Source organism: Schistocerca nitens, chromosome 4 (genome assembly GCF_023898315.1).
Source record: "Schistocerca nitens isolate TAMUIC-IGC-003100 chromosome 4, iqSchNite1.1, whole genome shotgun sequence".
Taxonomy (NCBI): domain Eukaryota; kingdom Metazoa; phylum Arthropoda; class Insecta; order Orthoptera; family Acrididae; genus Schistocerca; species Schistocerca nitens.
The window spans coordinates 797,115,817-797,259,995 of NC_064617.1; the positions used below are offsets into that span (position 1 = coordinate 797,115,817).

General features: G+C 43.6%; 1 protein-coding gene and 1 non-coding gene across 2 annotated transcripts; both read left to right on the forward strand.

Annotated features, from left to right (window-relative positions):
• Positions 1-27,227: 27,227 nt before the first annotated feature.
• On the forward strand, positions 27,228-121,047 carry LOC126252576 (uncharacterized). Its single transcript, XM_049953477.1, has 3 exons — positions 27,228-27,466; positions 113,234-113,674; positions 121,005-121,047. The coding sequence occupies exons 1-3, from the start codon at positions 27,228-27,230 to the stop codon at positions 121,045-121,047; spliced, it is 723 nt and encodes a 240-aa protein (XP_049809434.1).
• On the forward strand, positions 76,031-76,105 carry Trnat-cgu (transfer RNA threonine (anticodon CGU)). The gene has a single exon. It is a non-coding gene; the product is annotated as a tRNA-Thr (tRNA).
• Positions 121,048-144,179: the final 23,132 nt, after the last annotated feature.

The following is a 144,179-nucleotide window of genomic DNA, read 5'->3' on the forward strand; positions in this document are numbered from 1 at the left end:
GATCCTCGCACTGGTGTTGTCACTCGTTTCCGATACTTGCACGTCTGCTGATTGTCCTGATCTATCTTGCTGATAACTGTGATGTGCTACCTCTGTATCACAGTGGCAGTGGCACTCAGAATTCACTCTCCTAAGTGGGCTACAATTATTGGAGCTATTACTAGGTGTTTCTGCGTGTGCATTGTTAGTTCCGCACTCTGTCACTGGGCTAGAGCACGGCGGGCTTTTCCTCGGAGACACAATTCTGTGTATTCCATCATTGGTATCCGAACGCGCAGTGTTCGTGTGCCCGTTTCGCTCTAGTTTTGCTATCCGACTCTTTACTTCTTTCATTCGTTTCGTGATGTTCGTAACCGCAATATTACCTTGGGTTTTTAAGAACGCTAGGGATTTTGAGTGGACTTGTGTCGCACGTCGCAAGCGACATGCAAGTTGAGAAGTTACTTTTGCAACTTTCATTGCCCCCATTGCTGCCGTTTTGGCTAGGCCTGCCACTTTTTGTGCTACCAGTATCTGTTTTGCTTCTCCACATTCTTTCTTTATTGTTAGTAATTCCCCACGAATTTCTCCTATATGCGAAATTATAGTCTGAGTGTCCTTCTTACGCTGTTTCTCAGCTTCTTCTTTCATTGATCGTAGGAAGCTCAGTATTGGGTTAATGTCATCTTTTTGATCCTCGTCACACATGGGCGATGTAAGTCTGGACACCTGGGCACTAGAGCTCTGACGTGACCGAGCTGGCCCCTGTCTGCTCTTGTTCGTTTGATTATAAACTTCTGCTGCCGTCTCGACCTGTATGCCTGTCTCTGTTTCATCCTCTACCTCACTATCATAATCACGGTCGCGACGTTGCTCTAAGATCGCGTCCAAATCACCTTCCTCATCAATGACCCTGTCGTCCTGTCCTACTAAAAATGTACCCATCTCATCTCCGCACCTATCCCCGTCAGTAAACTGCCACTTATCCATTATGCAATCCTCTTTTGTTTTAACTTCGCTCGATAATAGTCGTGCCTTACTTCTCGTGATCATTCATGAAAGCCGCGCGGGATTAGCCGTGCGGTCTGAGGCGCTGCAGTCGCGGACTGTGCGGCTGGTCCCGGCGGAGGTTCGAGTCCTCCCTCGGGCATGGGTGTGTGTGTTTGTCCTTAGGATAATTTAGGTTAAGTAGTGTGTAAGCTTAGGGACTGATGACCTTAGCAGTTAAGTCCCATAAGATTTCACACACATTTGAACATTTTCATTCATGAAAAACAATTTTATCTGAAATGCACAATAAAAATAATCTACTCCATATATTCTTCGACATAGACAAAAAATTTCAACAACGCCGTTCCAACACTGTAATTACATGCACAGAAAGTGCACAAAAACCTGACAAAGTGTGGATGGTACAGACACCACATCAAAGAAACATATAAAACAATGAACAAACAAACAAATATATACGCTGAAAACAAAAACAGTAAACATGCGCCGCTACTTAAAACTAATCACGGAACTACAAGAAAATCAAGTTAGGTATGACTCATTAAAAAAAATAGAGAAAAAAAATTTAATGTTCCTACTAAGAATCCTGTTGGCTTATCAGTGATTCACAGGAAAGATCCTGGCAGGGTCGCCATTTTATGCGAGGTGCTGGGGCTAGCAGTGTTTTTTAACACTAAATTCTTCGAGAATCTTCATATATAAATGATGCTCTAAGCCCCCCCCCCCCCTATTCTAACTCCAACTTTTGCTGTTGCACAAGGATTAAAAAGAAACGCGAACTGACTGTAATAGACCCTGCAAGTGGAGTAGAAAGGAGTTTGGCACCTGCAATAATTTAATTTGATAGACATTAATTAAATAAAGGAAAGTTTCAGTAACGTAGTGAGAAATGATAGGGTTGCTCTACCGATTAACAGAATGAAAGTTCTGTGCAAAATAATAATATGATTTATTACGACTAAACACAAAATAATAAACAAACACACATGAAACATATATAATACATCAAATTGGCTCAAATTGGATACTCTGAAACGTCCCCTTAGAAAAATTATAACTGACTGTGCTTAAACTGACACACAATATTTTGTTAGCGCAACGCAATATGACTTTCAATAACCTTTACAAAAGAATGGCCCTGACTAACATTAAACTGTACTTTCTCAAATCACTTACCTCACAAAAATCTTCGCTACTCAAGCTACTGCAATACAGCGAGCGCCACTACTGCCAGCTAAATAAAAGATTAAAACTACTGAAGGCACTAACTACTGATAGGCGTAGTTAGCAAATGAAATATTTTGATAGAGAACAAACAATGTATTTACCTTAATAGCGTTGAAAAATCATAATATACATAGCAGTTCATGATATCCAGTATTGCAAATTTCAAAACTCCGCCATCTCTCTCCCCACATCCACCACTGCTGGCAGCTCACCTCCAATGTGCAACGCTACGCGCTGTTCACATCCAGCTGCCGCTGCCCAACACTACAATGGCAGACAACAATGCAAACTAGCCACAGACTGCACACAACACAGCCAGTGATTTTCATTCAGAGCGCTACGTAACGTTGCCAATAAGAAAACATAAACAGCCTACTTACATAGCCCCCATGCTCCCCACAAAAAATTTTACAAATTGTTTTGGGCACTGGCCAATACAGAATTGAAAAATTTTTCATAATTGTAGTAAGAAAGATATCAAATGCACACACTTATTAATACAATGTTGGTCAAAAGCTAAAATTTTCTCACAGTCCATAAAGACAGTCCTGCTCATTCATCACAGTAAAATTGCAGTTTTTTTTTCTCAAAGTCTGAGCAGTAAAAGACAATGCACACGGAAGTAGTGGATTTCCATGCAGTCTTGAAGAAGTAGTGTTGTCCTTCCAACGGAAAGACAGTGCTGACTCTTGACATGCAGACATGTATTGGTCCACAACAGAGCAAACTCACAGCAGAGTCAGTCGAAATTTTGAAGAGTATTGGTAGGAAAGGTCATCACAGAGCAGACCCACTGTAGTCCTGGTAGAGATTACGGTAATGGTGGGTCACCAGAGGTGCAGACCCACTGCAGTCCTTGTAAAAATAATGGTACTGGTGAGTCAGCAAAGGTGTAGACCCACTGTAGTCCTTGTAGAAATGGCCAGCAGCCATCTGTTGTGACTGTGCAGGTGCACAATCACCATTGAAGAGTCTTGCGGATAATATAGCAAGTCCATAACCACCACTTGTGCACTCACAAAGTTTTTGGAATTGTCCTTAGAACCAGCAATGCTGTTATCCAGTCCCTTGCTGAATTATTAACACACGTGTAAACACTAACAGTCCCTACTTCTCACATATTGTCCATATACTATGACCAACAGAAACGTGTGCAGTGAAATGGAACTTACAAGTTAATAATATGATGAACTGGTATCAATTACAATTTTATAGCATAAGAATACAATAACAACGGTACAAAATACATCATTAAAAACATACAGATAACATTTGTAGGAATAGGGGCTTTACAAAAGAATAGAAATAAACATATACATCAGTGTTACAGGAATTATGACATAAGTAAATAAATAAAAGATCAGAATAATTATTGAAACATCAACTTCACACATGAGCATTAAAACAGAACAGAATAAATAATGTCTAAACATCTTTACAACGAAAATAACATATTATCAGAAAAATTCTACAACATATCTCTTATCAGATAAACACATAAAGACAGGAAAAACACAAATACACAAGAGTGCACAAACACATACCAGAATAACACAGGAGGAAAGGACAGGGTTTGTTTTCAGTGTAACATTTGGTACTGTAGTCCAACCCAAAACTTCATTCCATAGATCTTTCGTCTTATTTCAACATTTGTTTCCACCAAAAAAATCCTATCCAAGCATGCTTTCTGTATTTATATGTTCACATATTTCTTACCTCATTATTTATTTCCAAGAAAATCCTACCTAAACCTGTTGTCCCTAAACCCTACTTTTTTGGTTCATATTCTCTTTCAAAAAATACTTTTTTTTGGCCAAACCATTTTCTTACAGCTTCTCAATGCATTTCTTCCAATCCATCATAGTTAGTTTCTTATATAGTCTACCCCCTCTTAAGCTAACTTAAATCTACTGAGCTCAGTTGCTAAACTAAGGGGCGAGGCAATGCAGCAGCATAAAACAATTAATACAAACAGCAATAAAAAAAATGGAAGTTGTCAAAGCAAGCTGCAGTAAATCTAAATTACCAGGCGATGCAACATTATAACTAATATGAGCCAATGTGCAGCAACAAGAAAAATAAATCAGTAGTAAAACTGGCTTAACAGCGTAATACAAAGTCAAATTCAGTAACATTATGCCTGGCAAACAGCAGAAGCAAAAGCAAGAAATTATATCTAAACATGGCAAAGTTCAAGCAGAAAAATATTACAGTAAAGACAACAATGCAGATAAGGGAAATGTCTATCCACATCTTAATATCTGTGTCATTAAAGTGGTGCACCACAACTTATTCTACGAGAATTATCACCAAGTAGTTGAAAAGAAAATTATGTATGCAAATCCTGTGAAGGGAAATGATTATTTGCGCTCTTTTTTCTAAGAAAGTACATCTTACTGGGTCTGTAGACAGAAAATAGAGATATTAGTACATCTATTAAATTTTATTTTAAACAATGCTGCAGTGCAGCTAGAATTTAGATATTAAACAAAATGAGGAAATAAATACATAAAGCAAGCCATATGGCATTTCTCTCAACTAGCAAGACAATAGCCGTGAAATGTTTCTCATCGTTTCATTAGGCATTTTGGTAAATATCATAAATTAAGAGCTCCACGGTATAATCGTATGTTTTCAACTTTGAGCGTGTCGTATTTGCGATGCTTTCTACAAAGAAATGTCAATAGCGAGGATAATGGCCTCTTTATTTTTTTCACCTGTGCCTCTGAAAGGCACTCACTAATGACTTCTTTCCAGGCGACTGTCGCCCATCTGGGTGCCCACGACGCATTACGTGCAGGTGGTCACTTAACTTTCTTACGGAAATATTTATGACAGCAGTTTCCGCTACAGTGACAGTCTCGTATAAAAATATTTCACTGGTCAAAAATTTGCGTTACAAGTGTGTAGAAACAAAATCCTATTGATATAACATAGTCCAAAAAATTTTCGTCAGCATTGTAATACATTCACGCATTTACATACATTTCATAACTCTTAAAGTATGATTCTTGGTTTCCAACAACCTGTTTCACAAACCAGAGTCCCTAACCACTACTCATTATTCCTTACCTTATTCGTCGACACTTCTTCAATATTTCATCATACAGATACGTAGCATACTCAAATAACTCATATAGCATCAGCTTATTGATCATAAACATACCGCAACAGCATAATACACATAGTCATCGTAATAATAACATCATAACACCTCAGTCAACTCTCAAAATCGTCGTAGTTTCCTCCAATAATTTCAAAACCTAAAAAAAAATTCTCTCCTCATGTCAAAAGTGTCATCTGCCTCAAAAAAATGGTTCAAATGGCTCTGAGCACTATGGGACTTAACATCTCAGGTCATCAGTTCCCTAGAACTTAGAACTACTTAAACCTAACTAACCTAAGGACAGCACACAACACCCAGCCATCACGAGGCAGAGAAAATCACTGACCCCGCCGGGAATCGAACCCGGGAACCCAGTCATCTGCCTCAAACGTACTTTAAAAATCGTGATCCCATGCCAAATATATCATTCAAAGCTCTCATAGTATCACAATGGTTCCGAAAAAAAAATATGAACAGTTCACACAGTGCAGACAAAATACAATTTCATAAGTGTGAAATTATCCACCTGTGTAATTGCGTAAACATCTCTCACTGATGTAGAAAAAAAATGTTTGTTTCTCTGTTAAATAATCAGGTAGCTGTGTATTTTGTGTTGGAGAAATATGGTACCGATGTGTAAAATTGTATAAGTAAATACCATATTAGCTAGGGCTCCTTGTGCTTGCCACACACATGGTACACAAAGTAAGCGTGTACCCCCCTGAGGATTAATGTAATTATACCCTCAGGTGTTACAGATTACAGCAATGGAATGAAATGTATCACGGAAAACTTTCTTTGTAATTCAAACATCTTTAAAAACAAATGTTTTAAGTATAAGATTAATCAGTCAAATACGTGTACTGTAGCGCTAAACGGTGCGTCTTGTTGCAACATAATCTCTGTGGAAGTGTCGTAGTAATCGTCCTCCGAAAGCTAAGTTCTGCAGAAGTCAATGTACTTACCTCATGATAAACAAAAGTGAAATGCTTTGCGTATAGATATCGTAGTTATTATGCTTATTGGCGTGATGAAGAAAGTACTGTACAGTAACGTATTGTTGTGCCACGAAAAAGGCTGTCTCATTGCTGCTATACCACAAAAATTACTACTAAAACATGTTTTACTTTCCAGAATAATGCAGAAAAACTGTGCAGATATAAAACAGAAACACCGCAAAAGCAACATTGTCAATTGTCAGTCATTAGTAGCGTCGTGATAAAATCGTGTAGCTGTCACATAAACTAACCACTGTGTCATCTGGTATCTCTCAGAAAGTACTTTAAATCCAGAATGTATTTTCAAGTAAACCAAAATGTTGCATTAAAATCTCATTAGCAGTACCAGTATGTGTCCTAAGTATGTAAGCCTGATAGTCGTTACGTAATCGTGCAACTAACAAGCAAGAATGTACAAATACAACACTGTGTCGTCTGTTCACTATAACAATGCAATCGTAATTTCTGTTTAAAAATGTTCCCTAGGTTCTAGACTGGATATTTAACTTCAAACATTGTTGCATGTTAACAGTTTCTTAAGTCTGACAAAGCATACTAGAAATGTGAAGTGAAAAGTTTTATGGCAAAGACAAAGTTAAAAAGCAGATTATCTTTCAATAAACGGTTTTACATGTGAAATGTGGTGTAAACTTTTACTCTTACTACTATGCAGAGCTCCAGCTTCAACGGAATCATCGTGTGGTGTATGTCGGTAAAGAATACTGGAATTTTTCTCAAGGTTAGCATCTATGTTATTTTTTTCTGAGCCAGCTGGCACACGCGGCTGCCTGCTGTGCGAGTCATTGTCTGTCTCTTTGTTGGCGCGCGTCGTTATTAGGATTAGGAGACCTAACTTCTACAAATTCACCTTGTCGAGAGTGCCCTGCTCTGTTTGAAGCTCGCCAGTTCTGATGCAATTCAGCTCTGTCGTTACGATCATATCATCTGACGTCATGTCGGTAGATTCCATAGTTTCTTTCTTGTCAGTCACGTGGTGGAGAACTTCTCCCTGAATCGTAACTGCGCGCTGGTCCGTTGCGTCTAAAGTTATTCTGTCTCCCTTGATAATAATTGTTTTTGTTCCCATATTGTCTGTTTCTATGGTAATCTCTGTCATATTCACTACTACGGAAATGCGATCTTTCTCTGTAACTATTATTACTCTGCCAGTGGTTGTCATATGGGTGGTGTCTGTTTTGGTCACGATTTGCATTGTAAGAATAGACTTGTCGTGTCCAGTTATTGTTTCTGTCGTCACGGAATTGTGACGGATGTGACCTGTAATTGTTGTGCTCCTGTTTTCGTGTTCCACGATTGTCAGTGTCAATTTCCAGTTCTTGTAACAGTCCCTGAAAAGCTTCAATGTCGTCTTTGCAACGTCCTGCTAAAATAATATGTCGTAAATGTTCAGGCAATTTGATTAAGCAAATGCGGATGAGTTCTGAGGGGCTGTATGGGTTTGAAAGATACTGATTCTTATGCAACATGTCTTCAAAATATTTGACAAGACTGGAAAATTCAGATTGTTCAAAGTGTTTCATCATCATGATGCTATGTTTTACTCGGTCTTGTGTAGCTTGAGACCAATATGCTGAGAGGAAGGCATGGTCAAATTCTCCTTCATTGTGACAATCGTGAATGACCGATCGCATTCTTACAGCTGGTTCATTCTCTAAATAGCCACACATAAATTCTAATCTGTGTTCTAAAGACCAGGTGGGAGGAAACCAATGAGAGAATTGATGGAGCCATGCTTGTGGATGAATGTCGTTGCCAGAATTCTTAAATGTTTTGAATTTACGTGTAGTAATGAACAGCTTATAGTCAAAGTCATCATGTCGGCGAGTCGCATATCGGTCATTGTTACGTCGTTTCGACGGTTCCATTTCAAAATTCGGTGCACCTTGCCAATTTCTTTCACAATTTCCGAAATGCGCTGTGTTATTATTTTGTGGCTGTTCCGTATTTCTATGTCCCTCTTCCCGTATTGGGGTGCGAGTGTTCACTGAAATACGTAATTCTTGTATTACCTGTGTCAGCTGATCTTGTACTTCGCGGATTTCTCTTCGGTGTTGCGTATTAATTTGATTCTGATCTTGTTTGAATTTCCTAATTTGTTCGCACTCTTCTGTGTCATTAAAGCCTACCGGTTTTGTGTCATTCAGATTATCATCTACCTTCGTAGATAAATTATTTAGCTGATCCGAAAGTTCAACTACTTTCTCTGATAATGTACTAATTTCCTCCATGTGTCTTTCTACTGTGTGCTTTAAGTTTTCCTGAGTTTTTGCAAGTTGCGTAACCGAATCGGTAGATGCAACTGAGTCAATTTTAGCTTGCATGGTCTCATGATTTTCATGAACAATAATATGCAGTTCTTTTATGGCTGCTTTGTGATTCTGTAATGCATTTTCATGCCGCGAAAAAATAGGTTGAAAATGCTCACAAATTTGTGTTTTTACGTCGTTACAGACTTTCTGACATTTCGATTCGATTTTATGTAACTCAGTAGTCAAATCTTCACGTGTTTGTTCAAGCGTGGTGTGAAGATTTTGTTCCATTGCGTCTAACTGTTGCTGTGTTTGTCTCTGGTGTAGTTCCATTGTGTCCAACTTTTGAAGATTTTGTTCCATTATGTCTAACTTTTGAAGATTTTGTTCCATTGTGTCTAACTTTTGTAGCTTTTGCTGTGTTTGACTCTGATTTTGTTCCATTGTGTCTAACTGTAGCTGTGTTTGTCTCTGATTTTGTTTCATTTGTTGCATTAATTGCAATAATAATGTATTAGTGTCTGGAATCTGTTCCTCTATGCTTTTCGGCAGTGCATTTGCACCGGCAACATTCACATTTTGACAAGCAGAAAATGTGTCTTGACTTATTTGAGAAAACGGTGAGGATCCAAAACCTGAGTCTACAGTATTTGCAATATTGTGTTCTGTCATTTCGGATTCCTGAGGCGAGCTGTTGCCGACCGATCGATCGATAATGCTTCCCTGTTCACTAATTGTTCCACCGTCTACTCCATTATTTGCCGCCCGCTCCATTTCCCTATGCACAGTTACCAAATTACTACTTTGAACATTAGTTAATTCATTACTCTGCGGCGCTAACACACTGCTTTCGTCTTCACTGTCATTTCTCAGTTTACTTTGGAGCCTAGTATTACGTTTTTCACACGCCATAATTGTCACAATATTTCACACGATAACACAGAAAAGCACAATTTGAAGAGCAAAATAAAATAACATAGCAATGGAAATAATGTCTACTTAATTGCAAGCGCAGCTGCGAAATACATGGTGCAAATCTACATGCATCCCACAGCTGTTTTACTGTACAACAATGAAAAACTACAACTACAATGGAAATTCTCTCTATAATTACGCGCTAGCAATAAACAATAGCTACACTAATTACACAAACTACAAGAAAAAAATCTGAAGATTCCAGTGAGGTATCTTCGGCTAAGGGTTGACATATGAAACGTCCCCTTAGAAAAATTATACCTGACTGTGCTTAAACTGACACACAATATTTTGTTAGCGCAACGCAATCTGACTTTCAATAATCCCTACAAAAGAATGGCCCTGAGTAACATTAAACTATACCATTCACAAATCACTTACCTCACAAAAATCTTCGCTACTCAAGCTACTGCAATACAGCGAGCGCCACTACTGCCAGCTAAATAAAAGATTTAAAAAACTACTGAAGGCACTAGCTACTGATAGGCATAGTTAGCAAATGAAAGATTTTGATAGAGGACAAACAATGTATTTACCTTAATAGTGTTGAAAAATCATAATATACATAGCAGTTCATGATATCCAGTATTACAAATTTCAAAACTCCGCCATCTCTCTCCCCACATCCACCACTGCTGGCGGCTCACCTCCAACTGCGCAACGCTACGCGCTGTTCACATCCAGCTGCCGCTGCCCAACACTACAATGGCAGACAACAATGCAAACTAGCCACAGACTGCACACAGCACAGCCAGTGATTTTCATACAGAGCGCTACGTAACGTTGCCAATAAGAAAACTCCGATACAGACAACTTTAGCCAAAACTGCTCAAGACAGACAACATAGGCCGCTTGTACGCAGAACGCTCAATTGCCAACTGTACTCGGAAAGTTACGTTGAAGTCGAAACTTCAGCAACTTCGTCAAACAGTTACAATTAAATAAAAGTGTATTAGACAGCCAACGGAAAGCAGGCTGTCCAGAGCAGCGAGAGCTCAGTCTTGTAACCTACTCCGACCGAAAGGCGAGAGACAACTACCCCTGAGCACCCGTACAGGGTGCACACAGAACATTCCCGCCCCCACGACAGTGGCCGTGGTTAAAGGTTCCAATCAGCAACTCGAAAACCGGCGGAAAATTCCACTCTATTGCCGGAGCACTACCATTCCACCAATGGAGATTCTTGGCGCCAATTTCTGCGCTGATTTTGCTACGTCATGGAGCTATGCCCTGAGCAAGCCAATCACAGTTACTATTTTGCAGAAAGCGCGGGAATTTGCGCGCCACGGCTGCTTGGGAACACAAGTCATTCCCACGCCTCGCTGGTAGCCCGCCAGAAAGTGTTTTCGCTAAGTTTCTGCGAAGTAATGGAACCTCTAGCCCAGACGCTACTTCAGGCCCCTGCGGGCGTATCTCTTGACAATGTCGGCGTCTGGAAAGCATTCACTCGACTGCCTCACACCCATCAGTTTAACCCTCTCGAGATCCGCAGAGGCCGCCTGTCACCGGACCACCTGGGTGACGAGAGACGCTGCGTGGGAAGTCCGCGTGTGAAGGAATAGCAACTTTTCACTGCATGCAATTAGAGACGAAAATCGTAAGATAGAAATATGAGAGGGGGCTCATGCCACCTCTCAAGTCTTCTTGAGACAGTAGTTGCAGAAGGAACATCCAGCTTCACGTAGCTCAGTTACACGACCTGGTTCAAACTCAGTGAGGTGTTGATAACGGCGCCTTTGTCGCCTGAAAAACATTCTTGACTAACATTAAGTCACCACGTCTAACCTTAAAGGTAACTAGCGCTCACGATCGTTACACTATGTACAGTACTGGCCATTAAATTTGCTACACCAAGAAGAAATATAGATGATAAACGGGTATTCATTGGACAAATATATTATACGAGAACTGACAACTGATTACATTTTCATGCAATTTGGGTGGATAGATCCTGGGAAATCAGTACCCAGAACAAACACCTCTGGCCGTAATAACGGCCTTAATACGCCTGGGCATTGAGTCAAACAGAGCTTGCATGGCGTGTACAGGTAGAGCTGTCCATGCAGCTTCAACACGATACCATAGTTCACCAAGAGTAGTGACTGCCGTATAGTGCCGAGCCAGTTACTCGGCCACCATTGACCAGACGTTTCCAGGTGGTGAAAGATCTGGAGAATGTACTGGCCAGGGCAGCAGTCGAACATTTTCTGTATCCAGAAAGGCTCGAACAGGACCTGCAACATGAGGTCGTGCATTATCCTGCTGAAATGTAGGGTTTCGCAGGGATCGAATGAAGGGTAGAGTCACGGGTCATAACACATCTGAAATGTAACGTCCACTGTTCAAAGTGCCGTCAGTGCGAACAAGAGGTGACCGAGACGTGTAACCAATGGCACCCCATACCATTACGCCACGTGATACGCCAGTATGGCGATGTCGGATATACGCTTCCAATGTGCGTTCAGCGCGATGTCGCCAAACACGGATGCGACCATCATGATGCTGTAAACAGAACCTGGATACATCCGAGAAAATGACGTTTTGCCATTCGTGCACCCAGGTTCGTCGTTGAGTACACCATCACAGCCGCTCCTGTCTGTGATGCAGCGTCAAGGGTAATCGAAGCCATGGTCTCCGAGCTGATAGATCATGCTGCTGCAAACGTCGTCGAACTGTTCGTGCAGATGGTTCTTGTCTTGCAAACGGTGCCATCTGTTGACTCATTGATCGAGACGTGGCTGCACGACCCGTTACAGCCATGCGGATAAGATGCCTGCCATCTCGACTGCTAGTGATACGAGGCCGTTGGGATCCGGCAGGCGTTCCGTATTACCCTCCTGAACCCACCGATTCCATATTCTGCTAACAGTCATTGGATCTCGCCCAACGCGAGCAGCAATGTCGCGATACGACAAACCGCAATCGCGATAGGCTACAATCCGACCTTTATCAAAGTCGGAAACGTGATGGTAAGCATTTCTCCTCCTTACACGAGGCATCACAACAACGTTTCACCAGGCAACGCCGGTCAACTGGTGTTTGTGTATGAGAAATCGGTTGGAAACTTTCCTCATGTCAGCACGTTGTATGTGTCGCCACCGGCGCCAACCTTGTGTGAATGCTCTGAAAAGCTAGTCATTTGCATATCACAGCATCTTCTTCCTGTCGTTTAAATTTCGCGTCTGTAGCACGTCATCTTCGTGGTGTAGCTATTTTAATGGCCAGTAGTGTATTTAAAGCAAACCCCATAGTGGCGTTACTAGCGCCACTTTTACGTGACTGGCGCAAATTTTAATAGTCATGATCTTTCAGATGTAGAAACACACCTACCCACTGTCATTTAGGTCGCATAACTCCTTGATTTTGTTATCACAAGTGACTAAACACCACTCATTGTTGTATCTCGCTCGAGACAGCTCTCTTTGTCGTCACCAAAAAGGTGGCGCGTAGCTGTGTTTCACTCTCCTCGCTACACCTATGACCCATGATTGGCAGGTAGCAGTCATCAACTAGTGATCGTGACCGTGAGCTGACCGTACAAGATATATCATCAACATTTTTACGACTCAGGGTGGTGTTGTCCGTTCTTATGACGTCGCTGTAGTATACGGAAATTTTACGAGCAATTTTACCGAGCTCAAAGCCATTATTGCTGTATTGTTACAATGAGCGGGCCGTCTAAGCATGAAATGATCCTTGGAGACATTCTGACTCAGTGAACACTATATACTAGCCGGACTGAGCGTTTCGCAACGCATTCTGCTGAACTACATTAGGAACGTGGGTTTAGTTTTAGTTCCATTACTTGCTCCGCTCTTTCGTATGTGGTACGCACTACTGGTGTAAGGTTGAATAGGAGTGGAAGAACCGGGCCAAATAAGGGTTGAATATCATTCGTAAAAAGATTTTTATTATCTCCTCAGCGAAAATAGCTTTACCAATTAGGTCAACAGGACCTTGACATATTAAGCCAAAACTGTTCAATTAGATAAAATTATTTTAGAGCAATTACTAATAATCGATCAACAGTGTTATCAAATATTTCAGTGAGATCAAATAAAAAAAAGTTATAGTGTTAATCCATTTTGTTATATGATCTTTTGAGGTAAATTGAGGAGCTACTTGACTGAGAAGTAGCGGCTCCGATCACGAGAGCTGACACGGCTGTGAGTGCGGTGTGCTGAACTCACGCCCCTGCCTATAGGCTGAGGATGACTCGGCGGTCGGTCAGTACCGTTCCATCCTCCGAGACCTGTTCGGACGGAGTTTTTATTGTTTTAGTCCAAACAAATGTTCTCAACTGTTAAGTCACTCACAGGCACATGAAGTATGAAAATTTATTTTTACAACAAATGTTATTCGCTTTTCAAAAATATATAAATCTTGTGTGCCACTGGTTACTATTGTAGAAATATTTAGGCCTACAGCAAATATCAATAACAGAAGCAAGATAATATTTAACCATTTGAAGTTGCATAAGAATCTCTACGAATGTCCTAAAAAAACAGTCTTCAAGAGGTATGCCACAAACATCTTCAGAATGCGTTTGACTAAAGAACAATGATTACCTAAGAAGTTCATTAAAAGGAAACGAAATAATTAAACCTCGTTCACATGAAATGACCACATGTCGGGCGATGTGGTCCGGACAACGGACCCGAAATTGCTTAAGGCAGGTCCGATGCGCTGCTCAAAACACTCCTTTCCTAAGCAACTAATGGGCACACGCCCCAAGGCACATTTTTTATTTTTATTTAGCGTATGGGTATACATGCAACATTAATACATCAAGTGTTAGACATTAAAATCTTATAACAATCATAAATATAATTTATGTTTATATTGGTCAGTTAAAAGGTTATATCGAGGTTTGAGATCCATTCTAGCGCCGATGGAGATGCCTCCAGGAAGTCGGACAAGTTCCCTGCATATGCTCGCAGGGAGCATTCACCAGAGATGTGTTGGATCGTCTGTCTAGGGGCACCGAAGTCGCATTCTGGTGACATCTCTCTTCCCCATTTGTGTAGTGAATCCGCACACCTTCCATGTCCAGTACGTATTCGATTTAATGCGGACCATGTTTTCCGTGTTAGTTCCATTCCAGAGATGTTACAGTTATAGCTCTCAAACCAGGTCTGTAGTTGGTCATTTGTCTTTTGGTTCCAATCTAGTCTCCATTGTTTCATGTGGTCATAGTTATTATTTTTAAGCTGCTCAGCTGTGCGTATGGGTGGCTTTCTTGATTTCAATCGAGTGTGTCGCAGTTGTGAGAATTCTTCTTTAATTGGTAGTTCTGCTTTTGTCTCAATCTTCCTGAATTCGTGCAGTAGGGCCGCTTTTCTACGCAGGTCCGGGGGCAGGATACTACATAGCACCGGTAACCAGTACGTGGGCGTTGATTTAACAGTTCCAGAAATCAACCTCATTGTGTTATTTAATTGCCTGTCAATAAGTTTGGTGTGACAGCTACACTCCTGGAAATTGAAATAAGAACACCGCGAATTCATTGTCCCAGGAAGGGAAAACTTTATTGACACATTCCTGGGGTCAGATACATCACATGATCACACTGACAGAACCACAGGCACATAGACACAGGCAACAGAGCATGCACAATGTCGGCACTAGTACAGTGTATATCCACCTTTCGCAGCAATGCAGGCTGCTATTCTCCCATGGAGACGATCGTAGAGATGCTGGATGTAGTCCTGTGGAACGGCTTGCCATGCCATTTCCACCTGGCGCCTCAGTTGGACCAGCGTTCGTGCTGGACGTGCAGACCGCGTGAGACGACGCTTCAACCAGTCCCAAACATGCTCAATGGGGGACAGATCCGGAGATCTTGCTGGCCAGGGTAGTTGACTTACACCTTCTAGAGCACGTTGGGTGGCACGGGATACATGCGGACGTGCATTGTCCTGTTGGAACAGCAAGTTCCCTTGCCGGTCTAGGAATGGTAGAACGATGGGTTCGATGACGGTTTGGATGTACCGTGCACTATTCAGTGTCCCCTCGACGATCACCAGTGGTGTACGGCCAGTGTAGGAGATCGCTCCCCACACCATGATGCCGGGTGTTGGCCCTGTGTGCCTCGGTCGTATGCAGTCCTGATTGTGGCGCTCACCTGCACGGCGCCAAACACGCATACGACCATCATTGGCACCAAGGCAGAAGCGACTCTCATCGCTGAAGACGACACGTCTCCATTCGTCCCTCCATTCACGCCTGTCGCGACACCACTGGAGGCGGGCTGCACGATGTTGGGGCGTGAGCGGAAGACGGCCTAACGGTGTGCGGGACCGTAGCCCAGCTTCATGGAGACGGTTGCGAATGGTCCTCGCCGATACCCCAGGAGCAACAGTGTCCCTAATTTGCTGGGAAGTGGCGATGCGGTCCCCTACGGCACTGCGTAGGATCCTACGGTCTTGGCGTGCATCCGTGCGTCGCTGCGGTCCGGCTCCAGGTCGACGGGCACGTGCACCTTCCGCCGACCATTGGCGACAACATCGATGTACTGTGGAGACCTCACGCCCCACGTGTTGAGCAATTCGGCGGTACGTCCACCCGGCCTCCCGCATGCCCACTATACGCCCTCGCTCAAAGTCCGTCAACTGCACATACGGTTCACGTCCACGCTGTCGCGGCATGCTACCAGTGTTAAAGACTGCGATGGAGCTCCGTATGCCACGGCAAACTGGCTGACACTGACGGCGGCGGTGCACAAATGCTGCGCAGCTAGCGCCATTCGACGGCCAACACCGCGGTTCCTGGTGTGTCCGCTGTGCCGTGCGTGTGATCATTGCTTGTACAGCCCTCTCGCAGTGTCCGGAGCAAGTATGGTGGGTCTGACACACCGGTGTCAATGTGTTCTTTTTTCCATTTCCAGGAGTGTATTAATCCAGACTGGAGCGCAGTACTCAGCCACAGAGAACACTAAGGCGATAGATGAGGTGCGTAATGTTGTTGCGTTAGCTCCCCAAGTAGTACTGCTAAGTTTTTGGATGATGTTATTCCGTGTTCCAATTTTTGCAGTGGTGTTCTCCAGATGTTTTCGGTAAGAAAGAGTGCGATCAAATGTTATACGTAAGTACTTTGGAAACTTATTATGTTTGAGGTTGGTGTTTCCGAGTTTTATGTTAATAATTTCATTTGCCATTTTGTTATTAAGATGGAATCTAGATACTTCAGTTTTATTAGGGTTTGGTTTGAGTCTCCATTTCTTGAAATAATTGTATAGTATTTCAACGTCATTATTAAGGACTTCCTCTGTATTGAAGAGATACTTGTCTCTGGTAGCCAGTGCTATGTCATCCGCATAGCAAAATTTTCTTGACTTTGTGTTTGGGAGATCTGCTATATAGAGGTTAAACAGAAGAGGGGCCAATACGGAGCCTTGCGGAAGCCCGTTGTTAATAAGTTTTGTTTTGCTTGTCTTTCCGTTTAGGGTGTCCTGGAAGGTTCTGTTACTCAGCATATTACGTATTAAGGATGTTAGAATCTGGCAAGGAATCACTCTTAAGAGTTTGTAAATTATTCCATCTCTCCAAACAGTATCATATGCAGATGTTAAGTCTAGAAATACAACACTTGTTTTCAATTTCTGTTGAAAGCCAGCCCCTACGTAGGATGTTAATGCCAGAACTTGGTCACAGCAATTACGGCCAGGTCTGAAGCTTGCCTGTTCTATAGGTAAGTTCTCCATAATAATGCCGCTAATTCGATTGTGGACAAGTCGTTCGAGAAGTTTGTATGTACAGCTAAGAAGTGCTATTGGTCTGTAGCTTAGCGGTTGGTCTGCTGGTTTCCCTGGTTTCAGCAAAGCTATTATTTTTGCCTTTTTGAATTCTCTAGGGAGATGGTTTGTAGTCAAAATGTTCGAAAAGAAATTTGCCAGCCATTTGACTACGTTCTTTCCAGCGTAGGTTAGAAATTCTGGATGTATGTTGTCAAAACCTGGGGCTTTGCCCGGTTTCATATCCTTGAGGGCAGTAATGACATCATCCTCAGTGAATGGTCTGGAAAGCTCTGATATATTTGGAGTATTCTTTTTTAGTGTTCTGAGTTCGCGCTTAATCATCCTGGTATGTGGTTTGTCTCTCGGAGCTCTTGACATTTCGACAATGTTATTTGCAATTTTCTCTGGTGTTATGGTTGGATTTTTCTGGGCTGGTCTTGTCGTACCTCCGAGTTTACGTAACAAACTCCAGGCCTTCCTACTTGATTGAGTGAAATTCATTCTTTCAGTTGCTTCAGTCCATCGTTGTCTTCTTGCGGAACCTAGAATGTGGAGGAGGTCATCAGCTATTTCTTGGTCACCACTACTAGTAAAATCCTCATATAGCTGATGGCATTTTGCATCCCATCCTGGGATGTATTATTTTCGAAACCCCCTAGGGATGTGTTTTTTAGCTGTGGTAATTATAGCTTTCCTGAAACGATCGTAGCATTTAGGTAGTGACGGTATAAACCGGATGCATTTATCAAGGTCCGCTGAATACTTCTCCCAGTCAGCTTTTTGGAAATTCCCCAAGGCACAAACATACAATGATAGCCTGATGCACAGAGAAGTAATTTTTAAGTAAAATGAAAAAAACTTAAGCAATCAGATTACGTGCTGGCAGCGTAGACAAAACTTTTCTGAAAAGTCGCTAAAAATGCAAGCGTCCCCACTTGCACCTGATAGTAGAGAAGTTCAGTGCCCAATCGAGATTCACCACCAAATCACGCCACGAGGCGGAAAAGTTAAATAACAGTCGCGGGGGGGCGGAAAACATAGGTAGAAGGAAGACGCGAAAGGTTGGTCGATGAACATCACATACGTAAACACAAGCTAGGTTTGAAAGTACAACCCACCAAAATACAAGCAACAAGATTTGCCTGATGAGGTGCATAAGCTCGTGGGCTCCAAATAAGCAATGAAAGCGACTTGGCGGCTTAGTGCACAAGACACTAGGCAAGAAAAATGCTTTGGAGGGTCGTGGTTAATCACATTGAACATAAAAGCAATTTAGAAAATGCCATTTACTTAATACCCACAATCAAATCATAGCTTTATGACAATTACCAAATGGAAGCTGTTATGTTTTGATACGAGCGACACGCTCCTCAAATCGCCTGGCCAGACACAGGAAGAAGGAACAACAACAACTGGAGGCTGAACCAAGTGCGGTATATATATATTTTTTTGTCTTTATTGTAATTTGAACACCCCATACAAAGGTGGGCTGGCAGCGGAACAGTGTACTCCGCTCTTCAGCCATAGGCAGTACAATAAAAAAGAAAGGGAGACAGACAAGTAACAGAATGGCGGTTTAAAAAACAGGAGATACAATAGTTAAAAAACATGAAGCCGTTCGCACTCGACGAAACAACAAGAAAAACGGCGGCACTGGGCACAAGTGCGGTATAGAAGCAGCACGGCACAAATACGAGTACGAAGTGAACCAGTCACAATTATGACGCTCACGACGGGAAGTACTTATGAATGCCGCCTGATCTCGGCACCGAAGCAACAAGCTAAAAGTACGAGGGTTGCCCAAAACGTCATGGACCGTATTTCTATTTCTTAGCCGAAAACAATGCTACGATTGCGAAACGTTACGAATTTGATATTTGAAGTCTCCTGAGTGAGCGCGCCAAGTTTCCGTCACTTCCGACAGATGGCGTAGCTGCAGGACAGTTTCAAAGTGGCGTCTGTAGGTGTTGTGCGTTACAAGCAACCGTCATTGAATTTCTCATTGCAGAGAAGGAAATTGTGGGGAATATTCACAAACGCTTGTGCTAAGTCTACAAAATGGTTCAAATGGCTCTAAGCACTATGGGTCTTAACATCTGAGGTCATCAGACCCCTAGACTTAGGAGTACTTAAACCTAACTAACCTAAGGACATCACACACATCCATGCCCGAGGCAGGATTCGAACCTGCGACCGTCGCAGCAGCTCGGTTCCAGACTGAAGCGCCTAGAACCACTCGGCCACAGCGGCCTGCGCTAAGTTTACGGAGCATCTGCTGTCGACAGAAGTACAGTTAGTCGCTCCAGGTTCGGCGGAGCTCCACAATTTGCAGTGGTAGGGGAGACCATCAACAGCTGTCACACCTGACATGTTGCAGCAAGATGATGTTGTCATTCGGCAAGAAAGGATGCCATTCGTGGAAGACATTTTGAGGACGATGAGGAGGTGATGTACACAATGAAGCACTGACTCCGCCACCAGTACAAGGATTGTTACCGACTGGGCATTCACGCCATTGTTTAGCGCTGGAGGGAGGCCATAGAGCGGGATGGAGATTATATGGAAAAATGGGGTGGGGGGCGGTACATAAAACACCATTCTTTCGTGTGTGTAATTCTCATTATGTTCAGTAAAGAATTGTTGAAGAAAAAATGCGGTGAACTACTTTCTGGGCAACCCTCGTAGCTCACTGAGCATACAAAGCAGCTGTGGGCTGACAAACAGTGGAAAAACTGGGAGCCGCCAGGAGATGTGTGGACAATGACCAAGCAAGATCGTAAGAGATGGAGAAGAGCCACCGTGGTACAACAACCGAGTTACAAAACTGCTGTGGAAGCAAAGGGAACTTCACAGCAAACATAAACATAGCCAAAGACTTGCAGACAAAAACCAAAGCCTTGCAGACAAACAAAAATTACGCGAAGCGAAATGTAGTGTGAGGAGGGCTATGCGAGAGGAGATCAATGAATTCGAAAGTAAAGTTCTATGTACTGACTTGGCAGAAAATCCTAAGAAATTTTGGTCTTATGTCAAAGCGGTAGGTGGATCAAAACAAAATGTCCACACACTCCGTGACCAAAATGGTACTGAAACAGACGAAGACAGACTAAAGGACGAAATGCTAGATGTCTTTTTCCAAAGCTGTTTCACAGAGGAAGACTGCACTTTAGTGCCTTCTCTAGATTGTCGCACAGATGACAAAATGGTAGATACCGAAATAGACGACAGAGGGATAGAGAAACAATTGAAATCGCCCAAAAGAGGAAAGGCCGCTGGACCTGATGGGATACCAGTTCGATTTTACACAGAGTACGCGAAGGAACTTGCCCAACTTCTTGCAGCGGTGTACCGTATGTCTCTAGAAGAGCGTTGCGTTCCAAAGGATCGGAAAAGGGCACAGGTCATCCCCGTTTTCAAGAAGGGACGTCGAACAGATGTGCAGAACTATAGACCTATATCTCTAACGTCGATCAGTTGTAGAATTTTGGAATTTGTATTATGTTCGAGTATAATGACTTTTCTGGAGACTAGAAATCTACTCTGTAGGAATCAGCATGGGTTTCGAAAATGACGGTCGTGTGAAACCCAGCTCGCGCTATTCGTCCACGAGACTCAGAGGGCCATAGACAAGGGTTCACAGGTAGATGCCGTGTTTCTTGACTTCCGCAAGGCGTTCGATACAGTTCCCCATAGTCGTTTAGTGAACAAAGCAAGAGCATATGGACTATCAGACCAATTGTGTGACTGGATTGAAGAGTTCCTAGATAACAGAACGCAGCATGTCATTCTCAATGGAGAGAAGTCTTCCGAAGTAAGAGTGATTTCATGTGTGCCGCAGGGGAGTGTCGTAGGACCGTTGCTATTCACAATATACAAAAATGACCTTGTGGATGACATCGGAAGTTCACTGAGGCTTTTTGCAGATGATGCTGTGGTGTATCGAGAGGTTGTAACAATGGAAAATTGTACTGAAATGCAGGAGGATCTGCAGCGAATTGGCGCATGGTGCAGGGAATGGCAATTGAATCTCAATGTAGACAAGTGTAATGTGCTGCGAATACATAGGAAGATAGATCCCTTATCATTTAGCTACAAAATAGCAGGTCAGCAACTGGAAGCAGTTAATTCCATAAATTATCTGGGAGTACGCATTAGGAGTGATTTAAAATGGGATGATCATATAAAGTTGATCGTTGGTAAAGCATATGCCAGACTGAGGTTCATTGGAAGAATCCTAAGGAAATGCAATCCGAAAACAAAGGAAGTAGGTTACACTATGCTTGTTCGCCCACTGCTTGAATACTGCTCGGCGGTGTGGGATCCGTACCAGATAGGGTTGATAGAAGAGATAGAGAAGATCCAACGGAGAGCAGCGCGCTTCGTTACAGGATCATTTAGTAATCGCGAAAGCGTTACGGAGATGATAGATAAACTCCAGTGGAAGATTCTGCAGGAGAGACGCTCAGTAGCTCGGTACGGGCTTTTGTTGAAGTTTCGAGAACATACCTTCACCGAAGAGTCAAGCAGTATATTGCTCCCTCCTACGTATATCTCGCGAAGAGACCATAAGGATAAAATCAGAGAGATTAGAGCCCACACAGAAACATACCGACGATCCTTCTTTCCACGAACAATACGAGACTGGAATAGAAGGGAGAACCGATAGATGTACTCAAGGTACCCTCCGCCAACACCGTCAGTTGGCTTGCGGAGTATGGATGTAGATATAGACGACGACCCACAGCTTGCCTCCAGACGTAGACCGCCAAAGGAATAACGTGTCCACTGTCGTTTCCAGTGCACGCCCCTTGTGTTCGGAAGGCCCTCATCCCGACCAGTCTGCGTATCACACGGGAAATAGAACAAACAGCCGGCCCGTTGTCCCGCAGACGTGCACTGTCCATGTTGCTTCACTGACTACCCTTGCACGGAAAACGGCCTCAACGGCGTCAAACGTGGCACGCCCCCTTTACGCCAAAGATTGTGTTCCAAGAGACATCGCCCGAGCTACCGATCGCGTAGCGGTTCAGTGTGATCAAAAGAGTACTGATGAGAGAGTTCTCTGTCAGAAGGTACACCAGAGTTTTTTGAGCGGTTTATAAAGACACTCCTAATATCAAAATCACAAAGGAAAGGTTCGAAAGAGGTCTCAGGGAGAAAAGTAATTAGGAAACTTAATAGCGTCTTACAACACTTCGCCACAGCTAAGCTTTACAGTCTTCTATCCGTTCGCCTCAGGTCTACTCACGGTAACGTTAACTTCGCGGAAAAGGAAATGATCCCTTGACAGGCTGCTAGTGTAGTTTAGTAAGGACTTAGAGTGTACTGATGACACAGAGTATATGTCAATTACTCTTTTAGGAGCTCCTTCGTTAACGCCTGTGTTTATTCTGAGCAATTACTTTAGAAAGTCTCGCTGGCATTTTCCAGTTAACAAAATTTAATTCAGTAATTGACTAACTCTACCATGTAGTGTGTTACGACAGACAAAGAAGCCTGTGGCCACTGGAGAAAATGTCACAAGTTACTCTAATATCGTAACATAACACACACACACACACACACACACACACACACACACACACACACACACACACACACACATGTCATACTAACATATGTAAAGCTGTAAAGCCACCTGATGCTGGAGGTTTAAACCTTCGAAACGCGTCGTCGGTAGAAATAAACAGTGACTGTTAACAACAAAACTTATTGTTTCATTCGATGTTAGTTACCATTAACTCATTTCGGACAAGTTTAAGCTGAAATGTCACAAAATGTCCGATCTGCCTAAATGGAATGCCACCATCGGAAAATAGATTTTGTAGCATTTATACTTGCACTAGAGAATGGCTATAAAGCTGAAATCAGAATTCTGTAAAATGTATGAATAGTAATTTATAGTCAAATGGCGGAAATTTCTTTCTAAAACAACATGACTATGGTCCCTCACAAAGGAAAAATTCTAAAACATGTCTTCAGTAAGTATGAGTGCACAATAATGCACTTAGAATGGCAGCAAGTTATCAATCCGGATTTTACCTAAACGTAACCAGAAGTATTCTCTTCAGTTTATTCTCATTTCATATTCTGTGCTCAGTAGACTATTCATCCCACTCAGCTGTTTTCGTAATTATTCCTCGCTTTCATAAAGGATGACATTGTCATCAGCGAATCTTATAACTTACATCCTCTAGCCCTGAATTTTAATTATACTTCTGAACATTTCTTTCGTTTTTATAACTAATCACTAGCGCTGCCACAGTACATAAAATCTTGAAATATTGTGTAGGATGGCACGACTGTATTTTCACAACGTACCCCATGAATCTTCAGTGTTTGCTGCTCTGAAGATAACAAGCACATATTTCAGTACCTCCTGAGTTAAAGACCTTCGGAACTACCTTGATACCGTATCTACGGGTGAGCCAGTTTCATTTCATACATATTGTACGTTACAGTAACAGAGCAACGGGCAAATGAAGAATTATTTACTAGATTCCGAAATTCTCAGAGACAGTGTGTGCTGTCCCTATTACTCATTGAGTGAAATTTCAGCTGTCTTTGCACTATTCCTATTTTACTATTTATCTAACATCTATTAATGGCTATGGTGGCACTAGGCTCCTGCTGTTGAGGTTCCAGGTTCAAACTCTGATAGGGGCAGAGATTTTCCTCATCCGGGTCCCAACAGAATGGTGCCTTTCCCAGCCATCATGCAATGAAATAAGTACTGGGGATCTTTCCCAGGGAAAAGTGGCCAGCTAGGAGGAGAGCCACCGATCTCCCCCTCCTAGTGGCGTGTCGAACAAAGACTGCACTCTGCGCGCAGTCAGGCCAATATTCCAATCATGGGCTAGCGCCACAGACTTTACCTTTCATCCGATCTTTAGTGTGGCTACTATATTTCTATATGTCTTTATTTTCTCCAAAGATATATTTTGTTGCGTGATTTCTGTTTAATGAGTGATAACTTGGCAAGAAGAGCGCAATAGGCCGCAAATTTATGCAGAACATTAGATGGTATCTAACTTTGTTTACAAAATATGACAGTTTACATGTGATGTGTTACGACAGAAAAAGGAACCTGTGACCACTGAAGATAGTGCCACACGTTACGCCAAAACCGTGATACAACACATATGTATGTCATACTAGCACATGTAAATCCACTTTATCATGGAAGTTTAAACCTACGAAAAGCATTGTGGATATAAATAAACGGTTAATGGAACAGTAAACCTGTTGCTTCATTCGCAGTCAATAACAGTCGTGGTAAAGCCTAACCTAAAATGTTCACATTTAATGGTAATTTGGAGTCAAAAGGCCCAAATTTTCGAAAAGAAAAACATTTTATAATTTAAATTACCGTAGTTGCAGCTCTCTATCATTTTATGTGCATGTGACAAGAAAATGGGAAGCAACGTATTCCCCACTATCATCTCTTCTCTGTTAGCAGTGGATTTATGTAAATTTAACTGTCGAACCATATATTTTCGCTTCCTACGTTGTGTGGTTGATAGGCGAGTTTTTAATTTTGTTGACTGGTAATGTGTGCTTAACACTTCTCGAGACGTTTCTCCTCCGAATGATATGTACTGATGTGTAAGACTATCTGCAGATTGTCATTTCTCTACTTCAGTCCTTCTTATGTTACTACAAGAATCGGTTCAGCACTGCTGCTTTGAACTGACAAGTAGAACTGTATGAATGTAGGTTTCCGCCACCAAAGTCCACTTCAGCAACTTTCTTTTTCACTAGTTCCTTTTGCAGGAAACACTAGTACTGCAATCAATCCAAAAATACATACAGAAATAGAACAAATGGTAAAAATAGTTCTTAAAAGTACCATTGAGTGGTTTTCTACTAATGGCTTCATTCTCAGTTTTAAAAAGACACAACGTACTCAATTCTGCACATCTAGGCGTTCTGCACCAATGATAAGTGTAACACATGATGATTAAATAATAAATAAGGTGGAAACTAAAAATGTTTTAGGTGTCCTTATTGATGAGAAATTGGGAAAAGCACATTTTAGAATTTTCAAAACAACTTAGTTCAGCGACATTTGCACTTGGAATCGTTGACTATCTTGAGGGCAGACAAATAAGTAGTTGATATGTTTTCAGTAATGTGATATGGAAAAATGTTGTGGTTAACTCATCTTTAAGGAAGAAAGTCTTCATTGCACAAAAACGTGCTCACCCACGATCATCTGGTATACATCTGTTCAAGGAGTTACACATTCTGATTACTGCGTCACAGTATATATATTCTCTAGCGAAATTTGTTGTAAATAATCCACCACAGTTTAAAGGAACAATGATGTACATAATTACAATACCAGAAGGAAAAAAATGACGTTCATTACTCCACATTAAATCTGTTTATTGCACAAAAAGGAGCGCACAATGCCGCAACAAAAAATTTTTATCGCTTACCCAGCGATATAAAATGTCTGCTAGACAGCAAGATAAAAATTTGAAACCAAACTCAGAAAGTTTCTCCTTGGCAGCTCCTTCTATTCTGTAGAAGAGTTTCTAGTACTGTAATCTGTAGAAGATGGTAGGTGGGGATTGCTGACTCCCATCTATATTTCTTCGAAAAAAATCCTTAGAAACGTTCAGAATGTAACCAGACGCATAAATTAATCTGCGATGTGAATTTTAAATGAATCTTTCCACATCACTACGACTATTGTGCCAAATGATGCGACTATACGAACTACGTTTTGTCTGCTGTTCCAGCCAGCCTTTAATAATATAAAATAATGAACTAAAACGTAATCTCAAAGATAGCTGGTTTAAAGCTTACTATCATATCTTAAAAATCAAATTATAGGTTAATAACTTCAAAGCTTATACCTTAAAGAATAAATAAGCCAATACTTATAATTAAAAAATTAAATAAAAACAACTAACTTTAAAAAAATTAATTTGTTTCTTAAGAAACTAGATATCTTAGGAAACGATTAACATCTCATTTCTATAAATAATTTAATAATAATTATGATACATTAACTATAAATTATTTATAAATCATCCCAAATCGAGACAAGTAAAATAAATACTAAAATTTTGATAAACCCTGATACAAAAGGTACAATAAGAAAAACCTACTTTAAAAAATTTAAAATAATATTTCATAAAACATTTACATTACCAATAAACAATAATTTAAAAAATCAATTCTATAAAATATACTAAGACAGAATCCAACAAAATTATTTATATTAAATAATTAAATAAACAAAAAATACACCTATTATGTTACGACTTACCTCATCTAAATTGAAGCTACTTTAAAATAATCAAAATAGAATAATCAATAATGAGAGCGACGGACGATGTGTACACTCCTCAGAGCCAATATCAGTTAAATTAAATAAATCAAATTACTATCAAATCCACCTTCATTAACAGTATTTCACCATCAAATTCGTTATAAACAAAAATCTGTTGTAACCCACCTCCTCTTAACTATAAGCTGCACCTTGACCTGAAATATTTTATAATCATAAATCTTGAGAACAATAACTCTAAAAAGATTCTCTGATAACGGAGATAGACAAACAAATAAATTAAGTAGAGTAAATCATGTATTATCAATCACGGGGTAGGTTTCTCTGAATGGAATGAGATACCGCCAAATTCTTTGGGTTTAAAGACCTTACCTAATAGTACCCTGGTAAATGTAATTAACATTTAAAATAATAGGGTATCTAATCCTACTACTTTGGACATGCTGTTTGGTCCCTATCCCTCCAACTGAAAATGACAGCTCATCTTACATGTCAGTTTACTTGTCTTTTCTTTTGTCTCGACTCTTGGGGCAGTGTCTAGCCGAGTACTGATCGACCAGTCCCGATGTTTCGCGTATAGTACCTGACATTACCAGAGGCTGGGGTTGGCGTCCGCGGCGGGCGCATGCGCGTTGCCGGAGGGCGCGGAGAAAGCCGGCCAGCCGCCTCGGCTCGGCACCTACTCCACTCTCGGCGGTGCGCTTTCCTCGCGGCTCTGCCCCGGGGGCCGCAGCCGATCCCCCCGTCCCAGGCGCCGCCCGTCTCCAGGGACCTGCCGGCTGCCACACCTGCCGCCCAGCAAGCGCGGCGTGCTGCCTGCGGCTGCGGTTTCTACACTCAGTCTGAATGCCGGGTGATCAAAAAGTTAGTATACTTTTGAAAACTTAATAAACCACGGAATAATATAGATAGAGAGGTAAAAATTGACACATATGCTTGGAATGACATGAGGTTTGATTAGAACCACAAAAAAACAAAGTTCACAAAATGTCCTTCAGATGGCGTTGGACAGCAAGACGTCAGTGACTGCGCATGTCAGTCGTGTATAAAAGGAGCTGTAATGAGAGAGAGAATCAGTTGCGCCAGCAGTCGCAGCACGTCGACGTTATCTGAAAAGGCGCTTTTAGTGGAGCTGTGTTATCAGAATGGGGAATGTGCTAGTTCAGGGTTACGATCCTATCGCCATAGGAAGGGGACTCGAACGGGTAATGGTCCATTGACAAATGCAGCTGTGGCGAGAATGATTTCGAAGTTCGAAGCCACGGGTTGTTTAGACGATAGACCCCGTAGTGGCCGACCGAGCACAAGACGTAATGCTGCTGAGGCAGTTCAGGAAGAAATGGAGACTGTGGCGGGTTCGTCTATGCACGGGGAAGTCAGCGCTCGTGCAGTCGCACGTCGCACCGGCATTCCCTACACTACTGTTTGGTTGGCAGTGAGGCGTACCCTCCGATGAAATCCGTACAAAATCCATCTGCATCATGAACTGTGTTACCTGTGAGGCGGGGGGCATTTGCGGTGTGGGTATTTCAAAAGATTGCAGAAGATGACGATTGGTTGAGTAACGTGTTGTGGACCGACGAAGCTCATTTCACGCTCCGAGGGTCTGTCAACGCCCACAACTGCAGAATTCGGGCTACCGAAAATCCTAGAACTGTCGTGGAACTCCAGTGCATGACGAGAAAGTCACGGTATACGTTGGATCTACCACATCTACCGTTATCGGGCCGTTTTTCTTCGAGGAAATGTGTAATTCTGGTTTTGTAACTGCTACCGTGACGGGTGAGAGGTACGCCGATATGTTACAGAATCGCACCATCTCCAGCCTGGCTGATAAACACCTGCTGGAACGTACGATGTCTATGCAGGATGGCGCTCCGCCACATATTGCAGACTCGTGAAAGATCTCTTGCGCGCGTCGTTTGGTGATGATTGTGTGCTCAGCCGCCACTTTCGTCATGCTTGGCCTCCCAGGTCCCCAGACCTCAGTCCGTGCGATTATTGGCTTTGGGGTTACCTGAAGTCGCAAGTGTACCGTGATCGACCTACATCTCTAGGGATGCTGAAAGACAACATCTGACGCCAATGCCTCGCCATAACTCCGGACATGCTTTACAGTGTTGTTCACAACATTATTCCTCGATTACAGCTATTGTTGAGGAATAATGGTGGACATATTGAGCATTTCCTGTAAAGAACATCTTTGCTTTGTCTTACTTTTTAATGCTAATTATTGCTATTCTGATCAGATGAAGCGCTATCTGTAGGACTTTTTTGAACTTTTGTATTTTATTTGATTCTAATGAAACCCCATGTCATTCCAAGCATGTGTGTCAATTTGTAGCTCTCTATCTACACTATTCAGTGATTTATTCAGTTTTCAAATTTATACTGACTTTCTGATCAACCGGTATTTAGAGTGATTATTTTCCCTTCTTCCCAGATACTGGGGTATTTCTTCAAGTTCCTTCTAGGTGGGCAACAACAAACAAAATATACCTTTTTTACCGAACTATCAGCTTAATAAGTCATGGCTGCAAATTCCTAACGCGAATTCTTTATAGACGAATGAAAAAACTGGTAGAAGCCGACCTTGGGGAAGATCAGTTTGGATTCTGTAGAAATGTTGGAACACGTAAGGCAATACAAACCCTACGACTTACCTTAGAAGGTAGGTTAACGAAAGGCAAACCTACGTTTCTAGCATTTGTAGACTTAGACTCTTAGAAAAACCTATTGACAATGTTGACTGAATACTCTCTTTCAAATTCTGAAGGTGGCAGGGGTAAAATACAGGGAGCGAAAGGCTATTTACAATTTGTACAGAAACCAGATGGCAGATACAAGAGTCGAGGGGCATGAAAGGGAAGCAGTGGTTGGGAAGGGAGTGAGACAGGGTTATAGCCTATCCCCGATGTTATTCAATCTGTATACTGAGCAAGCAGTAAAGGAAACAAAACGAAAATTCGGAGTAGGAGTTAAAATCCATGGAGAAGATATAAAAACTTTGAGGTTCGCCGATGACATTGCGATTCTGTCAGAGACAACAAAGGACCTGGAAGAGCAATTTAACGGAAAGGACAGTGTCTTGAAAGGAGGATACAAGATGAACATCAACAGAAGCAAAACGAGTATAATGGAATGTTAAGCATGGTAATGCTGAGGGAATTGGATTAGGAAATGAGACACTTAAAGTAGTAAACGAGTTTTGCTATTTGGGGAGCCAAATAACTGATAATGGTCGAAGTAGAGAGGATATAAAATGTAGACTGGCAATGGCAAGGAAAGCGTTTCTGAAGAAGAGAAATTTGTTAACATCGAGTGTAGATTTAAGTATCAGGAAGTCGTTTCTGAAAGTATTTGTATGGAGTGCAGTCATATATGGAAGTGAAACATGGACGATAAATAATTTCTACAAGAAGAGAATATGTGGTGCTACAGAAGAGAGCTGAAGATTAAGTGGGTAGATCACAAAACTAATGAGGAGGTGTAGAATAGAACTGGGGAGAAGAGAAATTTGTGACACAGCTTGATTAGAAGAAGGGATCGGTTGGTAGGACATGTTCCGAGGCATCAAGGGACCACCAATTTAGTATTGGATGGCAGCGTGGAGGGTAAAAATCGTAGAGGAAGACCAATAGATGAATACAATAATCATATTGAGAAGGATATAGGTTGCAGTAGGTACTGGGAGATGAAGAAGCTTGGACGGGACAGAGTAGCATGGAGAGCTGCATCAAACCAGTCTCTGGACTGAAGACCACAACAACAACAACAACAAACTTTTGCATATACTTTATGACACTACTTTACATCCACATATGCGGCTCTCGCGGCAATGTACAGTGCATGACGGAGGGCACTACTATGCATAATCCTACATCTGCAGGGTGACTCAAAAGTGTGTCAACAGTTGAAAATTCAATAGTTCACGGAATAATGTAGGTAGAGAGACAGGTACTGACGCACATGCTTGAAATGTTGTGCGCTTTTATTGAAACTGAAAAAGTACGTAAAAAACTAAAAAATGGCATTTCATATGATATAAAAGCAATAAGTAGCATAATAATTGATTTTTAGCAAAGACGTCGTTCGTCATATAAAATGCTCAGCATATCGTCCATCATTACCAACAGTGCCTACACTCTAGGGACAATGTTGAGCACAGTACTGTACAGCATATCGGCTGGTGTGGCGAGAAACTGCCGTCGTATGTTGTCTCTTAGCGTCGGACGACCGCGGTAGACTTGCGACTTCAGGTAATTCTACGACCAGTAATCACACGGATTGATGTCTGGGGACCTGGCTGGCCAAGTATAGAAGTGGCTGCTCAGCTCGCGATCCTCATCCAATGATGTATGCAGGGAGTCTTTCACGTGTGCTGCAATACGGGGGTGGAGCGCCACCCTGCATAAGACTCATACCTTCCAGCAAGTGTTTATCAGCCAGGCTAGGAACGATGCGATTCTATAATACATCGGCGAACCTCGCACCCGTCACGATTCTCATTGGGCTTCACTGCCGTTGTTGGTCGGCTTTTGTACTCGTTTTTCATATAACAGAACTTCAGGTCATTTCAAGGAAGGAAGACTGGGTTTAACGTCCGTCGACATCGAGGTCATTAGAGACGGAGCACAAGTTCGGATTTTGTCGAGCATGTGGACGGAAATCGGCAACATCGTTTTAAAGGAACCTTCCCGGCATCTGCCCAAAGTGGTTGAGGGAAACCATGGAGAACCGGAATCTGGATGGCCGGATGTGGATTTGAACTGTCATCCTCCCGAATGCGAGTCCACTGTGCTAATCATCGTTCCACCTCGTCGGGTTCATGTCATTTCAGGCATGTCTATCAAGTTTTACCTTTCTGCCTACATTACTCGCCAAGAGAAGTGTACTGGTGCTAAACATAGGCCTTAATTTGAAGATTAAACTTCCGAGATTCTACGTTTGGAGCACATCACTCTATGGTACTGTTGGACAGTGGAAAAACCAGAAGAAAATCGAAGCATCTGAGATCTGGTGCTTCAGAAGAATGTTAAAAATAAGATCGACTGTCAACATAGGGAATGAAGACGCTACGTAGCGTCCGTGGCTAACCGACCGCATTCCACGAAGTGGGACCGGGGCTGTTCCGCAGCTAAGTAACGTAGCTTGACTTGGTACCTTGGTATTTAAGCTTTTTATGTTTGACTGTGCCTTATTCTGGCATTTATTAGTTTATTTTAGGGTTCTGAAGAAGGCTAGATTACTCTAGCTGAAACCTGGGGAAAGACCAGTAACATTTCGCAACTGAGGCGGATTTTTGACATATCAAGCGAATTTGATTACCAAGACATCAACATCCTTGGCAAGCTCCTGAAACGACTTAGAATTATTCAGACCTCGCGACACTGTCTGTTGACCTTCTAGAATATGCCATCATCGTCGGAAAAGTCATCGAGAATCAAGGGGGCATTTGTTGTGCAACAATAGTTACGTAGGCCATAGATTTTATGGTGCCTTCAACTGCCACCACAGATCACATTGCATTCCAGGTGAATGTCCGCTATTGCATGATACTGCGCCTGCCAGCCTGTGTCCACGGCGCGATGACTCTCTTAGCCGTTTCTAAGATGATCGTTCCAAGACGCCGGGCGGCAACGATCCTCATTTGTCGCTGTCGCTTATGTCGATGGATTTCTCTATTTGCGGCCCGTATCGTCTCTACAGTGGATCCATATTCGTCTCTGCTCCACTCACATACTTTCCTTGCCATATGACGTAGCCGCATCGTCACTTGACGGTATTCAGTCTCGCAGTGGCCGTGTTTGAGACAATGACACACTTCTGTAGCCAGGACACAGCTTCTTCCCCAGTCCATTCCCCTGCAGTGTCACTACATCTGTGTAAATCAGATTCAAATGGTTCAAATGGTTCTGAGCACTATGGGACTTAACATCGGAGGTCATCAGTCCCCTAGAACTTAGAACTACCTAAACCTAACTAACCTACGGACATCACACACCTCCATGCCCGAGGCAGGATTCGAACCTGCGACCGTAGCGGTCGCGCGGCTCCAGACTGAAGCGCCTAGAACCGCTCGGCCACACCGGCTGGCGAAAATCAGATAAATTTGCGACAGCACCACCGTTCGTGCAGGGAATGCTGCAGTACAGTGCGGGCAGGCGTGTAGCAGGGCGAGGCCCTGGTGCCTGCGGCTGCTGTCATTAGCGTCTGGAGAGGAGATAGGGCCCGGCCGGTCCATCCGGTGCACAACGCCGCCCCTTCCGCTGAGCGCTTTCCAGAGCCACTGCCACCGCCTCGGGCGTCCGCTTACCTCTCTGCTCGCACACCTCTATTACATACGTCACAGCACACGCGTCACCATACCTTAGGCTGCAAATGTCAGACGACGGAAATACGACCCAACGCCGCCCACTGACTCCAATAAGAGTGCTGAAAAGAGTCACAGGTCAGCTTTCACATCTACGTCTTTTACTTCTTTGCCTCTGTACATTTATTACTGCTTCTGGTTTCACACGCTGTACCCATCACATTTTTTTGTTTGGAACCCTTTGTACAATGGTTTTTGAACATAAGGAGATTAATTTGTAAGGAGCAATGGAGCGGTTGGCTGTCTTAAACAAATAATCTGGGACACTCTTAGTATCAAAGTTAATATAAGCTATAGTCATACTCTGCTCGAAATTTTAACAAGAAAACATTAATTCTTGTTTTGTTGATCCACAAAATTTGTAAAATTACGAGGACTTCCAGTAAGTAATGCAACAGTTTTTTTTCCAAAAGCGGATTGGTTTATTCAGGATGACAATACAACATACTCTCACTCTTTTGCCTACAAAAACCTGTTTTTAAACATAATTTACGTTTCCAAAATGAGATTTTCACTCTGCAGCAGAGTGTGCGCTGCTATGAAGCTTCCTGGCCATGTTTCCGCAAGTGCTAGTTCTGCAAGGTTCGCAGGAGAGCTTCTGTAAAGTTTGGAAGGTAGGAGACGAGGTACTGGCGGAGTAAAGCTGTGAGGACGGGGCGTGAGTCGTCCTTGGGTAGAGCACTTGCCCGCGAAAGGCAAAGGTCCCGAGTTCGAGTCTCGGTCCGGCACACAGTTTTAATCTGCCAGGAAGTTTCATAATTTACGTTCAACGCAACGGTCTTACGCCGCCTTACTGAGAGGGTCTATAAGCCCGCAAGGTATGACTTTAGTGGTCGACGTCGGAGCCAATGTCTTGCTCCATCAATAATCTCCCATCATAAAGGTACTCTTTTCCACCGAGGGTATCCTTCATTGGGCCACATGGATGGAAAGCGGAAGGTGCGAGATCCGACCTGTAGGATGGATGAGGAAGAACAGTTCAACGAAGGTTTGTGGGATCCTCTCGGGTGTGTAGACTTCTGTGAGGCCTTGTGTTGTCGTGGAGAGAGAGAAGTTCGCCGGCTGGTGTGGCCGAGCGGTTCTAGGCGCTTCAAGCTGGAACCGTGCGACTGCTACGGTCGCAGTTCCAATCCTGCCTAGGACATGGATATGTGTGATGTCCTAAGGTTAGTTAACTTTAAGTAACTCTAAGTTCTAGGGGACTGATGACCTCAGATGTTAAGTCCCATAGTGCTCAGAGCCACTTAGAGAAAAGTTCGTTGGGGCGACGAACACGCTCATGTCATTTGTTCAGTTTCACGACGATAGCACAGTACATTCAAAGATTATCGTTGCACCATGGGGGAGGAAATCGAACAAAATAACCCTGTTAGAGTCCCAGAAGATCGTCGCCATAACATTACCGGCTGAGGGTGTAACTTTGAACTTTTTTTTTTTGGAGGAGAGATTGTGTGGCACCACTTGGTCGATTGCCGTTTAGTTTCTGTTTCGAAATGATGAATCGTGCTTCATCGCCTGTGACGATGTCAGAAAAAAAAAATTCACGATCAGCCTCGTAACCCACGCAGATGGTTCATTCGTATCTTTTTATGTTCTGTTGGACAGCGAGGAACCCAGTGTGTCAGCACTACCAGCAGAGACGTCCAGTTGTGCAGCGAGGTGTCTGAATGCGATCCGTCGATCACCTCGAATGAGAGTGTCCGCACGTTCCAACACTGCAGCAGCCACAGCAGTGTGCGGCTGTCCGGCACTTGGGAGCCAGAAAAGGTCTGCGCGACCTTGTTGTGAAGGTGACAGACGCCTCGCTCACAGCGCTTGTATTCACTGCCAGTTGTCTACACATATTCTGCAAGCGCCTATGAGTATCTGTGATGCTCTGGTTTTCCGCAAAAAGAAACTTTTTGCTTGGAACGCACTGCCTTTCAGATGCCATTTTGAGGGCTACGTGTCGCACAGCCACATATCTGAACGTCCTGAAACTCTAAGGACTGAAACGGAAATAGACTGCGATTTCCCACAACGAATTCCACGTTTTTTCAACCCAAATCCGCCGAGAAAATGTGTTGGATTACTTATTGAAGGATAACGGTTAAATAAAGCTTTTTCAATGTAGTGTTGTTGTTGTTGTGGTCTTCAGTCCAGAGACTGGTTTGATGCAGCTCTCCATGCTACTCTATCCTGTGCAAGCTTCTTCATCTCCCAGTACCTACTGCAACCTACATCCTACTGAATCTGTTTAGTGTATTCATCTCTTGGTCTCCCTCTACGATTTTTACCCTTATACCTTTTTCAATAAGCAATTTGAATGATTTAACATGAAATATTTTTGTAGTCACTTTAGCCTAGGTTTACATGGTTGAACAGATAAGAAGAGTTCTCAGGCCAAGATTCTAGTAAGAACGGTCACTAAATAATCTTACACATTTAATGTTGTCGAAAATTGATTTTTTTTTTAAATTTCGAATAACCCATTTGGACTGTACGATAAATCAACATTGTTTCTGTTTTATCAAAGCGTAAGTCTCACAGTTGACACCACCACCGACGACGGTAGGAGGAAACTCACTACTTGCCGGAGCGACCAACCATGATGCAGTCTGTGGCCACACCTTCAAGGAAGCTTCAGTGAGTCGACTATGACGGCGATTATTTACTGCAGTTCCGTTCAAAAATGGCTCTGAGTACTATGGGACTCAACTGCTGAGGTCATTAGTCCCCTAGAACTTAGAACTAGTTAAACCTAACTAACCTAAGGACATCACAAACATCCATGCCCGAGGCAGGATTCGAACCTGCGACCGTAGCGGTCTTGCGGTTCCAGACTGCAGCGCCTTTAACCGCACGGCCACTTCGGCCGGCTGCAGTTCCGTCCGCGGAGTTGGGCGGCCAGTCGCTAAACAGCCTCGAATCTGATTTCTACAGAGCTTATCAGGAGTGCTGCAGAGCTGTCAACTAGCTTCAGCGGACTAAGTTCAGCCCATCTATTCCACGCCGAAAGACTCCGCCTATTGTAGAATAATTATCAGTGAACCGGTCACCAAATCTTTGAACAATATATAGGGTGTTACAAGAAGGTACGGCCAAACTTTCAGGAAACATTCCTCACACACAAAGAAAGAAAATATGTTATTTGGACATGTGTCCGGAAACGGTCGGGCATAATCTGCCAGGAAGTTTCAGACTGATTTCAATGAAGAATTGTAAAGTGACATTTCATGTGGTTGTTATAACAAAGTTGAAACCATATGTTCACTCACAGCTCAGCCCGTCCTGACACTCCCACTACCTGTATAATATTTAAATCGTCTGTAATGACCTCCATGTCATCTGAAAATGCCAAACAATGCACAGTCATCGCGTTTGGCGTTTCTCGTTGTTGCATGCCTCTAGTACTTATGGACTTTATCCAGTCTACAACCACTTTCTCTGGTCCATAGCTAAAAAGAAAGAGCGATGAAATATCTCTTGTATTTTATTTCAAAATTTTCTGACTGTTTCTCCATAAATTTTTCTTTTGATATTGTGCTGGTTAAGGATGATTTGATTATTTCTGTAGTTCTTTTATCTAGTCTGACATGGTCCCGCATGCGCTGGCTGGGATAGATACCGGGGAAAACACCCGAGGCTTCCGGAGTGGCCGTGCGGTTCTAGGCGCTACAGTCTGGAACCGTGTGACCGCTACGGTCGCAGGTTCGAATCCTGCCTCGTGCATGGATGTGTGTGATGTCCTTAGGTTAGTTAGGTTTAAGTAGTTCTAAGTTCTAGTGCTCAGAGCCATTTGAACCATTTTTGAAAACGCCCGAAGTGGTGTGAATAGGTGGACGTTGTGTGTGTGTGTATGGGGGGTGGGGGCAGGCACCGTTTCTCTAATAAAAGCCCTTTTCTTACCTTTGTAGAACTTCATTAACTTGATTTTGAAATAGTGAGTGAACATTCGTTATCATGAATAACAAGATTCTCAATATCGTTTGTTAATGAGAATTCTTGAACTATTTTAAGAGATCAAAGAACAGCTCTCAGAATCAATTTACAACACTTAAAACTCAAAAACCCTTTTCAAGCAAAGGAAAAAAATACAAATTGCATAATGCGAGGTTAAATAAAAGATTCTAACGCCAAATGGCAATACTAAAATTTTCGTAGACCTGTGACCTCTAAAGGCAATAAAGAATTGATCAGAAATTTTTAATTAAAACAACTTAAATGCAGCAAAACCTGATTACTGTCAATGTACACTCAAACCCCGTATCCTCCTGATGCGCCCCGTATCACAACATATTGTCCTTCCTTTTAAACAGTTTACGCCATGAACATCTATTCCTGTGATGCATACTACCGCCAACGAATTATGTAAATAATTAAGCATAAATGTTGTAATTAACCAGGTATGTGAAACTTCTCCTTACAGAAACACAAATCAACTCTTAAGCTCAGTAGTTACTTCCGTTAAAAATGTTGTGTCTAGCTTATACAGCATAGACACAATGAGGTAGCTAGGTGCACGCTAAACTAACGCAGACGGGCTTGAAGTTCTGGAACATGAGACTTATTAATGCACTAAAGAAAAGTACGTAGTTTTATAATACTTAACTTTATTCTCTTGTTGGAATACATCTCTCTTGAATATTAGTACGCTATAAGCACTGATACAAATGGCGCCTTGCTAGGTAGTAGCTATGGACTAAGCTGAAGGCTATTCAATCTGTCTCTCGGCAAATGAGAGGAAAGCTTCGTACGTCTAGTCGCAAGCTATGTCGTCCGTACAACTGGGCGAGGTCTAGTCCGTGTCTTGTGACCTGCCATGTGGTGGCGCTAGGTTTGCGATTACACAGTGGCGACACGCGGGTCCGACATGTACTACAGGACCGCGGCCGATTTAAGTTACCACCTAGCAAGTGTGGTGTCTAGCGGTGACACCACATTCCTCCCCCGCAAATCGGCGAACGGTCGTGAGATAAGGCTTCCGCCCGCCGTGGGGAGGACCCCATGTTGACGTATGCGATGAGGTGGGGAGCCTAACAACAGGCGAGGCTGTGCCACCCGCACCCGGCCATTCGGTCCGAGGGGAGCTAGGAAACGCCTGCAAACCTAGTCCAGGGTGCACGTCAACATGAGGTGTATGCGCACGTAAGGAGACAAGAGGGGCCGAAGGGTCGACCTCCATGTGGTCGGAGCACCCGACGGGCGAAGACGACATCTGGTCCGGAGCGGGCAAGAGGTCCATGGCGGAGGACGGCTGGTCACGGGAAGCGAGCGACGGCGCGTGACCCAGGGAGGCGCCAGGCGGCTGCAGCGAAGCGTCCGCTGCGGGCGGCGCCGGCGGCGGCGCGACGCCATGAGGCAAAAGGGAAGGCAGCGTCGGTAACACCTGGGGATGAGACGAGCCAGTAGATGGGTCCCCAAGGCGCTGACCGGACGGCACCGTCGCTGAAAGCAGACGGGGAGCGGCAGAACCCAGGCGACGACAGAGGCGCAGCTGATTGAGATGCCGACGCACCTCACCAGAGGCCCCCAAAACCAAATACATCGCGCGGCCGAGGCAGCGAAGAATGCGCCCTGCGAGTCAACGCTGTGAACCGCGATAGTTGCGATAATAGACAACGTCGCCAGGAGCAAAAGCAGGAGTCTGCCGCTGCACAGGAACCTGATGCGGCGGATGCAGCAAAGACATCAGGGTGCGATGAGGACGACCATGGAGCAATTCAGCCGGCGAGCGACCATCGCGGGGCTGAGAGCGATACGAAGACAAAAAGAGCAACAAAGCGTCCTCCCGAGAATGCGACTCTTTCAATTTCAACATCTGTGACTTGAAAGTCCGGACCAATCGTTCCGCGGCACCGTTGGACTGAGGCGAAAACGGCGCGGATGTCAGATGGTGAATACCATTGGCGTTGCAGAATGACTGAAATTCTGCGGACATGAATTGTGGGCCATTGTCGGAAACAATAGTCTGCGGAAGACCTTCAATGCAAAAGATGGCAGACAAGGCTTGGATTGTGGCAGAAGACGTCGTGGAAGACATCCGGACAACAAAAGGAAAATTACTGAAAGCATCGACCACAACCAACCATCGAGCATTCCAGAATGGACCAGCAAAATCGATGTGCAAGCGTTGCCAAGGGGAAGTGGCTTTCGGCCATGCAAAGAATTTCCGCGGCGGTGCGGATTGTTGTTCGGCACACGCCACGCAAGAGGAGCACATATTCGTAATCGCAGCATCGATGCCGAACCAAGTACAGTGCTGACGAGCAAGTTGTTTCGTACGCACTATACCCCAATGTCCTTGGTGGAGAAGCCGTAAGACAGAGGACTGTAACGAACGTGGGACCACGACTCGGGATTGATCATTAGCGGAACGCAACAACAAAACACCACGTCGTACAAAAAGGCTCTCCTTGTGAGCAAAAAAACGGCGAACCAACGGATCCGCGATCCGTGACTTCGACAAGGGCCATTGCGTAGCAACAAAACGCAAAACAGTAGCAAGGACAGGGTCAGCAGCTGTGGCTGTAGCGACACGACGAAAATCAATCGGAAACGATTCGACCACGTCATCGGTTTCTGAATCAATGAACATGCAAGCAAGTTCGGAAGAATCGAAGGCTTTATCCTCAGCAACAGGCAAACGGGACAACGCATCAGCGTTTCCGTGCTGAGCAGTGTACCGATACAAGATATCGTAGCGGTACTGCGAGAGAAAAAGCGACCAGCGAATGAATTTCTGCGCTGTACGTGGAGGTACAGGCTTGTTCGGATGAAAAAGCGATGTCAAAGGTTTGTGGTCCGTGATGATGGTAAAGTGACGACCATACAAGAAATCATGGAACTTGGTAACACCAAACACGAGAGCTAAAGCTTCTTTCTCTATCTGTGAATAATTTCTTTGCGCAGATGAGAGCAATTTGGACGAAAAGGCAATAGGGCGATCATGCGAGCCATCCTTGTGCGCAAGCACAGCACCGATCCCGAAATCCGATGCATCTACCATCAACAAAAGGGGTTTCTGGGGATCGAATGGCGTAAGGCAAGTATTTGAAAGTAACGCCGATTTCAACTGGCGAAAGGCGCGTTCGCATTCCGTCGTCCAGACGAACGGAACACCTTTACGGCGTAAGCGATGAAGCGGAGCTGAAATGGAAGAAGCATTGCGCAAAAATTTATTATAATAATTGATTTTACCCAACACACTCTGTAGCTGTTTCAAATCTTGCGGAGCAGGTAAGTCCTGTATGGCACGGAGGTGCTCTGGACTCGGATGTATACCTTGGGCATTTATGACATGCCCCAGGTAAGGTAAGTCCCTAGCAAAAAAGACACATTTGTCCTTCCTCAAGCGTAGACCATACTGACGCAATACCTGAAATAATGTTCGGAGATTTTGCAAATGTTCGGCTTCTGTCTTTCCTGAGATCACAATATCGTCCAGATAGTTCGCAGCAGTAGGGACCGACGCACAAACAGTTTGTAAATATTGCTGAAACAAAGCAGGGGCGGATGCACACCCGAATGGCAGTCTTTTGAAGCGATACAAGCCAAGATGCGTGTTTACCACTAATACGCGCTGGGATTCTTCGTCCACAGGTAGTTGCAAGTACGCATCTGCGAGGTCCAATTTTGAAAAATATTTTCCCGGGCACAGTTTGTCAAAAAGATCTTCCGGGCGGGGCAAAGGAAAAGTAGCAGTCACAAGTTGTGGATTCACAGTTGCCTTGAAGTCCACACAAAGTCTCAGTTTACCGGAAGGTTTTGGCAAAATTACTAAGGGTGAGGCCCAGAGAGAAGCCTGCACACGTTCAATTACACCTTGAGATTCTAAATCGTGCAATGTTCTTGCGACCTCATCACGCAATGCGTGGGGAACATTGCGTGCTCTGAAAAATTTCGGTTGCGCGTTTTCTTTCAGTTCCAAATGCGCTTCATAGTTCTTAGTGCAACCAAGGCCCGGTGCAAAAATGTCTGCAAATTCTTCACAAACACTAGAAACACTGGCGGAAGGCACAGTCTGATTCACTGATAGGACCTGATTTACTATAGACAAATTAAACAATTGAAACAAATCTAAACCAAACAAGTTCACTGCAGTAGAAGAACGAAGAACGTAAAATGATACAAGTTTCGTTTGTCCCTTGTATGTGGCAAGAAGGCTGCACTGTCCTAACACAGGGATCTGTTGTCCCGAGTAACTAGTTAACTTAACATTTGCGGCACGCAACGGCGGTGCGCCCAGCTGTTTGTACGTGTCGTGATTGAGCAATGAAACTGCAGCTCCGGTATCGAGCTGGAAGGGGATCACTTTGCCTTCAAAGTCTAAGTCCACAAAAAGTTTATTGTCCTGCTGACGACAAGAGCGACTGTCACGTGCAATTTGAACTGATACAGGTACAGAAGCACTTGCGACTTTACGGGATTTCCGGCGACGTCGACGCACACTTGTGGTGGGACGAACACAGTCACTGTTAGCTAAAGTGTCACTGGACGGGTGGGAATGAACCACATGAATGTCCATGGGTGAAGGTCCACGAGCCGGATTGTCCTGGGTTCGATTCCGGCGCGAAGCAAAGGGCCTGGAATTGGTGTGATTGTCTGATCGAAGCTTTTTCTGGCAAACACTTTGAACATGTCCTTTCTTTTGACAGTAAAAGCAAATAGCTTGGCGTGACGGGCAATTTTCACGCGAATGTCTAGTTGCACACCTCGGGCATGATTTCACTGCAGTTGCTTGCTTACGCGGCGCACGTGTTTGCGAGCTAGGCTGCCGCTGCTGTGCGGACGGGCGCGAGGGCCGTGTAGCGTCCCGGGCAGCGCGGCCGGCGGGCCGGTTAATGTGACAAACGGCTGGCGAAGTTTCAAATGATTCCTGAGCAAAGTCAAGTGTGTCTTGCCTATCCAATATGTCTATCACTTGTTGAAGGGAGGGATTAACTAGTTTCAAAATCTGTTCCCTTATGCGAACATCAGAAACGTTCTGTGCTATTGCATCACGCACCATAGTGTCTGAATAAGGAAGTCCACAGTCACATTCAAATGCACACTCCCCAGTAAGTCCTTGCAAAGTTGCTACCCACTCCCTATTAGTCTGACCGGCCGTACGTTTTGTACGAAAGAACGTATACCGTTTTGCAACTACATTTACTGTTTCTTTGAAATAGGCATCTAAAGCAGACAAAAGTTCGTCGTAGGACAGAGTTGCTACGTCGCGTCGGGGAAACAATTTCACTATCACACGGTAGGTAGACACACCGACACAAGAAAGCAAAAACGGCTGCCGCTCATTACCTTCAATTCTGTAGGCTGCTAGATGGAAGGCAAATTGTCGGGACCACTCAGTCCACGACTCTTGAGCTGCGTCGAAACTACGAAACGGAGGTGCAACAGCGCTTTGTGGCAGCGGTAGCGAAGAAGCGGCGGCTGTCGCATCGGTTTGTAGCGCACGTTGACCCTGGACGAGCTGTCCAAGGGCTTCCAATAACGCCTGCGTCTGCTGATTCTGCAAGCGAAAAAATTCGGACAGTACATCTGGAGAATGTGGCGAAGCCATGACACAAACGAATGAATACAAACTCTTTTACTCGTCGCCAAATAATGTTGTGTCTAGCTTATACAGCATAGACACAATGAGGTAGCTAGGTGCACGCTAAACTAACGCAGACGGGCTTGAAGTTCTGGAACATGAGACTTATTAATGCACTAAAGAAAAGTACGTAGTTTTATAATACTTAACTTTATTCTCTTGTTGGAATACATCTCTCTTGAATATTAGTACGCTATAAGCACTGATACAAATGGCGCCTTGCTAGGTAGTAGCTATGGACTAAGCTGAAGGCTATTCAATCTGTCTCTCGGCAAATGAGAGGAAAGCTTCGTACGTCTAGTCGCAAGCTATGTCGTCCGTACAACTGGGCGAGGTCTAGTCCGTGTCTTGTGACCTGCCATGTGGTGGCGCTAGGTTTGCGATTACACAGTGGCGACACGCGGGTCCGACATGTACTACAGGACCGCGGCCGATTTAAGTTACCACCTAGCAAGTGTGGTGTCTAGCGGTGACACCACAAAAAATATACAATACGTATCTTTTGATTTCGACGTGGTCATGTGCTGTTGTGCACCGTGCTCTCCTTCAGAATCACTTGCGTTACGGGAAAGAATTTCCACGATGGATAAAACGTTAACAGGGCGCAACCAACTTACACAACTTGCATACTAGGATTACACGTCGATGTGTATGTGGCTCGCCAATCTTAAAAGGACGAGGGAGTATATGCGGTACTACTGAACACTTCGACTATACCGCACCGCACCAAACCGCACCGAGCGAGGTGGCGCAGTGGTTAGACACTGGACTCGCATTCGGGAGGACGACGGTTCAATCCCGCGTCCGGCCATCCTGATTTAGGTTTTCCGTGATTTCCCTAAATCACTCCAGGCAAATGCCGGGATGGTTCCTCTGAAAGGGCACGGCCGAATTCCCCATCCTTCCCTAATCCGATGAGACCGATGACCTCGCTGTCTGGTCTCCTTCCCCGAAATCAACCAACCAACCACCAAACCGCAGTACGGTGGGGTAGACAAGAGACAAATCAACAACTGTTGCAAGGCAACCTCGGCAAGGCAGTAACAAAATATTTAGGACTTTATGCTCTTGAGAGGGCCACACCAAACCACAGAATGACGTCCCAAGCTAAATTATGAAAATACTATCGGCGATTTCACCACAACAAGTAGAACTGTAATTAAAACGATTCATAAGCGTCCGACTGTAAAGTCCCACAGGCAATCTTTCCCTTACTACAAACACTTAACAGTACCGCCAAAGTTCACTCGTGGTCACTACTAGAGTGTCAATTACTCGCTATAACTGTAGATAACAGAGTTTAATACGCTGGGGGCCGACGTAGGTTTCTTAATAAGAGAAGCAATGATTCGGTCCGTCCCTTGGATCCACCTTCGATCCGAAACAGCCATTTACCTTAAAGCAGGTAAATAGATGACAATGCCGATATAAACGCTGTCCTCCCAAGCAGCGCTCTAACTGGAGACTGCAGTACCGAAACAAAGCTTACACGACTCACATGTCTGATATAAGCGCCACCTTTATAGAATTCTCACGTTCGCCTCATACACCAAACTTGCCGTAATTCTTCGTCGGAATCCAAGAGCAGAAACAAGAAATCACTTTTCAGCCATTGAATGACCACACGATGGTCGCCATTGGGACAACACGGGACCTCCACAGTAGGATCTTCGAGCCCACGGCTTTCCGTGCCCAACCGACTGCTTCTGCGGGCCCCACCGACCAAGCGGCCTTGCCCTCCGACACCGATGACGCTGCCAACAAGCTCCTTCTTCCTCATTCTGTCCACCTCTCGGCGAGCGGGAAGTCAACTCGCCCAAAGATATGCCGCGACCACAGACTCCAATCCGGTCTCGATACTGCGATACTGACATCGCTCACTAAAACAGAAACTCGCCGCGCGATAGACTAACTGTTTCGGATCTGGCTAGTATAAACCCGCAATATCCTCCCGGACTCTAAGTGCTGTACCACTAAATTCACCGGACTGGCTACCCGTAGAACCTCATAACGCCCCAAAACTTGCCGGTATAATCCGCAACACCCTTCTAAGGTAGGCTCGTGTTGCGGACGAACACTCTGTCCTCGGGTTTGCACGCTGATGAGCACGCTGAATATTAAGCCGCGCCCGCTTCCAACTCTAGCTGAATAACACCAGCATCAGTGCGCTCTGGGAGCAGATCGTTAATCGACCACAAATTGGACAGCGCCGAGTTCACCAAGGAAGCCGGACATGCCTTTACCGACTCGTGCTGCGCTGTGTTAAACGCCAAGTTTAGCGAGCCAAGTGAATTATCCCACTTCGTGCGAGAGCTGCTGTGAAACGCGATTAGGGTGGCTTTTAAATTCCTGTTTACACGTTCCGCAAACGAAGGCTGGGGATAGTAAGGCGTTGTGGTGATATGCCAAATGGCCTGTTCGAAACAAAACCTCCTGAACTGCTTGGAAAGAAAGGCCGGAGCATTATCAATAACTAGGGTCTTCGGTGGTCCAAATATCGAAATAATTCCCGATAAGTGACGGATGGTAGTCGTAGTTTTGACGCTACTGGTTGGAATAAGCCATGAAAATCGCGAAAACGCGTTCAAATTTTCAAATGTGTGTGAAATATTATGGGACTTAACTGCTAAGGTCATCAGTCCCTAAGCTTACACACTACTTAACCTAAATTATCCTAAGGACAAACATACACACCCATGCCCGAGGCAGGACTCGAACCTCCGCCGGGACCAGCAGCACAGTCCATGACGGCAGCGCATCAGACCACTCGGCTAATCCCACGCGGCCGAAAACGGGTCTACTACCACCAGAACATACCGTTTACCCTGGCGAGTCAGTGGGCCAATTGATCAATGAACCACTTGTCCATAGGTTAACTTTCTCTAGTGGATTGGAGGAGCCCCCTGGGAGGACCCGAGTCTGGTTTCGCTTGCTTTCAAATTTCGCACTCACCAACCATACGCCGGACATCTTTATATAAACCGTTCCAAAAGAGCTGCCTCCCAATATTTGCGATGGTCTTATTCGCACCTAAGTGGCCACCGACCAGAGTATGGTGGAGTAGCGAAACACCGGCTCCACCAATTCACTAGGCAAATATACGCGTAAAACGTCGGCACCCGGGCCCCTACAGCAGACCAACCCCTTACATAGGGCATATCCGGTTACCTGCTCGCCCGCCGTAAACCTATCTTTAATTTTCCTAATACATGGATCACCTTCCTGTCTCCGACCTAAGGCGCTATTTTATCGGAGGTCCCAGAATTGTTTCCTCAAACAATTCTGGGACCTCCGATAAAATAGCGCCTACTCCAGCCTGCCAATCTGTCCTGGCCTCCTCAGGCTCGCCCTCACTCTCGAACATACGACTTGAGGTTCCCTTTATATGCTTTACGTTACAAAGGAAGGCAGATATCCTCCTAATAGTCCACCAGGCTACCCGACCAGTCTTATGCGGGCGGGCCAGCACCCAGCTAAGGGTCTGATTATCCCTTTCGAGCAAAAACTCGCGGTGTTCCAAATTAAACTGAAATTTTTCCAGTGCGAAAAGCACTGCCAGGGCCTCCCACTCGTACACCCAGTATTTGGCCTCTGCAGGGGATAACCTCCTGGAGACTTAAGCTGCCGGTCTGGGATGTTCCTCTTGCACTTGTAGCAACACCGTCGCTACCGCACAATAAGAGACATCAGTGTGCAAAATAAACGGCAGATAGAAATTTGGGATGGCCAACACGGGAGGGTTACTCAAGGCCCGCTTGATAGCCTCCAACGAAGCCTGAAGGCTCTCATCCCAAATAAATTTTGCTCCCTTCTTACTTAGTTGGTTCAAAGGAGCAGACAACTGAGCAATCTTCAGCGCGAACTTACGAAAGTAGTTTGCCATCCCCACTAATCGTGCCACTCCCTTCTTATTAACTGGTGGAGGAAATTTGGCCAATCCTTAGTTCGCTCTTGGTCAGTGCGAACATCGTCCCCAGAGACCAGGTGCCCTAAGAAGGAAATCTGACTACGAGCCAAGGGACCTTGGACAGCTTAACAGTAACACCGGTCCCCCTCAATTAATCCAATACCATTTGCAGATGTTATAAGTGTTCGTGGAAGGTACGACTGTAAACCACAACGTCATCCAGGTAGCTATAGACGCACTTATATTTGAGATCTCCACGCAATTGTCCAACAACTGGGACAAAAACGCTGCTCCGGTCGACAATCCAAATGGCACTCGATTGAATTCGAAAAGATTGCAATCAGTGCAGAACGCGGTTATGTGCTTGAAATCTCCAGCAAGTGTGATTTGGTAATACACCTGATCGAGGTCCAAAACGGTAAAGTACCTAGCCTCAGAAAACCACGTAAAATAATTATAGATCTTTGACAGGGTAACCGACTCCAAAATTACCTTTTCGTTGACCAGGCGGTAATCGACTACAGGCCGAAATTCTCCCTTACTAAGCTTAGGGACCAAGAACATGGGAGATGCGTACGGCGATGTCGTAGGTCTTATAACTCCTTCTATTAGCATGCCCTCTATTAACCCACGCAAACTCTTCATTTTCGGCAGTGGCCAACGATAAGGAGGTTTTCGCCTAATCCTACATTTGGCTTGTCATTCCTAAATAGTCAGTCATAACTTCTGGAAAACGCTCTAAAACCTGCTGACTATCAAGATGATTCGTATCATAGTTATCTGTGCTACCGCTCATGGAACAAACCGGGCCGGCCGAAGTGGCCGCGCGGTTCTGGCGCTGCAGTCTGGAACCGCGAGACCGCTACGGTCGCAGGTTCGAATCCTGCCTCGGGCATGGATGTGTGTGATGTCCCTAGGTTAGTTAGGTTTAACTAGTTCTAAGTTCTAGGGGACTAATGACCTCAGCAGTTGAGTCCCATAGTGCTCAGAGCCATTTGAACCATTTTTTGAACAAACCGGAACTGACACTAGACATGACAGTCCGAAATTCAAAAAAAATACGACACGTTCTTGGCCATCCAACACTAACCCGGCCTTAGCCATAAAATCTCAGCACGGAAGTAAATCCACGGCCAATTTCATGACCACCAAGAATCGAAAAGGCCAAGTAAAATTTCCTATGCCCACACTAGCCACACACTCCTCCACTATCTCCAAACTTTGTCCGTTGACTGAGCGACAAACCCAGGACATAATGTGCGGAATTCCAAAAACCACTGATAATCCACTACTGATATGGCACTACCCGAATCCAGGACAGCACAGGTGGGTTTGTGATACAGATGGGCGCACACGAAAGGCAATTGGGTGCCCGTTAACTCCCACTATTCGGCAAAAACGCTTGGGAGTCTTAACCCGCGTATCTGTACTCTCCTTCCGACACCGTCAACTGTTATTTTCCTTCTTCCGAGCATTCGGGCAGTCGCGTGCGAGGTGACCTTCCTGGCGACAACGAAAACATACTTTTGGTTTGGAAATTATCGGCAGCGCCACCTCGTCCTGGAGTAAACAACAATTCGGTTGTCGATCCCTAATTTGAGAGCTCACCCGCTGACTGTGAGCATACGAAAGCTTCTTAATTTCTAATGCTAATACACTAAGTTCGCCCAAGGTAGTACGTTTCTTGGCAAACGTCAGCAGCGATCTGTCTTCAGGTCTAACTTCCCCTAAAATTTTTTTGACTGTCTGTGTTTCGACACCTTTAGCTCCAGAGCTGGGACGGCTGTTCGCACACTTTCGATTAATTTAGTCAAGGGTTCATTATCCCCCTGTACCCGCCAATAATGCTTATGTTGTAAGTCATTCAATAAACGAGGGGACACCTTACGTGCGATTACCTCCTTACGTAGTTCCCTCAACCCCTTTCCTTCCTGCAAAATTTGAGCAATAATTTGTCTGAGTGTCCCATCGCTCAGTGGGTATAGTAATAGCCTGACCATGGGGCAACTTCAAGGCATCACCGTGGAGTTCGAAGTTGACAGAAAGCCACAACCGTTCAGTTTCCGGAGTCGATTCCATTGATAATCTATTTATTCTCTTCAGCAAGATTCTCAAGGGATGAGGCAGTTTAGAAAAACTCGAACCCACGCATACTGACAATCTACTTTCCCCGTTTATTACCGGCTCCTGTACACGCTGCATAACTGAACTTGTTGCCCTCTCTCATTTGTAGCCTGCTCAACATCGAATTGATTCAACATCGCCCTCAACGCGAAAACCTGATCCCGCAATTTCTGGGCCTCTGCGCTTGCTCTTAAATAAGCTGAATCTCACTCAAATCTTTAACGCGCCACTCTCATTTCGCGAGTTGCGCTTGAAGACGCGCAAGCTGTTTAGCAGTCGGTGCAACATTCTCAAAAAACTCACCCTGCTGCTTCAACGAGGACAACGATGCGAGAGCAAAATTCAAGGCTCTCTTACCTCAACACTGACTTGTGGAGAAATTATTATCTGGTTTTCCAGGGACGACTTTACCTGCGTCAGTAATTCAGGCACGCCTCCTTCGCCCGTCCCCGCAAACGGTGCTTCATAATCTAACTGTTCATGCTTCAGTAGCGCTATACCTGGGCAACGCCGCGCTTCCAGATCGGCTTATTACCTGAAAACAATATAATATTAGCAAAATCCTAATAAAAAATACGTAAAATTTTAATATTAGCCAAATCCTAATGGAACGAGTACTCAACAATTTATCATTGCCATCCAAGTCCTGATGAAGCAATTACTTAACAGCTTTACTAGAATTTAGAGAAAGGATGCCCTATCATGCCCCCTACCCAGGTTACGAAAGATCGCAACCACGCTCTGCTACCATTTGACATGACCCCTCAGGCGTTGGCTGGGACAGATACAGGGGAAACCATGAGACCACTCCTGAAGGCCAGTGCTTTGAATACGTGGCGAATAAACCATGTCTGTTCAGTTGTCTGTAGACTGTGTGTCTGAAGACAACTTTTCCAGTGGCTGCGGTAAGGTCCCGAGCAAGGCTACCTGCAGTACTCCGTGGCCATCTATGGGCTCTGATGATGGGATATCGGTCTTCTTGTGGTGTTGTACACTGTGGACGTCCCGTACTGTAGCGCCTGAACACGTTTCCTGTCTGTTGGAATCGTTGCCATAATCTTGAGATCACACTTTGTGGCACACGGAGGGCCTGTGCTACCCCTCATAACGTCATCAATATGTGTTGTTTGAGCCATTTGCAACACACAGTTACGATTAGGACGTCTGAAAACGTCTGCACACTTACTCGCTGCACCGTACTCTGACATGCACCAACACACCTCTGCGTATGTGGACTGCTGCCAGCGCCACCGTGCAACGACTGCAGGTCAAATGCACCGCATGGTCATACCCCGAGGTAATTTAAACCCGCAAACCGCCCACCATAGCGTTGTTTCACCATGTATCAGCGTTTCCTTAACTTATGAGCATGAGTGTAGTTTGTTAATGAAAGTTCCTGAAGTATTTTAACAGATTAAAGTGTTGGAAGGCCTGCTTGATGTCAAACGATTAAACACTCATCATAACTTTCAAACTGAATACCCTATCGATGCAGCCAGTAAGGCTGTCAAACACTTGTCACCGTCATATTGATTATGTGGTAGAGAAAAGGGAATGGGAGAGGTATTCACTTGCATAATTGTTTGAATAGCACTTTTCCCATATCACATCTCACCAACTGTTGGTCAACTCTGTGGCACCTTGCTACGCAGTGCCATGCTTGCTGGGTCACATGCCACGCCAAAGACATCCTCTCAGGTTGACAGACCATCTGTAGCTCAATGCCAGTATCACACAGAGCGCACAGTATGACATCAAACAGCCCCCAAATTCACGACTACATTGAGGCTGGTTTCATACGCAGTAGGTATGGGAGTGAAATGGCCAACATGAGGCCTGTTGTCTACCAAGGCAGTGCATCCACATCACTGTCCACTTGCTTTCTGATGTATTCCTAAGACTACAAGATTTTACAGTTAAATACAGTCTAATTTTAGAACAGGACTGCCTCCTGTTGCGTTAGGGGAATGCGATGGAACAGTTCACAGTCTGTGCACATTGCTGCTGTTGCCACCCAATGGCCAGCGTGCACCAAGATCGTCAATTGCCGTAAGTCTCAGTGCCACCACACAGTGCACCATTTGGGACTTTGACGCTTTCACCTACAAAACTAGAGCAGCAGGCGCCATCTCATACAATGAGAAATGAACATGAACGTCTTTGCCAGAAATAACCATGCACCCTGCCACAAACAACATGCACAAAATGGCTGATCAGGGTACTGGTGCATCCTTTTTCAAAATGACAACAGGAAACATATGTACAACAAATCATTGAATTTTCGTGTCAGTTTTATGGGAAATCAAAGAATAACATTTCGAAATCAATGAAATTTCCACCTAAAGAAGCGTTAACTCCCGTTTCCAGGTGGCATCATGGAACTGTATTTAACACCGGCCAGAAGTTCCAAACACATGCTGGCAGCGTAATCGAAGAGCGGTTTAAGATTTGTCCACCTTTCTCATTTCTGCTACAGTTCCAAAACCTCAACAAAAATTAGGAAACCGAGAGTTCCATACACAATTTTGGCGAATACTAGTACTAGTGATATAATGGCTTGTTAATGTTTCCAAGAAATCTAAGTCTACCACCCAGTTTTCCTGCAGATGCTCTCCCCTAAGAGGCTTAGATGTCCTACACTCGTCGTCTAGAATGCAGCGCCGTTAACATTCCAAAGCAGGAAATCCGTTTCCAGCACGTGACATATTAAACAGCGGAGATCCATACATTATGGTCACAAGCAGACAGGCACCATGATGAATCGCATCTCATAGAAGAACCTCAAACATACGAGAAATCGCAACTCATACAGAGGCATATAAATATTCTGCCATCGATAAAGCTTTATTACCTGATGGTTTGATAACTGTTAATGACAGAACGATGTTAGACGCCTACTGTACTAGGAGGAGACATGAGATCTAATACAATTGGACAGCACATTGTACATCTGCACCTATTTCCACATACCCCAAGAACCACCATACGGTGCGTGATGGAGGTTACCCTCTACCGCTACTAGCCATTTCCTTTCCTGTTCCACTCTCAAAGAGGGCGATGGAAGGACAACTGTCTATATACTTCCTTAGGAGCACTAATTTCTCATATCTTATCTTCATGGTCCTTATGCGTAATGTATGCTAGTGGCAGTAGAACTGTTCTGCAGTCCATTTCAAATGCCGGTTCTCTATATTTCCTCAGCAGTGTTCCTGAAAAGGATGTCACCTTCCCTCCAGGGATTCCCATTTGAGTTCTCAAAGCATCTTTGTAACACTTGTGTGTTGTTCAAATATACCTGTAAGAAATCTAACCTTGTAGGACAGAAAAAGATAGGAACGTTTATGTATTTAAACAAACACCATGTACGACGATCACTACGTCATGTGCGCCAACCACTGCAAAGCCGAGCATCATAACCCAAAGGTCTCATACCTCCTCCTATTGCAACAGGCGTCTAACGTTGTTCTGTCGTCACCACTTTGCATAAAAACATATCAGCCCATCAGGTTGATGGGAGTTGTAATTGCTCCTGTGCGTTCCTGTCACATGAGGAACAAGAACACAGCACCATAATAACTGTTTCACACACAATAACTGCCAAGGAAACTGCTTGAGAAATTTATGTAAAGAGCTGGCAGAATCTCGCCGAAACTATAAGAGTTCTACATTGCACGTAGGAAATGCAACATAGGCAGCAGTTATCTTATGATACTGTCTTCAGAAGTTTTATTATGATACTGTCGTTGGAGTGTGAACAATCGTTAAGGTCCACATTTTAAAATAAAATCAATAGCGCTGTACTGCATTGGTTTGCAGGACACACAAAACTGCATTCATCCATTCTATATAACATTTTAATACAGCTTTTTACATGGGGTATTCGCTGCAAGCAGACCATAGTCACATCGTGATAAACAGACGGCACTGACATGCTGATCATGAGAGGTTCCATGCCCTCTTTTGCATGTCTCCTCTCATTTTCATCAATTTTATTAATGTTCTATGTCATTGCACGGTAGTAACAGACCGAATAAAGTTATTGTAATGAGAGTATTTGTACTGAGAGCTCAAAAAAATACTTTTCACTTGATTCCTATACATGTTGGGTTACTTCCCTGGGTGGCTTGTGAGAGGCAAGCAGCGGAGGACGCGGCACACGGCATTTCCGGTTGGGGGCTGCACTTCCCTGAATTCTGAGGGGTTCGTACAATAGGCTTAAGCACCTGGCAGAACGTCTGACGTATGCAGGGCGAAACGACCTGCGAGACGTCTGGGTGTCGCCGCAGTTTATGTGTTTACCGTCCGGCGCGTCTGGAACGAAGATTCCTGGCACCGACTGACTGCATTGTCCTCTTGATTCTGATAATACTTGTGGACCGTCTCCTGCTGGGTGCGACTGTCTGGCGCCGGATGGCCGGTGGTCTAGGCAGGTTGTTTTCGTAGCCGGTCAAACGGCAAGTTCAGTGCCCTCAGCTGAATAGCAGAGGCATGATCTGTCAACTTAAACTGAGGCTAATAGACGTCGTAAAGCCCTGCTCGAAATTGGAGGGGACGGTCGCTATTGGCGTGAATGATATTCTGAGACAGTGTGGGGGAATTCTGGAATCAGAACTGAATGCTGATTCTCGGTTTTCGAGGAGAGTAGGGAGTACAGCAATGTTGGCTTCGCTCTTGCGTTGTGCGGGCAGCGGAGATTCGGGATGTGATCTTTGTAGGAGTCAGTCGGTCTTGCGACTTGGTCGCTCTTTTTCGGGAGAAGTTAGAATTCTCGGATAGCCTTCGAGGCCAGGGGTTGAGGCAGAGTTGCTACACGGCAGAAGTCGGTGCCTACATCATCATTACGTTGCCTACCGACGACGTGCTTCAGATTTCAGTACTGGTACAGTATTTTGCGGCTCCGGCATCGTAGGACCTTATCAATTTTATACTGAATCCCTCAGCAGCACACGCGCTCGCTTTGCTACAAGTCCACCTTGCTTGTTTCTCCATGTGATCCCGTTTGAGCTCTCACTACTAATTGCGATACTGCTATATAGTCGGAAGATTAATATTTGATTCATTAGAATCTCCAGTCATTATCGTCAATCTATTGCCTCACAGAGAGTAGGAGCCCATTGTTCTCGAGACAACTCTTGTTCTCATAATAGTTCAGTATACCCTAACATTTAACCTACTGTTTGTGTCGACAATCATGTGCATTTATGTTCTGATGTATACTAAATCTCACTGTAATATTTAATCCGCACATCATTTCGTAGATGTATGCAGAATCCCATTTCCTGTTGTTTATTATGATAAAGTCCTCATTTTTTGAGTATATTAGGATTTTTATTAAATTATTGTGAGTGTGCACTCCTTATTTTACCAACTAGCAGGGTCCACCATTATTTCTTTCCATTACTGTTGTGCACAGAATTAATTAGCTGGTAGATAAGGAGGGGGTCGAGTGCATGTCTCGTTCTCATGCAATATTCGTCTGAATTAAAGAGGTACAAACTCTTCTGCACCCTGGCACCTCGCAATCACACAACTTTGGTGCTAGTAGTAACCCCAGGTCACAGGAGTTCAGACAGCTCTATTGGACAACTGGGTTAGAAAACACCACTCTGTGGATCGGGAATTCTTGGTATAGGATGTGTCATCAGCCATAGGATTTGTATCTGTACTTAACATTTCTTAGAATTCTGTTAATCTATGTTTGCATAGAGAGAAACACCATAGTTATAACTCGTACCGTAATGTCATCAGTTCTTCATTCAGGCACTTTGTAACTTGGGTAAGCTGGCATAGAGTCAAATAGTGTCAGACACTGTGTAATCGAGTTGCATGTAGTTTAAATGCAAGTTAACCAATATAGTAAGCGAAATGCAATTGAATGCAATAACACCACCAGTTCTATGACTCATCAAACTGTCTCCCAGCTACTGGATGGGCATTGGGGTATTCTTATAACCCAGTGAACATGTTACCGAACATTCTCGCACAGCGAACATTACACAGAAACATATAAAATAGGATGCATTACAAATACTGTCCATAGTGTGAAAAATACCTAGCAGTACTGTAGAGGTCAGATAATATGCCCCTTTAATCATGGTACTTTTATAAATTCATCTATAAACTAAGGACATCTGGGCTGAAGTGAGGTCACAACACAGACGCAGAACTGGACGGTGATCCTCCGTGCTCGAAGGAACATCACGTAACTGTTGTGGGGAGCTGTTTCCTACTATTTACTCTAACTAGTGCTGCTTATAGTACAAAAGGCCTTCCATTGCCATGGCCATCTGACATGCTTTCATCTTTGGAATGTCACCCACTATTAATACTAAGAGAACTTCTAAAACGGAACGCTGTTGGGTAAATGTTACATTTGGTTTGTAGTGTGTGGAAGGAGTTTGAGGCATTCTGAAACCATCCTACCTCAAATATGTTTCATCTTTAGTCCAGGAATGTTTAACTAACAGAACACAGTGTGTTATACTGTATGATAAATGTCACACATCTCAATATATCTAAACAATTTAGCATATAGGATCAGTAGCAATGTAAGGTTGTTCAGTGGTAACTCCGTCGTGTAGAGGGAAGTATATTTTCGAAATATCGTAATGTTTCCTCTGTAACTGCTGTGGTATGAGTGTCAGGAGATGTAATGTGGAATGGTCGCGGATGTGGACTTGGAGAAATTCCTCAATGGTGTTCAAGTTTACCGGATGTGATAAAGAAATGGTATAGTTCACATACCCCCATTCATTTTATCGATTGGCAGGCTCTAACTTCAATATGGAGTGCAATTTGATTTCCCAATTTTGTGTCATAAAATAGGACATTTAAAGTCGAAAAATGTTTTCCTGCCGTCTGCTTTAGGTGGGATACAATCTCAGTATACTCGCTCTTCTAAGGTCATCGTTTGTCTCTTCCAATTAACAGAAGAAGCGTGAAAGTCTCTTACGTATGCGGTGCAAATTATACAGGTGATGGTTGTCCTTATTCAGAATTGTGAATACATTTCGTGTGTTTCATGATGACTGTACACTGCAGTGCCTGTTCGTTTGAACACGCATGGAAATCCGAAGGACTATTGCATCGTACGTCTTAACAATAGAGGCAATGGAATATCATCATTAGAGAGAGATATTGGTGCAGAGGGTCATGGTAGACGGTTTGGCAATGGTGTTAACCCTCTCGGAAAGAGCCGGTCGTGCCCAGGGGAAGCACTTCGTGGTTGCACCGCCTGAGGCGTCTTGCTGTCTGCTACTTCTGGAGATTGTCAACACAAGGTTCATCCTCCTTATACGCCCGCTATCTCTCTTTCTTTCCTTTGCTGCGCCGGGCAGGTAGGTGAAGCCACGTGCCTCAGAAGTTCTGTTGCATCAGGCCGCGAGCGTCCACCCTGGATCCAAGTCAGCAGTCTCGTGCTGCCCCTGATGGCCGGTTGACAAGACACCTCCCCAACCTCACCACACAGACATGGGGACATCGTGTGGTTCCAACATCACATACCATTTCCGACTCTGCAGACACCTCAAATATGTCTTCAGTAATCGATTAGTGAGAATTTATTTACACAGGCGCTGCTAATGAGAATACTAAAAACTGATCCCACAATACTTCATGATAAAAATGTATTTTACACTTGCTTCACTGCTACCTGTTGTGTATATAGTAATGGGTTACAAATATCAAAAACGTGGGTAAAATCTGGGTACAGTGTTTGGTGTCTGTAACTGCCCATGGTGCACTGTGCTATTTCAAAAGTACCACATCCCGCTATTCACCTTCTCATGGCTTTTGTATGTCACAGTAATGAACATCTTCCACAATCAATACATCTTAAGATTATGTTTAACTGTTCTCTGGATCATTAAGGTCTTATTGTAACATGACCCCACAGCTGCGGCGCAGGATCTAGCTAGATCCTCAGCACCGGCGATTGACTCACTCACCTCAATTATGGAAAAGCTTAGTTTGCTATCTTCTAATATGTCTCATAGTGCAGTCTAAAATCCGGACAAAGGTTCACTTAATTCCGCTGATAGTGCAAAATCAAAACGATATGCCTTAAGACTAAGTTTTACTGTTCTCTCTACCATTAAACTACGTTCCTCTTATTCTAACATGCACTAAGTCTCACGTGCACTTAACAACAGATTTAAAAATACTATTACGAAACTAAGGCGTATCTTTGCACATACTCTATGGATTTAGAAAGTGTTTCTGTAAGAACGTGCAAAAATTGAAGAGGACATAGAGGACGCTCCACTGAACAATTTGAGGTAGGGAACTTGGGGGCTGAGAAGCCAACTTAAGGAATAAAATCACATAACTGTGTACCTTTTTATTTACATTAGTTACAGGTAATTTCAAATACCATCACTGACACAGTGAACGTACCATTTGGACTGTATCTTACAAAATGTGCTGCAGCTGACGGCCATCAACCTCAATGCAAGCATGACATCGGAGAACAAGACTCTGATGCACCCCGACAGATATCCCTGATGTGTTTCCAAGCCGGCCGAAGTGGCCGTGCGGTTAAAGGCGCTGCAGTCTGGAACCGCAAGACCGCTACGGTCGCAGGTTCGAATCCTGCCTCGGGCATGGATGTTTGTGATGTCCTTAGGTTAGTTAGGTTTAACTAGTTCTAAGTTCTAGGGGACTAATGACCTCAGCAGTTGAGTCCCATAGTGCTCAGAGCCATTTGAACCATTTGAACCATGTGTTTCCAACATATCACAGGCAGCTACGATTCTGGCAACTAATTCCATCCTCCGTATCCATCTCCGTTTCCCCATTGTAAATAATTAAGGAGATCCTGGTCAGGCGACCTAGCAGGCCATGGAATGGGATCTTCTTCCAATCCAGCGACCAGGAAATACGGCACCGAGACGACTGCTGATATCCACACTGAACTGAGACGATGCACCGTCGTTTTGTGTCCACATCCCGTCACGAACAGCCGAGGGTACGCTCTCCAGCAACTCAGGTAGAACTCTTTGCACTAATCCAAAGTGCAGGTGGCCCTTCAGAAGGCAAGGTAGAAGATATGGACCAATGAGGTTGTCGCCTTCAGCGCCGTCCTAGATATTCACAGCAGAACGTACTTGGTGGTGTGACTACTACAGTGTTAGTTTTCCTCATTCCACAAACGGCTATTCCGGCTGTTCGAAATACCATCACAATCATATGACGCCTCGTCAGTAAGCAGCACGTTTTGGAGGAAATATGGTCGACCAATCCACTGTGCAGCAACCACTGACACAATGCGACCCTTAGTGCAGAGTCAGACACAATCACTGCATGTGGTTGTGGTTGATAGGGGTATAATTGTTGTTCGTGGAGAACACACCACACGCTAGTACGCGCAGCGCCCATTTCACGTGCAATAGGACGAGTAATTGTAGAGGGGGCCACTGCAACACGTTCCACCACCTTCTCTTCAAACTCGGGTGTGCGAGTGGTCCTCATGTTGCCAGGTCCCTCGTTTCTTCTTTCCAATCTCCCGCATTCGTCGATCGAGAGAAACAAACACTCGTCGTGACGGATGACGCCTCTTAGAAAATCGTTCCTTGTACAGCATTTCAGCAGCGAAAGCATTGCAACGTACTCCCCCATACACAAGGTGCATTCCAGTGAGTTCGGCGAAACTGTGCCGGTACTACCCCGTCGAATTGCTTTCTACGTCACTGAATAGCGCTGAGTAATGAAGTTATTGTAATTAAATTTCAACTATGGCCTTAGTAAATAGGTGAATGATCTTTTTAGAGCAGCTAGCAATGGGTCCTATTTTTTACATTCATTGATTACAAAGGATTTGCTTTCAGCAATCAGGCAAGGATTAAAATGGAAATATATTATGGTAGTTTCCTTACGGTTGTGTTTGTCTTTTGATGTAAGTGCTTGAACATTATTTATATATTAGTGTTGGGAGAGTTTCCCTTTGTTCTACTCTGTTTGCGGCCTATAGTGTTGGTTGCCATAAGGAACACTTGCCATTCTTCCTGAATATGGCTGATTATTGTTTGTAAATTTTGCTTATTTCTGCCCCTCTATCAACCTTCAGACGGTCACCTTTAGATGCAGGTGAAACGTCATGAAAAGCTGCAAGCCATTTGGCTTATCTCTTCTCGTTTAATAACACAGTTAAGTTCAACTTGAGTATATTGAGGGAGTATGATCTACCAATAATTACTTTGTAGGTTAAATGTGACTGCAGTGACTGAATGTGCTGACTTCTTGGTAACATCTTGTCTTATTTAGCATTTTAACATGTAACATGGTGCGGGTCTGTTCATTGCTTTTCTGTCAGAGTTTGGGAATCACACATACGATGGACTCAGGCGCTGCAGGTTTTGGCAGAAACAGTGTTGCTTGGTATGCAGCAGGGACACAGACTTTGGAGAAACAACTTGGCTATGTCACAGGTGTTGAGAGATGTGTTGTCAGGGTGCAAATTCCGTCACTGTGTGGCCCCCGGTGGACCACAGCTTTTGTTCAGCTTTATAGCATATTTACACTATGGCTGAGTGAGTGGAGCTGTGGGGTGGAAAGAAACAACTTGTATCAGTAGGAGTCCAGCGACCTGCCACGTTCAGAACAGTCTCTTCAGCAGATAATGATCTCTAGCTTCTCAGAAAATATAAAATGGGGTGCAGAATTAGCGGCTAGCCTCATTCATACTTGTTTAACTTTCCCAGGACCTGCGAAAAGCGTCTAGCTTTTGTACATTAAAATGCTGATTGCTAACATACATTGAACTCATGATGGCAGATCATATGGAGGGAAGATTTTTTATAGAAGATAGGAGGTTAGAAAAGTCATTGGATTAGTTACGTGACATATCTTCTTGATGGGATTTTTGATGAAGAAGCAATTACGCAATTGGCAGGCAGCGAGTGCTTATGAAATGATTGGTCATGTTTCCTTAGTATAAGCAAAGATCCCACTGTTTGATTCTGATAGACAAGAGGAGACTTCGAAACGAGTCTTGGTGTTGAGCACATCTCTGTGCGCTGTGATCTGCCCCAGAACAGCCGATCTGTGGTCCAACGTTCGAGTCTGCACTTTAGAAAGACAGGGACAGAGCAAGCACTCTGTTCATTTTCCACTGATAATTTACAATAAACAGAAATAGCAACACTGGCACTTACTACACCCTTTCATCAGCATTCAGTCTAAGATTCGCAATTATCTGTTCTACGTCCATCAGTAAATTGTCAGATGTGTCTGTTTCTTTCTTCAGTTCAGCATTCAGCCAAGGAGTCACTACAATCGTTCATTTCAAGCTTTTGCCAACAGAAGAATCACTTTATCTGAAGGTCATGGTATAGTTTTGTATTTAGAACTTTGTTTATTGTGAGATAGTCAGATGCATTTCCATATTTGTGCTTGTTTGAATAAATTAATATGTTCATCCGAATCACATTTTAGTTAACACCGTAAACATTTTCATTTTGATATTAGGCACTTTCCTCCTTTAGTATCCAGAGCTCCGTACTTAACGTTTCCTTGAATTTATTAATCCTTTTGTGTACACTGATTTAGCGTGGGTCATAATGGTGTATGTCTCATAATTAATTTCCTGAGGTGGGCGTTTAGATTCAACGTGCACGGAATTTTGTAAGAGTTCTAGAATGTCGCTATTTCCGGAACTGCTGCAAGCGAAATATTTCGAAATCCAGACTGGTGCACATCGAAATATTTCTAAGTCAGTATAACATTTTGGCCCAAGGGGGTCTCTGGCCAATCGAAACGTTATCAAAACCAACCTGAACAACAAAATGCAAAGAAGAAAGACCCTGTGCTCTGCTCTACCTGCCTGTCTAAAAACTTGTTCATGTGACACACTGCCTTACTCAATATAGCAGCTTACAGTTTGATCGTCACTCATGAGATTCGACATATTACCTCATTTATATATTTTAAGTACGTACAATAAATAATCTTTGAGGATTAGGATCGTTTTATCACATTTTTCAGATTTTAACCGAGCAAATTTTTAGCTTTATTCAATTCTTTTCCGTCACAGACAGAAATGCAGGGATCCTAGTAAACCTGACTACGTTATTCACCTACATGCTGCAGTCCTACATTAGTCAGATGACAATCTTACATACATTAAATTACCAGTCTTATTAAATAAGTATATAAATTTATACGATTATGATATAACCCTCTCATCCTGACGATAATCTTTTGTTTACATGTGGCGAAAACTTCGTTTCTTAATTCTTATGCAGATTGTGTAGTACTAATTTTTAACTCTTTAATGATTGTAGAAATATGGTCGTTCCCTAGCTGAAATAAAGTTCTACATAACTTTTTGTCAAATGTGCATATTTGTATCACTTGTTGTTGACTTTATAAACAGTCAGCTTCTACCTGTGGCTGTATTTGCATAACAATAATTCTGTTATGATGAGTGTTGATTAGAAGGTAAGCTGTTGTACATGCTATAACGTCAGCTGCACTCACATGTCTGCCTATTTCAGGAAGCATAGGTCTGATGTGCACCCTCTCCACCCCCGAAACAGCCCCAACACATGACGACATGCCACGTGCAGCATTGCTGCGTAGCCTCGTGTGTAGAGGGGTGTGGGCCAGAGTGCACATCTATGTTTTTTGCTACTGAAGTTACTATACATAATACAATGTGTACATTATGCAACAAAATCAATAATTTTTTATCATGGCCACTTCCACTGACGTAACAATGGATGTTCCATTATCAACTTTTGCACATATAATATTATACACTGAGAAGTCAAATAAATTTGTACGCCTGCCTAATATCGTGTAGGGCCCATGCGAGCATGCAGAGGTGCCACAGCACGACATGGCATAGACTCGAATAATGTCTGCAGTAATACAGGATGGAATGACACCATGAATCCTGCAGAGTTGTCCATAAATCTGTAAGAATACGAGGGGTTGGAGATCTCTTCTGAACGGCACGTTGCAAGGCATCCCATATATGCTCAATAATGTTCATTTCTGGGGAGTTGGTGGGCAGCGGAAGTCTTTAAACTCAGAAGAATATTGCTGGAGCCAGTCTGTAGCAATTCTGGGAGTGTGGAGTGTCGCATTGTCCTGTTGGAATTAGCCAAGTCCACGGAAATTCACAATGGACATGAATGGATGCTGGTGATCAGACAGGATGCTTAAGTACGTGTCACCTGTGAGAGTCGTATCTAGACGTATCACGGGTCCCACATCACTGCAACTGCACACGCCCCACACCATTACAGAGCCTCCATCACCTTGAACAGTCCCCTGCTGACATGTAGGATCCGTGGATTCATGAGCTTGTCTCCATACCCCTACACGTCTAGAAATACAATTTGAAACGAGATTCGTCCGACCAGGCTACATGTTTCCAGTCATCAACAGTCCAGTGTCGTTGTTGAAGGGCTCAGGCTGGCGTAAAACTTTGTGGTGTACAATCATCAAGGGTACACGAGTGGGCCTTCGGCTCCGAAGGCCCGTATCGATGATGTTTCGTTGAATGGTTCGGACGCTGATACTTTTCGATGGCCCAACACTGAAATCTGGAGCAATTTGCGGAAGAGTTGCTCTTCTGTCACGTTGAATGAGTATTCAGTCGTCGTTGGTCCCGTTCTTGCTTGGTCCCGTTCTTGCTGGATCTTTTTCCGCCCGCAGGGATGTCTGAGATTTGATGTTTTACCGGTTTCCTGATATTCACGCTACACTCGTGAAATGGTCGTAGGGAAAATCCCCACTTCATCGCTAGCTCGGAGATGCTGTATCCCATCGCATGTGCACAGACAAAAACACGACGTTCAAACTCACTTTATTCTTGATAACCTCCCATTGTAGTATCAGTAACCGATCTAACAACTGTGCCAGACACCTGATGTGTCATATAAGCGTTGCCGACCGCAGCGCCGTATTCTGCCTGTTTACACATCTCTGTGTTTGAATATGCATGCCTATACCAGTTTCTTTGGCGCTTCAGTGTATAATGTAGTATGGAAGTGTGTATGAAACACGTTGAAGATTATGTAAGTATTGTATTCATTATGTTGATCCATATTATATAGAATGTCAACCAATAAAAGCATTTTCACAAATGTTCAAAAGTTCAAAAGTAAATAGTTTTTGCAGAAAGTACATATTTCACCCTAATTCACGAGAATATTTATTACTACACACTTTATAAAGTAGCCTACTTTCTTCCTTGGTGGTGAAGCTGTCTCAGTATCAAATTTCGTCAAAACTGGTTCAACGATTTAGTCGTGAACATGTAAAAAGCAAACACACTTCCGCATTTATAATATTGGTATGGATTTTTGGTGTGATTGTTAATAAATTCGTTAATAATAATATTATACACGTCTTTACATTCTTAATGAGCTCATCTCACTGCCATGAATTCGACGCTGTCCTTATATTTTTTGTAGGATCTCTGGAAGCAGTTGTAGTGTTTTCTGTTAATATATTAGCTTTCAGCTTTAATGTAGTGGCGGCACACCGTCTCCAGGCCACACCACTTTGGGATTTCCAAGTCAGCGAGGCGCTGCAACCTTCCGAGGGTCCGCCCCATCTGCTTACAGTTCGCTGCAATAGCCTCGGTGCTCTGCCTATCGCCGATTCTCACTTACTTCGCCCAGTCAAGTCGGGGTCACTTGCCAGACACACGCTACTCAGCCAGAAATTCTGCACTTACATACAATTCTTAGTGGATTTGCCGCTTGTAATGTCACTCGACTTTCACCATGTCATAGAAAAAGAAAGTTCTTGAGTTTCGTGCGAGTTGCAGAGCTGCATGTATATAAAACATTTACAAACATTTACAGTGTTGTCAAGTTCTCTTGGAATGAAATATTACCGCACTTCCAAGCGTACAGATTGGCGGACGACCCTGTCACTAGTTTTAGTTCTGAAAGTGGCAATTCATGTTTTACAGATTGGAGGGCGACCGTGTCACTAGTTTTCGTTCTGAAAGTGACAGCCTGTTTGAAAGATTCCTTTTACCATCACAAGATATTTCTTCTTGCAGATACAAAAAACTACCTCTAACTTCGCTCTGTCTACCATTGTGAGTGTTTCTTATCATGCGCTGTCAGTATTTTGACAAAAACTGCCGATATCTACCGTCTGCATTACTTTTTTTGGCAGTCTGTCTGGTCGATTGACGGACTTACATCAGTGGAGATGTGATTGCCAGAATGAAGTGAATTGCACGCATTTCTGGCTCCAGACATTATGTAGGTAACAACTGTTTCATTTTTTTGCTGTTGTATTACAACATTCGCCGTTTCTAGTACATCTACATCTACATCTACATGGATACTCTGCAAATCACATTTAAGTGCCTGGCAGAGGGTTCATCGAACCACCTTCACAATTCTCTATTATTCCAATCTCGTATAGTGTGTGGAAGGAATGAACAGTTATATCTTTCCGTACGAGCTCTGATTTCACTTATTTTATCGTGGTCTTCGTTTCTCCCTATATAGGTCAGTATCAACAAAATATTTTCGCATTCAGAGAAGAAAGTTGGTGATTGGAATTTCGTGAGAAGATTCCGTCGCAACTAAAAACGCCTTTCTTTTAACGATTTCCAGCCCAAATCCTGTATCATTTCTGTAACACTCTCTCCCATATTTCGCGATAATACAAAACGTGCTGCCTTTCTTTGAACTTTTTCGATGTACTCTGTCAGTACTATCTCGTAAGGATCCCACACGGCGCAGCAGTATTCTAAACGAGGACGGACAAGCGTAGTGTAGGCAGTCTCCTTAGTAGATCCGTTACATTTTCTAAGTGTCCTGCCAATAAAACGCATCTTTGGTTAGCCTTCCCCACAACATTTTCTATGTGTTCTTTCCAATTTAAGTTGTTTCGTAATTGTAATACCTAGGTATGTAGTTGAATTTACGGCTTTTAGATTAGACTGATTTATCGTGTAACTGAAGTATAACGAGTTCCTTTTAGCACTCATGTGGATGACCTCACACTTTTCGTTATTTAGAGTCAACTGCCACTTTTCGCACCATTCCGATATTTCTTCTAAATCGTTTTGCAGTTTGTTTTGATCTTCTGATGACTTTATTAGTCGATAAACGACAGCGTCATCTGCAAACAGCCGAAGACGGCTGCTCAGATTGTTTCCCAAATCGTTTATATAGATAAGGAACAGCAAAGGGTCTGTAACACTGCCTTGGGGAACGCCAGAAATCACTCCTGTTTTACTCGATGACTTTCCGTCAGTTACTACGAACTGTAACCTCTCTTACAGGTCTCATAGATCCAGTCACATATCTGAGACGATATTCCATAAGCACGCAATTTCACTGCGAGCCGCTTTTGTGGTACAGTGTCAAAAGCCTTCCGTAAATCGAGAAATACGGAATTGATCTGAAATCCCTTGTCAATAGCACTCAGCACTTCATGTGAATAAAGAGCTAGTTGTGTTTCGCAAGAACGATGTTTTCTAAACCCATGTTGACTGTGTGTCAATAGACCGTTTTCTTCCAGGTAATTCATTATGTTCGAACACAATATATGTTCTCAAATCCTGATGCATATCGACGTTAACGGTATCGGCCTGTCATTTAGTGGATTACTCCTGCTACCTTTCTTGAATATTGGTGTGACCTGTGCAACTTTCCAGTCTTTGGGTACGGATCTTTCGTCGAGCGATATGATTGTTAAGGAAGGAGCTAATGCAACAGCATACTCCGAAAGGAATCTAATTGGTATACAGTCTGGACCAGAAGACTTGCTTTTATTAAGTGATTTAAGTTGCTTCACTACTCCGAGGATATTTACTTCTCCGTTACTCATGTTCGCAGCTGTTCTCGATTCGAATTCTGGAATATTTACTTGTCTTCTTTTGTGAAGGCATTTCGGAAGTTGTGTTTAGTAACTCTGCTTTGGCAGCACTGTCGTCGATAGTATCTCCATTACTATGGTGCAGAAAAGGTATTGATTGTTTCTTGCCACTAACATACTTCAAATACGACCAGAATCTCTTTGGATTTTCTGCCAGGTTTCGAGACAAAGTTTCGTTGTGGAAACTGTTATAGGCATCTCACATTGAAGTCCGCACTAAATTTCGAGCTTCTGTAAAAGATCGCCAATTTGGGGATTTTGCGTCTGTTTAAATTTGGCATGTTTGCTTAGTTGTTTCTGCAACAGTTTTGTGTACCAAGGAGGATCAGCTCCTTGTTAATTTATTTGATATAAATCTCTCAATTGCTGGCGATACCGTTTCTTTGAATTCAAGCCACATCTGGTCTTCTCTTATATTATTAATTTGGAATGAGTGGAGATTGCCTCTCAGGGAGGCGTCAAGTGAATTTTTATAAGCTTTTTTGAATAGGTATATTTTTCGCTTATTTTTCGAGGATGCCAATGCACTTAACGCCTCTCTTCTGTAAACCTTCTTCCCTCGGCTGCTGGCTGTCCATGGCTTTTTCCATTCTTTGCCCCATTTGTTCTTTGCCGTCTTCCTCGTAACTTATTTTCCATATCTTTGTAGGACGTTTTTCCACTTCCATCTAAAGATATCCCTTCTACAGTAGTATATTTCATCTTTTCTGTAATGTCTCCTATCATCTTCGTTCTTCCTCTCATGGTTGTCCTAGCATAAAAGGACCTGTCTCTCTGAGTCGTGTCTTAGTTCGTTTTCTGAGTTGGAAAAAGAAATGCGCAAATCGTCATCTCATTTGTATAGCATCCAACTTATTCGGAGGACGTTTTTATAAACTACACTTAAAATTTTGCTCTCGGGTGCAAAGACAAATAGCTTTCCTGGTACCGCAGCCCGTGAAGATCCTACGTGTACCTGTCAGTGCAAGAAACGCGATAAATTAAACTTCACTTCGCAACTTTGGAATGTCTACCTTTTGCTTTACTGATGGATAAACTGTACGCAATATTACCGGAAATAGGATCCTTTTAAAGCTGAATGGTAAGTAAGTTGAAATGACCGGAAGTTGTGGTATGAGCAATAACTAACCTTTTTGTTTTCTAAATAACATTTCACTTCTAACATGTTGTTCAAAACCATTTTTACGAGAGATTTTTGGAGATATTGAGAAAATTTAGAGATTCTATTGGGACGGTCACTCTTTTGTCTTGGTTCGTTATTGTTTCAATGGATTTAAATATTTTTGTCCCCCTGGTATCATAATCTGTATTTGCCAATTTCTTCGTTAAACGGCACCTTTTTTGGTTTCTAAAATTACTTGCATTGTTTACGTAGTTTCTCTCTGTAAGCGGATACACGTTTTCGATGTGTTGTTTCTCAGTTTTTACTACGTTGCCCCAGTGTGCAGATCAGTGCGATATGTGTCATTACCGAGATTTATTCTAGAATTTGGAATTTCTCACAATCAGACACTGCAAAATGGCTCTGAGCACTATGGGACTTAACATCTGTGGTCATCAATCCCCTAGAACTTAGAACTACTTAAACCTAACTAACCTAAGGACATCACACACATCCATGCCCGAGGCAGGATTCGAACCTGCGACCGTAGCAGTCACGCGGCTTCGGACTGAGCGCCTAGAACCGCGAGGCCACCGCGGCCGGCAGACACTGCAAAGAGCGATCGTATTTGTTCTGAATGAACCTTTAGTTGCCAAGACAGCATTCGGTACTATTTATTTCTGATGACTTCTTTCGCCATTTCAGGCTGTCATCTTCTGACCTTCAGAAAACTTGTTGTTATACGTCATGTTCCATTATGGTTGTATCACACATGACATGACGACATTATAGTAAATGAAATGTAGCACTGAAACGCGTATGTATTCGGTAGCAGCGATGACGAGGCATGACAGAATCTCTGACCAGAGAGTTATTTATCGTTGCTAGTCTGCGTTTGACCGCGCGACAGTTCTGTTGTTGTACGTAGCCAGTCGCGAGAGCATGTAGTAGCGCGCGAGATACAGTCGCAGTTGTGTGTGAGGAGTCGGCGGGCGTCGACATGGGGCTTTTGTCAAGGTTCAGGACGAGGTGTATTTTTAAATAAGGTAATGAAGCAGCATTGCGCTCATCTGATAATGTAATGTATCTTAACAGTAATTAATTTGTTCAAGAATCGCCCCAATAATAATTTTGTTCTGAAAGCAATTTTTTAAGAAAATAATCATTACAATTGAAACAATACTTCCTATGCTTTTCCTGCCAGAATCAATTTATCAGATTTGCACAGGGCCTAAGGTCAGCGCATATGACCTTATAAAATTTATCAGGTTCATCATAACGTTAATTTTTGTGGGGACTTAGCATTTTTGCATATTTTTGTTATCATTGAGTTTTGTTACTGTGGGAAGATGACATTTGGCTCGTATTTGCATTTTCATTCAATTCATATTATTTAAAAATAATTCCGGGGAGGTTACACTTAGCACGATGTCCATTCACATTTAAAATAGTTTCTTTCATTTTTGCGGGAAAATTACACTTGGTTCTATTCCCACTAACATTTAATTATTGTCTTTTCAAAATTCTCCAAAGAAATTACATTAACATTATATTATTGTCCTTTTTTTCAAAATTCTCCGGTGAAATTACACTAATGTCCCGCCTTTTTTCAAAATTCTCCGGCGAAATTAAACTAATATATCTCATTTTCAAAATTCTCCGGGGAGGTTACACTTATATATCTATTTCAAAATTCTCCGGGGAGGTTACAGCACATACCACAAAGATCTATTAAAATTTAAAACAAGTTTGTCACAAATAAAAACAATAGATTTGAGGTGCTTTTTAACAGTATTGTTTTTATTTGTGACGAACCTGTTTTATTTTCAACAAATCTGTGGGGCTTGTGCTACGTTCTATGCACTATGGCATAGTCATAATAGAATAGGACTATAGCAGCAAGTTTTTTGAAGATCAGAAGATGATAGTCTTAACTATTGAAACCGGTTATGAGGAGCAAATATTACTGAATGAATCCTTGGCGAAATTTTATTCTAGCACATTCGAGAATGTTCTATAACTATCGAAAATATTCGTAAAAGCTCGAGAACATTATAGAACATGCCTGGCCTTTTCCCCTTGCAAAACATCTTCATGCGGATGAGACAGAGGGTGTCCTGGTGACCATCGTTACGTGATGGCCAACACTTGAAACACTCAAATATTGTAATCATCTCGATGTTTTGTACTTACTTTCTTGATTTTTGCGAACGTATCATACTTCTAGGACATAGAGTGAAATTCCGCCAACATTAAATGATTTACAGTATTTCTTTTTTAGAGTCACATTTTGTGGATTTTCTCCACAATCTACCATCTAGTTGTGGTACCTCCTTCCGTCGCTGGTTCACGTGGTATTCTACATCTTTCCACAACCTGAATGCTTATCAAAGACAGATTCAACATACATCGTGATTTCCTGTATGTCAGTATCTTTCGCATGGCCGTTGCTTCCAACGAAGATACTAATTTAAACAATGATCATAGCTTTAGGCTGTACCTGGGACAAATCAGTTTTGTTTATTATGATCCTGGATCTTCACCTGACGGTGGGGAGCACTCTGTTGATAGTACAACATTTTATCAGCTGACATCAAAAGAGAAGAATTTCATACGTTGTACAGCTGTTTCCAGACAAACCTGTCCACATAATTAGTTACTGTTTATAATTAATAAAATTCTTAAGTACTTGCCTTTTTATTGGAATATTCTTAAAAATTACAGTCCTTCACCTTAGGAGAATAATTGTCCTTCGAGGATTCTCGAATGTTGGTTTGGTTAATGTGTTCAAAATGGAAAGCTGCCTGAAACTAAGAAAGACAGTTTTTAATATTCTAATGACTGAGTCATAAGAACTTGTAAAGAGTACTGACGGTAACTGATACCCTGCTCGAAAGCAAGACAATAAGCCTGAACAGCGTGTGGTCAGACTGCCGGGAGCTTAAATCGTAGGAACTGTAGCTGTACCAGTGAACAGGAGACCGCTGTAGAAATCAGAACTAGAATCAAACTAGTAGTTGCCCACATTTCCGTCCACAACGGTACGTAATTGTAAATGTAGGATGCCTGTTCATTTTAAAACACTGTAATCGCACAGCAATGATTGTAGATGACGCGCTCGGTACAGAGATAGAAAATTATACGGCTAGTTCAAGTAGGGAAAAGTAATTTTCTTACTTAACAATGCTAAACGCTTCTCCGAACACCGCCTTGAGTAACGTGTTCCATAGCCTGCGGTGACAAAATTACTTCAGATGCAACGATAAGCGGACTGGACTGTTTCGACTTTGATAGAGTAGGAGAAAGAACTACGACGCAATGCAAGTAATGACAAATACAGCAGGGTTAAAATCTCATTTAGGCGTCGGAGGGAATATAGGAAATATGAGACGTTTCTACCAAGATACGAATAGCTCAAGGATTACTGAACCACAAAAGGTAACATGACTAACAGCGAAACAAGTACACACTGCTCAGGTCTGTCCGTTATTACATACAGCTAATGTTACTAACATGCATTTAGTTGGTATATAAATATATATAGTAATTGACAAACTGCCTATTGGCTTCTGTCTCGGGTTCTTCGGCCGACGTTCATCTAATGATTTTTCTGACGTTTCGCCAGCACGAGTGGCTGGCATTGTCAAAGCTTCACCCTCCATTGCCGGTGGCGAACTGGAGCCGAGCTCGCGGGCGCAGGCTATATGTACCTGGCGCGCCAACGTCCGAGGGCTTCTCCGCGGTCATTTCCGGTGCGGTTCTCCTCTTGCTACCTGCGACGGTCGTTCGCTGCAGTACGGGAAGCCAGGATCCGTTGACCTTAGGGCTTTCCTCTTTCTTGTTCAAACTGTTCGCGTGTTTTTGTATTTCTACAGCTTCTCTGAACAAGCGCGTGTGATAGTGCTTCTCTACAGCCAGAACTTCCGTGTCGGCGAATTTTATTACGTGGTCGGTCTCATTCAGTGCGTGCTCTGCCACGGCCGATTTCTCCACCTGCCCCAACCTGCAGCGAACGACCGTCGCAGGTAGCAAGAGGAGAACCGCACCGGAAATGACCGCGGAGAAGCCCTCGGACGTTGGCGCGCCAGGTACATATAGCCTGCGCCCGCGAGCTCGGCTCCAGTTCACCACCGGCAATGGAGGGTGAAGCTTTGACAATGCCAGCCACTCGTGCTGGCGAAACGTCAGAAAAATCATTAGATGAACGTCGGCTGAAGAACCTGAGACAGAAGCCAATAGGCAGTTTGTCAACAAGTGGCCACGAAAGCCTCAACAATTTTGTATATAGTAATTATCCATGCAAATGCTTGTTACAACTCTGTATTCTTGATATGCTTGCGAGACCGATGACCTTTTAAAGGCAATATAATGACAAAAAATTGTTTTACGGGAACAGCAGTTAAATTTACGTAATGGTAAGGTACAGGTTAATGCTGTTAAAGCCACATAAAATACAGTTAATAAACTATTCAGGCATCAGAATTCCGACTCGCATTGAAAAACACTCTCTCCTGTTGTACATAAGTAAACGTTTAGATAAGCAATATAATCTATGCTCCAGTGTAACTTAATGATTAAACACAGACTGGAAGTATATAGCTGCACAGAATGTGTTTATACAATACAGTTACTGAGGCACACACAAAAAATAGAAGATCGGCTAACGGTATTGTGCAGGGAAGTAAGGAAACCCACGAACAGCTAACGTGTGCCATAAAAATTATCTATAGGAAGATATTATATCTAGAAATCAAGTGCCAAATTATTATCTGAGGAAACTAAATAATACAAGAGGCAGTAACAAACTGAGTTGGGTTGGGTTGATTTGGGGGAAGAGACGAAACTGCGAGGTCATCGGTCTCGTTGGATTAGGGAATGATAGGGAAGGAAATCGGCCGTGCCCTTTCGAAGGAACCATCCTGGAAAACCTAAATCAGGATGCCCGGACGCGGGAATAAACTGACAGGTAGGAAATAGGTAAGTGGCAAAGTGCCAGTAATAGTTTTGACCAGAGTATTAGCACAAGGTTTTGTTAGAATGAAGTTCGACCGAAGATAGAATCACACAATTTCTTGAAAAAAACATATGTACACACTCCATCATAAAAGAACATTTATTGTATTGGAGTAGAACAATTTCTGTAAGATTAATAAAAAATAAAAAGGCATTTACTAACTGGTTTGACTAAATAATTTTTGGTCCAGAAAATTAAAATACTTCTAGTTCACTTGCGTTTACATAACCAGTACGTTACAACCTTGGAACAGTAGTAAGAACTCACAGATAATGCACAGTTATGACAGAGAGGAAGACACCACTAAAAACCAGCGTTTAGAACGTTAAAACGTCAATTTAAACCAGTGGCGAAACGTGTACACCGAAACACAGGAGGTGCCAGTGATATACTCATAACCTTCTTGCACGAAAGAGTTAAGGTTAAGCGCTGCAGGAACTAAGCCTCGAGAAACCATCATATAAACTTAAAAAAAAAAAAAATGATTGTGAAAGGTCCCCAGATGGCGTAATAATTTAGAATGTTTAATACACCTATTATGATTATCGTTCGACCCGGGGACAGGTAAGAAAAAAGTCACCACTCAAATAAATGAAATAGGAAATATTAATTACGGCAAGCAGCAATAAGTGAATGTACAGTGCCCATTTTTCGGAGGGACACGCAGAAACAGTTTCAATATAAAACAGAAAATAACCGTTTCCTCTGTGATCGCCTTGAAGAATGGTTTCAAGGCGCTCGATGTCATGTGCACAAAATTGATCCACTTCGACAACCTTCATTTTTAAGAACATTTCCACAGTTAATCACCAGGCCTGGATTGTAGGAACTGCCCGGAAGCTGAAGGCACGAAGCTGAACTTTTCCACTCGAACACAACGTGGAATCGTCAGTGTAGCACTTCTAGCCCATCACCGATGTAACTTCAAGGGGCGTTCAATATGTAATGAAATATATTTTTTTCTGAAAGCAGTTTGGTTTTATTCAGGATTTCAATACACCATACTATTCCCCACTCTTTCGGTTACAAAATTAGATTTTTCACCAAAATCTCCGTTCAATGCGACAGACGTATGGCACGTTACTGGGAGAGCCCGTATGCAAGCGTGGTACCACTCTACTAATCGACGTCGGAGCCAATATATTGCTACATCAAAAACCTCCCCATCATCCAGGTACTGCTTCCCGCGGAGTGCATCCTTCATTGGGCCAAAGAGATGGAAGACGGAAGATGTGAGATCCGTTCCGTAGGCTGGATGAGGAAAAACAGTACAATGATGTATTGTGAGCTCCTCTCTGACGCGCAAACTTATGTGAGACCTTAGGTTGTCGTGGCGTAGGAGAAGTTCGTTTTCATTTTTGTGGCGACGAACGCGCTGAAGCCGTTTCTGCAATTTTCTGAGCGTAGCACAATACTCATCAGAGTTGATGGTTGCGCCATAACGGAGGACATTAAATTAAGTGACCCTTGAAAGTCCCAGAAGACCGTCACAATAACCTTACCTATTAATGGTACAGCTTTTCATTTTTTTTCTTCTGCGGAGAGCTGGTGTGCCACTACACCATAGATTGCAGTTTGTTTTCCGGTTCGAAGTGATGAACGCATTTTTCGTCGCCAGTGATCATGTTCGACTAAAAGTTGTCAGTGTCAGACTCAAAACGCTCAAGCAATTCCATACAGATGGTCCTTCGTCGCTCTTTACGGTCTTCTGTTAGGCAGCGAGGAATCCAACGGGCAAACAGCTTTGAGTTCAAATGGTTCAAGTGGCTCTGAGCACTATGGGACTTAACATACGAGATCATCAGTCCCCTAGAACTTGGAACTACTTAAACCTAACTAACGTTAGGACATCACACACATCCATGCCCAAGGCATGATTCGAACCTGCGACCTTAGCAGTCGCTCGGTTCCAGATTGAAGCGCCTAGAACCGCTCGGCCACACCGACCGGCGCTGCTTTGAGTACCCCAACTGGTGGATGATTGTCGCAGTGCTACCAACGGAGACATCCAGTTGTGCAGCGAGGTGTTTCATTGTGATCCGTCCATCACTTTGAATGAGAGTGTCCCCACATACCAGTACTGCAGGAGTCACAGCTGTGTGCGGCCATCCGGCACACGGGAAGTCGGACAGCTTTGCGCGACCTTATAGCGATAATGTAGATCCTTTATAGATGCCATTTTGAAGACTACGTACAGCGCCACAATCTGTCGCAACTTCATGAAACTATAGATGTTGAAACAGTAATATTCCACGATGCCCACAAAAAATTCCGCATTTTCTGAACCGAAATTGGCCGAGAGCAATAATGTGCAGCATTACTTATTGAACGCCCCTCGTCACTCCAGTACATGCATGACTGATTGTACGAGCGCGACCACCTCGCTTAAGTCAGTGAAGTCGGTTGCCCCCGAGTGGACGCGGAAGTAAACACGTTCCCGCGAATTAGGCAAAGATTGAGTAACTCTCGATCCCGCACTTTACACAGGTCATCAATACTAATTACTGGAAGTCACAAAGGAATAGGCAAGGAATGGGCGGATTCGTAAGGTTATTAATACAGCAAAACTGCGAGATAGTGAAAGAGACATCTGAAGACGATTGAGAGTGGTCTCAGTGTTATGTACATAAAAAAGTGTTGATGTAAGACTAAACTTTCAAAATGATTTTCAAAGGAAATAGACAGAAGAAGTGCGAGAAAAGTAATTACAGGTGAAAAAGGAAACGGGAAATGAATCAAGAAAGAAGGTACCTCTGCTCGAGAGGCTAAAAAAGAATGAAAATCATTCGGACCGCAAATTGGGGAAAATTCATTGACATAAGCGACTTTGCCAAAGGACAGATTGCTATGGTCCGGTGCCTGTAAACGAGCATTTCGGAAAGGACGAAACTGGTCGACTGCTCGCGTGCTACTACCGTGAGCATCTATGGATGATATGAAGATGGCACCTGTTCTTTCGGACATGTCGGACATGTCCGAAAGAACTGATACCATCGGTGACCGTGCAGCTCTCTAGAATGAAATGATAATTAAATCAATACCCTAAGCTGCTGACAGGCGTTGGTATATATTAACGGGGACAGTTAAAAATGTGTGCTTCGACCGGGACTGGAAACCGGGATCTCCTGCTTACATGGCAGACGGTCTATCCATCTGAGCCACCGAGGGCACAGAGGATAGTTCGACTGAAGGGATTTATCCCTTGCACCCTCCCCGTGCAGGGCAGGGGCACTACGAACGTAGTGTGTGGATATTAAGTTGGGAATGTGGGTCTCACGTGATAAATCCCTGCAGTCGCACTCTTCTCTGTGCCCTCGGTGGCTCAAATGGATAGAGCGTCTGCCATGTAAGCAGGAGGTCCCGGGTTAAAGTCCCTGTTGAGGCACACATTTTCAACTGTCCCCGTTGATGTATATCAACGCCTGTCGGCAGCTTAGGGAATTGTTTTAATTATCATTTCATTCAATGGATGATAGTTGAAGAACAGTGAAACCATGAGTAGACAAGGCGTTGGATGTTCACACATCATCATAGAAAACGGGAGGTCAGAAGATTGTTCCCTCTATAAACAGCAGTGGCGGCGATCTGTGGCAGATCTGACGACACAGTACAATGCTGGTGCAGGCACAGGCAATACGGAGCACACTATCCAGCGCATGCAATTAAGCATGAGGTTCCGCACCAGACGACTCCTGTGTGTTTCCATGTTTATCCAACGAAACACCGTCAATTACGATTGCGGTGGATACGGGATCATCGTGATTGGGCCGTGAGTTAATCATTACGTTCGTCCGGTAGGATGAATCACGTTTTTTCGTTATTCCAGGTATACAGTCGTTTTCAGATATGTCGCCATCCAAGTGAACGGCTGTCCGAAACTCGCACCGCGTCACGATGTCAGGTCGATAACGGCAATACTATGCTTTGGCGGACATCTACCAGGGCTTCTATCGAAACTTTGGTAACGTGTAAGGCAGCATGGCAGCTGTAAACCACTTTAAGGTTCCCAGAATGAAATTCTCACTCTGCAGCGGAGTGTGCGCTGATATGAAACTTCCTGGCAGATTAAAACTGTGTGCCCGACCGAGACTCGAACTCGGGACCTTTGCCTTTCGCGGGCAAGTGCTCTACCAGCTGACTTACCGAAGCACGACTCACGCTCGGTACTCACAGCTTTACTTCTGCCAGTACCTCGTCTCCTACCTTCCAAAGTTGGTAGAGCACTTGCCCGCGAAAGGCAAAGGTCCCGAGTTCGAGTCTCGGTCGGGCACACAGTTTTAATCTGCCAGCAAGTTTCATATCAGCGCACACTCCACTGCAGAGTGAAAATTTCATTCTGGAAACATCCTCCAGGCTGTGGCTAATCCTTTCTTTCAGGAGTGCTAGTCCTGCAAGGTTCGCAGGAGAGCTTCTGTAAAGTTTGGAAGGTAGGAGACGAGGTACTGGCAGAAGTAAAGCTGTGAGTACCGGGCGTGAGTCGTGCTTCGGTAGCTCAGTTGGTAGAGCACTTGCCCGCGTAAGGCAAAGGTCCCGAGTTCGAGTCTCGGTCGGGCACACAGTTTTAATCTGCCAGGAGGTTTCACTTTAAGGTTATTGCGGACCAGCTGAATCCCCTTCCCCTTGATGTCTTCCCCAGTGGCGACGGTATATTCCAGTGGGGTAATACACTGATATTATGGCCACGTGATTCGACTGGTCTGAAACAGATGAAACATGTCTGGGGCGCACTCAGAAACCACCGGCCTGTCAAAACATTCGCCCAGATTGAAACTATGTGCAGGATCGGCACTCGAAACCAGCACCTTTGCCACTCACAGGCAATTGCTCTACCAACCGAGCTACCCGTGCTCGACTCACTACCCGTAATCATAGCTTTACTTCTCTCTGTACCTCATCTCCAACCTCGCAAACTTCTCAGACGTACCTGCTTTTTGAGCTTTCTGTTGTAATATTAGTATTTTTCACCTTACAAACATTAATAGACGCTCAATAGTAAACGCCTGATGGCCTAAAGTTATCGAACAATTGAGAAGTAAAAGAAATGAACCATCGCATAGCAGCGACAGAATCTATTCTTTATCTTTGCCGTTCTTGCGCCGTGCCTGTAAATCTCTATGTACATCTATCGATTAATGATATAAAAAGGAATTCTGTTGTTTCAAGACAAATGAGGCATTGGGCGTCTCACCTTTTACTGTTTGCATTCTATGAAAGACGGACGCGGACTTGTTGCGTTCCGCATCGGTATTTCATATATTATGTGAATATATTCAATAAATGTGCTAATTGTTATTTTTCTATTCAGAAAACATGTAGTTTCTTGTAATTGACTACGAACAGACAGCATCAAGAGGACATTTTGAATGTTATGTATAAAGTATTTAATCACAATGGTCATCTATTGTAATTTAATATGAAAAGGTACGTAGCATTAAAAAACGTGTGTTAAAGATAAGTGTGCTTATTTTAGTAAATTAACCTTGATGATTTCCATCTCCTCATTTACTTGAATGATAATTATTTTGTGTTAGTTCATCACCAGAAATTACGATCACGCTGATGGGCCGAACGCAGCATGAGGCAGAAGGAATATTATCGTTTTCCTATTATTTCTGAATCAACTCTTTTTTTAAATTGTTTAGGGCTGCATTTCTTTTTATAAATCTTCTGGTCCCTTAGTGTTGAACCGGGTATGACTACATCGCGACTATAAAAATGCACAGAAATGATCATGTTTCTTCCGAACGATCTCAAATAAATCAATCCAACCAGATATTTAATGCTCAACGTATGTTATTATTATAGTGTAATCAATCCCTGATTCTGTAGCCAAGTGGCCCACCAAAATATTAACTTTTTCGACATTTTTAAAAAAATATATAAAATAACAATTCTTTTTCTTTTCGCCCCCCAAGAGCAACGCTACACTGTACAAGTGCAGTGGTAGCGCGCTATGTACATCCTTTGAACTGCCCGGGCTCTGGTTGTAGCCGCCGAACGCAGCCGAATGGGACGGAAATGCACCGATGACGTTTCGGAGTTGCAGGGATTGCAGGATGCGTAGGCAGTGCTTGGCAACAGTGTTCTCGTATAGGGACTGTCTGTAAACACCGCACCCGAGCCCCCTGGCATCTGTAGAAAGTGTCCGAAGAGAGGCCGGCCGCGGTGGTCTAGCGGTTCTAAGCGCTCAGTCCGGAACCGCGCGACTACTACGGTCGCAGGTTCGAATCCTGCCTCGGGCATGGATGTGTGTGATGTCCTTAGGTTAGTTAGGTTTAAGTAGTTCTAAGTTCTAGGGGACTGATGAGCACAGATGTTAAGCCCCATAGTGCTCAGAGCCATTTGAACCATTTTTTTTGTCCGAAGAGAACCGGAAGTGACGAGTCTCCGACCAAAATGGGATTCTCACACTTCCTTAGCAGTTCACGTGTAGCTGCAAGTGAAGTAACTATTTAGTGTGCTTTGTGTTCGTTATTTTAGCGTATACTATTGTGATTTTTAAGGCTCATGTAACCAGTGAATACGTGAAACAATAAATTAGGTAATTTCCTTGCTCTCTGGACCGTTAAATTTACGCAATTTTGAAGGAAAATTAGAAATCAAGAGACTAGGTAGGTCAACTAATACAAAGACAATTTCGCAGACAGTTAAAACAAAAGTCGTTTATTCAGTAGAAAATTTAACTCAGAATTGTACAGCAAGCATGAATGACTGTTTGACTGTGATTTGAAAAACGCTTTATTTTGTTTTCCTTGATTATTGTTTGGAGGAGAGCTTCTGTGGACTGCTTAGCTGAGTGGTAACGCGTTTGCCGCCCATGCAGTGGGCTCGGGTTCGATCTCCGGCCGAGTTGGAGATTTTCTCCGCTCGTGGACTGGGTGTTGTGCTGTCATCATCATCATCGTCTCATCATCAGCGACGCGCCCAATGTGGCATCTCCTGAAATAAAAGTTGCACCCGGCAGCCGAAATTTCCCGGATGACGCCCCCCGGTCATCACTGCCACACGATCATTTCATTTCATTTCCATGGACTAAACGAAGACTTTGTGACATTCAACACTTCCACTTTCTTCGGTCCATGATGTGTTCCAATCGATTATGCTTGACCACGATCGATTCCAGCGACATCGCTCGTAAGTGGGTTGTGGACAGACGCCGGTGGTAGAGGTTTGTCTTAAGCAGGGAGCAAGAAAGAGAGCGGAGAGTTTGCCGAATGAGGCAAGAGGAGCCGTGGGAGACTGTGGTACTGGCGGTGGTTCTGTGGCAATAAGGAGTAAGTGCGACATACGGCCACAAAGCGAGCATTGCTCGCCAGCTGAGACGCCTTGTTCTGGGTAGATGCAGTGCGCGGACGTCCATCTGACGTGGAGCAGCTTTGGACGACAGTTAATTCGGTGAGCTGGAACGTTGAACTATGGGGGACTGTTCTGGTGTTGCGGCTCATTGTAAATGTTATACGGCGTCTTCGCTGCAACCGTTGAACTTTGAATTTGTGTCCTTCTAGACATTCCAAGGTTGTAATTGACAGTTTTAATCTCACCTTACGGCCGGTTCAAGTGATCAAGGGTGGGTCTCTTTCCGAAGTTTTGAAATTCAGAGAGAAACTGCTTTGGCAGCATGTACATATTTAGACGCTACGTTTAATTTGTAATAATAATTATAAGACTCTTCTGGTTCGCTGTGTTAGTTCACATACGGAGGTGTACGTCATTTCAGTTAACTGATTTCACCACTCTGATGTAGGAGCCTGGTTATGCTCTGCGCATTGGTTCCTGTGCCAGCAGGGGATTCTTTATAATTGCGAGCGGCCTGACGCGTATTTGACCACTCCTCCCCAGGCGACGGAATGGTGCGTTTTCTCGCTGCAGTCCTATAACGCTGACGCCCAAATTTCCCAGGATTAAAATTTCTAGAAAGATTTTTTCCTGAATTGTACTTCTTTAACGCTACTGGACTGTTTGTCAGTGGTTAGACATTTTGATTAAAGCAAGCGTATAATTCTTAGATTGCAATTTATGTATTTTCTAAACTCTGATGGAAGGTTGCATGGGGGCTTAATAAAAATATTAATGCAAATAATTTTAATTTCTGCTTTAGTAGCTGTTTGTCCGATTACGAAGTCTCGTAACGGTTGGCCCTGACTAGTATTATTACGCTATCTGACTGCATAGAACAATAACAAGGAATGAAATGGAAATTTTCATTAACACAATTAATTAATTAAGTCCCCAGCAACTATAAAACCTACGAGACCAAAGCACAAGTGTAACTGTTCTGTGTGTGGAAGTATGACTCAACGTACGCAACCGGCACGGTTCTTCTTCAATAACACAAGAATTTTTAAATAACATTTATACTGAATTAATTAAAGAAAATAGAAATACCATAATTACTCAAGAAAACCAGAATTACACTCTAATACAAGAACACAAGCCAGATGCTTTGTTGACTGAACCTGTAATGACGCATTATTTAAAACATGGAAATAATGAAAAATAAATCAAGTTTCGTTACCTTCATATATTGACCAAAATCACTCTAATCATTACAATATATCTCCACACCGACTCGCTATTACCACATCTCAACAAGAACTTTTCAGCATCACATCTCAGCAAGCACTCCCTACTAGCACATCTGAACACCAACTGACTACTACGAGTCCTCGACAAGCACTGCCCCCTACGACATCTCAATAATCACTGCCAGTGGAGGCGGCGGAACAATGCTCTCTAGCGATCTCTGGCGCTGTGGCTCAGTGTAGCCACCTTTCAAGGTATTACTTAAAAGATAATCGATGTTTATCTCATGAAGTGATCTGTGGATTTTTGCTGACGATAACAATTTTGTGTCGATGGTATCAATTTCTGGCAGTAATTTCATATTCTGGGCAGAGATCTCATGAAAGTTGTTTAATGTTAAGATGCCTTATGTTGTCTGATGTACAAGCAATGAAATGAAACAGTCACTTTTATTAAGAAAAAAGCAAAAGGTAGTCATAAGCTAATACTTTCCTTTGATTATTTTACTGCCTTTTACACTATTTTTAATATTATTGTCGTTCGTTCATTATGTTTCCTTTGAATACTTAAGTTTTACTGATGTGTACCGATAAGTCAAGACAAAGCTCAGTAGCATTAACTAAAGGATGTCTGTTTCCTGACCAACTGATCAAGTTGCCTCACGGCGTTAACGGAGTGTCCATTTCAGTCCATGCGAATTGCGTTTTGAATCTGGCAAGTCTAGATAATGTAAATATAGCTATCAAATTAGACAGTTGGTACAGAAGATCTGTGGGTTACACAACTAAAAAGTTACCGACACCAGGTACATACTAAACGTAATTATTAACTGTATACATTTCTGTGGAGAAATGGTACTTCCCCTCAGAGGACACAATGAAGCTGAATCATCTTTATATCCAAGCATTTTTCGTGCCTTGATTAATTTTAGTGTAGAATTAAACTCTGTGTTAAAATCGGATTTAGAAAAAACCAAAGTTTTCAAAGGCACCTCTAAAATCGCCCACAATGAACTCCTCTAGTGCATGCTTCAAGTCCATGAAGAGGAAATTAGAAATTAAATTAAAGATGCAGACTGTTTGGCTGTAATAGCTGACGTAACCAGTGATGAAGCCTTGATTTTCCCACTGGTAGTTGCATATATGTCAATCATTAATGGAAGACGAGTTGAAAGATTCTGGGACTTCGTAGCACCAGAAACACATAATGCCCAGTCTTTGGTAATCCACATCATAGAACAGATAAATCACCACTGGGAGAATTGTCCACACAAACTAATAGCATAAACATATGACGGTGCAACGCATTGAGTGGTTTGTCACGTAGGTTGCAGGCTACTGCTAAGAAAAATGTTCGAACATTTCATACATTCATTGCTATGCCCACCAGTTGAATCTCATTATGCTTAAAGCCATTAATAAAAATTGTTGTAAAATTTTCACTAATCTTCAAGACTTGACAGGATTTTTTCAGCATCTCCACAAAGAACAGCAATCCTTGACGAAATAGTACATAAACCACTGCCGAGTTCAGTGCCTACTCGATGGAATTTCCAGTCAAGGAGAGTCAATACTGTTATCAAACGTAGGGAAGATATAATCAAGTGCATGAGTAATAATAGCAATGGGGAAAACTGTGCAACGAAAACACCATTCTTGAAGCCGGTGGCTTAGTAACGATTTTAGAGGAGGGCAGATTTGTTTTCCGGCTCTTGGTTTTTCATGAAATTGTAATCCATGTAGATATTTTGTATAACCAGTTACAGAAAAGGAATATTGACCTATCTTATGTAAGAGATCAACTGACAACTTGTGAGCTTGAAATTCCTATAAGTAGTGCACCAAAGTTGATTTTGGTGCATTTTGTTAGTGCAGGTTGCCTACATCAGGGGCAGATATGCACTCAGGGGCAAACCTATTGTTCTCCTTTGATTAACAGGTCATTAACTTTTTGTTCTCCTTTGATTGAGAGAGAACCTTAACCTATTTTTATGCTAAAAGGGCCCTTCCTTTTGATTTACAGATCCTTAACCTATTGTTCCCCACCCCCTCCCCTTCCCTACAACTCAGGAAACCTCCCCCCTCGCTGCTTCAGGTACGCTTTCAGGTCTGAGTTACTGCAATAGCCCCTCTCATTCTTATCAATTTGATTGACTACTTAATTAAATTGATCAATTGATTAACCTCTACCCCTCTGGTAAATCCCCTCCTCTCCCACCCTCCCTCCCGGAAATTGACGCGAAAAAGGCTCAGTTGATCGGTCATTTGGAGTGAATTCGAGCGTAGTGTATGGAATATTGTTTAAACAAATTAGAGAATGTATAGAATACTGTTTATTTGAACAATTGAGGGGATTCAAGACAGTGTATGGAATATAGTTTTTTAATTTATTTAAAGAATTTTTCAGCAAATCGATCACCCCCACCACCCCAACCACTCCCCCCTCACCCCCTCCCCTCTCCATCTCCCCTCCTCTACCTGGATATTGGCGGCTCTGCGGTGGAGAGAAATGATCTCATGAATGGAAATTCAAGGACATATTGCTTTTTTTATAAAAAAAAATCAGTTTGTGGGGCTTGGATTTCACTTGCTCATCATTCTCTGCTCTTTGGAAAGATGCAGATCATGTGAGAAGTAATTACATCGATCGCATTCTGGTCTTACGGAACTAGACACGTAAAATAAAATATGTCTGCCGGGAAGCCTCATCCGAGTCATCGAGGAATCCTTGCCTGCAGCTATAAGAGCGTGCCACATGCAGTCATCTGCAACTTACGGCTCACGTCGCCAGCAACGGCGCCTGTCGCATGTGTTCTTAAGCCATCTTCATTTCATACAGTCGCCTGAAGAATGTGCTGAAGGCTCCTGGCCTCGGTGCAGGATACAAGCAGCACAATTTGCAGCATTGTTCGCAGAGTTGATCGGGACCATTTGGTTTGGAGCTGGTGGAGGGGCTCAGCCGTAAGCTTCGTCGGCTCTTTGACAGTCTTGGCTGAAAATTTCTTGACCTGAGTTATCGGGTGGGGAACACTGCGAGACTCCACCTGATAGGTCAGGGATGCACTACACAAAGTAAGCAGCTAACTTTGTAGCAGAGTACTTTGGTTTGACCATTGGGCGAAATCCTATATTAACTACGTAGTAATAGTCATCCCTGGCCTAGAGAAACAACTGAAGCAGTTGAAAGGAAATAAGTCGCCAGGTACGGATGAAATCTCATTTCGGCTTTACAAACATAACTCTACGATACTGACCCCTTACTTGGCTTGCATTTACATCGATTCTATCGCCCACCTCAAAGTTCGAAGTGACTGGAAAAAAGCGCAAGTAATTGCTTCACTTCAGAACCGTAAAAGAACGGACCGCAAAATTACAGGCCAATAGCCTTAACATCAGTTTGCTGCAGAATTCTTGAACATATTTTGAGTTCGAGTACACTAAATTTTCTTGAGAGGGAAAAACTTCTGTCCACTAATTGGCACGGTTTTCGAGGGCAGCGCTCGTATGAAATTGAGCTTATCTTTTTCTCATATGATATTGTGCGAACTACGGACGAAGGGCAACAGGCATACTCCATGTTTGTAGATTTCCGTGAAGCATTAACATAACAACCCGCTACAGACTGTTCAGGAAGATAATCTGGTATAGGTTCCCAGATAAGTGAGTGGCTCAAGGATTTTTAAGTAGCAGAAGGCAGTACGTTGCCCTCAATGGCGAGCGAGCGTTCATCCGAGACAAGACAAGGGGCGTCTCAGGGAAGTGCGATACAAGCGCTATTAATTTTTGTATACGTAAATGATCCGGCAGAGAATGTCGGTAGCAAACTGCGGTTGTTTGCTGATGATTTTGTGGTGTGCGGGGAGGTGTCGTAGTAACTGTAGGAGGATACAAGATGACTTAGACGTAGTCCTTTGGACACTGCATCGTTATTATCAACACCACAGGCACTGGAATATTGAATTTATTCGCCGACACTGGACAGGCTACTTTAAATTGAAAGTTCTCCGCTGTACAGAAATACACATAATGAATGTTTGAGTGCAGGAAGTAGACACGTTGTTGAGGACATTTATAATTTTGAGTCGTAATGATCAGGATCTCTGCAGAATCTGTGGGGGAAGGACCATATGGAAAACACTGTCATGCAGAGGGAACAGTGTTAATACATCACGGAATAACTCCCACGCTACTAAATGGAGCTGCAAAGTGTAAAATCTGGACTATATCCAACAAATACTCTGAGATGAGAAGGTTGACGTGAGAGAAGATTCCGTGGCGGACCGCAACGAACCAACTGATGACACAAAGAAAAAAAATCAAATTTTTATGATCGTTAGGCTCCTTTCGTTGTCTTACATTGCCTAACAGACATGTTTGTTTATAGTCACAATATGCTACTTTTTAAAAATTGAAATAGTTCCTTTTGCCCAGAAATGAATCCGGTGATCTTGCTGAACAAGACAGTTGTGCAACACAAAGAGCTCGCTACACTGTAGCAACCATATGCATCATCCACCGATCCCAAAAGAACCAGTAGCACTTGTGCGGAAACATCAAATGTGACCACGAGTTGTAACTGATACCCCTCGCCTCAACACGATGCCTGGCATACGTTGCGGGCGAATGCACTTCAGAATAGATCGCTCATCAGGTCTTTGCCCCACACGTGTATTCCATCACTCGCATACAGACAGAAATTACTCTCGACACTGAAGACATCTACTCTCCAGTCACCTCTTCCACGACACCGGAGTAGCTGTATTGGCGGTGTTGTGTGTCAGTGGTAGTCTGACCAGAGACATACGTGATCTTAATACTGCAACAAAAAGACTGTTCTCAGCGGTCCTTTGCGACAGATCAGGTGCAAGCCTCAGGCAGATATTTTCACTGGAATATGTTCATTCGGACAACGCTACTTGCAAATTGCATCACCATTGACGTGCGTCTGCATTCGGGGATGTGGTCTGTGGTGTGCTCCATGGTTGTGACAATGTTTCACAGATCACTGCTGAAAACAGCGATACACCACCGATACGTTGTGTCAAAATTGTGCAGCAATCCGTCGATACGCCAATCCAGCTTCCAAGAGGCCTACAATGCATCGCCATTCAAATGACTTGTTCAATAGGCGCTTGCACTCGTCCATGGGTATGGCTGTAACGCAGAATGATTGTTGCAAACACTCTTCCTCTCTGAACTCAACATAGTTATTGCCCACAAAGTCAAAACAGAGGGCTCACAAACAGGCCTTCTGAGAGCCATCTGATTACAGATGACCTTGATAAGTGAATCACTAACCCTGCAACCTCTCAGTTTGCACATATTATAGGCCTACCCTGCTGCCACTTTGGCATTGTGACACCATAACTGACGGCGGGCAAATGCCCTGGCTTTATTCATCCATTATTTCAGAATGAGAACGCTTGGAAACTACCTATCGCTAACACATCTCATGACACTTTATTTTATTAATTCTTTTCGGCATTCTCTATTCGCAACAAAGTTTGCAGACAGTATCCACATATACCTCTAAATGTACCTGCAAAGTCACGTTATTCTACGACATTTACTTCAGGAGATTTTGCTTAAAATGACACGAAGTGGAACTTCAACACCAGGAACGACATTTCAGTTTATTACTTCTTTACTACCAACTCTACTTGCAATATTCTTTGCAGACAGTTTCTACGTATATCACTTAATGTATCTACAATATTATATCATAGTACAACACATGGTTCAGGAGATTTGACGTGATAAACATTGAGAAGGGCGAAAAACTTGATTTTTCTTATAATGAAAAGAAATTACTACATTCATCCATTTCATAATGAGAGCATTTAGTGACTTCCAACCCAAATTTTAAGCATAATTTAAAATTTTTCGTAAACTTTTTCTCCTTTTACATGCTGAACGTCAACTAGTGACCCATTAACTCGTTTGTAAAGTAATCAGACCTTTGAAGCTATTTTGCACAGGGGAGTTCGAGATTTTAAAGGCTCAGGGTTGAATGGTATTGCAGCTCCTAAGTACTGCATAGCCTATGCCGTTCCGAAGTCCACTGAAATCGGTGCATCGCTCTTATGGCGTGTCCTGGCAGAAGACATAAAACCATAACAAAAGGTAGTGGTGTACTGTCTCCTGCTGGATGCAGCTGGGAGTCGTTCCCAGACATATTTTGACCAAGAAAGAGGGACGTTCCACATTCCACAACTTCTCTGGCCCACATACGCGGTAACAAACTGCGCGGTCTTTCAGTCGCTCGATTTTGGAGATCCGTAAGTAACAGAGATAAGAGAGAGCGGAATAAGGATGCGCTGCTAATGAACTCTGCCGGAGATGCTGTTCAGACCTGTCCATTAGTGAGGTAGTGGGAATGGGGGAACCAATCGACCCGACTAACTACCCACTTTACTGGATCCCTAAACTCAATCATTTTACCAAACTACTCTACTAAATAATTTTATCCGGAAACGCTTAGTTACTAAATCACCAGCTCTAGACTAAATTTCTGATCTCGCGTGAACCAGCTGTAACGCTAGCCCCCCGTGTCGTATATAGGAGTAGGCTACAAGCCGGCGACTGGTTTTATTCCATTCACACAAAACGCTGCGCAGTACAAAATCTCTTCGCAATCATCCATGTGATACGAATACACATCCAATACATTGTAGCAGTTCACTTTGTGCGAGCAGCGTCCCACAGCTATCAAGAATATGAAAAAAAACAGAACTATATTTCATGTATATTCCCCGTGAAATTCTAGCTGTGTGTGGATCAAATGTAATGTCGCATGCAGCCGTAGTGAAATGGAGTTAATAATTTGACCAAGACCCCACAGATGTGATCCCAAGTACAGTCCAGACCTTGCCCCATCCTGTTTACATTCTTTCGGCAAGCCGAAAGATTTTTCAGTAATGACGACATTCACGGAGTGGTTCTCTAGTGACTCCACTACCAAGCAGCGGATTTCAGTAGTCAGACAGGTGAACGATTGATAGAAAATTACGACCGCTGTTTAGATAGACATGGTGACTAAATTGAAAAGTAGGCCCACACAACAATATACTGACAGTGGCAAGTAAAATAAAAGGTATCATGTATCACTGCCGTCAGTAGTAAACTATACTGTAGAAGTACCAAGGTAATACTATAAGAGCCTAGTGTTTTTAAAACACCTACCGAACCTAGGGTGGAAAGAATGCGTGGGTGACTGATACATAAATTTTTATTACTGTTATAAATTTTTCAATCTACGCAATAGTCACCCATACTACTAGCTCATTTTTATTATTGTATTATTATTTTAAGTAATCAGATGACAGAGAAAATTAGATTAAAGAAAAGTAAAGTAAGTTTAAACTTTTATATTTACTTTAAAATTCATCGACGTTCAATAAAACGGGTAACACATGCTAAGCCTATCTCAAAGCTGCCGCCTTATTTACTGTTGTAAATTGATTAAGAAAAGTGTAACTCAGAGGGGGTTCAGTTAGCATAAAACGTGATTTTGAAAGATTAGGAAACAGAGAGAATAGGAAACAGGATGGGATACCGCATTCAAACAAGCACACAAAGATAGTTCACGGGTAGACAAGAAAAAAAAAATACCAGAACCAATTCATTCTATTTAGGGAAAGAAATTCCGCTCCTAGCGTAGTCCTGTTCCCAATGGACAACCACAGACTGGTATTGGAAGTTAAGACAAAGATCACGTGGTTTCGATATAACCACAATCTTACCAAAATGCTCTATAAAAATATTTCTAGAAATTGTGAAATAGGAAAACTGCTCGCGATAGCGATTAATGAAGTTTGAAAACGCGAAATATTACGCAGAATAGTAGCTGAGGACTAGGTTTGTTACTACAGCACATGTTACACGTGCACAAGTACATTTACGGACAATATGTAATTTCACAACGATTTTAATGAAGAAATCAAATCCAAACGCATTACTTACAGGAAACTCCCGAACTGCGTTAATAACGCCATAGTATTGACCTGATGGCTCGTTAAACAATTTAACGAGCATGTGATAGTGTTACTACAAAGCACACACTACGAAGAAATGAATACGCCCATTCACACTAAAGAGCGATGATTTTAATCAGACTTACGCCTCATGAGCTAACGTGCTTGCATTTTCCTTTATTGGATTGGAAGCGAAGCAACTACCGCAATAAACTCCGAAACCAACACTGAAATCGCTCTGCATCGCTATTTATAATATACAGAAAACATTTTCGATATAAATCTGTAAGAAAAGTAATTAATATTTCAGTTAGGCTGGGAAATTTAGAATTTCATTGTGCTTCGGACTCACCAAATACGGGCTTACCCGACCATGTTATCACATGAGAAACTGCCCGCAGACTAAATAGCATGGGCCCCCGTCCGAGGGTATCCCACAGATACAATAGGAAGTGACCAGAGAGGTAGCTTCCTTTACCAACTTGTCAAGGGACGGACAGAACCACACCGAGGAGACAAACCTCTTTGCCTTAGGAATCGTATCTACCTACTCATCCGTTGGTACTACCGTTCTCTACCAGACAGAACTTCTCTGCTACCACCAAACATGCAACTATAAATACTCTCACTCATTCATCCTTTCACATCAAAGGGAAGGAGATGACAGTATCTTTATAACATCATATACACCACTTAAAGGAGGTGCATATGGGTTTCATACGAAACTCTGTAGGATAAGAATTACATATGAAAATGTGTTTGAAAGTGTTGTATGACAAGTTGTTCGTGTTTATATGTCAATATAACATATTCTACTCCTCAGTCTCCTGCCAGATAAATTTAGAAATACCACCGTAAATTTAGAGGTGCAAATGTATGACGTAAACAACAATAAATCCAGAAAAGTAGCATGAAGGGAATCTAACAGAGACCTTTCAATACATTTACAAAGTTAGTCCATTTTCGTATACTGTTATAATCAGGTGTCACCTATTCATGTGCTGGTACCTGACATACTGACCACGCTTATATGCAGGGTAAAGGTGGAATCTGATTTAATTCCTTAATGAGTATGTTGTATCTGTCTTCAAAGACAAAAACTGCCGTGTTCATGGGGTAAGATGTATACGTTCCTTGTCTGACAAACACTCGGATAACCTATCTCACTCATACTGCCTTGTCAAATTACCTTCTGTTAGTCCCATAGAAAAGTTCTGAGACTATTTCGAAGAATGGGTAAAAGGTAGCAGTCAATATTTCCTCAGTTTGATAGTTTTCTAAAAGCTCTGTGGGATCTAATTATCAATGAGTAGCTTGAGCTTGGTATGGTGTAAGAGAAAAAACTTTGGACTTTCTGACTCGTCCGTATTGAGGTAATTATCAAGGCTGGAGAGGCGATATTACAAGATATTAACCTGATGTCTTCTGACAGTGAATAATATTTGGTCCGGTGTGCTTATGAAGAAAACTGGAACCATGGAAGCGTGCGTTTCTCGGCATAAGAAGACACTGTGTGTATGTATGTATGTATGTGTGTGTGTGTGTGTGTGTGTGTGTGTGTGTGTGTGTGTGTGTGTGTATGTATGTGTGCGTGTGTGTGTGTCTGTGATTTCATATGTATCTTCTTTATTAAAGTAAGTCTTGAGTATAATATCCGTTCGTCAAAAAATAAATGTTAAAGAATCCTTCAGAAAGACGCTTCTGAAAATTAACATAGTAACGGAGAGAGGGGGTACCGAAAAGAATCTAATATGTTTGAAAGATAGGTTTGCAGAATTGAACTGGTGGTGCTTAGCTTTGCAGCAAGATGGTACAACTGACGGACCAGAATTTACCAGTTCTGTGAACTCATTAGCAACCAGTGCTAATATATAGTGATATTACACAACGGAATAGAAAAGGGGAAGCAATTAAAATTTTTCTTAAGTTCACGTTAGAACAGCCAGAGGCGACACCAGGCAGAGGTGGTGATATAGCTATGCGGCGCAGAGAAACCATCGGCCTACCGCGGTGGTCGATCGGTTCTAGGCGCTTCAGTCCGAAACCGCGCTTCTGCTACGGTCGCGGGTTCGAATCCTGGCTCGGGCATGGATGTGTGTGATGTCCTTAGGTTAGTTAGGTTTAAGTAATTCTAAGTCTAGGGGACTGATGACCTCAGATGTTAAGTCCCATAGTTCTTAGAGCCATTTTACCCATTTGAGAGAAACCATCAACACAGTAAGTTGATCGCGGACATGAGCACACCTTGCTACATCGGCATCAATCGCCAGGCAGAAAGTTACACATACAGCGGAATGTTAACTGAAAGAAAGGGGCAGAGATATATTCACTTGCTCTTGTTACATGGAGCAACAACTATATGTCAGACGCAATCATATCTATGGAGACTTGACTGCGCAGTTAAAAACCTGTAACAAATTTTTAAGCGATCACAACGGAACGCGGAACGCTGACCATTAGTAAATAAAGATTCCATATTCGGTTTTAACGCACAGTGCCTCATATCACTGCCTCTCGCCAGTCACCGTTAATACCGCAATTCTCCAGCTCTGAATTCAGTTGGTCATTAGGATCTATGGTGTTCAGAGTAAGATTACAGTGTAGTGACATCAATGTATTAGATAAAAACCATTCAAAGGCCAAGATAGCACAAAATATTTTTTAAGACAGCCGGTTTCAACAGTCTTAGCTGTCATCTTCAGGTCTTAAATGATTTTTTGCAATAAAACATGTTCATTTTACGCTGTACCTCAAGCACAAGATGTCAAGTGGATAAAACTCAGCAGATTATAGATATTTGTCACCGCTAAAATATTTAAAAACACACAGCACCTTGTCCAAAAGGCCATGTCCATATAAATATTGCTCATAGATGCTTGTTACAAGATACAAATACGGTACACAACAGTACATCTGTTTACATATGCTGGACAGTGTGAAACGTCGCCTTAGAAAAATTAAAAGTGTCAGTGCTGGAAAACCTCTTACTTTATTTGATTTTCAAACAGCTGAGCAAAACTGAACGTGCTCAGACATTTCTCTCTTTACTTATTCTGATCATCACTAAACTTTGACACAATATTTTTAGCGTAACGCAACCTAGCTTTCAATAATCCCGACAAAAGAATGGCCCTGACTAACTATAATCTATACCTTTCATGAATCACTTATCTCACAAATATAGTAACCTCTCAAAACTCTGGCTTCTCTCTCTCTCCACATCCATCACTGCTGACGATTCACCGCCAACTGCCGAACACAACACTTACGAGTATTCCACAATGCCAACCAGCCACAGACTGCACACAGCATAGTCAGTGATTTTCATACAGAGCGCTACGTGGCGTTACCAACATAAGAACCTGAACAGCCTACTTTCAAGCATATGTGTCCAGCATGTGTGTCCAGCGTAAAACGAACATGTTTTACTACAAAAAAAAATACGTTTAAGAGCTGAAGATGACAACTGAGACTGTTCAAACCAGCTGCCTTGAATAGAAAATACTTTGTGCCGTCTTGGCTTTTGAAATGTTTTTAAGAATTAAAACAGATCGCCCTTCAGTACTCTCATAATGAGAAAATTCAATGTGCTAGATGTTCCAGCACTCCTTGTGGACATTCCAGAGATAACAGTATCCTAGTAACCACGACCTGCCACAGGTGAGACTTCTCAGTGGGTCGCCTACCACACCGGTGATGGGGAGACTGAGGGTCTTCCAGTACCAGTTCATCTCACGGTGCTTAACGCACTAACATCGTCGTCACCGCTGTGTGACGGTGCCTTTCGGTTCCACTATTCATGATCATTGCTGCCGGCGCTTCTGGTGTGCCAGGGCCTACCTGTCCAGTGGGAGCTCCATCAGTCGACTACAAGACTTCTCACAGCTTGGTAACTCCCGATGGGTCACTGCGGGTCTATGTCATCTTCTTGAGGTCAATCGAGAACGCTCTAACGCACTCTGGGGGATAATCTCATTCTACATCTTTGTCTGTCAGATTTGGGCCGAACTGTTTGAGTAATGTGATTTCATTGTCCAGATCATATAACACGCATTTCGAAACCCCTCGTATTTTCCAGCCACGTCCCTTCTGTGAATTTTGGTGTACGCAAGACTTCCCACACAGATTTACAAATTTTCCCATTTTACAAAGTGTGTGACCGTTTCTGTGTTTGTAATGTACACTCATGCTCATAAATTAAGGATAATGCTGATACATGGTGAAACAACGCTCTGGTGGGCGGTTTGCGGGTTTAAATCACCTCGGGGTATTACCATGCGGTGCATTTGACCTGCGGTCGTCGCACGGTGGCGCTGGCAGCAGTCCACATACGCAGAGGTGTGTTGGTGCATGTCAGAGTACGGTGCAGCAAGTTTGCAGACATTTTCAGGCATGCTAATGGTGACTGTGCGCTGAAAATGGCGCAAAGAACACATACTGATGACGTTATGAGGAGTAAAATACTAGGGCGACAGGAGGCTGGTCAAACACAGCAGCTTCTGGTAGAACGGGCCCTCTGTCTGCCACAAAGTGTGATCTCAATATTATGGAAACGATTCCAGCAGACAGGAAACGTGTTCAGGCGCTACAGTACGGGACGTCCGCAGTGTACAACACCACAAGAAGACCGATATCTCTGTCCGCAGACGGCCACGGAGTAGTGCAGATAGCCTTGCTCGGGACCTTCCGGCAGCAACTGGAACACTTGTCTCCAGACACACAGTCTACAGACGACTGAACAGACATGGTTTACTCGCCCGGAGACCTGCAAGGTGCATTCCACTGACCCCTGGTCACAGGAGAGCCCGTAAAGCCTGGTGTCAAGAACACAGTACATGGTCATTGGAACAGTGGTCCCAGGTTGTGTTCAGGACGAGTCCAGGTATAGTCTGAACCAACCCCTTAACGTTCTTGAAAGGGACCTGTATGGAGGTCGTGGTTTGATGGTGTGGGGTGGAATTATAATTGGTGCACTTACACCTCTGCATGTGTTTGACCCAGGAATTGTAACAGATCAGGTGTATCAGGACGTCATTTTGCACCAGTATACCGCCTTTTCAGGGGTGCAGTGGGTCTCACCCGATGGATGACAACGCACGGCCCCACCGAGCTACCATCGTGGAGAAGTACCTTGAAAAAGAAGATATCAGGCGAACAGAGTGGCCTGCCTGTTCTCCAGACCTAAAATCCATCGAGCACATCTGGCATGCTCTCGGTCAACGTAAGACTGCACGTTTTCAAACCCCTACGACACTTTCGGAGCTCCGATAGGCACTGGTGCAAGAATGGGAGGCTATACCCTAGAAGCTGCTCGACCACCTGATCCAGAGTATGCCAACTCGTTGTGCGGCTTGTGTACGTGTGCATGGTGATCATATCCCATATTGAAGTCGGGGTACATGCGCAGGAAACAGTGGCGTTTTGCAGCACATGTGTTTCGGGACGGTTTTCTCAACTTATCACCAATACTGCGGATTTACAGACCTGTATCGTGTGTGTTCCATATGTGCCTATGCTATTAGCGCCAGTTTTGTATAGTGCCACGTTGTGTGGCATCACATTCTGCAATTATCCTTAATTTATGAGCATGAGTGTAGATTGATTAGGGTGCAGCCACTACTCACAACCGGGAAAAGATAAGCAGTTGCTGCTACAGCCGTTATTTTCCTGTTAATTCATTAAAAGACTGTAGCTTAATTCAAAATTGAATAATTTACTTTCATTTTTTCGTAAATCCATTAACAGTGTCTTGGCCACTACTTTCAGCAGAGGTGAACTATTAATTCTCTGAACATCATGTGACCACTGGTATAGGAACTAGGCCTAAGCACAATGAGAACTCAGACAGGAGAGTACTGCAAATGTTAGAATAAGGAAAGGTTCTCATAAAAGTATAATTAAAAATAATGTAAGTATATTTCATCATAATATTGGGAGTTTAAAGAATAAAATAGATGAGCTTCTGGTTTGTTTAGAAGATTTAGAAGCTGTGGATGAAATACATATACTATGCCTGTCTGAGCATCACATTGTTACTGATATGGATAATGTAAATGTAAGTGAATATAAGCTCTCTTCACATGTAATTAGAGAAAATATGGAGAAATGAGGAGTTGCCATATATGTCAAAAGTTATCATTGTGCAAAAAGTATAGAAACAAAAAAGTTTTGTGTAGAGAAACATATAGAAGCATGTGCCTGTGAGCTTAAAATAAATAAAGGCACATTTATAATTGTAACTATATCAGGTCCCCATTGGGAAATTTTCATCTATTTCTGGAAAATTTCGACTTCTTGTTTTGCTATCTGTCAGACAGGGAGAAGCAAATTATTATTTGTGGGGACTTCAATGTAGATTCTCTGAAAGAGGGTAATAGGAAAAATGACTTCGAAGTATTACTCAGTTCTTTCAATTTGACACCCGTTATTGATTTTCCTACTTGGGTGGTAAAGGATAGCAGCTCACTGATAGATAACTTCTTTATAGACCAAGATAAGTTTAACCAGATAAATGCTCAGCCTGTTGAGAACGGTCTTTCTGATCATGGTGGATAGCTAGTTACAATATATGACACAGCTCCATTCAGCAGTACTAAACAGTCCTCCAAAGTAGTACGTTCAGTCAACGATTTCATAATTGCAAATTTCAGGGAAAGCCTGCAGCAGTTAGACTGAGATGAGGTGTACCGTGAACCTGATGCCAAGTTAAAATGTAATTTATGTCATGACACTTTTGTAAATGCATTTGAAAACTGCTTCCCCAAGAAAATAGTTAAATACACTCGTAAGAAACTATGTAACAAACCATGGCTTACTAAGGGTATAAAAATATCTTGCAACTGGAAAAGGGAAATGTATCTGACAGCAAGAAAGAGTAGTGACCCAGAAACTATCAAACAATATAAAAACTACTGTGCTATATTAAGAAAAGTTATTAAAGAATCCAGAAGTATGTGTATCACGTCTGAAATCAGCAACTCTGATAATAAAAATAAAACAATTTGGAATATTATTAAAAGAGAAACAGGTCAACCAAGAGCACAGGAAGACAGTATTACCATCAAATTGAATGAAAACTTTACGAACAAAAAGTCAGAAGTTGAAAATATTTTTAATAATCATTTTCTAAATGTTGTGGATATAGTAGGATCCAGGTGTTCATTAGAAGATGCTAGGTTGTTAATGGAAGAGGCCATACCTATGCAATTTGATACAATTGAAATCTCACCCACTTCTCCCTCTGAAATTAGGAAAATAATAAACTTGCTCAAAAGCAAAACCTCAGATGGAATTGATGGCATTTCCAGCAAAATACTAAAAGCTTGCTCTCAACAGATAAGTAAGATTCTCAGCCACCTGTGTAATAGCTCTCTGGAACAGGGAATTTTCCCTGATAGACTGATATATGCTATTGTTATACCTTTGCATAGAAAAGGGGATAGATCTGATGTCAACAATTACAATCCAATCTCCCTTCTAACAGCTTTATCCAAAAATTTTGAGCAAGTAATGTATTTAAGAGTAGCTTCACATATCTGTAAACATGAAGTACTAACAAAATGTCAGTTTGGTTTCCAGAAAGGTTTTTCAACACAAAAAGGCCATATATGCTTTTACCAATCAAATTTTGAATGATCTGAATAACCGAACACCACCCATTGGGATTTTTTGTGATCTCTCAAAGGCTTTTGATTGTGTAAATCAAATTCTGCTAGACAAGCTCAAGTATTGTGGCATGAGTGGGACAGTGCACAAATGGTTTCATTCGTACCTAACTGGAAGAGTGCAGAAAGTTGAAATAAGCAGTTCTCATCATATGCAAAGATCAGCACATTCTTCAAACTGGGGAACTATCAAGAATGGGGTTCCGCAAGGGTTGGTCTTGGGTCCTTTGTTGTTCTTAATATATATTATGACTTGCCATTCTATATTCATGAAGAGGCAAAGTTAGTTCTCTTTGTTGATGATACAAGTATAGTAATCACACCTGACAAACAAGAATTAACTGATGAATTTGTCAATAATGTCTTTCAGAAAATTACTAAGTGGTTCCTTGTAAACGGACTCTCATTGAATTTTGATAAGATACAGTACATACAGTTCCGTACAGTAAATGGTATGACGCCATTAATAAATATAGACCTTAATCAGAAGCATATAGCTAAGGTAGAATACTCAAAATTTTTAGGTGTGTCCATTGATGAGAGATTAAATTGGAAGAAACACATTGATGATCTGCTGAAACGTATGAGTTCAGCTACTTATGCAATAAGGGTTATTGCAAATTTTGTTGATAAACATCTTAGTAAATTAGCTTACTACGCCTATTTTCACTCATTGCTTGCATGTGGCATCATATTTTGGGGTAATTCATCACTGAGGAATAAAGTATTTATTGCACAAAGGCGTGTAATCAGAATAATAGCTGGAGTCCACCCAAGATCATCCTGCAGACATTTATTTAAGGATCTAGGGATACTCACAGTAGCTTCTCAGTATATATACTCTCTTATGAAATTTGTTATTAACAACCAAACCCAATTCAAAAGTAATAGCAGTGTGCATAACTACAATACTAGGAGAAAGGATGATCTTCACTATTCGAGATTAAATCTAACTTTGGCACAGAAAGGGGTGAATTATACTGCCACTAAAGTCTTTGGTCACTACCAAATAGTGTCAAAAGTCTGACAGATAACCAACAAGTATTTAAGAAGAAATTAAAAGAATTTCTGAATGACAACTCCTTCTACTCCATAGAGGAATTTTTAGATATAAATTAAGAAAAAAATTAAAAAAAAACCAAACCAAAAAATTATAAAAAAATAAAAAAACAAAAAATAAAAAAGTTGTTATATTAACTTAATTATGTTGTTAAATTAATTATGTCATGTATTGGAGAATTTGACTCGTTCCACATCATTACGAAATATCGTATTCATGATCCATGGAACTAGTATTAAATCTAATCTAATCTAATCTCATTGGGTGAGTCCGAAACCTCCTGTTGCGTTTCTAAAACTAAATAAGTAAATACTATCTGCTTTCTTCTGCCTGCGTGCATACTGGTTGGCTTCCAAACCAGTAGCGCTGCGCGACTGTTTCTGCAATGCCGCCATGTGTGCACCGAAACAATTTCTGACCCCGCGATCTCGTTGCGAGCACGCGCGGCTTTTACTCGCTCGTGTGCATCGAGCCTTAGCTCCTGCTAGCTGCAGCATGGCCATAAACGTGTAAAATTTAGAAAATAAAACGCTCTCTAAAATAGGAGGAACCTCACAAATGGCACGACAAATTGCTCAAAACGTATCACACCCACCTCCAGCCACAATGACGCTTTTTCCATAGTGGGGTTTAAAGCCTCATCGTACTGTCGCACCATTCAACACGTACAATCATTTAAAAAGCGGCAAAATCGCGACCTCTTGGATCACACTGCAAGGTTCGAATCAGCTGTTGTCCGGTTTTTGTGTTGGTTTATCCAATGAAGTCTCCCAGATTTATCTGACACTGCGAGAAATGATCTTTTGCAAGGTTTTTTTTTTTTTTTTTTTGGGCATCAGTCTACTGACTGGTTTGATGCGGCCCGCCACGAATTCCTTTCCTGTGCTAACCTCTTCATCTCAGAGTAACACTTGCAACCTACGTCCTCAATTATTTGCTTGACGTATTCCAATCTCTGTCTTCCTCAACAGTTTTTGCCCTCTACAGCTCCCTCTAGTACCATGGAAGTCATTCCCTCATGTCTTAGCAGATGTCCTATCATCCTGTCCCTTCCCATGGTGAGTCTGCTTTTGATGTCCTCCTTGCTCCGTCCGTCATTGGTTATTTTACTGCCTAGGTAGCAGAATTCCTTAACTTCATTGGCTTCGTGACCATCAATCCTGATGTTAAGTTTCTCGCTGTTCTCATATCTACTACTTCTCATTACCTTCGTCTTTCTCCGATTTACTCTCAAACCATACTCTGTACTCATTAGACTGTTCATTCCGTTCAGCAGATCATTTAATTCTTCTTCACTTTCACTCAGGATAGCAATGTCATCAGCGAATCGTGTCATTGATATCCTTTCACCTTGTATTTTAATTCCACTCCTGAACCTTTCTTTTATTTCCATCATTGCTTCCTCGATGTACAGATTGCAAGGTATCCAACTCTAAATGTACATTGCAAGCAGTTCACTTTGCAATGTCGCTTCGGAACCTGTTGGAGACGGATGTGCATTTATTGACAGGTGATAATCCTGTCGGGTTTGAAGCCGACAGCCAATGACAGGGTGTGGCAATCGTCTCTGGCTTCCGTTCGTTAGGACATTTATAGGATCACTGTTCTTACACCATGTTAGATGTTTACGAATAGTGCACTATTGCTTCTAGACACCTTTGGCTGTCCATGACGATACACCAACAAATCTAGCAATATCATTTACTGTGGGTCTTGTGCAAGTACAAATACTACAGATCCTTTTTACTATCATACCATATAATCACGTCGATCAATCTTAACTGCGCTGATTCCATACAGTCGAGAGGCACATACGTTGCACTTCACTCTCGTAACTTAAGGTCAGAGGCGCAGTCCCAAATGACTGCCTGCTAGCAGTTGCACAACAAATACACTACTGGACATTAAAGTTGCTACACCAAGAAGAAATGCAGGTGATAAACGGTTATTCATTGGACAAATATATTATATTAGAACTGACATGTGATTACATTTTCACGTAATTTGGGTGGATAGATCGTGAGAAATCAGTACCCAGAACAACCACCTCTGGCCGTAATAACGGCCATGATACGCCTGGGCATTGAGCCAAATAGAGCTTGCATGGCGTGTACAGGTACAGCTGCCGATGCAGCTTCAACACGATACCACAGTTCATCAAGAGTAGTGACTGGCATATTGTGACGAGCCAGTTGCTCGGCCACCATTGACCAGACGTTTTAAATTGGTGAGAGATCTGGAGAATGTGCTGGGCAGGGCAGCAGTCGAACATTTTCTGTATCCAGAAAGGCCCGTACGGGACCTGCAACATGCAGTCGTGCATTATCCTGCTGAAATGTAGGGTTTCGCAGGGATCGAATGAAGGCTAGAGCCACAGGTCGTAACACATCTGAAATGTAACGCCCACTGTTCAAAGTGCCGTCAGTGCGAACAAGACGTGACCGAGACGTGTAACCAATGGCACCCCATACCATCACGCCGTGTGATACACCAGTATGGCGATGACGAATACACGCTTCCAATGTGCGTTCACCGCGATGTCGCCAAACACGGATGCGACCATCAAGATGCTGTAAATAGAAACTGGATTCATCCGAAAAATGACGTTTTACCATTCGAGCTCCCAGGTTCGTCGTTGAGTACACCACCGCAGGCGCTCCTGTCTGTGATGCAGCGTCAAGGGTAACCGCAGCCATGGTCTCCGAGCAGATAGTCCCTGCTGCTGCAAACGTCGTCGAATTGTTCGTGCAGATGGTTGTTGTCTTGCAAACGTCCCCATCCGTTGACTCAGCGATCGAGACGTGGCTGCACGATCCGTTACAGCTATGCGGATAAGATGCCTGTCATCTGGACTGCAAGTGATACGAGGCCGTTGGGATCCAGCACGACGATCCGTATTAACCTCCTGAACCCACAGATTCCATATTCTGCTAAGAGTCATTGGAACTCGACCAACGTGAGCAGCAATGTCGGGATACGATAAACCGAAATCGCGAAAGGCTACAATCCGACCTTTATCAAAGTCGGAAACGTGATGGTACGCATTTCTCCTCCTTACACGAGGCATCACAACAACGTTTCACCAGGCAACGCCGAACAACTGCTGTTTGTGTATGAGAAATCGGTTGGAAACTTTCCTCATGTCAGCACGTTGTAGGTGTCGCCACCGGCGCCAACCTTTTATGAATGTTCTGAAAAGCTATTAATTTGCATATCACAGCATCTTCTTCCTGTCGGTTAAATTCCACGTCTGTAGCACGTCATCTTCGTGGTGTAGCAATTTTAATGGCCAGTAGTGTATAAAAGTTAGTGTTCTGCTCTACCGGAACTACGGTTTGGTAGTTTCGGAGGAGCAGAAGGAGATTAGTGTTTGACGTTCCACCGACAACGTGGTCATTAGAGACGGAGCATAAGCTCGTATTAGGGAAGGATAGCGAAGCAAACCAGCCGTTCCTTTCCAAAGGAACCATCCCGGCATTTGCCTGAAGCGATGTGAGGAAAACACAGAAAACCAAAATTTGGATGGCTGTACGCGGGTTTGAGCCGTCGTCCTGCCGAATATGAGTCCAGTGTCTTAACCAAGGCACCGCCTCAGTCGATCCATCGATTTAATACACTACGTAAGTGACGCAGTAAATGGTGAAATTAGCGGTAGTATTGGTAGCAATAGCAAGGAAAGAAACATAAATCAATGTGTAATAGAGAAATTGGGAGCCGATGGTTTCTCTTGTTATTGGTTTGCTTTTTTCGCATAATTGCAACAGCACAACATTCAGTGTAAGTCCATTGCATATGTTATACCCTTACAGAAAATAAACCGCATTTTTCAAACAATAAATATTAGTTGATTGCTTAACTTCTGGGCTTTTAAATAACCAAAGCAATTACGTTTGATGCAAGTGCCGTTGACATTCAGAAACATAAAAATTTATTAAACTTCCTTGCAGGTTAAAACTGTGTTCCCGACAGAGACTCGAATTCGGGACCTTTGCCTTCCGCGGGCAAGTGCTCTACTAACTTTTTGTTTTCATTTTGTTCGTTGTTGATCGTTGTGTTTGGTCGTTGTGGACGTCACCTGACATCCGTTAAAGTTCGTTTGTTGATCCTTTCCCTCAGTTCTATATTACAGAGGCCAACCAGCTCTCTGACCGAACACGTTGAGCTCCCGTGCCGGCGACTGAGCTACCCAAGCACGACACACGCCCTGTCCTCACAGCTTTACTTCGGACCGCGAAAGGCAAAAGTCCCGAGCTCGACTCTCGGTGCGGCACACAGTTTTAATCTGCCAGGAAGTTTCAAACCAGCGCACATTCGCCTCCAGAATGAAAATCTCATTCTGATAAAAATATATTATACGGACTCTATATTGTGGCAGTCTTAGGTGTTTTGGATTGTCGTTGCGTAAGACAGCGGTAGAGGTCAGGCCTTGGCTGCCACTGCCAACCTCAGCAAAAAATTATGATCTAGCTACTATCAAATGGTCTGTTATTGCAATTTGTCTCGTGTAACAGGTTGCTTTTTTCCTTATTTTGCAAAGAGTGAAGAGACTAATCCTGGTGCACAAAGGGATTCTAATGCGACTTTCACCACAGCAAATGGAATCAGCGATCCCTATGACCGTTATTTCAGTTCTGCTTTTGTGGAAGCACAGAACGCGGATCTAGGATGGCAGCCCTTCGAGAGGGAGGGGGGGGGGGGCTTATTTCCCCGCACTGCTCGTCTCCCTTCGGGCAGTCTAATTATATAGTATATATAATTATTGTTATTTTCTAATCAGTATAATGTTCTTCATCATGATTAATAGCAAGTGTTCCCTGTTATCAGTGATGAATGCGAAAGTTGTTTATGTGTATATGGATAACGGAAACATGTTTTATATAAGTGCGACGAAGTATTGAAAAGGTGTTTGAGACATTTTGCGTTTTTTTTACCTTTTCGTTGAGAAAACTGCGTCTGCTAGCACTGTATGAAACGTGATTTAAACATTGATAAGTTTAGTTTTCCTACAAATACTGTTTATTTTTAAGCAAAGTGCAGGATAAATAGGTGGAACAAAAAATTCCGTAGGCTATGAGACCCTTTATATATACTCAGTTTTAGACGGTTTACAACTTCCGGTTTTTAGGGGAATCCAGTAAGACACTAACAAAAATGGTTCAAATGGCTCTGAGCACTATGGGACTTAACTTCTGAGGTCATCAGTCCCCTAGAACTTAGAACTACTTAAACCTACCTAATCTAAGGACATTACACACATCCGAGGCAGGATTCGAACCTGCGACCGTGGAGGTCGCGCGGTTCCAGACGGTAGCACCTAGAACCGCTCGGCCACCCCGGCCGGCCCGTAGAAACAGATTCACTTGTTTGCTTTCACAATGCTTCACTCAAAGGGCCAGTGATGAAGCCGTAACAACGTTGAAGCTCGGAGATTTCTGACAGTTACGGACAACATCTACGCACGGTGTGTCGCACGACGCTGGTTGCCAGTGCCCGGCCACTGGGAGGCGGTGACGCAAGAGGAGGCACAGGTGTGACGGCAGCCGGCGGCTTGCGTCAGCGCCTCGCAGCAGGTGCCCGCGGCTGCGGCAGTGACCGCAGCGCCGCCCGTGGCTGTCTGCGCGCGTGTCTACCTATGCCTCTGGGCTGCGAGGTCTCTCCTTTACAGCTCTCTGTGAGCTGCCATCTCTGATTTGGACTCGTAAAACTTTGTTTGACAGTTTGTAGCTGGTGTCTGCAGCCTTAAATCCTGGCGTTTCTTTCAGTTCTTTTCTTTTCTTTCCTTAGCAGTATGAATCAGTTTACCTATGTAATGTACTGACGGTAGCAGAGCCAGGATGGGGAAGGTGTCGGCACATTTATTTGGTCCAAGCCTTGCTGACACAAATTTATTATTTAACAATAATTGGTAATACATCCAAGTTAATACAATTAGCAGTTTAAAGGCAATTTTAGCAATAGAAAAATCCTTTTTTTTTTAAAAAAAAAAACATTCTCCAGAAGAATATGCAGCCCACTCTGAAACATTACATAAAGGTACTGTTAGTAAAAGGTATATTATATATCATGTGCAGTCATCAAGACCTCAAGAATACTGTTTTGGTTCAACATAAGGTGAAAATCCAAAAATGCAGATCTTCAAAACAACTTGTTGTTGTCTTCAGTCCTGAGACTGGTTTGATGCAGCTCTCCATGCTACTCTATCCTGTGCAAGCTTCTTCATCTCCCAGTACCTACTGCAACCTACATCCTTCTGAATCTGCTTAGTGTATTCATCTCTTGGTCTCCCTCTACGATTTTTACCCTCCACGCTGCCCTCCAATGCTAAATTTGTGATCCCTTGATGCCTCAGAACATGTCCTACCAACCGGTCCCTTCTTCTTGTCAAGTTGTGCCACAAACTCCTCTTCTCCCCAATTCTATTCAATACATCCTCATTAGTTATGTGATCTACCCATCTAATCTTCAGCATTCTTCTGTAGCCCCACATTTTGAAAGCTTCTATTCTCTTCTTGTCCAAACTATTTATCGTCCATGTTTCACTTCCATACATGGCTACACTCCATACAAATACTTTCAGAAACGACTTCCTGACACTTAAATCTAGACTCGATGTTAACAAATTTCTCTTCTTCAGAAACGCTTTCCTTGCCATAGCCAGTCTACATTTTATATCCTCTCTACTTCGACCATCAACAGCTATTTTGCTCCACAAATAGCAAAACTCCTTTGCTACTTTAAGAATCTCGTTTCCTAATCTAATTCCATCAGCATCACCCGACTTAATTCCACTACATTCCATTATCCTCGTTTTGCTTTTGTTGATGTTCATCTTATATCCTCCTTTCAACACACTGTCCATTCCGTTCAACTGCTCTTCCAAGTCCTTTGCTGTCTCTGACAGAATTACAATGTCCTCGGCGAACCTCAACGTGTTTATTTCTTCTCCACGGACTTTAATACCTACTCCGAATTTTTCTTTTGTTTCCTTTACTGCTTGCTCAATATACAGATTGAATAACATCGGGGACACGCTACAACCTTGTCTCACTCCCTTCCCAACCGCTGTTTCCCTTTCATGCCCCTCGACTCTTATAACTGCCATCTGGTTTCTGTACAAATTGTAAATAGCCTTTCGCTCCCTGTATTTTACCCCTGCCACCTTTAGAATTTGAAAGAGAGTATTCCACTCAACATTGTCAAAAGCTTTCTCTAAGTCTACAAATGCTAGGCATGTAGGTTTGCCTTTCCTTAATCTATTACAAGTAAACAATTTAACACATCACTCACAAAACTACACGAATTGTTTCACACGTACAGTCTATTACGAGCTCAACAGTCATTTCTGCCCGCTGTGTGATACCTAAATTTGTTTGATACAGAATAAACCCAGCCCAAAAGAATGATCTTCCAACATACTATAAAACAACTTTATAATAAAAGATGACTGCCCTTTTTTCCATTCAAATTTCTGTATAACAGTTTTTGTACTAACAAGCTACATTTGCTGCCTCTTACTTGCTACAGACAGACGAACCCATCTGTCAATAAATGATTGATTAACGAGGTGGCAATTCAGAGCTAGCAACTTCCTGTAACAACTGATTCTCAAATGCTGCCACGAAAAACATTCTACAAAACAGAATCACACAAATTAAATTTCCACTCACTACAAAATCCAACTAATCACGCAATATAAATAATGGTCACTTCGTAACAATGGAAATGAAAAACATTACACACTCAAGTGTGCTTCTCACTCACAACAGTCCTTTTAAGTGCATACGCAACACAGCTCAAAATCTATATCCCAAGCAGTATTAGTAGAATTAGGGAATTTGCCATTTAAACGCACCAAGTTTAACAAGATCTAATGTAATAATAATTTGGAGAGAACGTTCATAAAATGATCGATGATTGTGGATACCGTGCCATACACCATGAAACAAATTAAGAATTATTCACAGTAGAAACCTGGCACGTGATGATGTTCTGAATTATTCCAAATCACAAAATGTTGGCTACAAGTGCCAACCCCATAATAAGTAATGATCATGAAACATAATAAAGTATATGAAAATTTCGGCCTTAGCCAGGTGACGAGAACCACACCAATGCAGTTTCCTGTTACACTCGAGTGCTATGCCCAGCAAACAACAGCTGTTCATGGAGTACCACGCTAAGCAAGCGAGCATTCCGTCCTCCCCACATGCTCGCAAACAGCCATCTTATCGCAGTCCTCAACGACAGGCACCAGTTGACTCCCAGCCGCTTCCGTCCTGTCGCCATCCGACGACCAGCCGACCGATCGACCAACGGCCTTCCGTCTGCGTCGACCACGGCCCCGGCGCGTACTTGCACCGTGCGGACCTGCCTGCTGCTGACTGCCAACCCGTCCAACCGCGGAGTAACGACGAACCCGACTCAGTGCACAACCCAACAGCGACTGATACTTAGACACGAGCGACTAACATGCGAGTGTCTGCCTTCTGACTGTCGCCTCACTGCACCGACTCCCAGACTGAGCGACTACCCGACTGACCACACTCGCCGACTCACTGACTCGTCCTCTCTTCTCCCCACCGAGCCGTCCTCCAAAACTCTTGCTTCGCGCACCAGCGCCAATAGCGATCACGCCCCCTATCGCTGTGGCGAAAACAAGTGAATAATCTCGCGAGTAAATCAAATGAGCTGAGCCGTGAAACGGCTCAACCTAGTTATTCATACTAAGTTTCAGCACGGACCGGAAAACACTGTTAATGTAAGTATAACAAAGAACTTGATGGAACGAAGGAAAAGAATATTGTCGCTAAGCAAAAAGCAGACATTATGGGCAAATACACTGCTGACCATTGAAATCGAGGCGGTCAGAGGCAAAGGGGTACAAGTGGTATTTCCCACAAAAATGATGTAAGTGCTTCTAGAGTTTGCTAAGGTATGTAAAATTGTTGTGAGAGAGGGATACAAACCAAATACCACTCAGTGTTGCTCCATGGTGAACGAAAAGAAAACTGGTGACAGTGTGTCACAAACAATTAAGTTCATGTAGGGATACACTGATTTCTTATGTCGTGCATTATCTGACTAACTTTTTTTACGATACATGGCAAGAGGGAAGTGACACAGGTTGTGCGCCGCGCGAAATTCGCCGAGCGGTCTGAAGCGCTGCAGTCATGAGCTGTGCGGCTGGTCCCAGCGGAGGTTCGAGTCCTCCCTCGGACATGGGTGTGTGTGTTTGTCCTTAGGATAATTTAGGTTAAGTAGTGTGTAAGCTTAGGGACTGATGACCTTAGCAGCCCCATAAGATTTCACACACATTTGAACATTTTTGAACAGGTTGTGCGAAAGATTTTCTGTAATGGGATAATACATTAAACAGTATTCTTTCTTATTTTGCTTCCCTATTGTAAGAAATAAAATGCATGGTGTTCACGTGCCCTACATAAATTATATATTTCAGACATTGTAGCTCTGGGAGTGATCATCAGTGTATGATAACCGAAGAAAACTTCACAAGCCAAGACGACTAAAGAGAGCATTTTATCAGACGACGGCTTTCGACCGAGCTGCTATCTCATGATCGGATCTTATGATTTATGATATTCACAACATACTATCCGTTAGTGTTGCATGTGAAGCTACTTGCAACACTGATGGACAATATGTTCCCCTCGCAACCTCCACAGATAAATACGTCCCTCACGATGATGGACATTCAACAAGAACTGTACTCAAAAGACGATTTCGTTGCCCTCTCGTATCCAGTATCTCGTCTGGCGCATCACTGTCGGCGCGGCCGCCAATGGTCGCCTCCTCTCAGGTGCAAATCTACATCTACATCTACATACATACTCCGCATACGGTGCGTGGCGGAGGGTACCTCGTACCACAACTAGCATCTTCTCTCCCTGTTCCACTCCCAAACAGAACGAGGGAAAAATGACTGCCTATATGGCTCTGTACGAGCCCTAATCTCTCTTATCTTATTTATCTTATCTTTGTGGTCTTTGCGCGAAATGTAAGTTAGCGGCAGTAAAATTTTACTGCAGTCAGCCCCAAATGCTGGTTCTCTAAATTTCCTCAGTAGGGATTCACGAAAAGAACGCCTCCTTTCCTCTAGAAACTCCCACCCGAGTTCCTGAAGCATTTCCGTAACACTCGTCTGATGATCAAACCTACCAGTAACGAATCTAGCAGCCCGCATCTGAATTGCTTCTATGTCCTCCCTCAATCCGACCTGATAGGGACCCCAAACGCTCGAGCAGTACTCGAGAATAGGTCGTATTAGTGTTTTATAAGCGGTCTCCTCTACAGATGAACCACATCTTCTCAAAATTCTACCAATGAACCGAAGACGTCTGTCCGGCTTCCCCAGAACTGCCATTACATGCGTGTCCCACTTCATATCCCTCTGCAATGTTACGCCCAAATATTTAATCGCGTGATGCCGTTGAGATCCTGCATGACGTGTATGATACACATGGACGTATCAACTCCAAAATCGCTTGACAGTCTTTGGACCCCGACCACCTTGAACAGCGATATAAAAAAAAAATGGTTCAAATGGCTCTGAGCACTATGGGACTTAAAGTCTGAGGTCATCATTCCCCTAGAACTTAGAATTACTTAAACCTAACTAACCTAAGGACATCACACACATCCATGCCCGAGGCAGGATTCGAACCTGCGACCGTAGCGGTCGCGCGGTTCCAGACTGTAGCGCCTAGAACAAACAGCGATATCACAATCCACAGTTTCAATAGCCCTCTTTTGTGCAACTGTAGAATTCTGACGTTTACTGGTAGAGGTGTCTCTCTCTTATACCAGGAGTAACACATTCCCGGGACCCCTGTCGTCCAGGGTTAGCGTCTTTGATTAATATCAAAACGTAATCGGTACTGGTTACGAACCATGCTAACTTCTAAATTTTGATGAAAGGCATCAGCAAGGGCAACCGAAGACTTCTCCTTAGGTGGGAAACTGCTCTTAAACACAAAAGAATCTTTAATGATAAAATGTTCAAATGTGTGTGACATCTTATGGGACTTAACTGCTAAGGTCATCAGTCCCTAAGCTTACACACTACTTAACCTAAATTATCCTAAGGACAAACACACACACCCATGCCCGAGGGAGGACTCGAACCTCCGCCGGGACAGCCGCACAGTCCATGACTGCAGCGCCTCAGACCGCTCGGCTTTAATGATAAACGGCATGAGGATTCAGAAGGCAATGCAAATGTATCTACAGAAAACGTTGCCTGTAACTGAGAAGTGTCACGATGATCTCTCCAGTGGTAAAAGATTCCGGACTAGTCCCCCATTCGGATATGCGGGAGGGGACTGTCAAACTGGGAGATGACTACGAGAAAAAGATTGAATAACCAACGAAAGGTTAATATCCTACTAGTCGGAGAGTGGAATGTCAGAATATCGCACGTGGCAAATGTTAAGGCTTAATCTAGATATGGTGGGCGTCAGTGAAGTGAAATAGAAAGAAGACAAAGATTTCTGATCAGGCGAGTACAGGGCAATACCAACAGCAACAGAAATGGTATAATGGGAGGACGCTTCGTTATGACTGGGGAAGTAGCACACAAGTTAGTGCGAACAGTTCATTGATTTCGTCAATTTCATCAGAATCGACAGAAAAGAAACACCGTCAACGATGATTCAGATATACATGCCGATGTCGCGAGCTGAAGATGAAGATAGAGAGAGAAAATGTTATATCCTAGCCAGTAATGCCACCCGAGACCGCTGCCAAAAGGTTGGCAGCATCAAAGTCCGGACGCCGTCCGCATAAGCAGCGCCAGCGAAACAGGAAATCGCCGCAAGTCTGCGCGCGCCACCGCTGGCTTCTGGCTTCTTAAGCGCTGGTGTCGCGAGCGCTAGGACAGTTCTGTATTCGCCGCTCAGTTGTATACTCGCCACCGAATTGTGTACTTGCTAGTCAGTTGTGTGTTCATCGCAGCAGATTTGTTGTTTGTCGTCAGCCGACGCTGACCTAGCCGCTCCGACTCGAACTAGACAGATTTCTGTAGACACGGAGTTCACTACTGTGTTTCTGTATCTTCGTTAATAAAGATAAGTACCGACTTTTATTTAATCAGAGTGTTTGGGTTTTCATCTTTCTGTTCACTGTTCCAGCGGACCGGTCGGCCCGCTATTAAAAGTGTGGCGGTGACTTCGTAAGTCGTTTCTACAGCGAATTGTTTGTCGCTACGAACGCCGCCACAAAACTGGCGACGAGGGCTTCCGAACTCGTGTGCAGGGCTGGTTCAACTTGTTTCTGGTTAAACTAATTATAGCGATAAAATTTTGGGGGCTGGTTTAATTTGTGTTCACTATGTCTGCCGAATTACAACAGTTGATCTTGTTACAGAGTCAGCAAATACAAAGTCTGGTGGAAGCAATCGCCAAACAAGCGGCTAATCCTCCAACACAAAAGGAACAAGCACAGGCAGCACCGCCTTTCCGTGCATTTGATGCATCAAGAGAAGAATGGCGAGAATATTTCGCGCAGTTACAGGCGCGCATGACAGTCTACAAAATCACGGGTACTGAGCGGCAGCTTTATTTAATTTCCACTGCAGGCGTGGAAGTCTATCGACTACTTTGTAAGTTGTTCCCGGAATCCAAGCCAGAAGCTTTAGACTATGACGTTGTTGTTAACAAGCTTGCTGAGTATTTCGAGTCGCGAGTTCATGTGGCAGCAGCCAGATTCAAGTTCTTCAGATTAAAGAAACTGCCACATCAATCTAATAAACAGTGGTTAACAGATTTACGGGGCCTCACCCGTCAGTGCCGATTTAATTGTGTGTGTGGAGCTTCCTACAGTGATGTCATGTTACGAGACTCTATTACTCAAAACATTGCAGATTCTCGTATTCGTGCTGCTATCTTAAAGTTGCCTGACCCGTCATTAGAGACTGTGATGAACATTATTGAAGCCCAAGATACTTTTGACTATGCTGAGTGTGAGTTAGATCAGCCATGTATTTCTCAAATTGCCTGTGCTAAGCAAGTTATGTCACGCCCACGGCCCCACCGGCAGAGTCAGACTGTAAACACTAGCCGGCCGCGTCATGTTAAACACATTCGTCAGCCGCGTGTGCAAAATGATAGAGTTAAGTCTTGCCCTAAGTGTGTTCTTGCTCATCCTCGTGCACGTTGCCCGTTAAGAAACGCGGTTTGTCACTTTTGTCAAAGGAAAGGACACATCCAGACTGTTTGTATGCGTAAACGCAAGAACAATTCTAGTGCTGCCCAGCCCATGGATATTCATGTTCTTCAAAGCCAGCCCGTCCAGAAGGTCGCGTTTAAAGACTCTTCCACGGTTCGTGTGGGTAATAAACTTGTTCGCAATAAGCCACCCACCCAGCCCTCTGCTATGCGACCCAAGCGTAATTCAAACGCTGTAAAAAGTAATGTACAGACTGCAAGTGAAGCGGGAGTTGTTGTTCCACCCGCCCAACCCACGAGTTGTCGTAAGCAGCGAACACGCGCTAAACGCGCTGATTTTGTGTCTTCCGCCTCCGCTGCACCGATCCAGAGACAGTGTAATAAACTATTTGTGAAGCTACGCATCCAGGATAAGACCTTCAATTTTCAATTAGACACTGGTGCGTCTGTGACTCTCATAAATAGTGCTACGTATGCGGCTATCGGCCGCCCTAAACTTTCAGCGGCAAAACATTCTTTGGCTACTTATAGTGGAGAACAAATTCCTGTGTTAGGTGTATGTAGCGTGCCAGCCACATTCCGTGGCAATACAAAAACAGTTTCATTCACAGTGCTCCGCACTACAGACAGTGTAAACATTTTCGGATTAGACTGTTTTGACTTGTTTGGCCTGTCTATCCAAGACAATGTGTTGCAAATTAATTCTGTTGTTGTTCCTCAAGACAGCATAACCGATTTGTGTAAACAATACAGTGCCATATTTAAAGACGAAGTAGGTTGTGCTGCGAACTTTGCCGCTCATATTACGTTAAAAGATAATGCTCAGCCTCGATTTTTTCGTGCTCGTCCAGTGCCTCACGCCCTCCGGGCACCTGTAGCAGATGAACTTCGTCGTTGGCAAAACAACGGTGTTATTCAACCCGTTTCAGCGAGCCAGTGGGCTTCTCCCTTAGTTATTATAAAGAAACCGTCTGGCAAGTTACATTTGTGTGCTGATTTTAAGTCGACAGTTAATCCTCAGACTGTCATTGATTCTTTTCCTTTGCCTAGACCGGACGAGCTGATGAATAAGTTAGGGGAAGCTCGTTTCTTTTCCAAAATTGATCTCCGTGAAGCATATTTGCAATTGCCCCTCGACGAGCAATCACAACAGTATTTTGTCATAAACATGTCGTTGGGGTTGTTCCGTTTTCTGCGTTTGCCTTTTGGTTGTGCGTCAGCTCCAGCTGTTTTTCAGCGTTTTTTGTCACAACTTCTGGCTAATGTGCCATCGTGTTGCAACTATTTAGACGATATTGTTGTGTCCGGTCGGACGCCTGCTGAACATTTCCGTAATTTGGAGTGTTTGTTTACAGTGTTGTCTCAGGCAGGCCTACGTTGCAACATCGATAAATGTTCATTTTTCCTTACGGAGATGGAGTATCTGGGACATGTTATTAATGCTCAAGGCATTCATCCCTCCCAGTCACATTTAGCAGCTATTCGTGATTTGCCCGCCCCTCGCAATCTGCATGAATTGCAAGCAGTTCTTGGCAAATTGACATATTATATTAGGTTTATACCTAATGCATCACAGATTGCTGCACCGTTGCATCGTCTCCGCCGTAAGAATGTTCCGTTTGTGTGGTCAGCTGATTGCCAATCAGCCTTTCAGCAGCTTAAAGAGGCTTTATTGAATGATCGTTGTCTGGTCCATTACGACCCTAACAAGCCTCTGGTGTTAGCTTGTGATGCCTCTTCTTTCGGCCTCGGTGCTGTGTTGTCTCACCGAGTCGGTAACACCGAACGTCCTATTGCGTTCGCATCTAAATTGCTAAACAAAGCTCAGTGTAATTATAGCCAATTGGACAAGGAAGCGTTGGCTATTGTGTTCGGTGTCACAAAATTCCATCACTACCTCTATGGTAGACCATTCTATTTAGTAACAGATCACAAGCCCCTGACGTCACTGTTTCATCCGTCTAAACCAGTTCCTCAGCGGACAGCTCAGAGACTACAACGTTGGGCTCTTTTGTTATCACAATATCAGTATGAGATACTGTATCGCCCTACAGTTCAGCATGCAAACGCTGACGCGCTTTCTAGATTGCCGATTGCTGCGGATGATGTCTTCGATTCCTCTGACGACTCTTGCCATCAGATTGACGCCGATGAGCATCAATCCCTCCGGGATTTTCCGATTGATTATCGTCAGGTGGCACGTGAGACAGCTACGGATCCTCATCTGAGTTTACTATTACGTTTTGTTCAACGTGGTTGGCCGTCCAAGGCAAAGGACATATCGGATCCTGTGGTTCGTCGCTATTATCCGCAACGTCATCTGTTGTCTGTTTCGCACGGAGTTTTGCTGTTACGCACCGAGAATGACCAGCTTCGTGTAGTGGTTCCCCAAGTGCTCCAATCCAAGGTCCTCGACTTGTTGCATCAAGGTCATTGGGGAGTGGTCCGCACCAAGCAGCTTGCCCGCCGTCATTGTACATGGATCGGTATTGATAAGCAGATTACGCAGATGTCTACAGATTGTTCGACGTGTGCCGAACACCAAGCTGCTCCGCCTCAACGCTATTTTGAGTGGGCACGCCCTGCCTGTCCCTGGCAGCGAGTACATATTGATTTCGCTGGTCCATATTGGAATTCTCGTTGGCTCATCGTGATAGATGCATTTAGTAATTTCCCGTTTGTTGTGCCCATGCAGTCTACAACGTCTGCACAAACTATACAGGCGTTGACTTCAATTTTTTGTATTGAGGGTCTTCCAGAAGTTTTAGTGTCTGACAATGGTCCACAATTTACCTCTGCTGAATTTGAAAGTTTTTGTTCTGCCAATGGCATTCGCCATGTTCTTACTCCGCCGTTCCACCCTCAATCGAATGGTGCAGCGGAACGTTTTGTACGCACATTCAAGGATCATATGGACCGCCTTCGTGCTACGCACTCTCGTCAGCAGGCCCTCATCACGTTCCTGTCGTCGTACCGGACCACGCCACGCGACGGCCCTTCGCCTGCGGAGCTTCTCCACGGCCGTCGTCATCGCACCCTACTACGGTTGTTGCACCCCCGGATCGACCCGCCGCTTCTGAGCATCGCACGCGTTTTCAGCGCAACGACGACGTTTTTTTCAGAGTTTATCACGGTCGCCGTCGTTCGGAACGTGGTACCGTGATAAGTGTCCAGGGTCGCGGTTTTTATACTGTTCAAGGTGCTACTGGGGTGCACAGGAGGCATCAGAACCAGTTGCGCCGCGCTGGCCGCCCGGATTCTGCCGCTCGTTCTTTGTCCACAGATTTGGTCCGCGGCGGGTTCCAGCCACGCCTTCCGACTTCGCTGCCGCCCCCAGGGCAGCAGCAGCAGCCGTCGCCGCTACCACGCCGACAGCCCGTCCCGTTGATGCCTCCCGCGCAGCTTCATCCGAGGGGGCGCCCCAGGTGGTCGCTCCGGCACCTGCGGTCCCTCTTCAGTCGCCACCGCCTTCGGAGCTGATGGACGTCGACCCCTCAGCCGGGCCGCCTTCCCAAGCGGTGGCTGTGCAGCCTGTCCTGCAGCCGCTTTCCTTGGGCACCCCCAAGGAGTCTGACACCGCAGCGCCTTGTCCGGCGCCCACTCGGCAGCCGTCGACGCAGCGTCAGGAGACGCTGCCTCTCTTCGTGGGTCCCGACGCCCCGTCGCGTCCAGTACCAGACGCTGCGCCCGTGGTCACAGGCGTGCACCCTGACCTCGGTTTTCAGTCGGTGTTTCCCGAGGCCCCGCGCAGCCAATGCTGGGGTGCGGACCGGGGACTGCCACCGACAACAGTCTCCGCCCCGGTCTCTTCTGCTACGCCTGCGGCCAGACCACTCCCCCGCCGTCGACGCTCGCCACGTCATTATTCAACGACGGTGCGGCGATTTGGGGGGGGGGGGGGGGAGGAGTGTTATATCCTAGCCAGTAACGCCACCCGAGACCGCTGCCAAAAGGTTGGCAGCATCAAAGTCCGGACGCCGTCCGCATAAGCAGCGCCAGCGAAACAGGAAATCGCCGCAAGTCTGCGCGCGCCACCGCTGGCTTCTGGCTTCTTAAGCGCTGGAGTCGCGAGCGCTAGGACAGTTCTGTATTCGCCGCTCAGTTGTATACTCGCCACCGAATTGTGTACTTGCTAGTCAGTTGTGTGTTCATCGCAGCAGATTTGTTGTTTGTCGTCAGCCGACGCTGACCTAGCCGCTCCGACTCGAACTAGACAGATTTCTGTAGACACGGAGTTCACTACTGTGTTTCTGTATCTTCGTTAATAAAGATAAGTACCGACTTTTATTTAATCAGAGTGTTTGGGTTTTCATCTTTCTGTTCACTGTTCCAGCGGACCGGTCGGCCCGCTATTAAAAGTGTGGCGGTGACTTCGTAAGTCGTTTCTACAGCGAATTGTTTGTCGCTACGAACGCCGCCACAAAAGAAAATATATGAGGATATTGTACGTGTGATTCAGTACGTAAAGGGAGATGAAAATCTAATATTCATGGGGGATTGGGATGTGGTTGTAGGGGAAGGAGTAGAAAAAAGTGTTACGGGAGGATATAGGTTTGGTACTGGGAATGAGAGAGGAGAAAGGTTAATGGAGTACTACAATGATTTTCAACTAGTAATAGCCAATACTCTGTTCAAGAATCACAAGAAGAGGAGGTATACTTGGAAAAGACCGTGAGACACGCAAGGGTCACGGTTATATTACATCGTGGTCAGGCAGAGATTCCGAATTCAGATACTGGATTGACTGGATTGTAAGCTGTATCGGGGAGCAGATGTAGGCTCAGATCACTATCTATTATTGATGAAGAGTCCGGTGAAGTTTAAGAGATTAGTCAGAAAGAATAAATGCACAAGGAAGTGGGATACTGAAGTCTAAGGAATGAAGAGAGGTGCTTGAAATTCTCTGAGGCTATAGATACTGCGATGTCGAGTAGCTCAGTAGACAGTTCAGATAACCAGGAAAGGGCATCTCTAAAAAGGGCAGTTACAAATGTTGGACAGCAAAAAGAAGGTACAAGGAAGGTAACTGCGAATAAACCATGGGTAACAGAAGAAATACTTCAGTTGATCGACGAAAACCGGAATACAGGAAACAAGTCACTTAGCGATGAAATAAATAGGGAGTGTAGGGAAGCCAAGGCGAAATGGCTGTATGAAAAATGTGAAGAAATCGAAAAAGAAATGATTGTCCAGAGGACGGACTCAGCCTATGGAAAACTCAAATCAACCTTCTTTGAAATTAAAGGCAAGACTGGTAACGTTCAAATTGCAAAGGGAATTCAAATTTTAATGCACAGGCCAGAGGTGGACAGAGTACGCTGAAGGCCTTTATGACTTGTCTGAGAACCGCGCGACTGCTACGGTCGCAGGTTCGAATCCTGCCTCGGGCATGGATGTGTGTGATGTCCTTAGGTTAGTTAGTTTTAACTAGTTCTAAGTTCTAGGGGACTAATTACCTCAGAAGTTGAGTCCCATAGTGCTCAGAGCCATTTGAACCATTTTTTGACTTGTCTGATGACTTGAGAGAAGAAACAGGAGTCGATTTGGAAGAGACAGAGGATCCAGTATTAGAATCTGAATTTAAAACAGACTTTGGAGACTTAGTGGCAACGGCCTTGCCGTAGTGGCTACACCGGTTCCCGTCAGATCACCGAATTTAAGCGCTGTCGGGCGTGGCCGGCACTTGGATAGGTGACCATCCGAGCCACCATGCACTGTTTCCATTTTTCAGGGTGCACTCAACCTCGTCATACCAATTGAGGAACTATTCGACCGAATAGTGGCGGCTCCGCTCACAGAAAACTATTTTAACTACCAGGAGAGCGGTGTGCTGACCACATTCCCCTCTTATCTGCATCCTCAGTTGAGGATGACACGGCGGTCGGATGGTCCCGATGGGCCACTTGTGGCCTGAAGACGGAGTGCTTTTTGTAGACTTAACATCGAATAAGGTGGAAGGGATAAATAATATTCCATTAGAATTTTTAAAATCGTTTGGGGAAGTGGCAAATATACAACTGTTCACGTTGATGTGTAGAATGTATGAATCTGGAGGTATACCACTTGATTTTCGGAAAAGCCTCATCCACACAATCCGATTGCAAGAGCAGACAAGCGCGACAATTATCGCACTGTCAGTGTAACAGCTCATGCATCCTAGTCGCTGACAAGAATAATGTAAAGAAGATATTTGGACAACATGGTTGTGGAGAGAAGGAGCGATTAGTATGATTAATCAATAATTCCATAACAGTCTTAATCACATTTATTATTGTTATAACAATAATAAATGCGATTAATACTTTTCTGGAATTATTGAATGTAAAGAAGAATGGAAAAGAAAACTGAGGCTGTTTTAGATGATGATCAATTTGGCTTTATCTGACGCTGCGGTTGATAATGGAAGCAAGATTAAAGAAAAATCAAGACCCGTTCATAGGATTTTTCGATCTGGAAAAAGTGTTCGTCATTGTCAAATGGAGCAACTTGTTCGCTATTCTGAGAAATGAAACAAGGTGAAGCTATAGGGAACGACGGGTAATATACACTATCTACAAGAATCAAGAAGGATAAATAAAAGTGGAAGAAGAAGAATGAAGTGCTCGGATTAAACAGGTATGACACAGAGATGTAGTTTTTCACCTTTGCTTTCCGATCTGTATATCGAAGAAGCAATGACAGAAATAAAAGAAAGGTTCTAGACAGGAATTAAAATTCAAGGTGAAAAGACATCGGTGATTCGCTGACGACACTGCGATCATCCGTGAATGTGAAGAGGAATTACAGGATCTGCTGAATGGAATGAACGATCTAATGACTGAAAGTAAATTGAAGACCGACGAAAGCAATGAGAAGCAGCAGAAATGAGAACAGAGAGAAACTTAACATCAGGATTGGTGATCACGAAGTAGCTGAAGTTAAGGAATTGTGCCAGCTAGGCAGCAAAACAACCAGTGACGGACGGAAGAAGCAGGATATAAAATGCAGACCAGCACTATCAAAAAGAGCCTTCCTGGCCAAGAAAAGTCTACTAGTATCAAACATCGGACTTAACTCTACGGAGCCCACCCGGTTAGCCGAGCGGTCTAAAGCACGGCTTTCCGAAGCGGGAAGGAGCGCTGGTCCCCGGCACTAATCCGCCCGGAGGACTTGGGTCGAGGTCCGGTGAGCTGGCCAGTCTGTGGATGGTTTTAGGCGGTTTTCTATCTGCCTCGGCGAATGCGGGCTGGTTCCTCTTATTCCGCTTCAGCTACACTATGTCGGCGATTGCTGCGCAAACAAGTTCTCCAGGTACGTGTACACCACGCAAACATAGGGGCTACACTCGTCTGGTGTGAGACGTTCCCCGGGGGCCGAACCGCGCAATAACCCCGGGACCCTGGGTTCGGTGTGGGGCGGCGGAGGGGTGAAGTGGACTGGGGTAGTTGTCGTGAGGTTGTGGACCACTGCGGCTGCGGCGGGGACGGAGCCTCTCCGTCGTTTCTAGGTCCCCGTTTAACATAACATAACATAATTTGAGGGAGAAATTTCGAAGAACGTACGTTTTGAGCTTAGCATTGTGCATTAGTGAAATATGGACTGTGTCAAAAGCGGAAAAGAAGAGAATCAAAGCTTTTGAGACGTGGTGCTACAGAAGAATTTTGAAAGTGAGGTGGACTGATGAGGTAAGGAGCGACGAGGGCCTCCAGAGATTCGGCGAGGAAAACAATATATGGAAAACACAGCCATGGAGAAGGGACAGGATGGTAGGACATCTTTTAAGACATCAGAGAATAACTGCCATGGTACAAAATGGAAATGTAGAGGAAAGCAGAGATTGGAATACATCCAGCTAATACCTGAAACGTAGATTGAAAATGCTACTCTGAGACGAAGAGGTTGGCAAAGCAGAGTAATTCACGGCTGGCCGCATCAAACCAGTCAGAAGCCTGAAGAAAAGAAAAATCATTAGTGTCATTTCAAATATATTCTGGTTGGGAACGTCGATGGGTAATATTTCCTTATATTCATAACGTAGATGGCCGTAGTTCGCTCAGTTGCACTGAAAAATCACTTGCATATACATGTGTGTAGAACACTTGATGCAGATTTGACATTAATGAAGCAACAGTAAGGGTCGATCAGTGTACATGCTGCAGTTCCTACAAAACACCACCCCAATAATAACGGTGTTTCCAGAAGGTTTCTAGCAATAATTAATCGAATGAAGTTGAATCATTACTGTACCAGATCACTTGTGTTCAGAATTAGTCGAAAAGGCACCCCCCCGTAATGAAAAATAATTAATGATCCTTAAAGTGAACGAGGTACCAAAACCCAAAACCTGGTGGAATTCCAGTCAGATTTTTTATGGAATATGTTGCAGAAATACAATGTGTATTCTGTCGCGAAATAGAAACTGCCGTAAAACTCGATTTTTATTTTATTTGCAATAGCTACATAATCACACGGTGAAGAGTGAGCGTCTTGTGTTGTTAAGTGTACCTGTTAAGTGTAGGTGACTCTAGTTAGTGTGTGCGTAGTGTAGTCTAATTTTTGTGTTGGATGATGATGAGGGAATGGAAAGGGTGAAGCCCGGTTCCAGCACGTACGCTACTCCTCTCGGATAGCACCAAAGGAATAGCCGAGCTTAACGTCCTCAAATATAGACGGATTACCATTACCAAACAAAAATTACGCGAAGCGAAATGTAGTGTGAGGAGGGCTATGCGAGAGGCGTTCAATAAATTCGAAAGTAAAGTTGTATGTACTGACTTGGCAGAAATTCCTAAGAAATTCTGGTCTTATGTCAAAGCGGTAGGGGGCTCAAAACAAAATGTCCAGATACTCTGTGACCAAAATGGTACTGAAACAGAGGATGACAGACTAAAGGCCGAAATACTAAATGTCTTTTTCCAAAGCTGTTTCACAGAGGAAGACTGCACTTTAGTTCCTTCTCTAGATTGTCGCACAGATGACAAAATGGTAGATATCGAAATAGACGACAGAGGGATAGAGAAACAATTAAAATCGCTCAAAAGAGGAAAGGCCGCTGGATCTGATGGGATACCAGTTTTATTTTACACAGAGTACGCGAAGGAACTTGCCCCCCTTCTTGCAGCGGTGTACCGTATGTCTCTAGAAGAGCGTAGCGGTCCAAAGGATTGGAAAAGGGCACAGGTAATCCCCGTTTTCAAGAAGGGACGTCGAACAGATGTGCAGAACTATAGACCTATATCTCTAACGTCGATCAGTTGTAGAATTTTGGAACACGTATTATGTTCCAGTATAATGACTTTCCTGGATACTAGAAATCTACTGTGTAGGAATCAGCATGGGTTTCGAAAAAGACGGTCGTGTGAAACCCAGCTCGCGCTATTCGTCCACGAGACTCAGAGGACCATAGACAAGGGTTCACAGGTAGATGCCGTGTTTCTTGACTTCCGCAAGGCGTTCGATACAGTTCCCCACAGTCGTTTAATGAACAAAGTAAGAGCATATGGACTATCAGACAAATTGTGTGATTGGATTGAGGAGTTCCTAGATAACAGAATGCAGCATGTCATTCTCAATGGAGGGAAGTCTTTCGAAGTAAGAGTGATTTCAGGTGTGCCACAGAGGACTGTCATGGGACCGTTGCTGTTCACAATATACATAAATGACCTGGTGGATGACATCGGAAGTTCACTGAGGCTTTTTGCAGATGATGCTGTGGTGTATCGAGAGGTTGTAACAATAGAAAATCGTACTGAAATGCAGGAGGATCTGCAGCGAATTGACGCATGGTGCAGGGAATGGCAATTGAATCTCAATGTAGACAAGTGTAGGCCTAATGTGCTGCGAATACATAGAAAGGTAGATCCCTATCATTTAGCTACAAAATAGCAGGTCAGCAACTGGAAGCAGTTAATTCCATAAATTATCTGGGAGTACGCATTAGGAGTGATTTAAGATGGAATGATCGTATAAAGTTGATCGTCGGTGAAGCAGATGCCAGACTGAGATTCATTGGAAGAATCCTAAGGAAATTCAATCCGAAAACAAAGGAAGTAGGTTACAGTACGCTTGTTCGCCCACTGCTTGAATACTGCTCGGCGGTGTGGGATCCGTACCAGATAGGGTTGATAGAAGAGATAGAGAAGATCCAACGGAGAGCAGCGCGCTTCGTTACAGGATCATTTAGTAATCGCGTTACGGAGTTGATAGATAAACTCCAGTGGAAGACTCTGCAGGAGAGACGCTCAGTTGCTCGGTACGGGCTTTCGTTAAAGTTTCGAGAACATACCTTCACCGAAGAGTGCAGCAGTATATTGCTCCCTCCTACGTATATCTCGCGAAGAGACCATGAGGATAAAATCAGAGAGATTAGAGCCCACACAGAAGCATACAGACAATCCTTCTTTCCACGAACAATACGAGACTGGAATAGAAGGGAGAACCGATAGAGGTACTCAGGGTACCCTCCGCCACACACCGTCAGGTTGCTTGCGGAGTATGGATGTAGATGTAGATGTAGATGTAGAGAGTGTCGCATGTCCCCATTTCATGAGGTACTGTGGCGAGGGACTTTACGTGACCCCCCTCCCCCCTTTTCCGGAAAGGTATGCGGACGATTGCCAACAGTACGCAGCTTACTAGATCGGCCAGAAGTTTAAGTACTGTCGGTGCGTGGCAGTGACTGCCATTGACTGTACAGGAGAGACCTCCGCTCTTTCCAAGGTGCACCGGGCTACATCTACATCTACATCTACTTCTATGCTGCGCAAGACTCCTCGCAGTGTGGGGCAGAGGGAACTTTGTGTACCACTGTCACTTCCCAATTTTCCGGTTCCAGTCGCGTACGCATCGGTGAAAGAAGAGTTCCTGGTAAGCCTCTGTGTGTGCTTGTATCGCTGTAATTTTAATAAAGTTGTGGTTAGTCACATAGGAGTCTACCGACCATCCTAGCAAGTATGAGTAGATCCATAGTTAAACTGGCTAGGTAACGCAAAAAGGCATACAGCAGCTGAAGAATGTTTTTATTGATCACTAAGGATGCATGAGCTTTTTGGAATTACTTGTATTTACATGTTCAGAAATCCAAATGCAAAGACAGCACAAGGAGTAGAGCGTCTCTAGTTGTGTACGTAACGTGAGATGACGGGGGTTGTGTACGTAACATGCGATGACGCGTCATCTCACGTTACGTACACAACTAGTAATGGTCTTGTCCTTGTGCTATCTTTGCACTTGAATATCTGAATATAGAAATAATTCTAAAACGCGTCATGGTACTTAGCGATCAATAAAGTAATTCTTTGCCTGCTGTATGACCCTTTATGCAACATAGCCAGCTTAACTATGGATCTGCACATATTTACTCTCTGTCTATTTATCTTGATGGTCTTTACTCTCTAATTTTATCTTTATAGTCTTTTCGAGAGATGTACTTAGGAGGAAGCAATGTGTCTGTTGACTCTTCTAGGAACGCACCCACTCGGAACTTTAATAGCAGACCGAAACGCCTCTCATGAAGCGTCTTGCAAAGGAGTTGGCTGAGTATCCGAGTGACGCTTTGGCGCTTGCTAAATGAACCTGTATCGAAACGTGCAGCTTCTCTTTCGCTCTTCTCTGTTTCCTACGTGACTTCTATATGGTACGGATGCCATACTGACGAGCAATATTCAAGTATTGGTCGAAAGAGTGTTTTATAAGCCACTGCCTTTTTTGATGGGCTACATTTCCTGAAGATTTTTTCAATGTATCTCAGTTTCACATCTGCCGTATTAGCGATTAATTTAATGTGGTCGTCACATTTCAGGTCGCACCGTACGCATACGTCTAGATATTTTACAGATGTAACTGCTTCCAGTGACTGTTCTGCAATTTTGTGATCATACAATAAGTGGTCTTTCTGTCTATTTATTCGCAATACATTTGTTTACGCTGAGGGTCAGTTGTCACTGCCTGCACCAAGTGTCAACTCTGCAAGTCTATCCGCATTTCACTACAATTTTCAAGCTTCTCAATAGCAACATAATCCATGAGAAGCTTCGTAGAACTTCTAAGATTATCTGCTAGGTCATTTATAGGTTACGTTGCGGAAAATAATGGTCCTATAACAGTCCCATGGCGCACATCAGAACTTACTGTTACGTTTGAAGTCTTCTCTCCGTTCAAAATGAGATGCTGTGTTCCGTCTGCTAAAACTCTTCAGTCCAATCACAGAGTTGGTCTCGTATTCCGTGCACTCGTATTTTGTTCGTTAGGCGGCAGTGCGGAACTGTATTCAGTGCCTTCCGGAAGCCATGGAACGCGTCATTTACTTGGGCCCCTGAACTTACTGCTTTCTGGGTCTAATGAACGGACACAGCGAGCTGCGTTTCACACGATCGTTGTTTTCGGAACCTAAGTTGCTTCCTACAGAGGAGAGGACAACACATCGCATGACAAAATATGAAACAGGAAGGAGGTACGAGGGCTATTCGGAAAGTAAGGTCCGATCGGGCAACAAATGGAAACCACAATGAAAACTTCTTTGCGCAGATGTGTTGGGCAGTCTCTCTAGTATGCCCTTCGAACGCGTCACGTCCCTCTTTTCAGTTCTGAGCGCGCAACAAGCACTTAAAGATGCCTAGAAAGTAGTGTCTCCCGCCAAGTATTGGGGTATGGCGAGGGATTTCACCTGTCAGGCAGTCTACACATCGTAACTGTGCTGCGTTTCCTTCTTCATGATAATCCTCGGCTGCACTCTGCAGACGCAATGATGACGGTCGTGCCGCTTTTAAGATGGAAGAGTTTGGTCACCCACAACAAGCCTGTAATAGCTCCCTCCTGAGTTTCATCTCTACTCACATGATCCGCTGGCTATAAAAGCAGCATTTTGGCACGGAGAACGAGAAGTAGACCAGCGTAGAGAAGTGTCAGGAAGCACAGACGGCTTCCCTCTATGGTAAGGGTATTGAAAAGTTAGTATAACGCTATGATAAATGTCTAAGTCGGAGCGGCGACTATGTAGAGAAGTAGCCAGAAGGCTATAGGCAATCATTAGTCATATGAAGTTGAACGAAGGCTGTATTGGACCACGCATTCATAGAATTTGAGAGGAGCAGGCTATGCGTCGGAACCGGGTTTCACCCTTTCCATTCCATCATCGTCATCCAAAACATGAATTACGCCACACTACGCACACACTAACTGCCGTCGCCTACAATTAACAGTTACACCTAAGCAACACAGGACGCTCACACTTTGCCAAGGAAAGTTGCCTACTAGTGCGAAGGATAGAAATCACCTTTCCAATTCAGGCTGCTGAACCTGCCTTACGGGATCTCCCAGCCAATCACGCCATATGACTTTACTTTTAGTCCCGATCAGAAAATAGGTCATATTCGATGCAAATAATTACTTATTAATATAGCTGAATTCCGTCTGTTGTAGGATCCAAGAGGATATTCTAACCTCTAAACTTATGATGTACCTGCAGGAAAGCAAGCTTATCCTAAGGAATCAGCAAGGATCCAGAAAAAAGAATACTTGTGTGAAACACAGGTTGCTTTGTACATACACGATATCTTATAAATAGCAGATGCGAGATCTTCCTACATTTCCGAAAGCCTGCGGAGGATTCGGGTTCGATTCCCGAGATTGCCGAGAGTTTTTCTTTGGTAGGACCACTGGTAAGGGCTTCATTCAGCCTCTTGATGCCAATTGAGGAGCTGCTTGAACGAGAGGTAGCAGCTCCACGGTCTGGAAAGTTGGCAAAACGGCCGGGAGCGCTATGTACTGACCACGTGACCCTCCATATCGCATCCGAATGAAGCGGCAAGTCAGAGGACGACACGGTGGCCCTTTGACAGCCCTTGAGCCTCGAAGGTCTCGACGAGAAGTTCCGGCCAAGTCAAGATTTACGGAAGATGTTCTACTCTGTACCATATCGTCCACTACTAACCAAGAATCGATCATAAAGAGTATCGTCATATATATGAGGTTGGCCTGAAAAATATCAGACTAATAGAACCCAGTATGCTATATTTGATGACTAATGTTCCATTAAAGCGGAACTAACATCGGATGTGCTCCACGGAAGTGTAATATGTCCTCCGATTTTTTAGTAAACAATGACGATTTGTCAGAGAGGATCAGCAGCACTAACATATTGTGTGAAGGAAATTATCGTCGTTAGGTAATCGTCAGGAATTACACAAACGGGCAAAATTTCCTCTTGGCATAATGAATGGCAGTTCTCTTTAAATGTAGGTAAGTGAAATATAATGGAAGTACGGAGGATCTTATAGTATCTAATTGTCAGATATGTTATGTACATCCTGAGCACCTCAAAAAAAAAAAAAAAAAAAAAAAAAAAAAAAAAAAAAAAAAAAAGAAACGATGCACCACGGAGGAGTTACGCACATTGGTAACAATCCAGTATTCTTACAGGTATCGACGGCAAAGGCCAGTTTGTAAACTTTGGCGGCCGATAGATGAATATGTGACGCTGCAGAGCAATTTCACAGCGCAGCTGGTACGAATAGTAAACGGGGAACATGTCGATACCGCGTCATAAACTCTTCGCCTGTTTCATTCCAGCTGGACAGTAACTATGCGTCACAGACAGACGCGTGAACAATATGCGCAGGAGTCAGCATTTGAGAGATGTGTAGTTGCTCTCATGGAAGCCGGTTGGAGTATTTGGCGAATCGCTCGACTTTTGAATAGAATGATGCCACTATCTGACGATGCTGGCAGGAATGGGTCAACGATGGCCGAACACAGCGTGAAGAAGGAAGCGGGTCGGCCAACAGACAGAATGTGAGGACCGAGCAATCGTTAGAGAGGCACTCAGAGCCCCGAATTCTTCATTATCATCGATCCAACGTGCAACTGGATCTGCAGTGGCTACAAGGACCATAATTGGTGGTTCACAGAAATGTCGCTCTGTATATGAACAAGCCCGTCTGCAGTTGAGTTGGGCGCATTCGGCCTGGAATCACACCGACTGGAGTAGAACTGTTTCCAGTGATGAGTCCCGCTTTGAAATGAGCCCCAATGACAAGGGAAGACGTGTCTGGAGACGCCCCAGACATAGACTCCCATTTCTTTTCAAAGCAGGACCCCTTTGGCTGTCATCTACGCACCCTGATATCACAGCGGTACGCCTACGCCACGTTTTGTTGCCCTTCGTGGCAAACCATACTGGTCTTACATTTCAGCAAGCTAAGGCCTGTCTGCATACGAAAGTTTCTACTGCTCCCCTCGTGCTTGCAAAACCCACCTTGGTCAGCAAAGTGGCAAAGTCCCTCCCCAGTTGAGAATTATTGGAGCATTATGGGCCGGGCCGTCCAGCCAGGTCAGGATTCTGACGATCTAACGTGCCAGTTGGACATATCCCTCAGGAGAACTTCCAACATCTCTGGCAATCCAAACCGAATACAGGCTTGCATAAGGCCCAATGTGCAACGGCCTTGCCGCAGTGGATACACCGGCTCCCGTGAGACCACCGAAGTTCAGCGCTGTCGGGCGTGGTCAGCACTTGGATGGGTGACCATCCAGGCCGCCATGCGCTGTTGCCATTTTTCGGGGTGCACTCAGCCTCGTGATGCCAATTGAAAAGCTACTCGACCGAATAGTTGCGGCTTCGGTCAAGAATACCATCTTACGACCGGGACAGCGGTGTGCTGACCCCACGCCCCTCCTATCCGCATCCTCCACCGAGGATGACACGGCGGTCGGATGGTCCCGGTAGGCCACTGGTGGCCTGAAGACGGAGTGATATAAGGCCCAATGTGTTGAAGCTTCTTAACTCGAATAAATCATCCAGTTTTTCTGAAATTGTAGTCATTTGTCTGTCTGTGCAAATACTTGACATCTAGCGATTTCTGTCCCAGTGTTTTTTTTTTAGAGTGTACTAAGGAGCGCTGTGAAATGAGAACGAGCACGTGATATCCGTACCTATTAGGAAAAGTGAACGGAAGATTTAGATTTATTGGAAGGGTTCTTTGAAAATGAAATGCATCTGTAAATGAAATCACATAATAGACGCTAGTACTGCCAGTGTTTGAAATTCTCACCAAGCAGGCACGAGCATACACATCGACCGAATCAGGAACACGGTACAGTGACCTCAACTAATCGGTATAATCCATACGAAAGTGTAACAGATATGAGCGAAGAACTTGAAGGAAAGGTGAGGTTTTCTCAAGAAACATTGTTGGTTAAATTTATAGAACTATATAAGAAGACTGTGAGACCATTGCGAAGTAGTCGTACATCCCGCATGGGGATCATATAAACGCGATAAAAGAGAGTAAGAGGTGCATGTGCGTTTACACCACAATGTGTAAAATTGATTGTGAATGGCTGAAAGGTTGCCAGCCGAAACATTGGAATACGAATTAAAAACATCCCGGATGCACGTGCGAAAAATGATGAAAATTGTTCTTCTTTTTTAATGTGCCAACTTCTTTCGGTCCATTTGTGCCATCATCCATGAATACTGAAGAAGCCGGGCTTGGTAGGCTAGCGCAGAGCTGATACGGGTGATAGCCTGGAGACGGTAAGGTCGCGTCATCGAATCCCGCTCAGACAGAGTAATTTTGCAGCGTACCTCTACGCTAGCGTTCACTTCTCAGTGTTGTAAAGATACGCCCAGTCACACCATGCTGACTTACACTGATCAACCAGAACATTATTACCACTGACCTAGCCGGCCGCTGTGGCCGAGCGGTTCTAGGCGCTTCAGTCCGGAACCGCGCTATTGCTACGGTCGCAGGTTCGAATCCTGCCTCGGGCATGGATGTGTGTGATGTCCTTAGGTTAGTTAGGTTTAAGTAGTTCTAAGTCTAGCGGACTGATGACCTCAGATGTCAAGTCCCATAGTGCTTGGAGCCATTTGAACCACCGACCTAGTATCGATATAATCCCGTCCAGCCGATAGCAGCATTCCCAGGCGAGGAATGACTGCTGGACACGCACGGTGCTTATAGTATCAGTGAGCGTGCTGTCCGTGTGTAGACGTGCGAGCGTTGTGGGTTTGGGCAGCCACCCCACATTACAGATGTCGGACGCCGTAGGCTGAGCAGTCTGTTAAAACTGGGCAGGCGGCGAGCTGTGACGGAACTGACATCAGACTGTAATGCTGGGAAGGGTACAAATGTGTCTGAACAAACAGTGCACCGAACACTACTAACAATGGGCCTTCACAGCCGACGACCCAATCATGTGCCAATGTTAACACCACGCCACTGGCGACTACGCCTGAAAGGGGCACGTGACCATCGGCATTGACTTTGGTGCAAAGGCAGAGCAGTGCGTGGTCTGATGAGTCCCGATACCTTCTTCATCATGACGATGGGAGGGCGCGAATCCGTCGTCCTCCGGGGCAATAACTCCTTGAGACCCGTGGGACGACGACGAGCTGGTGGCGGCTCCATTTTGCCCTGGGGAACATTCACGTGGACATCAATGAGCCAGGCACCTTGATGGCTAAGGAGTATCGTGCGCTGTTTGCAGACCACGTACACACCTTCATTACGATCATGTTTCCAGAAGTCAGTGGCATTTGTCATCACCTCATGAGGCCAGGATTGCGATGGAGTGGTTCAAGGAATACAGTGGCGAGCTGCACTTGATATGCTGTCTCCCAACTCGACAAGTCAGAACCCTATCGGACACATCTGGGACGTCACTGAACGTGCCGTCAGAGCTCATCGAATCCCGCTTGAAATTTACAGGAATTAGGTGACGTGTGTAAGCAGGTGTGGCGCGAACTCCTTCCATAGACCTGCCGAGGCCTCATTGCTTCACTACCATGACGCGTCGCAGCTGTTATCGCTGCCGAAGATGGACACACCGGCTATTACGTAAGTGGTCATAATGTTCTGGCTAATCAGTGTACTTTACTTCTATTCAAGTTTGATTTTCTAGAATCAAGGTAAGTGTACAATCTTATGTACATATTATACTATTTGCCACAGTTACCTCCGCTTTATCTGAATGCTAATCTCCTGGAAAAACATTCAGAGGAACAAGATACAAAGTTCAGATCAATTGCATTTGTCGTTCTTTAATCAAAAAAATATACATTTTTTGTGTGTATACAACAGATGAACATACAGATCCACAGCAACATCAATACTAAGCAAGCCACCTTATGTGTGTAGAAGAGAGTACCAGTGTCACCTTCTTTCATTCCTGTTTCAGCCACTGATGGTGTGCAGGAAGAAAGATTGTTGGTACAAATCTATGTGAACTCTAATCTCTCTAATTTTACCTTCATGGTCTTTTATCGAGATACACTTAGGAGTAAGCAACATTTTGGTTGACTCTCCTCGGAAAGTAACGCTCGCGGCATTTTGACCGTAAGCTACACCGCGATACACTGCGGCCCTCTTTTAACGTCTGCCACTGGAGTTGGATGATCACCACCGTGAGGCATTTGGGGCTAGTAAAGCGAGCCTTTGACGCGCTGTTGCTCTTTGTATCTTCTCAATTTCCTCTATCAGTCCTTTCTGCTATGGGTCCCAGATTGACGAGTAATATTTAAATATCTGTCGAAACAGAGTTTAGTAAGCTACCTTCTCCAAGGGTGCATCCTTCCAGTGAAGCTCAGTCGAGCATCGCCCTTTCCTGTTATGGGTTTTCTGTAGTCTTTCCATTTTTAATCACTTAACGGATACTCCCGGATTCGGCCGTCGTATGAGCATACAATTGCGGCTATTGATACGCAGTACGTTACATTTACCCGTGTTGGAGGTTAACTGCCAATCCTCGGACCAAGCGTCGATCCTATGGAGATCTTCCTGCATTTCAATACAGTGTGCTACTGTTGCGACTTATTTGAGTGCACCTGCCTCATCCGCGAACAGCCCTGTGGTTCTTTCGACGTTATCCACTTTGTACTTTGTGCGCCGTGTCGTCAGTCGCATTCAAATTTAGTTTTCTCAATGTGTAGCTGGGGTAAACCCGAACAAACACTGCTCATCACGTCTTTCATGCAACGTCTATTATCGATGGAGAGCGTCGGGTTGTTTCCAAATACAGACAGAATGATTTTCAGTTCGGAATATTACGTGTCCATTAGGTAGAGCGATCCAAAATTAGTCCAGTACGATATTCGTTTTATCGATATGTATTAAGAGGAACAGTAAAACACGAAGAATAAGCAGTAGACGGGCAGTGACTGAGTAGCGCTGCTGCATGGCGGTAGCCGGCTGCTGTAGCCGAGAGGTTCTAGGCGCTTCAGTCTGGAACCGCGCTGCTGCTACGGTCGCAGGTTCGAATCCTGCCTCGGGAATGGATGTGTGTGATGTCCTTAGGTTAGTTAGGTTTATGTAGTTCTAAGTCTAGGTGACTGATGACCCCAGATATTAAGTCCCATAGTGCTTAGAGCCATTTGAACCAGCATTGAAATCTGCAGCAATTTTCGGAAGGTTTTCGCTTCTGTCGTATTGAACGATTCTTTTCAGTCGTCGTTGGTCCCGTTCTTGCAGAATCTTTAACCTTGCGCAGCGATGTCGGAGATTTCATGTTTTACCGGATTCCTGATATTCAAGGTACACTCGTAAAATGGTCGTACGGCAAAATCCCCTCTTCATCGCTACCTCGGAGATGCTGTGTCCCATCGCTCGTGCGCCGACTACAACACCTCGTTCAAACTCACTTAAATCTCGATAACATGCCATTACAGCAGCAGTAACCGATGTAACAACTACTCCAGACACTTGTCCTATATAGGCGTTGCCGGCCGCAGTACCGTGTTCTCCGTCTTATACATATCTCTGTATTTGAATACGCATGCCTATACCAGTTTCTTTGCCGCTTCAGTGTAATAATAGAGAAGTATATCATAACGTAAAGATACTTCTTTAGAACCTAACACTCTAGGAAATGAGACCTGATGCACGCACTGATGATGGCACAAAGCTACCGAACGTGTTCGGACATTACAAAGAACAGTTGTTTGCATAACTGATAGATCTGAATTCCCTTAGGTCACATTAAGTTCTTTGCAAGCCTGAATATTTGGATGCATTGGTGTCTCTAATGTTGCTTTCTCCTGTAGCTTGGGGTCTGTTAAAGTAGCCAGAATGAGCCGACGTGGGTGAGGAGCTCTCCGACAGCCTGCAGGGGCCCAGGGCGGCAGCCGATGGCGGAGCAGGCAACGCCGCTGTGCTGACCTTGCGCTATGCTGCGAGGCAGGCCGGTCGCCACCAGTATGTGGAGCGCCTCCTCTCGTGATGTCGTAAGCTGACTGTTAACGTAACGTGAAGAAGAGCAGCGTCTGGGTACACTTCATTATTACTGTTTGACAACGGCGGCGGATCATGGTTTTTACATTACACTGCCTGACAAAAACTGTGACGCGCCTAGATGAAACGGTCAAAGGCCAATGTAACTTCGTACACACGCACTCTCCATCGGCGGGTATGTAGGTAATGAATGTTGCAACTGTCTGTAACAGGTAACGGCCAACAGAGATGATTAATGTTGTTCGTGTTTAGTGATGTTTCCAAGTCTGGTAGGGTATGTAACGGACGTGCACAGTGGGAGATGTTGAGTGATCTCTGTGAAGGAGGAGGAGATAGGTATACTCGTGCGAGACAGCGTTATCAGCACCTGATTGTTTGAAAGAGGCTTTATTGTGTGTCTCTTTTCGGCTGGCTGGTCGAATCTTGCAGTATACAGATTTGTGGGGCATACCAGTGTGACAGTAGGCCGGTGTTTTAAACTGGATGGGAACCTGAGGGTAGGTGTATTTGTCGTCGAACACGTCTGACCACCACAAGAGGACATCGCCACATTGTACACCAAGCACATCGTAATCGCTTCACATCTGCTCCTGCCACCCAAGAAGAAGATAAGGACTCCCTGCAACATTCTGTTTCACCCAGCGAGTAACAGCGGCTGGATTAGAAAACGACAACCTCACGCGTGGGTCGCCGTTAACACCATATCACAAACGGATGCGTTTGGGGTGGTACCACGACGGGGGCACATGTACTGTTGAAGAACTGCGTCGCACTGTGTTGACCGATGAATCTCGGTTCTGCACTTTCCAAGTGACCATCAAAGACATATTACATGTTGTAAGTGATTTCCTTCGTCTTGTTCATGATTGCCAATTGTTGGTATTTGTCAATGTACTGGTAGTATTACGTTTCAGTACATACAACGAAAGCGTTAGTTTGATAACGGACGTCGTGTCCGAAGCTAGTGACCGCAAGTAAAGGACAATTCTCACTGCAGATTTGACAGAATTAGATATAGAAGTTTTAATACCGATTTAGGTTTTTCAAATTTCAGGAAGTAATTTTCCAGCTTCTTAGGACAAAAAGCTTTTTCCCTGTTCCTTTTCATTAGCCCGTCTATCATGTCCTCCCATAAAATTCTTGTTACACCAAAAAATCGCTCCAAGTAGTGCTATTTATAGTGAACTTGGTTTCATTATCCAGTGGTCCTTTCTAAGCTTTGACTATAATGTTCTTTGCATGCTTCAGTGAATGTTTTATATCTATTATATCATCGCGTGGTTATTTAGGTTATGTGATTAACACGTCTCTTCAATTTTTATATCCATGCTGTACATTCGTAGTTTCTTTGCGTGTTTCTAATTATTTTGACAATTCTTGCTTTAGGTCTCTCTGTTTGGAAGCGGTTTTATCATTTGAGGTACAAAGGTTACAATGTTAACGGATGTATTAGTTCCTTCATTTTCTTCGTTACTAAGATCAAACCTTTCAACTTCACCTTTTGATTCGTACACCTCTTAATCATCGTGTTCTTCTAATAATCGTATACGGTCACTCACCTCTAATCTTTTGCACACCTCCGCCTTCAGATCACAATTTCTATCGTCACTCGTTTGCCAAATTTTCGTGACACATATAGCGAACATACAATAACAGCATCTGAAACTCATTAATTAAAACTTCCGTGCTGAATTGCCGTGGTCCATGTATAAAACTTCTTCTCCTTCCTGACGTTTCGTTGCCGGCTGCGGGCAACATCTTCTGAGGTGAGTCGCCGACCCACCTCAGACGATGTTGCCCGCAGCCGGCAACGAAACGTCAGGAAGGAGAAGAAGTTTTATACATGGACCACGGCAATTCAGCCCGGAAGTTTTAATTAATGAAGACGCCGGCCGTGAAAGCTTACATGCTATGTGCATCTGAAACTACCAATTTGGTAGATTCACTGTTTCGTTTACCAGAAGACAGAATTACAGTGTAGCAATTACGACTCTTACTAAATTGTCTGAAATGTGTATCTGTCATCGGAAACATTAATACAATAGCACATCGGTGCATTTAAGAACCTGGTAGGAATCTCACGGAGGTCATACGATTCAGGTTGAGAAAGGGTTTGGAGAATTAATTTAATTAGTATACTGACCGAGAGTAACGTTCACTGGCACCGTTGCAATACTAATGTAGTCACAATACCGATGCCAAAGTGTGTTTGTAGTATTTGCCACGCGCTCACACACAGATAAAGTTCACGACGTCGAGCTATAGTGGCGACATACTTACAACCACCGTGCATCTGTCAAGCTAAATACTGAGACATTCCACCAGTTTTATCATAAAAATTATGACACCCTTGAGAGCGCCACATGTATGGGTTCAGTTCCAGAATGCCGTCAGACATACTCTGCTACGCCTGCCAACCTCCCCTGAGGATCTTAAGTACATGCTTGAGCTATCTGTCTACTCCATCTCTCAGAGGTTAATTACATAATGCAAATTTGATCCATCTAACTGGAACAACGTAACTAGGGTATCCAACTCTCCCGTATTTTCCAGGATCTCGCTTATTACAGCAATCTTTTCAAGTCTCTCGGCTCCGTTATTGACCACCTCTTTCTCCCGTATATTGCGTTGGTGAGCACTGTTATTTTAGTGCTGTCGATCACTATCGATTGTTCAGATTAACAGACCGATAGATATCGAAAAGCATTGTGATAATAATCGATACTATTGTCGACATACAGGATGATGCAGCTGCCTCTACCAATTGCTTTTATGCAATCCACAACGCCTTCAAAAGCCATGTAACATAGGGTCATGTTTTCTCGCTTGCTACTTGCAGACTGTTAGCCCTGTAGAAAAAATGAACAGGATCGTATTGTAGGAAAGTTAATCCAGCTAAATTTTGTACTGCATACAGTTTCTCTGGAGGCCACGGTTTTCGAGTTATTCAGAAAAATTCGTTTGTTTTGTAAATTCATGAATTAGAAAACTATAACCTCTAACAAACACATACCCCAGTACAAAATTTAACTGCATTAAATTTCCAGCAAAAAGTTTCTTTTCATAATTTCTGCTGGAGTAGCAGGATACTCATAATGAGGGAGAGAATATGAAAATCTTGCACACAGTATTTGAAGACGTTGCGGATTTCATAAAAGACATGGATGAGGGCAGCTGAGTCATCCTGATAGTCTTTTTTCTCCTATTCTTGCTTCTGCGGGAAGACGATTTGGCTATAGGCAATTTGAGGAGAGGAGAAAGAATGACACAGACTTCACTTTTAGAGGGGTTGTTGGAGGTGGGATGTTTACATGTTTCTCCGTCAGTACTGGCAACCCAGAGATGCACTTGCCTCATACCGAACAGCAACTATTAAGGCGATTTCTGTAAATAAGTACTTGTAGGTTGCACATAATTTATATCCTAATTTGTTAAATTTTATTATGATTATATCTATTTATTATGGGTTATGACAAAGTAAATACTTTTGTTTGGATTAAACTAGATCCATTTTTCATTGTATAGTCCTGAAAATGAGGGAATCCTTACAGGTGTGAAACATGTCAGAAAACATAATATAAAAAACATATTTAAAACACTTGAGTATAACTCACATTTCACTGATCTTTATTAAGGTGCTATAAAGATGTGTAAACAGGCTTAAATAAATTGAAATTTATAAAATACAGAGAATTAATAAAGTGTAAGAAGGACACATAAATGTGAACTTTTATTAATCACACACAAAATTACGTACTTACTTGACCATTGCAACGAAGAACTGTAAAAAAATGAAATCCAATCAACATTTGTACGTAAATTGGTATAAAAGTTTATATTAAGTCATTCATCTAGGCAGCAGAAGCAGTTGACAACCAACTCTTGTTTTGCCACTTGTTTTGCCTAAAACTAAATTCTAAATGGATGCTGGCAACTTATTGAAAACATATCTGAAAACATATATTCCTGAATATTAGACCCCTTCTTGTACCAAGATGAGAGGCTAAAAGCCCTTATGCAGATTCCTTTTCTCACATGTATTGATATTGTGTATTGAGCTATTGGTTCTAAAAACTAACTTATTGCTTACAACAAATTTCATTACGGAATAAATATGCTGAGAAGTAGCAGTCTGTACATCCAATTCTTTGAACAGCTTATGGCATGCTGTTCTTGAATTTATGTCAAATGCGCTCAAAAAACTTTTTCTCGGTTTGTGGAGTTATCCCAAAATATACTACCATACGACACAAAAGAGTAAAAAGTAAGCAAAGTATAGAAGTATTTTTTAGATCTGTATCTCCTTTGACTCATTCCAAGAAAATGCTATGTAGTTGTGCAGCCGAAATTTATTGTGATTGAATCTGCCGTAAGCCTCCCTTCAAATAATCATCAGATGTTGGTCACCTTCCTTAAAAACATGATCAAATGATGGTCGCCTTAAATGAACCAACGACAGCAATACAGCCTCAGTTATATTCCCCAAAGTAAACAGATTCACAACATGAAATAACGATAAAACCATTTAAAATTAATCATGCTAATTTTGTTGCGAACAAGAAAAAAAGTAAATCGATTACTCCGTACACAGAAGGTGTATAGTGTTATTTGCATTGCGTCACAATAGAACTCAGATAAGATGAACTCACCAAAATAATTAACAATTTTTTCGTTTCTCATGTTTCAACAAAAACTTATCACAACAAGACCGTGATATTATTTACCGCTTATACTTCCCTCGATCGGGGCAGGAATAGCAATAACATACTCCTTTCTTTTACGAGGAGGAGGAGGAGGAGGAGGAGATTAGTGTTTAACGTCCCGTCGACAACGAGGTCATTAGAGACGGAGCGCAAGCTCGGGTGAGGGAAGGATGGGGAAGGAAATCGGCCGTGCCCTTTCAAAGGAACCATCCCGGCATTTGCCTGTAGCGATTTAGGGAAATCACGGAAAACCTAAATCAGGATGGCCGGAGACGGGATTGAACCGTCGTCCTCCCGAATGCTTTCTTTTACGAAAGCCTACATTCAGACAGAGTGTTTTACCCTCTGAAATCAAGAGGAAATTAAGATGTATGTCGCAAAATGACAATGAAAAGGATGCTCTATGCGGCAAGAGTATATAACAAACATGTTCAGGAGATCTGGTGCATTGAAAACTCTGAAATTCTGGAAGTTTGGTAGTGAACCTGATGAAAAAAGGTTCAAATGGCTCTGAGCACTATGGGACTTAACATTTGAGGTCATCAGTCCTCTAGAATTTAGAACTACATAAACCTATCTAACCTAAGGACATCACACACATCCATGCCCGAGGCAGGATTCGAACCTGCGACCGTAGCGGTCGCGCGGTTCCAGACTGAAGCGCCTAGAACCGCTCGGCCACACCAGCCGGCTAAAACCAGTAAAACATTGACCTGATATTATAACTGTAAGTGAACCCGCATTCACATCAGTTTAAAGAGTTTCCACGAAACTGGAGGTAGGATTCTGGGTCTGTAAACTCACACAAGGAAAGTGCAAAGTTCTTCATATAAGCATCTCCAGAAACTGAAGTAAGTAACGTCATTCCAGTTAGTTGTATGTCTTTTGCGAAGATCGAATCCACTGTTTGGGAAGTATCTTTACTACGCAACTTCTAAAGCCGCTGCACTTCATGATATTGTGCGGCGGATTTAAAAGTAATGAAACACTTTTCTTTCTGAAATGAGAGTGGTTTTATTCAGGATTCCAATACAGCATATTATTCCCCACACTTCTGGCTACAAAACCCTATTTTACAACATTATCTTCTTTCAATGAGACGACTTTACCCCACCTTATTGGGAGGGTCTGTATGCTCGTATGGTACATTCTACTGGTCGACGTCGGAGCCAGTGTCTTACTGCATCAATAACCTCATCTTCCACATACTGCTTCCCGAGGAGAGCATCCTTTATAGAGTGTGACCCCACGTTCCAATATTGAAGGAGTCATAACTGTACGCTGCCAGCCGGCACGCGGGAGATAGGAGACGTTTGCACGACTATGTACCGATGATGACAGACGTCTCTCCCAACGATACATCGAGCTTTTGTTCGCTGACAGGTCTCCGTAGACATTCTGCAAGTGCCTATGAATATCTGCGATGCGCTGGATTTCCGCCAAAAGAAAGTCAATGACAGCTCTCCATTACAGACACAATTAAGGATATGTATAGAGCCACCACACGCACGAACTTCATGGAACCATAGGAGTGGTGCATTACTTATTGAATGCCTCTAATAAAAGACAAAGCTGTCTTTGAGCAGAATGTACGTTTTAACACTACACTGCTTAACGAGGCATGGTCCTAATGTGGGTCATATGTCTTTGCGTTTCTCCGATCTTTCAACTCACTTACCCACCGGTTCTGAGTGGCACTTACATTATGCCATGAACTCCAAAATCACGCTGCCAATTGACGTTACTACACATGGGCAGTCATTGCCAGCAGTGAAAGGTGAAGATAAAAATCCTAGATGGCACCTTACCACTAGTTACCTATAGACGAACAATTTGATTTTCGTTGGAATTGCTAATGGATTACAAAATTTATAACGTTTCTTATAACTTCTTACGACTCCTGGAAACTTTTCACAGAGACAGATGTAGTGATTACTAGAAGCAGTGATCTTTGATCCTTTGTAGTCTACTGTGGAGAGAAGGGTGTGTAACTTGCCACGTTTTGCAGGAAGAATGATGTAAAATTTCCTTACCAAGCATACAAGACCCTTATTTATCCTTTCCGAAACACACAGAAACTTATTTGAATGCAGGGTTGTTGCCATACCTTATTAGGCATCCCCCTGTAACTCCTCTGTTGTGAAGTATTCTAAGTAGGCCCTACAATGTTATTTAAGTGCTAGGGATCTACACTACTGGGCATTAAAATTGCTGCACCACGAAGATGACGTGCCACAGACGCGAAATTTAACCGACAGGAAGAAGATGCTGTGATATGCAAATGATTAGCTTTTCTGAGCATTCACACAATGTTGGCGCCGGGGGCGACACCTACAACGAGCTGACAGGAGGAAAGATTCCAACCGATTTGTCATACACAAACAGCAGTTGATCGCCGTTGCCTGGTGAAACGTCGTTGTGATGCCCCGTGTAAGGAGGAGAACTGCGTACCATCACGTTTCCGACTTTGATAGAGGTCGGATTGTAGCCTATCTCGATTGCAGTTTATCGTATCGCGACATTGCTGCTCGCGTTGGTCGAGATCCAATGACTGTTAGCAGAATATGGAATCGGTGGGTTCAGGAGGGTAATACGGAACGCCGTGCTAGATCCCAACGGCCTCGTATCACTAGCAGTCGAGATGACAGGCATCTTATCCGCATGGCTGTAACGGATCGTGCAGACACGCCTCGATCCCTGAGTCAGCAGATGGGGACGTTTGCAAGACAACAACCATCTCCACGAACAGTTCGACGACGTTTGCAGCAGCATGGACTATCAGCTTGGAGACCGTGGTTGCGGTTACCCTTGACGCTGCATCACAGACAGGAGCGCCTGCGATGGCGTACTCAACGACGAACCTGGGTGCACGAATGGCAAAACGTCAATTTTTCAGATGAATCCAGGTTGTGTATACAGCATCATAATGGTCGCATCCGTGTTTGGCGACATCGCGGTGAACGCACATGGGAAGCGTCTATTCGTCATTGCCATACTGGCGTATCATCCGGCGTGATGGTATGGGGTGCCATTGGTTACACGTCTCGGTCACGTCTTGTTCGCATTGACGGCACTTTGAACAGTGGACGTTACATTTCAGATGTGTTACGACCCGTGGCTCTACCCTTCATTTGAATCCTGCGAAACCCTACATTTCAGCAGGATAATGCACGACCGCATGTTGCAGGTCCTGTACGGGCCTTTCTGGACACAGAAAATGTTCGACTGCTGCCCTGCCAAGCACATTCTCCACATATGTCACCAACTGGAAGGGCGTATCAAGGCCGTTATTACGGCCAGAGGTGGTTGTTCCGGGTACTGATTTCTCAGGATCATGCACCCAAATTGCCTGAAATTGTAATCACATGTCAGTTTTAGTATAATATGTTTGTCCAATGAATACCCGTTTATCATCTGCATTTCTTCTTGGTGTAGCAATTTTAATGGCCAGTAGTGTATCTTCCTACGTAAAAATCGTGTATAAAACTTTGCAACTTCCCTCTGAAAAACTGTTTCATCAGCTTTATTTATGTTGAAAGAGTATCATATCCAGGCCCCTTTGTGTTTTTCGTTCCTCGAATGTCTTTTTACACGTCATGTGACGTTACTTTCGGATTTTTTTTTTTTATTTTTGTTGTGAAGTATCTGTGTTGATGCAGTAGCGTATACTTCGTGGGATTCATGTTTTCCCATTCACGTGGCACAGATCCGAGTGTAAACGGCCCACGTCGTACCAGCAGTGACTGCCAGCTGTAGGGAGGGCATCGTTCGCGTTCTGACACTCCCGCTGAACAAACACGTCGCTCTGCGTCAGTCGCGAAGACTGTGTCGGCAGACACACGTGAGTCTCCAGAGAAAGTTGTGTTTGGACAGTAGCGAAACGGCTAGAGCCGCTCCCTCTCCAGGGTCAGACAACTCTGGGCGTCACCTGCAGAGACCTTGAGTACGTGTTGAAACGGACATCCTGATGCTAAATGAGACCTCTTGTTCGTTCTTCTTACACATTTCTCGTTAGTTACTCCGTACTTCTCTCATTTCGATAATCCTGTGTCAATAACACGTTCATCTACATATACAAGTACACTCCGCAAGCCATCTTACGGTGTGTGGTAGAGGATACTTTGTGTGCCTTCTACAGTTCTTGCAAACTCAGGTGGCGGAAATGGAACGAACTTTCCCCTGTTTGTAGGCGTGCTATATGTTAATAAGTGAACGGTATATTAAATTGATTTCCTACCCAATATTCGACAGTGTAAGGCTTCGACAACGTACCTACTTTCAGAGGGCCTTTGATTCGTTTGGATACCCGGAAAGACAGGAAGAAATTATGAGTATCAAAAATAAAGATATTTTCTGGCATCAGCATCGAGCAAATCACAATACTGAGCTGAGGGCACCCTTCACTGACGCTGCACAATGGTAAACGACACAGAGCACATGTATTGAAACTATAGCTAAATACTCAGAACTACGGTCCAGCCGAAGAGAAAGTACTCAACCGCTAGAGCAGATCTAGGCGCAAAGGGGGAGATTATGGTGAATCTTACCACATGGCTTGCACCGCTGGTTAGCAGTCGTAGCTCGAGATACTTGCATTCACCGAGCTAACGAACTGTCGAGTCTGTCTCCACGAGGAGGGAGGTCCGCCGTTTGAAAAGTGGTTACTTTTTAAGACTGTCGCCATTAGATGTAAATTTTCCACCCCTCTTTCCATGATGTCAGCCTGTCTCCTGATTTTAGTTCCTCACTATACAGTTGGGTCCAAAAAATGTATCCACTGTTTAAAAGTCCATAACTTGCAAACTAATTGACGGAGTGGTCTCGTTTTTGGTGAAAGTGTAGCTTAAAGTCCAACTTAAAAGATATCACTGTGGGTGTTCGAACTGGTCACCATTAACATCCACACATAAACGATGCCGCCGAACTGCAGCACGAACTACTGACTGCAACATGTTCAGGTGGATATTTGCACATGAATGTACGATGGATTCTTGAAGTTCATCCAATGTGCGTGGCTTTTGTCGATAAGCGACGTCCTTTAGTGTTCCCCACAGGTAAAAGTCCAGACGAGTTAGGTCTGGGTAACGTGGTGGATACTCCACAGCACCTCTACGGCCTATCCATCTTCCTGGTAGATTTTCGTCGAGATGCACCCTAACACGATTTTGGTAGTGGGCTGGGGCACCACCTTGTTGAAAGTACACTCTTCCGTCTCCATACAAGTCTCGGATGGCAGGTAAAATGCATGTCTGAAGCTTCTGAAGGCACACCTCACCGGTAACTGTGCCGTCAAAGAAGAACGGCCCAATCAAGCCCTGGTAAGACAACCCACACCACACATTTACTCCTGGAAAATTCACGGCTTAGTCTACATGTACGTTCGGATTTTCGGCGGCCCAGTAGATGCAATTCTGGTGATTTACTGTACCATTGAGTATGAACTGTGCCTCATCAGATCACACAATCACCTGTGCAAACTCTTCATCGTTGCACAACATGTTAGTAAACCACTTGCAGTACTCCATTCTACGATCTGGGTCGTCCTCGTTCATTGCGTGTAGCAATCGTGGGATGTAGCACTTCCACTTTGCTGTCTTCAAAATTCGCCGAACACTTGAGCGACTCACTCCAGTTTCACGGGAACACTGTCTCACAGACTTCTGTGGTGAGCGAGTGAATTGTTGCAACTCACGACGGGAGTTAGCTGGACTTGTTACTGCTACAGGTCATCCAGATAGTTGTTTGTGTACATCTTTAACACAGCCTTCAGCTTCAAATTTGTCTCGAATGCGACTAATCGTTAAACGTGTCGGTAGCTCTGTTTGATACTCATTTCGCCATAGCCGTTGAACCTCGTTAATGTTTTCGTACTTAAAATACCACTTCACAACTAACTTCCTTTCATCGAATGTAAGCCTTGCGCCAGCCATGTTTACTCGAGTAACTAGGTGCAACTAAGAACAAAACACTGACTATCTGGCGACTGTCATCTGACAAAACAAAACAACGCAATACAACGCTTGTAGCGTAATATGTCAGCTTCGTGGCGAAGTGCCCATCACCTCGCTAATGACCATACTTATTGTGATGTACACATTTTAGTAAGACACTACGCAAAACTAGTAAAGTTTGCAACGAAAATTAGGAGTTGTTATGATTTTCCGTTTGGTGCGTATCACACTATATGTTTCTGCGTATGAAATTTAGCTAACATGCTGAATTTTTGTTTTGAGTTGGGAGGAGGTCTCTATCTGCCTCAGATCTCGAGAAAATGGATCCCATGTAGCGCGCTCACTTCCGATCTCACGCCCGCGAGTATGAAATACTCGCAACATATCTCATATCTCCTAAACCGCTCGAGACATAAAAACGAAAGTTTGGCGAATGATAGCACACAAGAGGGAGAGTGTTTTGCCAATTATTAAACATACGGAACTTTCTTATCTCTGGCGATATACCACTACTTATACTTCCTTTTTTATTTATTTCACTCCAGTGACTGTAATTTTTAAGAGTTATCGACAGCTAGTGGAACAAGAGCTTCGTAGTATGAAAATAAACATGCAATTTCTTCTTTTATGTTACTGCAAACCGATACTATGAGGTTTTTCGTAAGCTATTGAGATCTGTGATTGCCAATTACTTGTTGAATGAGGCCCTCCGTTTCGGAATTCTGTCTCAATAGCTGCTGTGAGATGAGTTTGGCAAATTACATTGTGACAAAGGAAGTACAATTAAACCAGTCACCAAGAGAAATGTGGCCTTTACTCATAAATGATGATGCTTCTTCGAATGAGAAAAGGTTAACAACTTACACAATAACAGATTGGAAATTCTGTTGGAATTTTGGTGGAATCCCGGTAACCCATCGTATTTTTAACACTGAGCGACTGGAATTGAGATTTACCTAAGAATTGTATTTCTCCTCTTGAACTGAGCAGTATTAAAGTAATGAGGAGCGCTCCTTCAGGCGGAATGATAGGCACATGCCAGATACCGGTTACCCACCTAGGGCTTGCCAAACTGACAATGTGTGATCGCGAATAAAATAGCTGTTATTGAGAAAAATAAACAACTGATCCGTCGCACAACACAATGGTCAGTGTATTGTCAGCAGCGAAGGATAATACGCGCGACAGGAATGAACAAGCTAGCCTTGTGTGCCTTGTTAGTTGGAGTTCGAAAAACATTGTCATGAAAGTAGATCTGCCTTTGTCAGCAGTACATTTCAACAAATTAAATATATCTAATCATAACACTCTTTTAGGATATTCCTACTTTCGTGATAATACCGACCATTTTCTTCATTTGTGTAGCCTGTTGTATAATTAGTTTATTAATGCTGATAATGTCCATGCAACAATTGAAATGCTTTTTCTCATCACGGTGAAGCAATTAAAACATTGTTATTTGTGACTGCTTTTCGACTGTTTCTAGTTTGCAGTGGAAATGTGATGTTCACATGCATGTAGTACAGTGTGTCGTATTATATTATTACATCCATATCCAAATAATCACAGTGAGTCTTCTATACTTCAGATCTTGGACGCTTTTTACCAGGAGCACAAAGGGATCACACCTGTGGAGATTATCCTTTTCTAAATTTTTGTGACTGATCGTACAGATACGCCATCATACTAGGCAACGAGAAGATAACCGTGTTTTACTTTCCTGCCTTGATTCTTAATCACATGACTTTATAATATTCCTTGCTTCCTTATTCACTACCCTCTGTCCATTCTTGCGATCTGAAAACATCGCGGAGGCATATGATGCAATTCCAGCGGCCAATGGCTCATCAGTTACTGAAGTATGCATTTTTTTTGACAGAAGAAAAACAAAACAAAACTATACAGATACAAATAACGGAAAAGTATAATGTACTAACGAAGAAAGCTGGAGCGTTTAAATGGCGAGAAACGAAACGCTCCCCAAGGGCAATAAAATTTAGTACACAGTTAGGCAAAATTTATCGTATGGGCAATTCTACCACTGCTCATATGCACCGTTCCGATGTCAGCATGTGGCCGGGCTACTTTTCTGCTCCCCGCCTCAATTTTCCCACGGTGCTAGCGAGGCACGTGCGACGCGCGGCGCGAGAAACTGTGCCTCAACCACAACGCCGCGGGACCTGGCGCAGGCGCGTGTCACGTCCCAGTCGCGTCGCGTCGCAATTTGCGCGGTCACATTTGAACCTGTGATGTTACAAAAACGCGCGCTGCGCTGCGTCGCGCCACACGCGCTATACGCGCCTCAATTTGCGCCTAGCCTGAGGTATGGACCTGACAACGAATCTCTTGAGTGGGAGGCCGCAAAAGGTCAATGATGTATACGCCATTCAACGTCCCACACATTGCCTACCATGCAACCAAAACATTGGATGCTAATGGCAACAGGGGGCGGGACTGGAAGCTCCTAATGGTGGGCATAGCTACAAAGCCTAGCTGAACTGCTTAGTCAACGAGTAATTCCCTACAGTGATATTGATGATGATACGAAGCAGAGCAATGCCAACAATAAACAAAGCAAACATTGCATTATATCTACAACAACAGTGCCGAAATTGCCATTTCGTCAGGAAGGAGCCCGAGGAATTTCGCAGAGTCAGAATGAAGTGGCAAATGAAATATTAGTGTTTCTGCAAGATGAGTCAGTGGAATGCGTGGTGTTGTATACGCTCAACTGTGTGGACAATGCACATGAGTACAATGATGAAGATACGTGCTTAACAAGTGAAAGTAATATTGAAAAAGATGTGGAGGCATATAGTTCATCGTCCTTGTCTGCAGGGAGTCACGAATCACGACTCCAGAGAAACGAAGTAAAGGACAATCGTTATCCAAGGAGCGGGTACTTAAAAATAGTTACTTACATGGAAGACATCCGCAGCGTTATGAACAGATTTAGTGTAAGTCCGCAGCAATATAGCCGTGTAATTCATAAGAAAAACTACGGATATTCAAGAAAGGACAAGGCGAACTTGTTACAAAAACTCGATACAATTTACAGGAGGTGCATGATAGTCGTCTAATACGTTATGCACATCAAACTGCGCGCTACATATATTAAAGTGATTTCAATGGGAGCAGTGCATAGTTGCATAACATAAAACAGTTCAACAGAATTGGATGACGTAAGATACCGAAATTTCAAACAAGGTGTCACTTGACGATGCGCAGCAGACTGCGGAATCGGACCGAAAATTTGTAGGTGAGATAAAAAAACTTATCCCATCGTTCAGTAAGGAATTTTTCAACTCAGACCAGTTGGGATTTGAAGAGGCATATAAAAGTAACCTTGGAAATTATATGTACCAAAA

What these genes read in the sequence shown, in the direction of transcription:
- LOC126252576 (XM_049953477.1), top strand. Translation starts at nt 27,228, where the DNA reads ATGCGCGTTGCCGGAGGGCGCGGAGAAAGCCGGCCAGCCGCCTCGGCT. An exon ending in GAATGCCGGGTGATCAAAAA is followed by an intron (nt 27,467 to 113,233) that starts GTTAGTATACTT and finishes CTTTGTCCACAG; the next exon opens with ATTTGGTCCGCGGCGGGTTC. An exon ending in CACCCTGACCTCGGTTTTCA is followed by an intron (nt 113,675 to 121,004) that starts GTCGGTGTTTCC and finishes TTACATGTTCAG; the next exon opens with AAATCCAAATGCAAAGACAG.